Source organism: Amaranthus tricolor, chromosome 5 (assembly GCF_026212465.1).
Source record: "Amaranthus tricolor cultivar Red isolate AtriRed21 chromosome 5, ASM2621246v1, whole genome shotgun sequence".
Lineage (NCBI taxonomy): Eukaryota > Viridiplantae > Streptophyta > Magnoliopsida > Caryophyllales > Amaranthaceae > Amaranthus > Amaranthus tricolor.
This window is the reverse complement of record NC_080051.1, coordinates 18,284,129-18,428,307: the sequence shown is the minus strand read 5'-3', so window position 1 is coordinate 18,428,307 and position 144,179 is coordinate 18,284,129. Positions and strand designations below refer to the sequence as shown.

The 144,179-nt window shown below is 31.7% G+C and overlaps 11 protein-coding genes across 13 annotated transcripts in view; 5 read left to right on the top strand and 6 right to left on the bottom strand.

Annotated features, from left to right (window-relative positions):
* The window catches only part of LOC130812805 (calcium-transporting ATPase 4, endoplasmic reticulum-type-like), a 7,023-nt gene extending 2,410 nt beyond the window's left edge, over positions 1 to 4,613 (bottom strand). Inside the window, exons 1-7 of the mRNA XM_057678412.1 lie at positions 4,456 to 4,613; positions 2,767 to 4,263; positions 2,276 to 2,345; positions 2,056 to 2,177; positions 1,183 to 1,461; positions 698 to 1,075; positions 1 to 40 (exon numbers count right to left, since the gene is read on the bottom strand). The exon at positions 1 to 40 is cut by the window's left edge and continues 70 nt beyond it. Of these exons, the coding sequence (XP_057534395.1) occupies positions 1 to 40; positions 698 to 1,075; positions 1,183 to 1,461; positions 2,056 to 2,177; positions 2,276 to 2,345; positions 2,767 to 4,182 (2,305 nt within the window). The 5' untranslated portion in view covers positions 4,183 to 4,263; positions 4,456 to 4,613. The remainder of the gene's footprint in view (positions 41 to 697; positions 1,076 to 1,182; positions 1,462 to 2,055; positions 2,178 to 2,275; positions 2,346 to 2,766; positions 4,264 to 4,455) is intronic.
* A 38,224-nt stretch (positions 4,614 to 42,837) lies between these two features.
* On the top strand, positions 42,838 to 45,963 carry LOC130813687 (protein SODIUM POTASSIUM ROOT DEFECTIVE 1-like). Its single transcript, XM_057679530.1, has 3 exons — positions 42,838 to 43,759; positions 44,327 to 44,402; positions 45,544 to 45,963. Exons 1-3 carry the CDS (start codon positions 43,001 to 43,003, stop codon positions 45,744 to 45,746), a joined length of 1,038 nt encoding a protein of 345 aa, XP_057535513.1. The 5' UTR covers positions 42,838 to 43,000; the 3' UTR covers positions 45,747 to 45,963.
* Positions 45,964 to 58,150: 12,187 nt separating this feature from the next.
* Positions 58,151 to 60,365, bottom strand: LOC130812521 (dirigent protein 10-like). Its single transcript, XM_057678013.1, has one exon. The coding sequence runs from the start codon at positions 59,377 to 59,379 to the stop codon at positions 58,261 to 58,263; it is 1,119 nt and encodes a 372-aa protein (XP_057533996.1). The 5' UTR covers positions 59,380 to 60,365; the 3' UTR covers positions 58,151 to 58,260.
* LOC130812520 (pentatricopeptide repeat-containing protein At1g07740, mitochondrial) lies at positions 58,151 to 61,864 on the bottom strand. The gene is made up of 2 exons (XM_057678012.1): positions 60,527 to 61,864; positions 58,151 to 59,222 (listed from the first exon to the last, which is right to left on the bottom strand). The coding sequence occupies exons 1-2, from the start codon at positions 61,862 to 61,864 to the stop codon at positions 59,202 to 59,204; spliced, it is 1,359 nt and encodes a 452-aa protein (XP_057533995.1). The 3' UTR covers positions 58,151 to 59,201.
* A 24-nt stretch (positions 61,865 to 61,888) lies between these two features.
* LOC130812522 (DNA repair protein RAD51 homolog 4) lies at positions 61,889 to 69,136 on the bottom strand. Of its 2 annotated transcripts, XM_057678015.1 has the most exons (10): positions 68,912 to 69,133; positions 68,407 to 68,486; positions 68,001 to 68,116; positions 67,825 to 67,906; positions 67,544 to 67,678; positions 65,131 to 65,244; positions 64,959 to 65,037; positions 63,419 to 63,489; positions 63,143 to 63,286; positions 61,889 to 63,027 (listed from the first exon to the last, which is right to left on the bottom strand). In XM_057678015.1, the coding sequence occupies exons 1-10, from the start codon at positions 68,997 to 68,999 to the stop codon at positions 62,986 to 62,988; spliced, it is 951 nt and encodes a 316-aa protein (XP_057533998.1). In that variant the 5' UTR covers positions 69,000 to 69,133; the 3' UTR covers positions 61,889 to 62,985. The 2 variants fall into 2 exon arrangements, with proteins under 2 accessions (XP_057533998.1, XP_057533999.1); XM_057678016.1 differs by lacking the exon at positions 61,889 to 63,027 and having other exon boundaries at positions 63,149 to 63,286; positions 63,355 to 63,489; positions 68,912 to 69,136.
* Positions 69,137 to 69,857: 721 nt separating this feature from the next.
* LOC130812519 (uncharacterized) lies at positions 69,858 to 73,243 on the top strand. Of its 2 annotated transcripts, none has more exons than XM_057678011.1 (2): positions 69,858 to 70,383; positions 72,582 to 73,243. In XM_057678011.1, the coding sequence occupies exons 1-2, from the start codon at positions 70,072 to 70,074 to the stop codon at positions 72,597 to 72,599; spliced, it is 330 nt and encodes a 109-aa protein (XP_057533994.1). In that variant the 5' UTR covers positions 69,858 to 70,071; the 3' UTR covers positions 72,600 to 73,243. The 2 variants fall into 2 exon arrangements, with proteins under 2 accessions (XP_057533994.1, XP_057533993.1); XM_057678010.1 differs by having other exon boundaries at positions 72,579 to 73,243.
* A 7,455-nt stretch (positions 73,244 to 80,698) lies between these two features.
* LOC130812936 (11S globulin seed storage protein 2) lies at positions 80,699 to 85,121 on the top strand. Its single transcript, XM_057678589.1, has 3 exons — positions 80,699 to 81,316; positions 83,382 to 84,102; positions 84,192 to 85,121. Exons 1-3 carry the CDS (start codon positions 81,121 to 81,123, stop codon positions 84,343 to 84,345), a joined length of 1,071 nt encoding a protein of 356 aa, XP_057534572.1. The 5' UTR covers positions 80,699 to 81,120; the 3' UTR covers positions 84,346 to 85,121.
* An 89-nt stretch (positions 85,122 to 85,210) lies between these two features.
* LOC130812937 (UDP-galactose/UDP-glucose transporter 5-like) lies at positions 85,211 to 91,428 on the bottom strand. The gene is made up of 11 exons (XM_057678590.1): positions 91,065 to 91,428; positions 90,316 to 90,429; positions 90,119 to 90,211; positions 89,965 to 90,030; positions 89,618 to 89,716; positions 88,768 to 88,847; positions 86,722 to 86,834; positions 86,167 to 86,255; positions 85,936 to 86,022; positions 85,778 to 85,846; positions 85,211 to 85,701 (listed from the first exon to the last, which is right to left on the bottom strand). Exons 1-11 carry the CDS (start codon positions 91,167 to 91,169, stop codon positions 85,585 to 85,587), a joined length of 1,032 nt encoding a protein of 343 aa, XP_057534573.1. The 5' UTR covers positions 91,170 to 91,428; the 3' UTR covers positions 85,211 to 85,584.
* A 5,713-nt stretch (positions 91,429 to 97,141) lies between these two features.
* Positions 97,142 to 103,321, top strand: LOC130813265 (monofunctional riboflavin biosynthesis protein RIBA 3, chloroplastic). The gene is made up of 7 exons (XM_057679064.1): positions 97,142 to 97,375; positions 97,461 to 97,746; positions 100,614 to 100,832; positions 101,469 to 101,794; positions 101,917 to 102,046; positions 102,404 to 102,700; positions 102,789 to 103,321. Exons 1-7 carry the CDS (start codon positions 97,320 to 97,322, stop codon positions 103,053 to 103,055), a joined length of 1,581 nt encoding a protein of 526 aa, XP_057535047.1. The 5' UTR covers positions 97,142 to 97,319; the 3' UTR covers positions 103,056 to 103,321.
* Positions 103,322 to 132,712: 29,391 nt separating this feature from the next.
* Positions 132,713 to 133,252, top strand: LOC130813513 (uncharacterized). The gene is made up of 2 exons (XM_057679351.1): positions 132,713 to 132,899; positions 132,960 to 133,252. The coding sequence occupies exons 1-2, from the start codon at positions 132,713 to 132,715 to the stop codon at positions 133,250 to 133,252; spliced, it is 480 nt and encodes a 159-aa protein (XP_057535334.1).
* Positions 133,253 to 140,329: 7,077 nt separating this feature from the next.
* On the bottom strand, positions 140,330 to 142,253 carry LOC130812881 (uncharacterized). Its single transcript, XM_057678514.1, has 2 exons — positions 142,122 to 142,253; positions 140,330 to 141,366 (listed from the first exon to the last, which is right to left on the bottom strand). The coding sequence occupies exons 1-2, from the start codon at positions 142,155 to 142,157 to the stop codon at positions 140,491 to 140,493; spliced, it is 912 nt and encodes a 303-aa protein (XP_057534497.1). The 5' UTR covers positions 142,158 to 142,253; the 3' UTR covers positions 140,330 to 140,490.
* Between the last annotated feature and the right edge of the window lie 1,926 nt (positions 142,254 to 144,179).

Genomic DNA, 144,179 nt, shown 5'->3' with positions numbered 1-144,179 from the left:
TATCATCTGCCAGCACCATATCAGAGGCTTCTTTTGCTACCTGATCCAGGAAGAACAAAACAAAAACCAATCATGATCAAATGATAACTAGGGACAAGTAGAAAACAAATGATGGCAGAAACTTTCAAACCAAAATGCATAAATTTGGGCAATATAAGGAAAAAACGTGAAAGCAGAAAAGAGGGTAAGTGGTTGTGAGTGAGTGGGTAATGGAAGAAAAGAATAAAGTGAAATGGAGACAATATTTGTAAAGAGATTCACAAACTAAATTCAAAAGTTTAACATCAACTGGAACAGAAAAATGTGGCGATTCAACTTTCCCAATAAAATCTGAATGCTTGTCAGAACATATTTCGAATGTAATTGGCTGATTGCAATTTGCAGGTTTATACAAGTAATCAGCTGTCGTGTGCCAAGCTGCTAACCAACAGAATGAGGAGCATCAAGAGCAAAATCATAAATATTTTAAGCTTCAAATAACTGTCATCCTACACAGCCGTAGTCTATGATCAAGTAGCTTAGATATAGCAGACATTCCAAATAGTGAACTTCTATGTTTCTAAATCATGAACTAGCCCAAGAACATCCCAGTATTCATTCCGAGACTGATGAGAACATGTGAAATACTTATCCTCGAATCAGGAAAAATTCTTAATGACCATTCTAAAATACTACTCAAACAATAAAAATGGCATACCTCAGTTCCAGCAATGCCCATCGCTATGCCAATATCTGCCAATTTCAAAGCTGGTGCATCATTGACTCCATCACCTGTCATCGCAACCACTTCACCATCCTCTTTCAGCAACCTCACTATTTCTTGCTTATGTCTAGGTTCAGCCCTGGAGAAAAGAAGACCTCCAGTCTTCCTCAGATGGCTCTTCTTATCAATGAGCTCCATGAACTCTCTTCCTGTTAAACTTTTTGAACTCATGTCTTCATCTGTCTCAAAAACTCCTATCTCGTGACAGATAGCTTCTGCTGTATTCTTGTTATCTCCTGTTATAACCATGACTCTAATGCCAGCAGCTCGGCAGTCCTCAATTGCTTGCCGCACCTCCTTACGAGGAGGGTCCTAGAAAGGCAAACACATTTTCAACATCTCCAATCAACAAGGATTACATAAAAACATTGCTAGCGTTGCAATTTCCAAATATAAAGTAACTGAATTGCACGACTTACTCGAATACCAGCAAAGCCAACAAAGATCAGATCACTCTCAATATTAGAGTAGTTAGATGGATTAAGTAGAAGTTCATGAGCACGATGCTCTTCTCCATCATAATCAGCAAAATCTCCAAGGTCTTCTTTGTATGCGAATCCTAGACATCGCAAAGCACTGGCAGACATTTCATGAAGACTAAGCAGAATAGAGTTCTTTGTAACTTGATCAAGCTCTACAATAGAACCATCAAGCAACTGTATAAAGGAACTTCTTTCAAGTAAGTTTTCAACAGCACCCTGCCAGAGCAGCATTCACAATAATTTAGAGTTGTTCCGGCAAATATAACTATAAATAAAAGGAATATCACAAAAACTTAAAGATATTTTTACTTAATACAGTAAAGCACAGCAATCAACAAAATGCAACCCAATTATTTGTCAAAAAGAACCTAATATCAAAATCAAACATGCTTTGAAGCATAATATACCTTTCAATAATCCACCAATGAAGCTTAATACATAAGAGTAAAATAGGCACCAATTATTTGAGCAAAACAGAAAAAAGAAACATCTACCAGTAGGAAAAGTGGTTCGCAAGCTAAGAACAAACCTCTTAGGAGCACAAAGGCTCAAAAAACGTAATGCAAACAATTCCAACACCCAAATTACTCAATGAAAATGGCTAAATAAATAGCAGCATTAACAATCACAAAGAATATAGCCATGCTAACAAAACTAGAACGAAAACAATGCAGAGACATTCCTTGGTCTTTCATAATCATTTATATACCATCTTTTCATCTATTTGAGCTTTTTTGCAGGGTCCCACCAGATTCAAACAAAAGGAGGAAATTTCTGAGGTACTTTACAACAATATATATTTTCAAATACCTTCACCAGCAACGAATTCTTCCCAGATACTGAAGAGACAATCACACCCATGGACTTCCGATCACGATCAAACTCAAGAGTGGCAATACGACGTTCCGAAGTAGCCCATGTCCTACAACAGCCTATAATAGCCAAAACAAAACAACAAACATGTCAACACTAAAATAAGATGGTAGAGAAACAAATACAACTCACACAGACAGCCACTACAACAACATACACAGCAAATCATCAGAACTCGAAGAAATGCTCTTTGACCCATTTGGCAGTCCCATTTTCTCAACCATAACCTGAGAAAAACATAAACAAGGTTATATTAAAGTCATGTTTAAGCCAGAAAAATACTCCGATAAGACATTTGTGCCACTAGTACATACGTTAAGCAGTCAAACTTCATAACATTTCTCACTTAAGAACCAGAAACTAGGGCATAAATCACTTTTCAGTGTCATAAATAGTATCAATTAGAAAAAAGACGAGATCAAACTTTACTACCTAGTACATAATTAACATTTCATTGGAAGTTTGTTGAGATTGGACAGACATCAACAAGTCTAAATTCAGAATAATACCCACTAAAGAACCAACAACTGCTTCAACAATAACAATTTGAAATAAGACAAGATCACCCTTGTTATTAGTCAATAGGAAACATATGATTAGTAATAGACCAAAGAAACACTAAAAGTTTGTACTAGATTAAAATCTTACCTTCAAAGCAGCCTCGGTTGGCATACCACTAGCAACAAATTGATGGCCTGATTGTTCGATCCCAGAATCATTGCAAAGAGCTGCAACTTTTGCAATCATTTGAAGATTTTGATCCATGTTATCAGCAGGCCAATCATGAATGCGACCATCAGCAGGATTATAGGTAGTCCCCTCCACATTGAAAGTTCGTGTACTTTGTGCCCTTGGCCCCATGGCTACAAGCTTAGCAACAGCCATTTGATTCGTGGTCAAGGTACCAGTTTTGTCCGAACAGATAACAGTAGTACACCCTAGAGTCTCCACACTGGGCAATTTTCTGACTAAAGCATTTTTTTGAGCCATCTTTCGTGTACCAAGAGCTAAGCACGTTGTTATAACTGCTGGCAATCCCTCGGGAATAGCAGCAACAGCCAATGCAACAGCAATCTCAAAGTAATAAGTACACTTCTCGAATGAGAAATTGAAATTTGTTGGCCACCCTTCAACATATTCCCATGTAAGGAAATACTTAACATTAATAATCCAAACCAAAGCACAAATAACACCTATTATCAAGGTCAAAGATTCACCAAATTCATTCAACTTTTTCTTCAATGGAGTATCCTCTTCATTTTCAGAAGCCTCTTGAATTTGCGAATGCACCTTCCCAATCTCAGTATTCATCCCTGTATGTGTAACCAAACAAATACAGTTTCCATTAACAACAGTAGTACCAGCAAAAACCATACATTTCTTCCCCTGGATATCCGAATCCTCAGCAACAGGCTTCACAGTCTTACTAACCGCTTCACTCTCCCCTGTTAACGAACCTTGCTCCACCCTCAATGTCGAGCTGATCAAACTCAAAACTCTCATATCAGCAGGCACCTTATCACCAACTCTAAGCTCAACTATATCACCCGGCACTAATTCCTTAGCAGGCAAACTAGGAACCTTCTTCCCATTCCTAATAACAGAGGCAGTTTCCGATTGAATCTCCTTCAATGCCTCTAACGCTTTCTCCGCATTATTCTCTTGCCACACCCCAACAATAGCATTCACAATCAAGATCAAAAAGATTACCAACGGTTCGACAAACGCAGTAATCCCCATCTCACCACCTTCATCCCCATCCATCCACGCAAGAGCAAATGAAACAACTGCAGCACATAACAAAATCCTTACTAACGTATCATTAAACTGATCCAAAACCAATTTCCATATAGACGGCCCTTCATGTTGTTCTAATTCATTCAATCCATAAACCTGCAATCTCTTTTCATACTCCTCACTCGATAATCCAAAATCACGATTCACTCCATACTTCTCCTCACACTCCTTCACATCTTTGGACCATGGCGCGAATGTATCACCATTTTTAGCAGATTTACTCTTAGAATTCTCTACTTTTCCATAATCTTCTCCACCTTTACCCATCTAATTCCACTCGATAACTATGAAAAATCAATAATTTTCCACAGAAATCGATATCGATTCCTTAACTCGCTAATATAACCCCTGTAAATCAATCAATTTCATTTAATCAATCATCAACAAGATCCAATACTACGACATTCACTCAACAACTCGAAAAAACCCTAAATTATTCAAAATCAATAGATTAAACAAAAAAATCATATAAATAAACAAAAATAAAGTAAAACTACAAAAAAGAATGAAAATCGACATAAAAACGAAGTAAGAAGTTACCAGATTATTGGAGAAAATTCCAGATTAAGCTAAAATTGAGTGTAAATAATTTCTCTCTCTAAAAGTCGAACAGTTTACTTCTCTATAGAAATACGGAAAAGACGATCCGATTTCTCTGTTCCCTCTCTACGTAGTTTTCCTTGATATCAAGTTGTTATTCTCCTAAAAAGGAAAGCTTAAATTACGAAAATAACCCTATCAACGATGAATTTTTCCACCATATGGAAACCAATAAAAGTGCGCCACGTATTGTGATGATGACAGGCAACAAGAATGGTTCCGGCTCTATTGTGGGGTCCAATGTGACGTGGAATTTAGGGATTGGTTGAGTGTTATGATGGATTATGGAGATCTTGGAGTGGTAGACTGGTAGAGGAAATGAGTTTTACAGTGGATTAAAATTCGGTGGTAGTAGTAGTAGACTAGTAGTTGAGAATGATTTATTATTATTATTATATTACTCCTATAATATATTATATAAAGTATAATATTATTGTTATAAAGTATTATACTTCTTTCGTTCTAAAATATACGTTACATAATAGTTTTCGATATAATTTATCGTTTAAGCTTATTCTATATATTGCAGCTAATATGTAAGAAAAAATATAGTCAAGTGAGATTTTGTTTGAATCGTCTAATCGCATACTTTCATAATATTATATTTGTTTTAATGTTTAGATGTGTATAGTTCAATATATAAATGATCGAAATAACACATTAAATTGCGTAAAAAGTCAAATGTAGCAAGTATAGTGGAACAAAGAAAGTATAGAGTAAACATATAAGCGGGGTGAATCTATATAATTTTTGTTAATGGTAATTTAAGTTGAATTATTTTATTTTTATGTATTTATTCATTTTATTTTTTATAAAATTTATCCCCATTTTCTTTTTAGTTATCCACTCAATTTGTCCAATTTTTATTTTTAGTCAATATGATTGATACTCTTACTTATTCATATCTGTAATTTATATTTTGATCTCGTCTAATTTTGTCTTACTTTGATAGAATGTAATCTGATATTTCATTCTAATTTAAACTTAAAAAGAGGTTGTCAAATAATATATTTGAAATTGCAACATATTTTTTTTAAAAGATTATAACAGGAGTTGAAACAATTATTCAGAAGTTAGTCATTAAAAAAAAAAGGAAAATAGACATATTTGGCGAAAATTTCTAAAAGCCAAGGTATAAAAAACTACGTTTAAGTCATATTCTGATAATTCTTGTATGAAGCTTAATCCTCGATCCATGCTATCTTATTGATTCTTAACTTTCAAATTAAAATGTAGTAACCTTTATTCCTTGTTGTTAAAGGCAATATATGGTGTATAAGAAGTTACACAAACAATTATGTTGGAATTTTGCCCTTTTTAATCCTTATTATTAAAAATTAGTTTGTGCATAAGTACTTTATTATCATGTGATTTTAAATTTGTACATTTATTTAACATTAATGTGATGGAAAAAAAGGAAACTATATGTTGTATAGTTGGAGAAAAAAAAATAAAACTTTACTTATACAAAGACCATTTTTTATGTTTTATATAGGGCTAAAAAATTGTCAGCAAAGGCATTGCTTCAGACGAGGTGGATCATTATTATGATTAATAATTATTGATTCTTATTTGGAGTTTAAGCCATTGAAGAAGCAACACGTCCTATTGAGCTTATCAAGTGCTCAAAAAAGCAAATGGAAGAAGTAGGAGGTAAAATGATCTAATTTTTAGCTGCTTGAATGAGCACATCCTTTCATATAGTTTGGATAGCTTTTAATCATTATTGCATGAACAAGTAATATATGGTACTCGTTTGAGCGTAGAACAAATAGTTAGTATAAGTAAATCCTTTAAACTCTAGATTAGGTAACTTAGAAAAACTCATAGAGTCAAGTTGAAACTATTAAAAATATACATTTATACGAATTAAATAAAATTTTACTTGATTATATTTAATATTATACTGGTAGAAATACATGCCAAATTAGAAGAAATATATACCAATATAAGTATGGAAGAATACTTAAATTGATGCGCACGTATGAAAGTAGAGGCATCTTGTATGAATGGTATTGTGGCAACCACGACGAATCTTTTTTAAACATAGAATATTCCAGAAAAGTAATCCTTGTTACAAAAGGCTTAACCTTAAGAATATAGTAATAGTACTCCTACTACTACTATTACTAGGTAGCTTCGCATCTCTTAAAGTAGAATTAATTCACAATAACAATGAAACTTCCATGTTTCTTCCGTATAAAGTTAATCTCATCTTGGAAACAAACACCCCTTTTTTAGCTTAGTGTAACGTGCAAGCATGCAACTATCCACATTAATGAGATCTATAACCAGTGCCAACTTTCTTTATCCAAATAAAAACAAGTAAAAGGTTTTTTTTTTTTTATTATAAATTACATTGTAAATTATATTTGTTTTTTCATGTAATTTAATACAAAATTTACCTCTTAATATATCTAATTAGGTATAGTAAAAACTTATAAAAATTTAATATTAATAATCTTTGCAATAAAATGAACCAAATAAGATCTCACTTGACTATATTTTAACTTATAGAATAAAAACTAATCATATATTAAGAGTGGTAAATCAATAGTGTTATATTTATTAATGTTGCAACTAATATGGAACGGAGGAAGTACATCTTTATTATAATTATATTATAACAAATTTGTTAGAGATGATTTGTCGCACTAACATATAATTTTGTAATGGTATTTCCTTGATTTATAAAGTGTTTGTATCTTGTTTTTCTCGATTAATAAGTGGAGTCCAATTTGATGATGTGAGTTCTTATTTTCAAATTACATTGATAATTAGGAAGAGAAGCTATTTATAGCTAGTTTTTAATTTTCTGAAGCTCACAAATTTAATTAAATTATTTTGCTATAAAAAGCAAAAGTTTTAACAATTTGTTAAGTTTAATTAAGTTTCATTAAGCTACTTTCAATATAACCATTTGTACTTTTGTCTTTGAAACTAATTGTATTTTTCACTTACAAATGTTTGTAAATATATATTATTGACGAACAAATTCGTTAAAATAATACGACACATATTAATTTTTAGTGATTAATGATGTCATAATTAATATGTTTATTCAATTTGAAATTATGTAGATTTAGTCCACACTATAATCTATGTAATATATTTGAGTACATATCATTTGATACGTTAACAAAACAATAGAAATAAAATAGAACTCCACAGAGATGCATAGCTATTCAAAGACGCAACAAATTAATGAAGTTTAAACTAGTAGCTAAATAAAGGGATAATTTTATATAGTCGATCAAATAAAAGGCATAATATGGATCTAAGTTCCAAGCACATGCATTCGATAAACTTGTAGAATGGAGTTTTATATACTGACAATTCCTACTCCATGCATTTACAGCTGTCCTTTGTTTCTAACAAAATACTCCGATGCCCATTCATTTTGGCTCATTAGAAAACTTATTTAGAATAATTTAATTTTTTAATAATTTTTTTTAATATTTTCATTTATTAATTAATTATAAATAATTTCATTTTGAAGAATATTTTTTAGATTAAATATGGGTAACTCGGTGATCTGCTATAGTAGGTAATTCACCAAAAAAAGTAAATTAAAAATTAATGTAAAATTAGAGAAAATTTTTGAAAATTTAGCATAAAAATTCTGAATAATAAAAAAATAGAATTTTTTTAAAAAAATTTTTAACAATTTTTTCGAAATTTTATTTTAATTTATCTTTTTTAAAAATTAAAACTAGCTATAGCAAGTCATCAAGTTATCGGGTTTACTCTAAGAAAATACCCTTTAAAGTTAGGATTATTCATGGTTAATCAACAGGGGTACTATTATAGGAAAATTATGAAAAGATTGGATTATTCTAGATAATTTTCATAACTAATAAGTAGCAAAAAAATTTTTTTTTAAAAAGTGTTTAAAGTAATATTTTGTGGGAAAGTATGAAAATTGTGATGTAATCTAAAAGTAAATTATATGTATTGATAAGAATTAAAGAAAAAAAATGTTGGATTATGTTCAAAAATAAAAATTAGACAAATTCAATGAAAAAAAACTAGTGAATTTGTATGCTACATATAATTTCAATTGTTTTACACTTGTATTATTTGTTAATTAATTATTGTTCTTTTGTGACATAAAAAACAGCAAATAAACAAAAAGAAAAATAGTAGGAGTATTATGTGAATTATTGGTATGAAGTAATAAGTATGAACTAGTATGAAGTATGATTATTTTCCTCGGTCCTTCCTTATGTACGGATTTATGTAAATAATTTTTTGGTTTCATCGCACGCTTGTTTTATGCTTTGGCAATTGTATCAATTGTCAATTTACAGCTCGAGCATTGAAAAATGACAAATCCCGTTTCCACCGCCTGTGTTTCATGATAATAATGCATCCTCTTAGCAAAAATTATATAGTAATAGAAAGATTATCCATAGTAAATTACTTATTGGCCATTTGCTTTAAATATTTCTTTATTATTGTTACGTCTAAATAATTTAATCTTTGTATATTTTTCGCTAAGAGCACTTTTTGTCATATTTTGACCGGCTATTGTAAGTACTTACTAGTCATAGTCACAGAAAACAATAAAGAAATTCAATGCAAATAATAAGAAAAACACAATAAGAACTAATGTGATTCCCCATCGATGTGATAACTACATCCACTGGCACCAAGATCAAAAGTTTCACTATTAACCGCAAAGAATTACAAAGATGAATCAAGTTTTTCTCTCAAGAATGACTCGTTTTTTCTTTTGTACTCTATATATTTGTGGTAACAAACCCTAGCTCTAATAGAGGGTGTTTGTATAGTAAACCCCAATTAAAAGAAATCTGGGCTTCAAGTATTACAAATAACCAGCCAAAAGTGTGAAGAAAGCTAACTTTTCGCAAAATCACAAGAAGCGAAGAGTTGTCGCATACAACGACTTGTCGCAAATCTTTGACCTCTAATTCTTGAAAACAACTGAAGTTCGCGACTCGGCAAAACACTCGCAACACACAAGCTCGTGAGCGAGTACAAAAGTCGCGACTCGCGATCTGCCCATTTTCCATAAGTAGAACGTTAGTGAAAAGTCGTCACTTTTGTTCTTCCTTAGGTGACTAGTCATCGCATACTCTCGAGAAAAAGTGACACCAACGACAATGGAGCACATCACACATCATGCCAAAAACAAAACTTCTCCCCATACCTAACCTAGAGACTACACCTTCATAAACCAGTTTCCTAACCAAAGAAGTATCAGCAACAGACCGCAGCATCTGCACTCACACCCCACTCTTAACATTACAAGACGCATCCTCCGAAGCCAAATGACCCTTAATACGATGCACCGAGGTAACAACCCTTTTCCACAACGGTGCATCCTTATTAAAGAACCTCCACCACCATCAAAACAAGAGGGCGAGATTTTTGTGCAACTCATTAATTTCATCGTTAGGTATTTGGCCTTTATAAAAGGGTTTTTGAGAGAATTGTTATAACTAGACTTGGGGAAGTCTATGGGAGAAGAGAAAAGCTTCGTGTAAAGCAAGAGAAGGAGAAAGAGAAAGAGAAGTTGGCCTAGTTTTGTTTATTTGTTTTATGTAATTGTAACTAATTGCCTAAAAGATAGTAGAGAATTTGAAATTCCCGGGGGTCGTGATTTTTCCTTCTATTTAAGCCTAGAAGGTTTCCACGTAAAAATTGTGTTGTCTCTTTCTAAGTTTGCGGATTTAAGTTTAAGCTTCTAATTCCACAAAAATAGGGCAAAAACATTTAAACTTATCAAACAACAATTCACCCCCTTTTGTTATCTCTAACCGTTTCTACACAAGATATATGAAAGGGCACGATTGATGTCAACAACCGACCTTAGAAGCTCCCTCAACTGCTTATGGTAAATCCTTATTTTGCCATGAAATAATATTAGACTTATAAAAGTTTAGGCATAGCCCTAGAATAACACTAAATACATCCAAAATACTAAAGTAGTTTCGAAGAATTTGAAAATCTGTTTTGTAGAGGGTAGGTTGAGGGGAAGAGAGCACTATAGAAGAGGCAACGATAAGAAATGTAAAATTTTGAATGAAAGAAGTGATAGATAATCCAAGTTAGACAACTAATATGTTTTGTGATATTTCCTCCGTCTCATTTTATTTGCAACATTTTTCATTTTGGTCTGTCCTATTTAATTTGCATTATTTTTATTTTTTGACTATGACTCACCACTTCTTTTTTACCTCATCCATACATTTTAACTTTCTTTTAATTTCATCCATACAAATCATTATTACTTTTTATTTATTATTATCCATATTTTTTAAAAAAAATAATAATTTTCTCCTTAATATAAATTATACAGGATAGAGTACATAAGATTGAACTTGAAAATGGGAAATTTACCATCAATCTAATGGGGCGACTAATTCCTTGTGCAATAGGCGGCAATAGCACACGGCCCAAAAACTTGATAGGGCTTCAAATTCATTTTTTATTAAAAATTGCAACAAAAAAAAAAATAATGGCTAAAACATTAAATTCTACAACAATAATATTTCATTACTCCAATAACATTAAGTAACTCCCACTTAAAATGAATTTGATATGATTTAATGTACGCAATCTTAATTTTGTTAATAATAAAACTAACAAAAAAAGGTTATTTATAAATTTTAACAAACAATTTTATATTCATTTATCTGAAGCATAATAATTTGAGCGCTAATAATACATTTTGGGTTAATTGCTATAATTTTAAGCCTTCTATCAGCTCAAAGACTCAAACTCACCATCACCCATTTGCATAGTGTATAGTCTTAAATTTTATACATGTGCGAATTTATAAATTTCTCATAAATAATAATTGAAAACCAAAGCAAATAAGCACCATAAAAGCCAAAAAAGAAAAGCAGGGGTTCTCAATTTAAGTAGGGTTCCCATATCTACACAAATCGTGAGGCACACTATGTTTTAGGTTTAGATCTTTTGGTGGGTCACTATATACACAAATTCTTATGAAATCTTATGAAAGACGGTTTTTCAAAGAGACCATCTTTAGCCCATTTATTTTTTTTTTAAAAATTCAGAATTTGGTCTTATCAAAAAATTGAAATTGTGAGTTTCCAAAAATTAAACTCTTTCATTAATTGTGCAATATTTATGTCAGTTTTTATTTTTACTTTATTAACTTTTTCACATTCCTTCTTCTCATGCTTTCCCTTCTCAAGCTTTCTTTTCTCAAACTTTCTCCATTTTTCAGGGCATTACTGGTTGAATCAACAAGTTTGATTAATTTTTTCATCTTTTCATCTTCTATATTTTTCTTTGTTCATAGGTAAACAAGTTGAATTCATTTATTTGTTGATTTTTTTTTTATTTTTTAGGGTATTTTTGACAGATTTATTTTTCTCAAACTTTCTCCATTTTTCAGACCATAACTTGTTGAATCAACAAGTTTGATAAATTTTTCATCTTTTCGTCTTCTTTATTTTTCTTTGTTCATAAGTAAACAAGTTTGATTCATTTATTTGTTGATTTATTTTTTTTCTTTTGTTAGGGTATTTTTGACATATATTTGTTTAATAATATGTGTTACGTGTGGATAGTATGTAATTTTTTGAGTGAACAATATGTAATTCTTTTGTTACATTTATGGAAACTTATAAGAAGAAAGCAAGCTTGATAAAGGATTATTAATCCCAAATACAAAAACACAAAGTTGTGTTATGTCAAATTGAAAACAAAAGAAAGGACGTGAATGAAGTTGGCATTAAACATACTGTAAATAGGCATTAAGCATACTGTAAGTAGGCATTAAGGATGTTGTAAATAGGCATTAAGCATATTGTACGTAGCATTAGACATACTATACGTATGCATTAAGCATATTGTATGTAGGATCAGGCATACTGTAAGTATACATTAAACATATTATAAGTAGACATTAAGAAGGATATAAATAGGCATTGAGGTTACTATAAGTAGGCATTAAGGATGATGTAAGTAGGCATTAAGCATATTGTACGTAGACATTAGGCATACTGTAAGTTGACATTAAGCATATTATAAGTAGGCATTGAGAATGATGTAAATGGGCTTAAGGATACTATAAGTAGACATTAAGGATGATGTAAGTAGGCATTAAGCATACTATAAGTTGGCATTAATTATTTTATACTCCTTAATGATGGTCGTTGTTAGTAATTTTGTGCGTATTTTGAAGATTTATGCTATGTTACTCATTTTGATTATTCATGTTGGTTTTGAGTGGTTTTGATTGTTTTAAGCATAATTCTTATGATTTTAATGATGATGGAGTTTACTAAGGGGAATTTAGCTCGATTGAAGATTTTCTACAAAGAAAATGAGCAAAAGGGTGGAAGAGTTCTTATAATGCAAAAGTTTTGAGGTAAAATTTGATACATGTCTACTCTTTTGGTCATAAATTTTGATAAGAAGATTGTATTGATGCAAGAATTTTGGCATTGGAAACTAGAATTCAAGAGCTTTCTAACGGTATATTATATGTCCAATTCCGACAATCGAGCAAGAAATAATGACCGTTTGAAGTTGCTGTGATTTTTCAGCACAAAACGCCGACTCGGTTTTCATGTTTTTCTGGTGCAGCCGACTCGGCTTTGAGTCTCTTTTGCTGCACGGGATTTTCATCCCTTTAATCTTTTAATTAGCTTTTAGGGTTAAGTCTTTATTAGTATAAATAAACCCTAAAAAACTTATTAGGGCTTCCTCTCTTCTCTTCTTCCATCTCTTAGACTCTATTTTACTCTTTTCCATTAGTTTACTCTTAAATTCATCCTTTAATTTAGTTTTTCATAAGTCTATCATTAATCTTCCTTTGAGCATTGTAAGTTTTCTTTAGCATTTAATTTTCCTTGTCTTTAATTTCCTTGTATTAGCATTAAATCTTCCTTTAGTGAACTTTAATTGTCATTATTAATCATCCTTTAATAAAAACTAGTTTTGTTCTTCATTATTGTTCTTTGAATTAATTGTTGTATTCTTTGTTATTCAGTTATTGCTTCTCTTGAATTTGTCTTTATTATCATATTCATCCATGTCTAGTATCATCCTAGGGTTTGTGTTTATTGCTTTCACCATGATTAGTGAGTAGATTCATTTTCTAGGGTTAGGTTTTGAACCTAAAAGTTAAGTATGATTTAATAATTTAAAGTGTCTATGAAATTAAGATTAAAGTGGTTAAATTGTGCAAACAACCCAAAATTAAATATACTTTGTCGGACTAGTCAATAGAACTAATGTGTAAGATTAGGATCGACTTTGCTTTAGGGTGAATTTCAGTTAAATTCTTATTAACTCGTTCAAAAAAACTAGCGTGTGAGAATTGAATTAGTAGGGTCTAAGTCCAATAGTTAATCAACAGAACGAGAGTTTTAGATTTACAAGATCATGTTTAACCACGTAATTAATTCGACATTTCATAGACACTAATGAGAGTTTGATCGTACCAGACTTTAGGGGATTCTCGACACCCTAGATCTCTTGATCATATAGTTTAAACCCATTTTTATTGCATTTTTAGTTTATTAGTCAAAAACCAATCAAACATATTTTTTCTCTTCAAGGAATATAATTAGTAGAAATTAGCAAGTTTCTTGTCCTAGCTTCCTTGTGTTAGACCTGCGACTACTCGTACACCGTACGCTTGCGGTTAAATAAAATTTGCACATCATCGTACAACTAGCCTCTAAACATACTGTATCAAACAATCGATGACATCAAAGATGAAGACTCACTATAAAATGATCGTCCTTTTGCTTAAAAGACATTTGAATAAAATGAAAACCAATAGTAGTAGATATCTAGTCCGTCCAAGCATGTAATGCATGTACTTTATCACCACTAAAATCCTCCAAGATATCTTACATATATATATTTTTTAAAAAAATTAACTTATAAAAGATATTTACTAGAAAATTGCTAGTCGCACAAATTATGCAACTTGATTGTGTGACTAGACCTAGGTCAAGTCGCACAAAACGTAAGACTAGGCCTAGGTTAAGTCGGACTTTTGTGTGACTTGCAATTAAAAAATTTATGAAATTTAGTGAAAGACTTGAAATCGTTGCTTACTTGATATTTTCAAAGATGAATTCACTGTCCTTATTGTTTATATATTAAAATTAAATTGATAGAGTTTATTTTGGGGAGAAGTCAGAGAGAAGACAAAGAAAAATGAGTTTGGATCAACTTTGGTATTTCAATATAAAAAATTATAGCACACAATGAAATAGTGACGAGTTAAGACACGTGTCACACTACCATTAAAATTTTTCCGTTATTTTTCTATTATTGATAGGGAAACTTTTAATATTTGACTTGATATTTAGGGAAATAATTAACTCATCAAAACATGTAATATTTGTTGATTGACTATACTATATGTGATAGATCTATTGAAATAGTATGGAGACATAACAAGTAGACTTATTTAACAATTGTAAAGTACTTTATCGCACACTGTTTTTGGTTCAACTTGCACCAAAACCATTAACCCTCTTCTTGGAAGCTTTACCTCGCAATGCAAGTTGTGTGAAGCTTCATTCAATTATATTATCCTTATATAAAGATAGTGCACTTACTCATTATTTACATGCATTGTTGCATATTACAATCTTTTATAAACTCATAAATAAACACGCCAATAATTGGAAGAATGAAGAGTTGTTGTTATAACACACACAAATTGACAACCTTAGCTGTGGTTGTGTTGCTTGTTTTCAATGGTTGTTCGTTGATGACCTGCGAAGCTGCACTAATTATAAAACCCGAGACAGCTAAAAAAATTGTAGACTTCTTTGGAAAAATAATAGAGAAAGGAATTGAACATTATGAGGAGGAGAATCGGTCATATCCGTCACTCCCTCCACCAAACAGAGCAAATATAAAGCAAGTATACTGTCCCTTATTTCGACAGATAGCCAAAGACACAAATCAATCAATGCCTACCAGAAGGGCCGCAGCAAATACGTTCCAAAAGTATTGCACGCACTAAATTAAACCACGTTTACATTGCTTTTTAATTACAGTTTATTTGGAACTGAAATTTCATGTGTGGTTTAATTTGGGGCTGATCATAAAGTTAAAGGGACAATTATGCTTTCATTCGAGTACTATGTTATTATGCATGCTTTTTCATAGTTATATCATCAAGTTTTATTTGTGCGATTGTGTTAATTAATTAAAATAATATCAATATTATGTAGCTTTATTTAATTTGTGAGTGATCAAGGGTTTATATATGACTAGTAAGGACGGAAAATGGGCGAGTGGATGCAATATGTCCTTCCTATATTCATATCCACCTAAAGTTTCATACCCATCACTCATGCCCACTTGGATATGCATTCAAACCCATCAGCCTCACTATGGCCAACTGGATATACCCATACCCATCATGGTTATACCTACCTTATATCCGCCTCACATTCACTCTAAGTTCGCGTTATATAATTAATAATATTTCACAAATTTAATTGTACATCTAATTTTGTTTAAAATAAAAATAAACAAAATTGATATTAATTAATATTCTTAATGTTTGTCAATATTATTTATTAATTATATACAAAATTGATATAAATTAATATGTTGTGGATATAAAATGGACAGCTATAGGGCGGGTAAGACCTTATTAATAGAATAATATGTTTCATATTTCTAATATTCTAGTAAATATTATGATTGTATAGAATATTAATTGACTGTATTTATCTTAGCATATCTTTTGTACTTGTATTTAATCTCCATTTCATGAATGAGAAAATACAACTAAAGATTTCTACCCATTCTATCATGGTATCAAGAACTTAGGTTCTTTTTGCCTCTCCTAACCTTTTTCCTTGCTCCTCAAGACAACCATCACCTCCACCATTTCCGCCGCCACTCCTCCTCCTTTGTCTTTCCCATGTCTTCTCCTAAAATTCATCCCGCAACCTTGGTTATTAACATCAAAAATTGTGTCCTGATTCAACTTGATGAAGGCGCTCACTTCAATACTTGGTACACTTTATTCAAACTCCATTGTCGTGCTAATCTTGTTGAAGACCACATTAATCTCGGTGGCGACTCCAAAGCATCCTCTTCTACCGATCCCGAATGGCAACGTCTCGGCGATATCGTTCGGACATGGATTTATGCAACTATTAGTATTGATCTTCTTAAAAATGTTGTTCAACCCAATGATAATGCAAAAGATGCATGGAGCCGCATTTTACAAAATTTCCAAAATAACAAAACCTGTCGCATTCTTTATCTCGAAGCCCTATCCAACGTCAAAGCCTATTGCACCGAACTCAATACTATTGCTACTACTCTAAACATCCTCGGTACCTCCATTACGGATGATCGTTTGGCTATGCAACTCCTTCGTGGCCTTGTCTAAGGATTACCGATCATTTTGCTCTACTATTCAACATTTGAATCCTCTCCCCTCATTTGATTCTCTACGGTCCATGTTAGAACTCGAAGAACATTCTAATGTCAAAGAACCTTCTTTATCCCAAGACTCAGCTCTCATCACCAATCAACGTGCTTTTTTATTTCATTCTCGGGAAAATTATGTCTCCACCACCCACCGCGATGGCCGTGGCAACCACTTATGTGTTGGCCGGCAGGGGGGTCGTCACAATAACCGACCCTATTATTCTCAGCACGCTGCCGGGCCTAATTCCCCACACTCCACTAATGGGCCCAATCATCTACTACAACAACCCATGGCCCAAACTACTCCAATACTTGGTCTTTTCCTCCATGGGCCTACTGGACTCCTCCCTCATGGGCTAGTGCACCTTGTCCATTTGTTACTCAAAATTGGCGTCCCAAATCATCCCCCCTTCAACCCGCTCCAAACTCCTCTCCGCGTATTCTTAGTACTCGTCCGACACATAGCTACTACATCGAGCCGTCTCCCTCCACAGGTTATTTTCCCACGGACATTCATCAAGCTATGCGTACTCTCTCATTGACCTCTCTAGATGAAAAATTCTATATGGATACCGGTGCCACATCTCACATGACTCACTCTCAAGGTACTTTAGTTAATTATTTTCCATTAAAGCATCCTCATAATAATCACATAATTGTTGGTAATGGTAATATGATTCCGGTTCATCGTCACAACAACTTACCCATATCCTCCTCTCATCCTTCTCTCACCTTAAAAAATGTCTTACATGCTCCTAGGCTCATCAAAAATCTCATCTCTGTTCGTAAGTTTACAACTGATAATAACGTTTCCATTGATTTGACCCTTTTGATTTTTCTGTGAAGGAATTGGGAACGGGGACCATCCTCCTGCGCTCTAATAGTCATGGTGATCTCTATCCTCTTACATCATCCACCGGAGCTACCATTTCATCTTCCTCTCCATCGGATTTCACTACTTTATCATCTACTATTTGGCATTCCCGATTAGGTCATCCGCCGGGCGATGTTATTTTAAATTCTCTTCGTAGTTCTAAGATTATTGATTGTAATAAAACTCGTTTGTTTTGCAAGTCTTGTCCTAGGAAAACATATTAAATTACCTTTTGCTACTTCTATGTCTTTTCGTTCATCTCCGTTTGAAATAATTCACAGTGATTTGTGGACATCTCCTATATCTAAAGTCCTTCGAGCTACAAATATTATGTTCTTTTTCTCGATGATTATACAAATTTCTTGTGGACATTGCCGTTAATGCACAAATCTCAAATCTATGATATTTTTGTTAACTTTCATCGTTATGTTTGGACACAATATGCTCTTAACATAAAATCCTTTCAAACTGGTCATGAGGATGAATTCGATAATACTGTTTTTTCATACTTTTTGTACTAAAAATGGGATTGTCTCTCGATTTTCGTGCCCTCATACTTCTTCTCAAAATGGGAAATCCGAACGTAAAAGTCGCTCCATCAACAATATCATTTGCACATTACTTTGTCATGCATCTCTTCCTTTCACTTTTTGGCCTTACGCCTTAAATACCACTACTATCTTCATAATATTTTACCTTCTAAACTTCTTGGGAATCCACTCCCAAACATTTTCTTTATCACAAAGCTCCATCTTATTCTCATCTTCTCGTTTTTGGATGTTTATGTTTTCCTCTTATACCCTCCGTTAAAATTAATAAACTTAAACCTCGTTCTTCTTCTTGCCTTTCTTGGGTTATCCATCGTCTCATCGGGGTTACAAACGCTATGATATATCCTCTCATAAAATAATTATCTCTCGACATGTTATTTTGATGAGTCTACTCCTCCTGTTTAGATGATCCCTTACCTATTCCAATCACTCAACAAATACAATCATCTGGGCCTGCCTCATGTAGCCCAGCCCATACTGAAACCCCCCTCACCCACCACATGGTCTGCCTCAAGCAGCCCAGTAAATCAGCCCAATCCCAACACTCTGGGCATGCCTCATGCGGCCCAGATTCAATCCCTTCTCCCTTGCCTCCTATTCCATCCCTTCCCACTTTCGGTATGACTAGTCGCAGTCAACATGGAATTTTCAAACCCAATCCTAAATATTCCTCTCAAGCGTTTTTCGTCTTTTTTTCTCCCATTCCCAAAGATCCCTTTCTTGCCCTCCGTGATTCGAACTGGAAACAATTGAGTAAATTAGAAAATACAATATACTGTATAATATATTATTGACAACTTCTAAAATTACAGAGTTAGTTTATACACATAACTGTCAAAATTGAGTGTTTAACTGCATAATATCTTTGCTTTTTTTAATATCATATGTATATATATATATATCGATGCTAAAAAAAATCGTTCATTGCACGGGTTTCTACACGAGTTAGTCGTAATAAAAATGCTGAAAAATGACAAATGTCATTCTTAGGGAGCCTTGACAAATAAAATTATTTGAGTGATGATAGTTAATTACATAGTGTTATTATAAATTAAAGCTTGTGTATCAATAATTGTGTTGGAGATGCATGGAATAGTTATTAAAATATGATATGTGTGTGCATTAGGGCCGTTTTTAGGATAGATAAGGAGTGTCGCCGTCCAGGATCCAACATACATAGAGGGCCTAAGTTTGGTGTAATTCTTGAGTCTACAGTAGATGAAGTCATGTTTGAAAGAGGAAGAAGATGATAAATCATGGAAAAAATAATTTATTTAAATATAAAGAAATTCGTCACTATTATTTTTTTCAAGTGCTTATTAAAAATCAAAATCATTCTTCTATAAAGGGCACATATGTTATTTTGCCTAAGACTTACAAAATATCAGGAACGACACCGGTGTGCATGCTTCACTGTGTGAATTGTGAGTTATAAAGCTTTGCTTGCTAGCTAAGCTAGGGAATTAACTATTGTATTATATTATGCAATAATGCAATTTCATTAAGTTTTATTTATTTCTGCCATTGTATTGTGTTAAAATAATTATATACTCCTATATCATTAACATATGCATGTGTGGCTTAATTTGCATGTGAGTAATGAAGTAATTAGATATAGATTTTATCTAAATCAAAGGAAATGAGAAAGTAATGAAGTAATTAATTATAGAATATATAATTAATGATAATGATTTTTTTTTTGAATAATATGTTAATGATAATGATTATGATGAGATTAGTTAGGGTTGAAAATTAGTTTCTGATATAATAGTGGTAGTAATAATGATAATGTTTTACATTTTAAAATTAAATCACCCAAATAAAAATGGAATTGTTAATAAATAATAAATTAGGTAGACCTTCTTATTGAAAGGAAAAAGTTTGGCACAAGTTGATAGCTGAAAGTTACATGCATCAACTTTCAGCAACTAGTGAGGCTATGGATTATATCAGTGCAAGTTTTGAGCATTGCTGGTTTCTTCTTAAAACTCATTTAAAAATGCTATACTTAATATCAAAAAAATTGTGATATACTCCCTCTAGTTTTTAAAGTTGTTGATAATTTAATTTTAAAAACTTTTGACGACCAAAATTAATGTTTGAATACATGTATCATAAATGTTAGTTTTTAAGAACATATATATTTATGCAAATTGTTTAATAATGAATTTTCTTTATGTAGTGTTTGGAAACAAGTATTTCATTTCAAATTATGGATTTTAATTGTGAAATTGTAAATGAAAAATTTGAGAATGATAAGGTTTGGATAGTCATTCTCAAATTCTCAACTTTAACTACTTCAAAAACAATGGTGGAATTTGATCCAAATTCAAATTTGAAATTTTTTGATTTGCCAAACAATAAATTTGAGCTACTTTCAAATTTTGAAATGAAATGATCGTTCTCAAACATGACATTAATGAATTTTCTTTATTGATGATAGAAGGTGTTAAAGCTTGACTTTAAAAGACAAAATATTAAGAACAAAAAAATTTAGAAAGAGTATTAAAATGTTATAATGTACTTTTAATTTTTAGGGTCCTTTTTTTAATTTTGTGTTGGGCTCAAAAATAAACAAGACGACCCTATCTGTAGGATTATACTATTATTGTATTAGTCATCGATTGAGGTAGGATCCTGATTCTGACAACCTTGATTATTAGTTTAATATTAATCGTATTATTATTGTATTAGTCGTATTAATATATAATTAAACTAGTATTAATCGTGTTAGTGTAATATTAGGCTTATTACCATAATATTAGTATAATATTAATCATATTATTATAATATTTGTTGTATTATATATAATTAGTATAATATTAGTGGTATTTAGTATTTTATAAACAGTGGTATTTACTAGCTCTCAATGTTTAAAATACCAAACAAGGTAGCAAACAAAATCATTTCTTTACAAAGTAGATTCTTTTGGGCATCAAATAGATGCTCATAAATTGTAAACCACCAATACATGCTGCTCAAAACTAGAGGATACTTGAATGGCATGAACTTATTGTGTTGGGAAGATGTCTGCCCTTTTTGTTTTAAGGATCTCAAAATCTCTTGGTGGAGGATTGAAACAATTATACACAAATGGGTCAGTGGAAAACATCCAATTATGGAGCTACCCAGTGCAAGGAATTGGTTAGAAAGCAAAGTTTGGCACTGATCATTATTCTTGGTGGTATTAAATACCATTTGGTTCTCACTAAACCAAGTTAAGTTCCATGGGAAGTTTTTGGATTTTGATGAGGTGCTTGGATCAAATCAACATAGATTATGGGAGTGGATCAAATGTTATACATAAGGTTTTCCCTATACTAATTATTCCTTATTAAGGGATAAATTCAATTTTTGTTTGCGTTGGAAACATAGGAAAAGGTGCTTGGATCAAACTAGTTGAATATTTTTAGTATCATACAATATACAATCTAATAAAAAAACTGTAAAATTCACATGACATCCTTATAGTGATTTCTCATATAGAATAATTCTTATTAAAACTAACATTAACTTATTCATTTCATATATATGAGTAGTATATTACAATTAGATATGTTTTGTTAAATTTTCTTAGAATATTATATTTTTAAAAACTCCATAAGATTTCCAATTAAAATTTCTTACAATATATATTTACTTATTTATGTTGAAGTATTTGCTAATTAATAAAATCTTTTCATTAAAATTTTAATTTCTACAATATTTCATTAAGAAATAAAAAATACATGATAATCAAAAATTATTTTGAGAATGAAAATTAATCATTAAGATAATATTGTAGGAATATTACTCAGATTTTCCTTTAAAAGTATGAGAACTTTTCTTGATACTCCACTTACATTAATAATTACTCAGATTTCCCCTAATATGAACGTGTTAGACTTAGGTTTTTTAAAGTCTATTCATTCCAGAAGTCATTGTGCCTGACACCACTATGGACGAGCAGGGGTCATCTCCTCATCGTGCCGACATTCATCTTGAGGAGGTAGACTTAACGTGGCCCGACTATGGTGTCGGGTCCTCACAGGGTGCTTGATCATCCGAGTATCAATCACCTCCCCTACCCAAGCGTCATGCGACCGCCTCTTACTATCGTAGGAGGTGTAAAAGACCGTCACAGTTAGAAAGGGTACAGAAGGAGGATTAGCATTAGTATACTGTTTGTATATATTAAACATTAGTAACATTTTGTATATATTGAATATTAGTAACATGTGGACTGTTGTGTATATTTTTTAATATATATGTAGATGTATATATATGTTTATTGTATTATCACATGTTTATTTTGAATAAAATGATGTTAATTACTCAAAGTTTTCGGCGATGTATCATTCCGCCAAGAATTAAGTATGAATTTAATCAAAATCAAACAGACACTCATACTCAAATAGGGAAAATGCATTTGAAAATTCAACACAATTTCATTCATGTTGAACGAATCCATATCAAATTACATGGTTCATTTGTTAAGTAACCACAATTGCTAACTAAGATTGCTTCTTAAACTTTCTCATAATCCTTTTAGTCTCTTCTTTTCTATGTGTCATATCATCTATTTGTCTCTTGAGATTAAATACCTCACCTTTATGCTCTTGTTTCACTAGTGGAAAAAAACCTCATTTGCTGCGGTTTTTTTGGCCATTATTTGCTGCAGTTTTGGCCCCAAGCAATAGTGATAGCAGCAAATAGCCTATTTTAAATGCTGCGGTTAAAAACCGCAGCAAAAAATGACATTATTTGCTGCGGTCAGCCCCCAAAACCGCAGCAAATAATGGCACCTATTTGCTTCGATTTTGGGGGCTGACCGCAACAAATAGCTAATTTTTTTTTCCTTTTTCCTTTTATTCTAATAATAATCTAATAATAATGTAGAATGTAATAACAATGATTAATCCAATAATAATCCAATGATAATCACCAATAATCTCTTTGTAATAAAAAACTCTCGATAATATAATATGATATGTACGTACATATATATATATACAATAATATACATTAAAGTCCTAAAAAATCTATACTAATTACAATTTATCAAGGACAAAAATTAGCAAGATACGCGGCAATCTTGTCTTTTAATTCGCGCATCTCTCTACTTCTCAAAGGGCGTGTTTCCCTCGGAATTTTGTTTAAAACCTATAATATAATATAAAATTAAAAGATTAATATAAACATTAGATTTTACCAATAGGAATTATTTAAGAACGTAACAAATACTTACGGCATCTATATTCTCGACTCCAAACTCCTTCACGAATTTTATAATATCGGACATCTAACCAACAAGATGATGATGACGAAGACGAATAGGATCATGAATATCGGACAACGATCAATCAACATTCAACAACTACAAATGAAAGGTATGACAAAGAACTACGTGGGCTTTGATTCCTTCGGATACGTAGGCAGCTTAGTATTCCTTTAGGTACTAGGTTCAAGTCCAATTTCTCCCTCTTTTTTTATTAATCATCTTTATCGTTTCTTATTAATTTTTTCTCCTTCTTTTTAGTAAATATTTTAATAACGATGACAAGCAATGAATTTCGTTAATAATCAAGTAATCATCAAAGGTACGTCCGCATTATTATAGTATTTTTATATTATATTTAACCGAAAAATAAGAATGGAACCGATGGTCCGATCCGCCCGACCCGGGAGTTGGAACCGCCGGAGCCGCCTCATGAACCACCAAGGAACCGTTTGGAACCGCCCGGAACCGAAAATGTTCGAATCAGGTTCCACATGGAACCGCAACCGGGGGGAACCGGAACCGGATGGAACCGGCCCAACCCGGACCGTGGCCATCACTAGCTGTAACATTAATGCTTAAAAAACGTTAGATTATTCGTCAAGTGTTGAAATTTCAAAAGTACAATGCTATTTTGTGGAATCTTTTTTAAGATTTGCAACCACTAGCCATTGGCAAAAGTTTGTTGCTACTAGGGGTGTGCAATGGGCTAGAGGCCCTTTGGGGGCCCTAATCCGGCACTTAAAAAAGTGGATTTTGAATGGGTCGGGTTTTAAATAGGCCTTTTATTTTGAAAATAGATTGGGCTTTAAATGGGCCTTTGTTATTTTAAAATTTCCTTTTGTTATGATACAATATTATTAAGGAAAATTCCACATGGTAGCATCCAGTTTTCATGAAATGCCAGTGGTAGCACTTTTTAAGAAAATTCCACATGGTAGCATCCAGTTTATGCACAAACTAATTGCCGTAGCATTTTCCGTTAAGTTCTTTTTAAATTCCGTTTAATTCATCATTTTGTAAGTTTTTTCCACATGGTAGCATTCAATTTATGTTTAATTCAAAATTTTAACTTTAAATTCACCAATTTAAAGTTTAAATAATGCCAAAAATTTGAATGAAAACAAAATTATTACAACATTGATGGACGTTAATGAATAAAACGGTGAATTAAACATTAAATTGGTGAATTTAAAGTTAAAATTGTAAATTAAATAAAAACTGGATGCTACCATGTGGAAAAAACTTACAAAATGATGAATTAAACGGAATTAAACAAGAAGTTAATGGAAATTGTTACGGCAATTAGTTTGTGCATTAACTGGATGCTACCATGTAGAATTTTCTTTAAAAAATGCTACCACTGGCATTTCATGAAGACTGAATGCTACCATGTGGAATTTTTCTATTATTAATTTATAATAGTTTATAATTTAATTATAATGGACAGATGCAAATAATAAAATTATAGGACATTTATTTCAATCAAACACGTTTATTTTAATGAAAATTCAAAAGACATTTTTTTAAATGCATCGAATTGGGCTGAGAGGACCCGGTCCGTTTGGGCCCATTTTATTTTTGATAAAGACCCAACCCGATTTATTTTTATTTGAGTCTAACCCGACTCTAATCCAGCTCATTGAACACCTCTAATAACTAGAGGTAGAATATCCCTTCAAAAAGTGAGGATAAATATCAATAACCTATGCAATAATGGTCTACAAAATTAATTGAGACGGGGTTGTCCACCGAAAAGTATGAAGATATAACAAGTAGACTTATTTAATAATTGTAAAACTACATTATCCCACACTATTTTTGGTTCAACTTGCACCAAAACCAAGAAGCTTTACTTCGCAATGGTGCAAGTTGTGTGAAGCTTCACTCACTTTATCTTTATATAAACCAACCCCAAATACATTGCACTTACTCATTTTAGGGGTGGAATTCACTGTCATTAAAAATTAATCTTGAAATTGAGTTGAGAAGGTTTATTTTGAAGAGAAGACAAATAAAAATGAGTTAAGAATAACTTTGAAATTTCAATAAAAAAAATAGTTCGTTTTGTATGAGACTATCTCACGGTGAAAGACTTTAAAATAAAAAGTCCATAAGCTAAAATTTTTTATTATTAAACTATTTAATCTAAATATAAAGCGTATTACATAATAGTGAGATCGTCTCATATAAAATTTGTTTTAAAAAAATAGCCACAAATATCAATAATCCTAAACAATCATGGCCTACGTTAAATACCCTCAATAATAAAGGTGGGACTTGGGGTCGGTAGGAAAGAAATTCGGAAAATTACAAATAAAAACTACTTCTCTATCACTTTGAATTAAAATTAAAAAGAAACTAAAAAGGTATACTTATTTCTATTTTTTATTTTAGTTTGTTCCACTTAAATTGTATTATTTTATTTTTGGACAGTAATCCATCAATCTTTTAATCTCATTCATATATTTTAACACTCTGTTACTGTCATCCATACAATTCATTGACTTTCTTTATTCATTATACTTTGTTAAAAATAACTCAATTTCTCTTTTATGCAAATCAAAGAGGACAAAGTAGTACAAGGTAATTTTGTAAAATTAAAAAGATAGATTAAATTTTGGGAACAAATATAAAAGAATAATAATGTATGAATGATATTAAAAGAAAGTGACGAGTTAATTTCAAAATATGCAAATGATGTAAAATGAATAGGACAATACAAAATAACAAAGGGAAATTCTTAGTACTTTATTAATGGCACCGCTAAGTTTTTTTATTATCAATGGTATCCTCGTATTATTCAACGTTTTATTACACCGTAACCTTTTTTAACTTTTTCCGTTCAAAAACCGTTAACTGAATTGAAAAATTGAATTGAAAAATAAAAGGAAAAAAAAAAGTTATGTTTGAATGTTTTTGGATCAAGTTGCAGCAAAAGGACAACGACCCCAAGTCGTCTTTGAATGTTTACAATAATGCAGAGCAAGTCGTGTGAAGCTTCTTTCATTTATCCTTATATATATATATATAAAGCTACGTACACTTACTCATTACTTGCACTGCGTATTACAATCCTTACAATCTTAGTTCCATAAATAAACACATATATACCCACGCCAATAATTGAATAATATGAAGAATACACACAACTTCACTACCTTTGCTGTGCTTGTGTTGCTTGTTTTCAATGCTTCTCTGTTCATCACCTGCGAAGCAGCTTTTTCACTTAGAGGACTTACAGGCTTCCTTGAAAAAATTAAAAAGGGTATAGAAGTAGGTGATAATGCATTTGATTACTATAAGAAAAATCATCCGTCAAATGCCGATATAAAGCAAATACAACTTTACTGTCGTATTTTTCCAGCGATAGCCAAAGACCCAAACAAACCAATGGCTGACAGAAGGGCCGCAGCATTTTTTTATCGGAAGTATTGCACCAATTAAACACTGAATTAAAGCACGTTTACATAATATTGTGTTATTATAAATAAAAGCTAGCTTGTGCATCAATAATTGTGTTGGAGAATATGCATGGAGCAATTATTTAAATATAATATATGCATCTATGCTTCACTTTGTGCTTTGTGACTCATAAATTAAAGCTTATTAGCTTGCTAGCTAAGGGACTCTTATATTGTATTATGCTTTTCATAATTATATCATTAAGTTTTATCTATTTCTGCGATTCTATTGTGTATGTTAAAATAATTATATATCATCAAAACATATATATATATATATATATATATATATATATATATATATATATATATATATGGGGCTTAATTTGCATGTCAGTACGTGAGTGATAAAGGGTTTACATATATATCACTACACTTTCGTTCCTCATTTCTATTTATTATTAGCAACATTCTAATTTTTTTTTATTTTTATGTTTATTTTATTTTTTTAAGAGTATTAATATATATTAGTCGTATTAATGTACTTTACACCTCAACTTCTTCTTCTACCACCAGCCAACCTCCCCCAGCCACACCAGAAATAACCGCCAACAACATCGGCCACCTTACTTGAACCTCAATCGATCACCATAATTGACTCTCCTCTCTCACCAATCGAACACCATCACTGCTCACTACCTATGCAACGAGTCCCACCCCTTCCTATTTCGACCTCCACCCATAACACCTCTCACCACCACAATCGCACATCGACAAAACAACCACCACTACAATCGCCACCACCACAACCACACACCACAATAATCATTAGAATCGAACATGGGTGTGGGTTTGGTTTATCAATTTCAATAGATTCTGGGGTTGAGGTGGTGCTTCAGGTGGTTTATTAATTGGGATGGGTGTTGGAGTTTGGTGGTGATGCAATTTGAAGAACAGTCAATAAAGATGGTGGTCGAATAGATGCTTTTGTGGTTGCAGGCCAACAAAGATGGTGGTCACCTACGTGGTGAGTGTTTTTCTTTTTTTTTCTCCCTTTATTTAGATTTTTTTATTTTTCTTATTATTAATAATGTAACCTTCTATCCCAGTTTACCAAGTCGTAGGATAATTCAATTTTTGTGATTTTTCAATTTTAATAGGAGTAGTATTTACTGTTTTATTGCTCATTATCAGAGGCAAAGCCACATGGGTGACCGACAAGGATCCAACGCCATGAGCAACTTTTGTAGTCTACTATTATAGTCTATTTTTTAGTTCGCACCGTACATGTTTTTTCGATTATATATATTGCTAGTATTATATTATATTTTTTAGGTTCTCTTTTTTTTATTTTCTGAGTTTACCTTATATAGAGCAAATAATAGTTTTAATAGTTCATCTTGTATAAGACCGTATCACCATAAGACGGGCCAATATATTTAGCTTATTTTTCTTATTTATCACTTTAGAATTATAAATACCACTTTAACATATTAAATATATACAAGTCAGTTTAATAAATATCATCTCATTTAATAATTTGTGATGAGACCTCCATGAAAATATAGGAAAAGTGAGTAAAACAGAGATAGTGTCGTCTTCAATTATTTTAGGTCTCCTCCAAGGCCCAAGAAGCAGTTATTGTGCAACAAAATCATCTTCTATTTTCAAAATTAATAGAAAAATAATAGTGGGCCTAAGATTGGCATGAAGGACTCGTATCAAAAATTCCAAACTAGAAGCATCTTTTGAGTTCTTGATAAATGGGCCGTCTTTCCCCTTTTGTAGTTGGTAGGAATCTGGATTATGTTTTAAGAATACAAATTCTCAAATAAGACACTCATATGATGAGACTATTTTAATTGGATTAGTTTAATATATGTTTACCGTTTTAAATGATCACGTATAATCTTAAAGTAATTAATTACAGTACAAAAGAGATCTCATTTTATTGTCTTAGAGTGGTTATGTATAGCTTTAAAGTGATGAGTTACAATCTTAAAGTGATCAATTAGAAAAATTAGGTAATTATATAGACTCGTCTTAATGACGCTCTTATGTAAGATTTGGTGTTGAAAAATTAAGAAATGGATATTAAAGATTATAATAAAAATAACATGGGCCTCTTACACATAGTTTAGCTCTTTTCTTTAGTTGGAAGGATTCTTATCTTTTATAATCGTGACTTTAAAAAAAATATATTGCATAGACTAACATCAATTTCTTGGAAACTATTGCAAACAGATTAAATAAAACTTTTATTGTTGGAAAAATATTTTTACAAAATAGTTAAGTTTGGCTTAACACATAACTAGTGGATTGAAATAAATAAATAAGAGGTTTTCTAAATGAAGAGACTTTTAGGTAGATACTAAGAAAGGGTAATTACTTACGTTGGCCAATTTCGATCATACAAACAAAGGCATAGGATTTCATTGGGTGCTTTTGTGGATCATACCAAGCACTGTAAGCGAAAATTTTTGTTTGAGGTCAAACTTAATTACATTTGGTATTTACGTAGGACCTTGGAGAAGACTAATGTCTATTAAATTGTATGTTTAAATAAAATTATGGACGGTCTCTAGATATAGGGTTGTCCAATTCTGAGATTGAATGTAATTCAATATGGTTAAAGATTTTTAAATAAACCTACATAAAAAATAAAGATTACTAACCTATGGGCGACGCCCATGAAAAATCGTCCGATGTTTAAGTCAGATGGAGGTTGAATGTGAATATGAGAGTAGAACTACTTATAGAGAATTTGAAATAGTAGTAACGTATAATGACCATTAATGACTTGTAAAAACTTACCTTATTATTATGTTTGTGAGTATTTATAGTTATTGGCTCTGTATTGATATTAAAACTAACTGAATCCGCTTTATAAGCCAATAGTTTATAAAACGAATTGACACTTAACCTCAAATTGGGCTTGATTATTTTATCGATTATCTTTGACTTGAGATTGACCAAGGTATGGACTTTCTTTGACTAAATTATGAGGCCTACTCATTACAGATACTTTGTACCCAAAGCAAATTTACTCTATTCATCTGAAAATAAAAAGTGTTAAACGATAAAATTATATAGAAATTGAAAAATTTATAGATTTGAAAATTTCTAACATACAATATATTTCTACTCTCTAAATAAATGAATTTATTTTATTGGCAAATATATTTATATTAGTTATATTATTATATATATTATATGAGGACAATTTTAAATTTAGTTGAAGAGCCTCAAATTGTTTGAAACAACTTAACTTTAATTTAATTGACAAAAACTTATCATAAATATAACAAGTACACTTGTATTTACAATTTATGATAATAAAAATACTTCAAACTTTTCAACTTCTCAATCTAAAGGTAAATGCAAAACACATAAATATGTCTTGAAAGTGACAAATGCATACCCGAGTACTAGCTTTCTTTAACGAAATTTTATTCCATTTTTTTTTATTCCCCTTGGCCTATTTTTCTTATCTTGGTTATAGTCCACATTTCACTCCGTTTTTCATTTCATTCACACATTTTTTCTATATCTTCTTAAACACCAATTTATCCACTATTTTGGTTTCCCTACCAAATATTTATGAAACACTATTTTGGTTTCCCTACCAAATATTTATGAAATAAATTTGATGCGAATTTTTTTTTTACCCCAGATGATACGAGTATCTTGCAGGGGAGTAATACACTCTCTACAATCTTTGTCTCTACAAGTGGAACTAGCTGATTTAGGAGTCCGTTTGGATTGTGAGTAAATATTTAAGGGGTGAAGAAGTCAAAGTAATGAAATAACAGTATTATTGGAAATGCAAATGAAGTATTTGATACAATTGTGAAAAGAAGGTAGAATGAGAGTAAACTAAAAAATATGAATAAAACAAAGATGATTTGGAGGAAAAGATTTCCCCCACCCTAACTTAGGGTAAATTTTATCTCAAAATGGGAGAATTAATTGTTATTTTATCCATTTTTTATTACTTTTTAACCAATTCTTCTACATCTAATAATCAAATTTTTTTAATCATCTATCTAACTAACTTTATTTTTCTACGTTGACTTTTATTAATCATTCTTAAATATATACGATCAATTCAAGCAGAGCCTAAATTAAGCATCTATTACATCATAATAGCAAGTCAGATAGGATAGGAGTATTAACTATTTTTTGTTAAACCATAATAAATGCTCTTCGACAATAATCCTTTCATTCATTTATGTAGTCGTACTAGTAGATTAATTTTGTATTAGGTTGGACACTCTATAGAAATTTCTCAATATTTCCTATTGGCACTAAATTAATAAGAAGACGGTCTATTCTAAATCTACATTTCAATCATAAAAGACTCTAATCATCAATATCATCACCGCATTCAATATATACCGCCCACACTATAAAAAACCATTAAATTAGCGACAACGCATTTCGTCGCCATTTGATAGCTAAATGGTCAAAAAGTAGACCAGGCGACGGGCTGGCGACGGGAAACAAGGTGGTCGCTATCTCTTTCGTCGCTAATCTTAAAGTGGACGCCTTTTCATCGCCATTTTTTCAGAAACAGAGGGCGACCATGTTGCGACCAGCACCTCGTCGCCACATTGGCGACCAACACTTTCCTAACCGTTTGGTTGCCCACACGGTGACCAACATTTCATAGCTGTTTCGTCGCCAAGCTGGCGAGTACATTTTCCTAGCTGTTTGGTCGCCTTTTTTTTAATATATATATATATATATATATATATATATATATATATATATATATATATATATATATATATATATATATATATATATATATATATATATATATATATATATATATATATATATATATATATATATATATATATATATATATATATATATATATATATATATATATATATATTATATTTGTTGTAATATTAAGATAAATTTGCTGGACTGTCTTATCTGGCGACCAACTAGCGACCACCATCCTAGTCGCTAACTCTTTTTTAAAAAAAATTTAAATATAAAGCTTTTAGCGACCAGCCAGCGACCACCATCCTGGTCGCTAAATTTTTTAAAAATAAAAGCTTTTAGCGACCAACCAGCGACCACTGTTCCCCCGTCGCTAATTTGCTTTTTCATTTGGCGACATGTCTTATCCTCGCCTGTCCGTCGCCACTGGCGACCAACATATCCCATCGCCATTTTTCCATCGCTATTTCAATAGTTTTTTGTAGTGCCATAAAAACTAACTATAAACAAAGACCAAAACATACCCTCATCATCACCACATTCAAAGAAAGTTGTAGCCTGATACTGTAAAACACTTTATAATATAAAACGACATATTTGTTATAATACATCATGAAACTCTAACCTTCGTCTAAATTTTTAATAATTTTTTAAACATAAACTTAATATAGTAGAATTGATACTTTCTCACATATTATTATTATTATTATTATTATTATTATTATTATTATTATAATAAATTTTCCAAAAAAAAAAATTTTTTTTTTTAAAAAATTTGAATCGCCCAAAAATGTGCGATTGGACCCCAGTTCAATCGCCCAAAAACTGGCGATTGAACTGGGGTCCAAACGCCCATTTTTGGGCGACTCAAAATTTTTTTTTACTTTTTTTTTTGGAAAATTTATAATAATAATAATAATAATAATAATAATAATAATAATAATGATAATAATAATAATAATAATAATATTATTATTATTATTATTATTATTATTATTATTATTATATAGAAGATTTTAGATTTAATGGCACTTTAGTAATTTTTTAAAAAGCTAAGGGCAAATTAGTAATTTCACAAAGGGGTTGGCGAAAAAATGAAAACGAGATGCGAACTATAAGAATTGGGGCGGAAAAATTCAGTCACACAATGGGGTTTGTACTTAATTGATGAGATCATGTCATATTTTAATGTTATGAATCAGTTATCAGGATTGTAAGAATTTACTACGGTTTCTGATCGATGAGAATTAAACTTGTCAGTTTAATAATGTAAGTATTTAAAAATGATCAGATAAATAATGTGTGCGAAACAGTACAGCATTAGAGTAACAGTAGATAGATACTACTACTCGTTCTTCATACTTCTTGCGTTCGTCTTTCATATTCGCTGCACCATCATGAATCATCTACTTAATTTTCTTAATATTACCGTTTATGTCCACGTGGACTTCTTTAATTTCTTCTACATCCACTTTTTATTGTCATTTATAGCGTATAATGATTATCAGAAACTATAATTAATTAAATCAAATAAATTAATTAAGTTAATAATTTAATTGGAAATATCCTAAGCTTGCAATAAGTTTTTGTTTTGGTATGAGCACAGGTCGGGGCCCGCGACTTTCGCTCTGGTTTTTGCAATGTTTGTTTTATTTGGTTTTGTTAGTTATGCAATAACTACCTACGGTTAATATGGTTATATTAACTAAATTATTCAGATGAATTGATTTAATATCAACATTCATTCGTGAATCGATGTTGCGGTTCATGAAGTGATATATTACTTCATGAATGGTTGTATGCTTTTCTATAAATATAGAAGGCATGTGTAAGTTATTTCTTACTTGAGATGTACATGGAATATACATGCAATTTATGATTTTTCTTTTCTTCTAGTGCCTTATATAGAGAACTTGTAATCCTCGATTGTAAATTTTCATTTCTTCTTCCACTTAAGTTTTCTCATGTTGTTTTAAGTTCCTTGTGCTAGAAATTTAGTGTAAATTTTTGTGTCTCAGAACATATTTTCGGTTTATATTCTCAAACACCGTTCTAGGGAGGAAATGATGTTTTAATAAAGAGCATCTCGCCTAGAATTAATATCAAGTTCACATACAAAATCTTCTTGTTACTATGTTCGATATATGATGTTACCGATGATGAAGTTCACATTTGATGTATGTAAAGCAAAGGTTTGAACTTGCCATATGTTTTGTAACCTACTAAGTTTATGTAACTTTATTTTATATGTTTGATTAATTAAATTAAAGTCACATTTACAACACTTTTTCTCTTCTTCTTAGAGTCAACAAGTTCAAAAATTGCCTAGGACGAGTTTGACAATCTATATTTTAAATATATTTATCTTTATATAATTATTAATTAGTAATTTTCAGGGCGATTTCAAAATATTAATTTAGATCAATGAGTTGAATGTGTTTCCATGTGTGTTCAGCATCAATTTAACTGTCGTTTTATTTATTATATATTATATATTACTCAGTTAAATATCAATAGAATTATTAATTAAATATTTTGAGTATATATCATGCATTTTTTAATTTATTAATTTCAATATATATATATATATATATATATATATATATATATATATATATATATATATATATATATATATATATATATACATTTTGTTGTGCGACAGCGGAAGTAAAAATCCAAAACAATAATGAAAAGCAATAAAGATTCAAACAAACAATATACAAAATCACACCGAGAAATTAACGTGCTTCACTATCGACGTGATAGCTACATCTACCGGGACCGAAAATAAACTTTTCACTATAAACCGAGAGATTACAAGATGAACGAGAAGTCACAACAATGGCTCTCCAAGCTTTTTCTCTCTTAGTTTTCCTTACTTTGTGTTGCATTGCATACCCTAATTCTAAGACAATAGGGCCCATATATAGTGTAAATAATATTAAAGATCATATAATATTAAGTTTTTATAATTTTTAAATATGTAAATGATCCAACAAATACATTAAATTATATAAAAAAAATTTAAATACAACTAAAATAATCGCAATAAGTACATGCAAGTTTGTTGGCCCCCGAGTAGAAAAGACTAGGCTATAACATTGAAGGTCGAGATTTAAACGTCGTGTGCATCTTTTGAGGGTAAAAGCATGAACACAAATATAAGAAAAATAAATTTTCGTGATAGACGGTTTTTTTAGAGATTATTTTTAATTGGGTCGGTTTATTATATATTTTTTGAAAATATTGTAAGTAGACATTAAAAATTGATGTAAGTTGACATCTAAAATATTGTAAGTAGGCATTAAGGATAATGTAAGTAGACATTAAGGATAATGTAAGTAAGCATTAAGAATAAGATAAGTAGACATTAATTTTTATTGGGCTGGACTTGAGATACATCTCTCAAAAAAGGCCTTTCAAGAGACTAGCTGTATAAGAAATTATGCTATTTTCGAATTATTAGCTTTAATTAATTAATTAATTGATGATCCCTTTGTTATTATTGTTGTTTTTATTATTATTTTTTTTTAATTTCAAACAAATGAGATATATATATTTTATAATGAATAAATCGATCCTAGTTTTGTTTTTTATTAATTTTGCAGCAGTTGTATTTATTATTTTTAAAATTTCCGATAAAATAATAAGAACAGAAAAAGCAAAAACACAATGAATCATGAAATATGTAGATGGAGAAGCGAGTGAAAGGATCTAACCGACGAATAAGACTTAAGAGAAATATAAGATCCAAAAAGAAACTGTAACAAAATTCAAGGGATAACCAAAATTAGAGATTGTATCAAAATCAAAGGAAATGAGGACTAATGAATTAATTAATTAATTATATAATTAATGATAATGATTATGATAAGATTAGTTAGGGTTGAAATTTACTTTCTAAACAATAGTGGTAGTAATAATGATGTTTTACATTTTAAAATCACCCAAATAAGAATGCAATTGTTAAATAAATAATAAATAATAAATTAGGTAGACCTTCTTATTGAAAGGAAAAGGTTTGGCACAAGTTGATGGCTGAAAGTTACATTCATCAACTTTTAGCAATGAGGCTATGAATAATATCATAAGTATTGAGCATTGGTTTCTTCTTAAACTCATTTTTAATCGCAAAATGATGATAAGGTTTTGCAATTCCTTTGCTTGGATTTATTGAATATTTACATTTAATAATTACCCAAGTTTACTTTAGGAAAATACCCCTTAAAATTAGAATTATTTATAATTAGTCAATAGATGAGATTATAATAGGAAAATCACGAATAAGTTGAATTATTCTAGATTATTTTTCCTTTATTTTATATGGGTTATGACCGGTTGACAACTTACATCCTCAGGTTATGGTGATATGAGAAATATATGGAACCCATTAATTTGATGTGTACGAAGCGTCCATGTGGTTTTATTATATATAAGAAAAATTACATAAAATTACCTAATGCATATCACCTTTTGCAAAAAAACTATCTATTCTAATTTTTTTATGAAAAACTAGCTTATGTGACATAAACGTTTGCAAAACACTGCCACTTAACAAATTAGTCCGTTAGTTGACAGTCAAGTGGAGATTTGACTAATCACATTTTTGGCACGTGATACAACTTAATGAACCATATGTAACGATTTCTCCCTTCTGTCTGACTCGCAAAGGGATTTACTTAACCTATCGTTTAGTAAGGAGGAAATTAAAATGGCAATGTGGAGTATTCCTGATGATAAGGCCCCAGGCCTCGATGGGTTTAATAGTAGATTTTATAAAGCTTCGTGGGACATTGTGGGTGATGATGTTGTCAAGGCTATTTTCCTTTTCTTCCGCAATGGGAAGATGCTCAACAACTGCAATATTACTACTATTACCTTGATCCCAAAAACAAATTGTCCTTTGCATCCAGGTGATTTTAAACCTATTTCTTGTTGTCGCGTCTTATATAAATGCATCTCCAAGTTGATTTGTTCTAAGTTACAACTGGTTCTTGGTAGCTTAATTGATCAAGCCCAAGGGGCATTAGGCTCTGATAGGAGTATTATGCATAATATTTTGCTGTGTCAGGACTTGGTCAAGTAGTATACAAAAAAAAACTGCTACCCTAGCTGTCTAGTTAAGATTGATTTGCAAAAGCCTATGACATGATGGATCGGATGTTTATTAAAGAAATGCTGGTTGCTCTTAATTTTCCTGATCATTTTGTCCACATTTTTTGACATGTATAACCTCAACTAGTTACTCACTTCTACTCAATGGTAGCCCTACCCTTACTTTTCAAGCTAGGAGAGGTTTATGTCAATGTGATTCTTTATCCCCTTTGCTCTTCGTCATTGTTATGGAATATCTCTTGAGACTCTTGAGAAGCGTTGAAAGCAACTATGGTATTCAACCTAGATGCAGGAATATTATGTTGTCCCATCTTTATTTTGCTGATAATTTGATGCTTTTTTGTAAAAGGGATGTCTCTTCAGTTCGAACACTTTAGTAATGCGTTTAAGGGTTTTTCCAAGCTTCAGGTCTCCAAGCCAATACTTCCAAGTCGGCCATTTATACAGCAGGGGTTGCTCCTCATATTCGAGTTGCTATTGACGAACTCACTTAATTCCCTTTTGGCACTCTGCCTTTTAGATACTTGGGTGTTCTTCTCTCATCCAAGTATCTTTCTATTGCTAAATGTGAGCAGTTAGTTGATAGGATGACAAGCAGAATTAAAAAGTTGGCAAGCCAAACATCTCTCGTATACGGCTCGACTTCAACTCATTAATTCTGTCTTAATGGGCATTTCTTCTTAGTGGTGCCAAATGTTTATTCTGTCGAACAAAGTTATCAGTTGTATAAATTATTTTTAGATCTTTTTTATGGTTTGGGACTGCTGACTCCCATAAACCTGGAATGGTGAATTGGAAGGAGGTTCGCAAACCTAAGAAGTTTGGAGGGCTTGGCATCCGCAACCTATACTTTTGGAATCAAAGTGCTGTGGGCAAGATTGCTTGGCACGTTTGCATGATGAAAGAGTCCATGTGGGTTAGGTGGGTACATAGGGTTTCGTTTCAAACACATTGCAACAATGGAATTTCCGCAAACGGAAACTAAATAAAAAGCAACAGCAGCCCATGTGCTCTATTTATGCTTGCTCAGTCTATGCTATTTGGAGGAGTAGAAACACTGCTGTCTGGGAGCATATGGTGCCTCATCCGAGTCACATTGTTATGCAGATTCAAAAGAAGATTGCTCTTCGTTTTCAATCACTTGAATATACCTGTTCTATTGTATGATCTGGGCTCGGTGTGCACTGTTTCTTTATTTCAGCTGCTGTTTGGAGACATTGGGTTTTCTGGCTGTGTTTCTGATGAAGTAAATCAGGTTTTGGATGTGTTTTCTGATGAAGCAAATCTGCTACAGCACTCAAATATCATTGCTGTGTTTGCTGTGTTTAGAGACACTCAGGTTTTGTTGCTGTTTTCTTTCAATACATCATGGTTGAGGTGTGCTGAGGCTGCTTTTCATGCTACTGTTTTGTTTTGTTGGCATGGCACCTGCTGTCTGCTAGTGTGCCCTTTTTTTTGCTCTTATTTGTATAGCTTCCTATGTTTAGTTGTTGCCTCATTTGGCTTGTTTCTTGGTGACTTCTCCTTTCTCTTATGTACGTGAAGAGTGGGACGAGAAAACCCTTCATAAAAGGTGGGTGTCCTTTTCATACTGTTGCAGATAAGAAAGATTGCGGTCCAAATTTTAGTGTATATTGGTATTTTTTTCTGGTGAATGAAAATGGTTTTTATTTGCCAAAAAATAAAATAATAAATTAATTGAAAAACCTATGTGTCATAAATTAATTAATTAATGATTTTCTATAATTTATGAAAATCTTATATTTTAGCAATTAAATTATTTTAACAGAGAGGAATTAAGTAACTATTAAGTTAGTTTTTATCTTAATTAACAAAATAAATAGATAAATATTGTTTTATTTAACTGATAATAATAATATAATTGAAAAACTATCTCATAAATTAATTAATTAATTAATAATTCTTTATAATTTACACAAATCTTTTATTTTAAGAATCTAAATTATTTTAAGTGAGAAATTTATTTTTTGGAGAATATTATTATATTTGTAAATATATCTCCCTCTATTTTCATATATTCTTCTCAAATAAAATTTACGAATTTTAGTGTCAAACTTTGACTGCGATTTATCATCAATATGTAGGAAAAACATAATCGTGTGGGATTTTGTAGATTTGTCTCAATGTATACTATGTAAATATCAATTTTTTAGAATCTTTAAAAACTTAAAATTAAAATTATTTGATTTTTAAGTTTGCATTGGGATATGCAAAAAAAGTGAATGGGAGGAACATTTAAAATAAAGGGACTATGATATGTGTCATTTTCCAAGCGTTCTAGTAAATAATATTATTATGTAGTTAGTAGTGTTATATTTTAGTAATTAAATTATTTTAAGATTGAGGAATTAAGTAATAATTAAGATAATTTTTTATCTTAATTAACAAATAAAATAAATAATTATTTATTTATTTAACTAATAATAATTATATAATTGAAAAACTATCTTATAAATTAATTAATGTTCTCTATAGTTTAGGCAAATCTTCTATTTTAAGAATTACTTCTATAATTTTTAAGAGAGGAATTTTTTTGGAGAACATTATTTTACTAGATAGATACACATGTCATGCACGACGATTGTAAAAAACGATTTAAAGTTAATACTATACTTGTATAATATTTGTTTTAAAGATTATTTACTTTAAAGGTTTTAAAGGTTATTTGTAAGTATTTTAAAGAATATATATAATGAATATTTAAAATTTCTTTACAATAAAATTATGAAAATAATAAATGAGAAAACAAAATATATCGTGAATAACTTAAGTTTGTTACAATAATTAAATGATTACAACTAATTTACAATTTTAAAATATATTCAAAATGATTTATTTTAAGAAAGCTTAATTTTTTTGAATAATTGAATGATTTTTCCAATTTTTTTAATAAGAGCTTGTTTTAAAGATCTTGAAAAAAGATCGTTGGTTTAATTTTTATTTAAATAAATATTTTTAGGTGAAATTATTCATTTAATAAATAAAATAACTTTTTAAGCAAATACAGAGTAGACAATTAGTTTGCAATTGCATGTCACTGGAATTATGAAGTGAGATGAAAATTCATGTCACTTTATCTCAATTTCCAAACTATGTCACTTTATTCTTGTTGACTGGTTGTTCAACGGACACCAAGTCACTCTTCGACCTCTTTTAGTTAAAACATTGTCAAGTTAGATCTTTTATTTATTTTTTAATAAATTAATAGTATATTTTTTTTAATAAAGCTTATTTTTTTGAATAATTGAATGAGTTTCAGAATTTTTTAAAAAGAGTCCAAAATATTACAAATTTGGTCTTATTTAAAGATCTTGAAAAAATATTACCATTCGTATTCAATTTTTTAAAAAAAATTTATTTATAGGTGAAATTACTTATTTATTAAATAAAACTAATTTTTTAGCAAATAGGAATAGGATATAGATAGATAACAATGACATGATCACATGAATTTAAGGAAATCAGCAACAGGTCACTATGGTCTTCGACCTCTTTTAGCTAAAATATAATAAAGTGAGATATTATATTTATTTTTTTAATAATATATTTTCATGAACAAAGTTAATTTAATTTTTTAATACATTCAAATAGAATTATTATTTTATAATAAAGCTTAATTTTTTTGAATGATTGAATGATTTTTTATGTTGTATTTAAAGAGAGTCAAAAATATTATACAAATTTGGAAATATTATACAAATTTGGTCTCATTTTAAAGATTTTGAGAAAATATTACCATTCGTACGATTTTTTTTTAAATTTTTTTTTATAGGTGAAATTACTCATTTAATAATAAAACTACTTTTTAAAGCAAATAGGAATATGAAGTGGATAAGTAGCAATGACATGAATTTGCATGTTAGTATAATTATCAAGATATAATTATTTTACAGCTGGTAAATAATCTTGAAAAATAATTTTGCTATATCAAGATATGATTCTCTCTTATTTTGGATATAATATTGAAAATATTGAAAAATAATGTTGGTTTACAAATTTGTCACGTTTCATTTTGCTATATCAACAAGTTATTTTCTTTTACCAATGTAAATAATTCGGAATTGATACTGCTTATCAAATCTTCATCTACACGTTAAATTGTACTATATTAGTAAATGATTTTCACTGCAAATTCACCACTCCATCAGCATAAAAATGAACGAGAAATTTTTTGCTGAAAGTCTAAGACGTGTCAGTCTTATTTCTTCATTAGTAGTTTTTATAGATATAAATTTTTATAGATTTGGCAAATATTTTTACATTTGACCATTTATCTTGAAATATAGTATGTGTCATTTTCCAAACCTTTTAGTAAATAATATATACTTCCTCCGTTCTTTTTTATTTTCCACATTACTATAACGGGTAGTTTTAAAAGTTCTTCCACTTTAGAATACTTTCTATTATTAGAAAGTTTTTATCACACTTTTACCCCCTTAAAACCCCCTTTTCTTTTAATGTACCAATTTTCTTTTATTTATAATTATTTTCTCTCTCATACTTTCAATACAATCATTACTTCACACCACTATTTAATTAAATAATACCCACTACAACCTCATACTTCTAATACAATCATTACTTCACACTACTATTTAATTAAAATAATATCCACTACAACCCAAAAATTCTATCTTACTTAATATGTGTGAAAAATTCAAAATGAAAGATCAGAAAAGAACGGAGGGAGTAATATAATAATTTATTGAAGGAAGTTAATTGCTTGCTTAGTATCGAATCATTGATACAATTGGTAGGCTACATTTTAGCCAACAATCTAGCAAATAATAAGGAAACTAACTATATTACGGATATCTTCCCATAAAAATACAAGAAAACTATATTACAAATATACTATAAAGGCTAAATATATACAAATAATCTATTTCCTAAAATATATCAATGATATATTCTCTAACATGTATTACCCGCAAGTAAATTTAAATGGTAACGGTATATATTGAAGTAGCAATTTAAGAGAACATCAAAAGGAGTAAATATATTTATTGTTAATAAGTTTAATTTCACATTTTATTAATGTATATTAATAATAAGTTGTGTATCTAGTTGATAGATAGATGAAGATGAAGCAATATTTGTTTATATTTTATAATAATAATAATCATTTCAACAAATTTTGTATGATACCGTTTTATTGTGAGACTAACTTATATAATTAACTAATTTATCCAATTGATCACTTATAATAATTGATCATTTTAATAATTGTCAGTGATCATATTAAGCTTATAAGCGATTATTTTAAAATTATAATAATGATCACTTTAAAACAATAAACAATTATTTTAAGGATATAAGTAACCACTTTAAAATACAATAGGTAAAAATTCCTAATCAATCACATTTCTAAATCACACAAAAAGATATAAATAATAAATAGCAAAATAAACAAATCAAGAAGGTAAATTAATTGGATATTATTTTAATTAAATAGCAGTGGAAAGTAATGATTGTATTGAAAGTATAAAATAGAAAATAATTATAAATAAAAGAAAATGAGTATATTAAAAGAAAAGAAGGAGTTTTAAGGGGTAAGAGTAGGATAAAAACTTTTTAAAAATTAGAAAGTATTCTAAGGTGGAAGAACTTTTGAAACTACCCATTATAATAATATGAAAAATCAAAAAAGAATGAAGGGAGTATTATATAAAAATTATTTATTAATTTCATAAATTAACGTTATTTTATAAGATTTGATTTAGAATGATTTGAGAATTTGTCTAATTTATATCATGAATCATGGTATGAGTATGATTACAATTTATTCCTAGGTTGTAAATTCCCTAGAAATAGCTCCTATTCCTACTTTCCTACTTTTAAAAAATTCACATTTATTTACAAGTCAACATTTCATTTGACCGTCTAGTGGACCCTACACAACCCTCCAAATTAACCCTCTTCTTCCCCTCCTCTGTTCTTCAACACTTTAAAACCAGAACAACCAATTCCTCTCAAACCTCCCTTTCAAAAAACCTCTCTCTCTCCTCCATTTTTCCTCACCTCTAAAACAACCTACCCTAATAACTTGGCCTACAAACCTAAACAATTTTTCAATAAAAAAAAAAACCCAGAAAAAATGCCATTAAAGATAAAAAACCTCAAATCCATAGATTTCTCATGTTCGTCACCATCATCAACAGCCATTTGTTCAAGTACACACCAACATTTCATGGTTAAAAACTCAACTAAATCATTTACCAATAATAATAATAATAATAATAATAATAATAATAATAATAATAATAATAATTCATTATTTTCTTCAAGAGCACGTTGCATTTCTGAACTTCCTTTTAATCCTCGACTTTCTTCATCTTACCGTGAAAAACCCAGAAAAAAACCTTCTATTCTTAAACAATCTGATCTTACACCCAGAAGAAAAAGCTCAGCAGATGCCATAGATTATCGACGCTTTCATGAAAAATGTAGCTATAATCCTACTCTTAGTCCTTCTAGAACTCATTCTTCTCGGTATCTTCTGGGTGAATCGAAGTTTCTAGACTCAATTTCTGAGTCTAATCATCATCATCATCATCATAAACTTACTAATAATAGAAAGAATGCTAAAAATTATGATGCTTGGGCTTTGATTCCTAGTACTCCAATTGTAAGTACAACAAACCCAGAAGTTCATGAAACGAAGAGTTTTGATACGGAAATAAAGAGTAATAAATCATCATTAGAGCTTGTTAATTATGGTGATCAAAGGGTGATTAAGTCTACTAATGAAATAAGAAAGTATGATTATGAGGATAATCAGAAGGATAATTGCAGGAATGATTCTATTGTTTTGAAGAAATCGTCTTCTACTGGTAATAATCGATCTCGTGACCAGGTAATTAATTTTAATTACTATGTTATTAATTTTGTCTTAATATTGATTAGTGTAGATTAATTGGGATGCTGTGTGATTAATATTGATGCTTTTTATAACGGTTATCTTTTATGGTCAGAAGTTGTACTATTATATGAATATGGTTGGTATTTCGAGTTTAGGCCAATTTTTGTGATATTATTAAGTGTCAAGCAACTATTGCGGTTATAATAAGTTCGATTTTTATTTAATTTTGTTTTTAACTTAATATATAATTATAATTAATTAAAAAAATAAAAATTTAATACATGAAGTTTTGATGATTTTGTTGTCTCTTGCTACCATTAATGTAAAAATCTTTTGACTTAATTTATATTTTTTTAACATGCATCAATCAAATAATAATAATGATAATTCTCAGTGATTGTATTTAATTATATATGCAAGTAAAAATACTTACTATTTACGTATTTTTTATAATCGGTGCACACTAAATTAGTATAAATCAACTCCATACAAAATTTTTATCGCCATTAAATAATTAATTAAATTATAAGAGTAATTTTTATTGCTTGTGTTAATATGCAGGTTGTGATATTGAGAGTATCATTGCATTGCAAAGGTTGTGCTGGCAAGCTTAGGAAACATCTCTCCAAGATGGAAGGTCAGTCCATTATTCTTTTTCTTTATTTTTCCAAATTTCCTTTCAATAAACAAATATTCCATGTGTCCCATTTCATAGATGTGTTTTTTGTTTGATATATTTACTGAAAATAATTTACATATAATATTTTCTTAAAAATTAGAGAGATATTGACATATTTTTTTTATAATAAATTGATTTTAGAATTAAAACTTATTAAGTTTTTATGCTTTTAATTCTATACAAGTTCAATGATAATGTTATCAATTATTACTTTATTTGTCATAAAATACTAACATCCAATTGTGACATATTGTATAGTAAAATGTCAAAGTCAATAGCAAATATAATGAAAAGCCAAAATATGAATAAAAAGTTCAAACCATTAAGACGGAAGCAATTAGAGTATTTATGTTAATTAAGGTTTTGAATTTTCATAAAAGAAAGATAAATTTGTAGAATTCGAACAGAAAGGACAGAGTATAAAAAATACGTCTCGTTCATATATGTTAAAGTGTCATACTCATGTCATTAGTTGCTATTGCATTGTCATTTTTTAAGAGGTCTATTTCATATTAATTACATAAAAACAATCTTTCCATCTACAAGCTTCCAATTCATTTAGCACCAACAATTTTCCATTTTTTCTTTATTTTTGATTAGCATGTCTTGATATTAAAGCTAAGTTGTTCTGTGTCTTTTTTACATCTAGACAAAATAAAAGAGGACCCTTCTTATATAGCATTGATTTAGATTTTAATGAGTGCTTGATAAAATAAAAGGAACAGAACCTAAAAATTATAATTATTATTGTATATATAGATGTGTTATATACAGTTTCTTAATTGACATAAGAACTAACCTAATAAAAATGCATGGTGAGTTGAGGTATTGGGCTGAATAAAGTTAAAATTTTACAAATGGGTGTTCTATACATCGTGCGTGATAATATTGTTGAGTTGAATTATTAGGCTCCTTTCTAGCTCTTAGTCATGGGCAAATGTTAACTAATCTAGGGTGAGAAACGACTCTGATTGAGAATTCCCCATCTGTTCTTTAATCTCATATATTATTTTTAATAACAAACTTGATGCACCATATATTAAAATATCATGCTTAAAAAAACATAAGTTTAAAAAATAATGAATGGGTTTTTTTGCAGGAGTGACATCATATAGCATAGATTTGGAAACAAAAAAAGTGACGGTTATAGGAAATGTGACACCATTAAGTGTGTTAACAAGTATTTCAAAGGTGAAGAATGCCCAATTCTGGCCATCACCATCTTCAGCTTCACCATCATCTTCATCGTCTTCTTCCTCAACATCGTCGAATACTTCCATTGATTATCATGCAACCCATTAGATCATCAGCTTAATGTGAATTTAAATTAGTATTTTGAAGCACTAATTAAGCTTGTCAAGTTTTATTTTTTTTAATTGTTTTTTTATTTTGATGCATTATTATCAAAAACTTGTTTCTTTGCCAATGTTTGTGGGGTATAGTATAGTACTATAGTATGTACTGTATATTCCAAATTCCTATCTAGTTATTTGGGATTTTTTTAGCTACTTCTACTTTACATGGTATCCTTTCTTATCCATAAATTAAAATATTGAAGTATACTATATATGTTAGATATATTTGTCAATGTCCATATAAACGTCTACAAATTTTAGATAGTAATATTAGACCAATTTGCCCCTCTCAATAACATTATTGTTCATTTTAATATGTACAATGATTCTGAACTCCTTTTAATTATACACTCAAACTTATTTTTTATCTTAATCACTCATTTTTATCATCCACTTGTGTTTTTGTTTTATTTTTTTGACTTAATTTTTATTTCACTTATTGTCACCTAAAAACACATGATGCTAATTAAGAGGAACATATAAAGAATTTAGTATCATTTTATTCCTCTATTGGGATGAAGTTTTACTTTTATTAAGTGGGAAATTACAATCCTAAAGATGATAGATAATATTTCTATTCGATTAGGTCATTGTCATATCGATGAGGTGTTTATATTTGTGTTACACTGTTACTCCTTATATAGATATCGAAAATAGTAGTTGGTCGACTTACATGACTGAAAGTAGTTAACACTAACATAATCATTAACCAACACTCATATTTTGATACTAGTAACTTTTGAATGAGGAAGCTAGTCAATTTGCAACAATTGTTATGAAACCATGATGCATAGTATACTTGATTTTCATATGATAATCATAGCACAAAATAGGTGGCAAATGCATGAGGAGCATGCCCATGATCCAATATGAATGTCGCATGCATCCGGTTTTTGAGATCATTAAAAGTTAGCATTGAGTGGTCAGCACACATTGCTTATCAAACATATTTTTGTTGGGTCATAACATAACATTAGACATGATTCATATTTCCCTATGCATTATTAATTTATTTTTTTTTCACTTTTTCTTCTTTCACATTGGGAGCTGGTTTTATTTGAATATACTTTTTGCCTTTTTATTTCATTTGAGAATATTAATCTCAGCTACTTTGGATTTTCATTTTGTTTGAATTTGAATTGCTTTTGGCTCCTTATGTTATCCATTCCATAATTCCATACACTTTGACTACCAAGTTTTATCCTCTTAATTGTTTCTTGGACACCAATTAGATTTTTATAATAGTTGCTTTGATTTCTTTATTTTAATAATAAAGTTTATTTTATTACTCCCTCCATTTTAGGTTTTTATTTAATATGATCAAAACTGTGAGAATTTTTTTGTAATGTGTAACTAGCAGTTTAAATCTTAATATGAATATTTTATTTTCGAGTGAAAGGAAATCACCTAAAAATATGAGAAGGAAAAATTGAACTTTCAATAAGTAGTCAAAATTAAACCCTAATCATAAGGGTGGAAGAAAAGTCTTCAACTATTAAGTCAACTTGTGATTCTCAACATAAAACGTTTAATTGAATTTAAGTATCAACAATTTAGTTTTATACTAAAAATAAAGAGTATAATAAATAGGTATTTAATTTTCATTTTGTTGTACTTGATGTTTATTTTGCTTATCATTTATTTGCCTTCTTATAAGTTCTTACACATTGTATTTTTATGGTAAAATAATTCCCTGCTGAAAGAGGAGAAGCTTAACAATTGATGCTTTATTAGAATCGAACCTTTATCATAAGAATGAGAGAAAAAAGTCTTTAATATTTCTGAAAAAATATCTGAATCATAATGTAGTCACTAAAAATATAAAACCATAATAAAAATTGTTTCACTAGAGTTGATTTTGCTTATATAAAAAAAATAATTAAAAATCAAGTATGAAGTATAAAAGCAACCAACTACGTACACGTACATGCTTTGATCATGATTACAAACTAAAAATTCAAGATTTGCAATCAAAAATATAATTCCAAAAAAAAAAAGTGTACAATTGCCCTCCATAAAAAATTTCCAAAAGCAAATTACTAACTACTAACATGGAAGCCACTAATGAGTTCAAAGTGGGGTCTTACAGTTTATCCTATTGTATCATGTTTCCCAGCCTTTGCTTATGCTTTTGGGGATTAAGATGATCATTCTCTTAAAAAATTCCTCAAAGGTTAAAGAAAAAGAATTTAATGTCTTCACTATTATCATTTATCAATACATATATTTTTGGAGCTATCCTAACTTTTTGAAATATGTAAAATAAGATGATTGGCTTTAAAATGTCTCTATGCAAAATAATATCTAAAAGATAGTATATAACTTTTGAACACTTTGGCTATTTTGTATTTTTTTTTTAATATTAACGAGATTAATATGCAGCAGTACAATGAATTCAAAATCCTACTATTTTTATATGTATTATGTGTATAATATGTTATAGAATTTGATATTATTAATGGATTTTAATTAATTAAAAAAAATACTATTACTTCAGCAGATCCAAACTTAAATTAAAACTAATAATTCGCATTTATTCAAAATCTCATATGATAATTGATTACTCATCTACTTATCTAACCCTCTTTATATATTTCACATTACTTTTTTCCTTTGATTTCTTTGCATGTTGTTTGGTAGTTATTTGGTGTAGCTTTTTTTTTTAAAGTATTTTTGTTTTGACTATACATTGTGGACGGCCGGAAAGAAATATATTGGAAGAAAGTAGAAAAAAGCATACAGCATCAACTATGCAAATTTATTTTATAAAGCTCCGCTCTAGAAATATTTTATCTAGTATTAATTTCACTTTCATATATTTTTTCATTTAAAATTAGTTTGGTTTAGATCTATTAATTTGGTTTAGCAACAAGCCAAATACTACTGAGCCTTTTTAGGCGAGATGTATATCACTTATATTTCTTTTTGCAGAATCCATTTTTTTGGGATTATTTGAGTGCACACAGTCTTCTTTATCCTTTTCTTAAATGATGTATATATATGGTATGTCTGTCACCTTCCTCTCCTAAATCCGAACTTGTGCGGGGTCTTGATCATTGTGACTTCAATTAATAAAAAAGAATTCTACCTTATGCTTATCAATTATTGATGTTATTCTGAATTTGTATAAGGCGGAAAAATTTAAATGCATTGGACCGGGGCACCATGGATAGTCATGTTATGTGGCAAACAAGCAACTTTTATTAAGATTTTCTGTGTATTATAGAAGAAGGTATCAGAGATTTCTCGATTGGGTGACGGGGGTATTCTAGTCAATGCATACCGTATAATTAATTGTTAGAAATTGTGCTAGCTTATTGAATGTTTGATATAACTCAAAACCCTAATTTAAAATTTAATTTGATCAAAAAATTTATATTTATTCGACCAAAAATATAATACCTTAGAAGAGTTCTAGGCTCTAGCTACTTTACAATTACCTTTTTTTCAAGAACATAAATTACATTTAGATAAAAGTTATAGTTGGATTCAGGAGGCTAGTATATAAAGGGCCAAACAATCATTTCTATGAGAAAGGTCATCGAAACCCAGACATATTATTTTGTGGATCAATTTTGAGTCGGGGATTTTTTGACCGCATTTTCCTTTATGATTATGGGTTGTCGTATTCCTTCCCTCTCCAAACGCTGATTATAGTATTTTTATGGGCGGACTATACTGGATATAATGATAAATCATTTCTATGAGCACTACACTGATTAGACTATATTTTTTCTACATTATACTTCATTATTATAAAATTAAATATATATTAATTGCGTTTTAAATGATAATCCGTGTCATAACTTGAGCAAGCTCAGGTCTGAAGTTGCAGTCCCTGAGTAAATAGCCAAGATCATTCATTCTATAAGACACGTGTATTGCAAAATGCAAATTATAGGAAAACCAAAATCCTTGAAATATTTTTTCTCATTTATGGTATATAAATATTTAATGAATAAATAAAAATTAAAGTAGAAAAATAAAATTAGTTAGATAGATAATTAAAAGTATTTGATTGTTTGAGAGGTGGAAAAGTTGATCAGAAAGTAATAAAAACGGATAAAATAACAATTAATTTTCTCATTTTGGGTATAAATTTACCCTAGAAAAGATTGCAGGAATTCTTTTCCTCCAAATTAATAAGGGAAATCATCCTTTTTTTTCTTATTTTTTTTTGGTTTACTCTCATTCTATCTCTTTAAAGTTATTTCAAATACTTCATTTGCATTTCTAATTACCTTAATTTCATGGTCGGTACTAGGGGCATCTCGGATAGCTGACCGTCTAGGGCTCTTAGAAATAAGGGAAATCAAATATTAAATGGTACTATTTAGGCTCGATTCCGAGCAACACTTTTAAAATGATTTGTTTGTAAACATTTTTTATATTTGAAGTATATATAATGTTACAATACATTTTGTCTTGAATTGTTTTTCATCAGGTGGAATATTTTTTATTTTTAATATAATAAAGTGCCTAATTTTAAAAACATCGCAAAAATGAATAAAGCCTCTAAAATCTTTGTTTTGCCGCTATTACCTAATTTGGTCTATTAGTTTAACTTTTTTATCCCTTAGATATTAACTCTCAATCCAAATGAGCCCTTGAAAGATATATTAATACACAAGAATAAGAAAACCCTAGTATAAAGCCTATATAATTAATCACAATAAAACCATATATATAATCTTACCTATCACCGCTCTTAAGTAAGAGATAACTTTGGAGAAGAAGAAATGAGAATTGAGGTTGTTGCTTTAGGAGGTTTTGAGCATGTTCAACCGCACAGAGCCCCGAAAAATTAAGGATCTCAATATTAAATTACTTAATATATATTAGGTGATTAAAGATGCAAAATTATTAGATAAATATCATAATTTTTGAAATTGCATAGGACCTTCATTGAATTTTTCAAATTTTGCTCCTCCCCTACTTGTCCCAAAGCTATAGCGAAAATATCAACCAGTTATCTTTTAGAAGGAACGTACATAAAACTCATTGATGCTATTATGTTAAATGGCATCAAGCACAAAATGACAAACAATTTTTATTTGCTTGCTATACTAATGGAAAATTAGATTTTGAGCAATACAAAAAGTTATGTTAACTATCACAATTCACCGACATGGCTTTCGGATGATGCACCTCAAACTACAAAGTAAACTCTTCAGCCACTTAACTTGTCTAAGTCATAGTGGCCGTAGTCCTAAACTTTGTTTCTACTGATCGATCAAGAGACTGTAGTTTGCTTGTTCAATTTCCAAGATAAAAGAAAATGACTAAGGAAAACTAAAAAATAGATCATAATCTAAACAATATAAGATCACGCCTTGACCAGGAAACATTTTATCATACCACCCAAAGAGTAGTATTCCAATGTTCATGACTTGGAGGACCAAGGAATAAAGGAGTATGTGTATAGAGTAAGCAAAATCAAGTCAAGAGAAGATTTAATAGAGTTCGCTAACTTATGATTTTGTTCCATAGGAAAAAGAGAAGGTATCAAGCCAAGCTAATCTAATTTAGCAAGAATGCCAACATTATATATTTTCTTTGTATAGATAAATATCCTTTGGATTTCAAAAAACTTTACCCGGAAAATATTTAAGTGCACTAAAGTTCATATGAAAACATGTGCACAACGATTGTTTGTTTTCGAAAAACAATTAAATCATCCACATATAAATGAGAATTCTAATTTGGAGGAGTCCATTTTGATTAGTAAAAAGTGTTTAATTTGAATATGAATGATTAAAAACATAATTTCGGAGAGATAGCCAACTTCGCAGACGAAAATTTGGGTGCTTGACTCAATCCATAAAAAGATTTCTAAAACAACACACCTAACCAGGTAGAAGATTTATCACTTATATAAAACAACACACAACCAATCAAGCTTTAAGGAACTCTACACCACCATCCGGATTGTATTTCACTTATATAAAACCACCAACTATCCAAAGCTTTCTTTTCAGGTCTTCAGGTGGAAGATTTATCACTTGTAAAAATAACATTATAATCTATTGCTTGCATTTCTTTTTGCATTGCTTCTTGGCAATCTAGATTCTTTATGGTGGCCTCATAGGTTTGAGGTTCCATACTTGTGGTAATAGGTACAAGAACATTTTGATGTCCAAAGGAAACCAATCATAATTTATAACAAAATTTGTTATAGGATAAGATATAGCAAAGGTCTTAGATGAAGTAGATGATATAGGAGAAAGAGACAAACTGACTTTTTAGATTATATTTTTGAAAAAACTACGCAATTATAGATGGATACCATATTTATCTTTTCCTCTTGGCTCACTCTTAACAACAGTTCGAGTGGCCATAACCTCCTCTAACAAAGTACTACCTAAACCATTATTTGAGGCCACATTTTTGCCATGAGTATCGACTTCAACGTTACTACCTTCTATCTCGTTGTTCATAGCGCTTACAGGTAAGGATGGTCATGGGGCAGGTCTGGAGCGGGTTTTGCCAGATTCGAACCCGGACCCTTTTATTATTTGTAGATCCATACCCGAATCTGGACCCTAAGGGTCCAAAATTTTCAGACCCAGACCCAGACCCAGACCCTCCGGATTTAACGGGTCTAGGGTCCTTGATGGGTCCTTAATGGGTCTTAAACAAAGTCTCTTTGATTGTCAAAATTGAACCCTTTGCGAGTCTTTTTGTATTTTTATAAGCAACTTATTATTGTATTACAAACACTTGTTCGAGTCTATGAAATTCAAATACAAAATAATTACTAAAAAGTAAAATAAATATTTAATTGTATAGGGTTCGAGTTCAAGTCCGAGTCTGAGGGGCGGGTCTAAGGTCTGGGTCTCGAGGTCGGGTTTGTGTCCGGATCCGGGTCTGTACCTTGAGACCCGGACCCGAACCCGTACCCAGACCCGTCAAATGTTTTTTGGATCCAGATTCTACTCGGATTCGATGGGTCTCAAAAAATAAGACCCAGACCCTTAAAAAAGGAACGGGTCCAACAGGGTCCTGGACCCATGACCATCCCTACTTACAGGTCCAACTCTAATCTCATAAATCATATCCCCATTGTTAACATAATGTTTGCATCAAGATACCAAGATGATCATACAAGAAGTATCGCTGTAATTAAAATTAGGTGCAACAACATTAGTGAAAGAGTATTGCGAGAGCGCAAAAAGAATTTCAATTTCGTAAAACTTCAAATCCCTTAATACAAAATATTCACCAATTACAACATCATTCAATATCCACCAATTCTTCTCTCTAGATATCCAACAAATATGCATATAAGATTTCTATACTTATAAGTTAGAGGGTATACATGCCATAGGTCAAAACTTGCCCTTAATCAAACATGAATACAATGCTGAATAAAAATAACAAATTGGCCACTTTAGTCCTTATTTTCCAAATGCTTTTCCAATGAAATATCCCTTTCTATGAGCTTAGTCCTTGTTTGCATGATTGCATCCATTCCTTTATCCCAGCAATTCGAAGTCTGACTTTTGATACAAAGCCTAAAAAATTAAACAATAAATTAAAATACTGGAATAGTTAAAAATAAGAGAGAGAACATAGAGAGTGAAAGTAATTAATGAAATTATATTCAAAAAATAAAAGGGGAATTTGTCAATAATAAATTAACTTTTGCTTGATTGATTGAAAATAAATTCACCTACAACATATTTATAAAAATTATACCCCAATATTGCTTGATTTATTTTTGGCTTTTTTCCAAAAATAAAAGTAAAGCAAATTTATTAAGACAGACTAATATAGAAAATGGGATAATTTGAGTATTATATAAATTATAATAATTCAATTTAGAAGTTACTCAACCGAAAATGATGCTTCCACTCAAAGTGAACAACACAAATGTCTATATTCAAATGGGCCAAATAAATAAATTTCAAATCATTCATATAAGATTTGTACACTTATAAGTTGTATGCTCAAATAAAGGCCGAAAGTGATGTATGAAGAGTAAAGAGAATTTTCACAGCCGATTATCATGGTAAAAAAAACTACATGAAAATGATAGTTGCAAATTTTGTTTCAAAAAAGTAGACGTAATGCAACCCTTTTGGCCGAAGAAAGATTACTTTGTTTTGTTGCTTACTTGCTTTGTTCACCCACTTTTACTTGATTTAATGCATGAAAATATAACCATGTCTTTTGAATTATTAGTGAGCAAATGGGGTTAGTTGAAGCTTTTAATTATTTTTATTTTTATTTTAGTAATTATTTTAGTTATATGTTCATTTTGATTAAGTGATTAATTAGCTTATACTCTTCTATTTTTTTACTTGTTACATTTTGATCAAGATTGGAAAATATTTTTTAAGTTAAAAAGTGAAAGAAATTATGTAGCTTTAGTTTTTTTAGTTTTTTGATTTTGATGTTTGTTGTTATATGATTTTTTTCGCTAATATGTTGTCTGATAATTTTAAATATATTAATTATTTATAATATTGGATAATGTTTAGTTACAGTTTGATATTGATTTTGACTTTTTATACCAAGTTTTTTAATATAAATTTTAGCTTCACTGATAATTAAAGCTAAATTTACAAATAATAAGGTTATTTATGACAATTAAACCTAATAACTTTCACAAATCTAAGTTTGTATGAGATGATATTATGGTGAGATGCGCTGCATATATGATTTAAATAGGCCAATAACACAAATTATAACGTATGAACTTTTTATTTGAAATCGTCTCACTAAACATTATGTCACAAGAGTAACTGAATAAATCTAGACGAGAGTTTGCAATATTTTGCGTAAATCAACATTCTAACATTAGACTGTGATCGCTAATGTGCATTTTTGTTCCTTCTAAATAAAGGGTCTTTTATATTTTAATTTGTTCGGTTTAATATTTACTTTTGTTAAAGCAAGTGCCAATAATTTGAATTGACGATGTTAACTTTAAACATATAATCGAACATGCTTTGTCTTGTACTTTAGAGAGGGTCGATAAAGATGTGTCGGATATGAGTGGTTTAAGGTTTAGAACGGCTGATGAGAGTTGTTTGATCAAAGCAACAAGAAAAGAAACAGACTGTGAGTGGCTCGATCAGCCGCTTGATCGAGCCGTGCCTGGCTCGACCGGTCGAGCTATGTTGGCTCGGTCGAGCAAGATGTCCAGAACAAGTCAGTAGTTTCACAGGAAGCTCGATCAGCGGAAGTCCAACAGACTACATTGGGTTCTGTTTTTGGTCAGAATTTGTAGTGACTATGCAATAATGTGGTGCATTACTCTATTGTTTATTGTAATGTTTATTGTCATAGTTAATTAGGGTGTTAATTGGGATGTTACATGTCAGTTTATGGTGATTTATGAGGGAATATTAAGAGTAGAGCTGTTCAAAAGTGACCCGACTCGAAAATCCGAACCGAAACCGAAAGTAAATCAACCCGAAAATGTGTTCCTTTTTTTGGTTTATCGAACCGACAGTACCTGAACCGAAATTGTACCTGAACCGGTTGACAACCGAAAATGGGAAAGCTGAACCCGAACTGTAACCGATTTTTGTAACCGGCACATAACAGTCAACCGAGATTACCCGAACCTAATAATGACCGACCCGAGTAATATCCGACTCGTATCATGCTCGAAACCGAATTCTATCCGGCTAAAACCGATTTAACCCGAATGAATTTTAGATTGAACTGCTGTAAACCTAAATCAATTTTTAACATAGAAGTATGATAGACTCATATTTAATCATCTTATTTGTTAATCTAATAAAGTGTTAGATATTTTAATAAATTAAATTTTATAAGTACATGGTTTTCTATATTTAGAGTTATTAATCAATGGTCAATATTTATTTAACTACTTTTAATCGAATTAGATGAATATTGATAGAACTTTATAATCTTAATTTTCGGTCAAACAAGTAAAAGTAACAAAGTAATAATGATTACTAATTGATTTGCATTTTAACTATTTTGCTTTAAATAAAGGGAATCTTGTCATCAATTACAAATTGACTAACAACTTAATTTGATATTGATTCGATCGATAGTAATTAGTAATACGTAGCTGAATTTTACTTTTAAAAAAAAACTCGAACCTGATCTGTACCTGACAAAACTGAAGCAATTAGTAATCGATGACAACCCGAGACTGATTGACACTCGACACGAACTTCAACCGACACCGAACTGATGCTAACCCGATAGCTTGAATAACCGATCTTCAACCGAACCGTGACTAACCGACTCGACCCGAGTGTGACCCGTTGTAACACACAGCCGAAAAATAACTGATCCGAAATACAACCGAACCGAATGACACCCGTCCGAAATCAACCCGATCACCCGAATGAACACCTCTAATTAAGAGTGATGAATACCTTGCCTATAAATAGGATTCATCACTCATAGTAACATTCGCCACAAAACACACATATTGTTGAAAGGGCTATTGCATTATTAGAAACTTGAGAGTATTCTTACTTTGCTTTAGTATTTGTGATCTTGAGAGATTGTTCTCAAGATAAGGGAAGTTTATTATACTTGTTATTGTTGAATTTATTATAATAAACTATATTTGAAAGAGATCTTTTGAATTATATTTTTCATTTGTTTTTCATTGTTAAACCTGTTTGAAGATTTTATTTCAACATTCAACGCGTTTAAGTTCAATTCAGTTGAAGAGAAGAAATCGATTTGCATAGTGGTGAGTCAATGAAGAACAAGGAGGCTGAAATGACCTTTGATGTAAATAACAATATATTCTCAAACAAATTGATACCAAATTTACATAGTAAAATCATGATTGCAAAAATAAATGTCAATTATTTAATGCATTGTGTACGTTCCCAACATTTATACTCATTTGCATTCAAATTCTACTCAGATTGTCCCGCTTAATTTTCAAATTTTTTTAATAATTATTATAATTTTATATTAATTGTATCTATTTATTTCTTCTATTTATTTGTTATTTGTCTTAGTTGTCGATTACTCCTTTATAACACCGTCTCTTTGAGAATTTGTGAATAACATACGAAGTACATATTTAGCAACATAAGCAAAGTATATGCAACAAATCTTGTATGAGACCGTCTCACCGTGAGACGATCCCATACAAATAGTCCAAATTCATTTGTATTTATAAAAAATTAAAATTAGTTAAACTTAAGCAACAGATAATTACCGTAATTTACTAGTAACAGTTTTTAATTTTTCATTTTTCATAAATTAGAATTGAGTCCACTCATATTAAGTCCTTCACGATGAGATGATCTTAATAAAGAATTGTTCAATTATATGAGACAAATTGAGATTAATTCTTTAATAGCGTTATAAGGCCGATAGGTATTTTTTGTAACAATTCTTCCCGGGAAGCCCACCAATGAAGATTAATTTTCATAATGGGTCAAGTCCAACCTCTTGACAGATCAATGGGCCTGGGCCTAGATCACATTTAAATGAAGTGAAGAAAATTTGAAATGAATAAGATTAATTATATAAAAAAAGCACCAAATAAGAACAAAATTAACTTATTTCCAAATATAAGCGCCTAAATCCCAAATTTAAGGTATGGGTCTGTTCGCACTTACTAACTACGAACAAGTGGTTTGATTCAAAAAAAAAGCCAAAGAAGCTGTTCGCACTTACCAACTGCGAACAGAGTTGTTGACTTTTTTTTTTGACCAAATCACCTGTTTTGAGTTAGTAAGTGCGAATAGATATGTCTCTAAATACAACAGCTTCTTTCAAAGTGCAAACAGAGGAGCCTGGTCAAACAGAGTCAACCTCCTGTTCGCAGTTAGTCGAGTTGATTCTGTTTGACCAGGTTTTCCACCGTTCGCAAGTGGGAACAACTCGGTTGACTTTTTTTGACGAATTTGCCTCTGCTGCGAACAGCGCTGAACCTGAGCTCTAGGGCTAGAATCGCTTACATTTGAAAATAAATTAATTTTGCTCTTATTTTGTGTTTTTTTTATAATTAATCTAATCTATTTCAAATTTTCTCAGATGAAAGCCTCCATTAAGCAAAGTAATAACACTACTTTACTCCCTGACATATACTTCCTCCGTTCCATAATTATTGCTACATTTGCATGGGTACGAAAATTAAGAAAAGTGATTGTCCTATACTGTAGCTGATTGTTTACTTTATAGAGTATAGTATTTTATTATTGTTAATTGAAAAAGAAAAAGAAAAAATAGGTTGTTAGGTTACTTTATAGAGTATAATATAGTATTTTATTAGAGTATAGAGTAGGATAAAAATAGGGGTAGGTAGAACTTTAAATGATTATTTTATTACTAAAAACGGAAATGTAGCAAGCAATATGAAATTGCGAAAAATAGAAAATGTAGCGAGTATTATGGAATGGAGGAAGTAATAATTTTCTTTAACACTCGAATTTTAATTCACACAGATTCCACATTACACTAGAAATCAGAAACCATAATAATAATTACACATTTTAAACTCACTAGTAAGTCAGAAAAACAGAGAACTCGAGCACCGTCTCAAGGCCGTCAGTCTCGTGTTGATTCACAGGAGGAAGTGTTTTAACAACAGCGAATCCCTTAGCATTAGTGTACTTCCCGGTTCCACCCATGACAGAAATAACAGATTCAGAAACTGCAGTCTGATGAATCCCAAAGAAGTTCAGACTGTCATGATATCCACCTTCTTGGAACATAGCAGTAAAGGCCAGAGTTTGCATCTTCCCATCTACGGAGCTGTAGACGTAGAAACCTTGAGCACGACCCAGCATACCGGAATTGAGTTCGTGCCCTTCGGTGAGCTCGTCATCAACAGCAATCATAGTCCCGAACATAAGCTGCTGCAGTGTATTCCCTGAAGAGAGCTGGGCACCATTCATGACAGGGAATCCATTCCCTCCGATGAAGTTGTTGCCATTGTTCTGCATGACATTAGGGTTTACACCACCAAGACCCATGAGGAACGGCATATTGTTGTTGTTGATGATTCCCGAGTTGTCGTTGTTTTGTGGGACACCGTTGTTTGTAGGAAGGACTGCACCGTTGGGCTTAGCAAACGGCACCTGACCACTAACAGCTGGGTTGGTAACAACACCGGTGATTGCTTTGGCTGTAGGGTTGGACCCTCCCAATATGTCGTGCATGAAAAAGACCAAATCAGGATGTGCACCATTTACTACAGCTCCAACACTGGCCCCACCAGCACCACCAGCGGCCCCCCCAGAGACGGCTCCAGCTCCTCCAGCAGCTCCTCCTGTGGTAGAAGCTCCGTTAGCAGCCCCACCTCCTGGGGCAGTTACTCCTCCTGGAACTCCACCTCCTGGAGCAGTGACACCAGCAGCAGCCCCACCTCCAGGGGCGGCTACTCCGCCAGTAGCCCCAACTCCTGCTGTAGTAGGTGGAGCATCATCAGCAACTGGTGCAGCTAATTCATCAATGACTCGAGCTGAGGTCACAAATGCAATGAGAAAGATTAGTGTAAGTTGGAAAATGTTGCTCTTTACCGAAAAAGCCATTGGTAGTTTTCGACCCGAAGCGTGTTTATGTAAGAGGTAGTTGGTTGGTTTTGTATTGATCAACTGATGAATCTGAAGGACAACCATTTGCGCTTATATATGCAGGCAAAAGTGAGCTAAACAAGAATAACAAGATGGAGTTGATGGAGGTGGAGTAGTTACTAGGCCTTTTAATCATCTCATGGTGTATTGGTTAGAACAAAAAAAACCTAAACCTCAAGATCTTTACAGGGGAATAGATTAAATGGGAGATTTCAGGTGCTAACTGCTAATGGCACAACTCATCCTCACATTAAAATATTCCACCTAGACTTCAGTCAGCTGTATTTGGATAAGCTACTATATTTTTTCATCGTAAAAAGTTGGCAATTAGCCCATCAAACTTGATTTACTTGAGCAAAGCCCATATTGTACTTATATTATATTAGTTACCCAGCCTAATATAATTTCCAATGAAACAGAATCCCAAGCCAACCCACTTTTCTTCTTTCTCTAAGCTGGGCCATAAACTCTATAATCCAGAATCAAAGTAAAGCACAATCAGTACTCAAGTACTTTAAGTCTAACAGGGATGTTTCCTCAATCACTTCCCACTTTGGAAAATTACAATTTCAAATTTTTCCCTTCGTTTAATTCGAAAGTAGGCTAGAGAACTACTACAAGCACGGGGAGATAATATTAATCCTTCCTATAGATGGTGAAAATAAAACCTCTATCACTAGAGTAAACGCTCAACCACAATGCTAACCCACAACTCTCTCTGCCCGTTAATCATAACTCCCTTTGTTCTCTTACGTTTGGCCATATATAGACAAATATTAATTAAAAACTACCAAAAGATGGACAAACAAAATAGAACGAGGGCCTACTTGTGACATTATCTTAACGTGACAGAAAATCTTAAAGATGTCGATTTCACAAATCCATCAAGAATACTTGTGCTATTTCTGTCTTCCCCTCATCACTTAAATACTTGATTCAAGAGTGCACTGAGAAACCCGATCATAACCATTAGTATTATGAGTAACGAGTAATGAGTAATGGGATGACTTTTAAAAGGCATCCTATGATCCATGTTGGGATGCCATGCTATAGATTATTTTCTTCATCAAGAGCTTAAGCATCTTAAAAATATCAGTCAACAAGTTTTTTATATTGTCATAGCATCAAAGCACACTAAATATGTCACAACTACAACTTTAAGCTAAGAATTAAAAGAGCATAGTTCACTCACTAGTTGATCAATGGTATCATTACTACCACAGAACTCCACAACTAGAGACTCCCATTTCCCGGGCAGCAATCTCACATTCCTCTTCTCCATCTCCTCCAAAACAAAGTAAGCATCATCCATCTTTCCGTTCTTAAGCAAACCTGTAACCAAACAATCAAAACTTTCAACACGAGGAAAATGGCGACTTGTAATCATAGCATGTAGGATACTTAAACCCCTCTCATACTCATCCACTCGACAAAATCCATCAACTAACATTCTATAAGTAGCTGCATTAGGCTCACACCCCTTAATTTGCATATCAACAAGAACTTTATAAGCCTCCTCAACTCTCCCTTCTTTACACAAAAAGTTCACCAATATATTATAAGTTACAACATCTGGTTTCAACCCTTTCTTCCTCATTTCAATGAGCAAAGACTTAGCTTCATCAAGCTTCCCTCTTCGCGCGAGATGAGTCATTAAAATCCCAAAATTGGAAACCTGTGGTTTGCAACCCCGATACTCCATATCAAACATCATCTTCTTAGCCTCATTATACTTCCCTAAAGAACAAAACCCTTCCATCAAAATCCCATAAGTAACAGCATTAGGATGCTTTCCTTTCTTAGTCATATCAATAAGCAACTTCATACCCTTACCAATCTCACCTTTCTTACACAAAAAACCAATCAAACTATTATAACTTACAACACTAGGTTGTACTTGTCTATCAAGCATTTCGTCAAACACTTTGATTGCATTCTCCAAATCACCCTTTACCAACCAGCCTTTCATCATTATGTTATAAGAAACCGAATTTAACCGAAAACCCAATTCTTTAGACCTCAAAAACATATCATTAGCATCAGAGAATCGGTCATTATCAATAAGGACATTAAGCAAAGTATTAAAAGACTGCAACTTTCTTTCACAATTAAATTTAGGCATTTCATTAAACAATTGAATAGCTTTATCAACTAGCTGACATTTTCCATAATGTTGCATCAAACCCATAAATAATGTTTCGTTACAACGAATTCCACGTTTTTTGATGAAATCAAGAAGTGGGTCAATGTGGTGAAAGTTTCGAGAACGAGCAAGTTTGTAAAGGAGAGATGAGTAAGAAGGGAAATCATGTTTGAACCCGATTTGAGTGTAATGGGTAAAAAGATCAAGAGCTTCATTTGAGTCATGAAGTTGCTTGAGATCAGTGAGAAATGGTATGGGTTTAGGTTTGAGTTTGCGTTTGTGCCGCTTGAAAGGTGGTTTTTGAGATTTGTAATTGGATGATGTTATGGTTCTGAATTGTGATTTGATGATTGTTTGTGGGATTTTGAAAGAATGAAGCTTGAACATGTTTTATTGCAAGGTTTAGATTGAATCCAAGGTTCAATATTATTGCAGTCTCAATGTTTGTTCATCCATGTAATTCATCATGTTCGGAACAAGCGGCGTGTAATTCGGAAAGAATGGAGAAAAGATATAGAGGAAGGTTAAGGTTATTCCATGGCAAAGAGATAAAACAATGGAGAATTCAACTCATCATATACCCGGCCGGTGAGAATCTAACCTGAAAAATATTGATCAGTTACATGCCAAATGCCAATATATAAAAATAAGATGAGACTTAAAAAATATATATACATGAGACAAATGTTTTATGTGAAGAGAAATAAGAATTGCAATTGTTGGATTAAATAATCGGTGAACAGATATATGAATGAACAATAAAAGAATACGTATATGAATAGTAACTTATGAATAAATTCTTAATTGATGATGGATTGTAGTGCTTGTCGGTGTAAGACTTGCTATAACCCCTTTTGTGAATGAATAAAAATATAATCGATCAATCGTAAATCTACTCAAAAGTATTCAGTTTATTGTTATATATATTATACTATTAATACATTATTATCAACACCAAATTGCTCCTAAAACTCAAAAGGTATAGATTTCTTTTCTTTCCATTATGGATGGATTATCGGTATAACGGTATTAATATCATAAGTATTAAGCAATGTTACTTTATAAACCATTTATTTTATAGTTGAGCACAATAAACTACTGTGTACAACAAATTTTGAGAAGGGAGAACCATTCTCAACGTAACCGTCAATGTATCCTTTGTTTCAACATTGAAGTAATAAAATGTTGCATTCAGCGCCCTTACATCCCTTATGTACCAAAATGCATTATCGAAAAGGATAAATCTGAGGGGCAGGGACAGGGCCTGTGCGGCTATGCCTGTTGTTGCTTTGAGGTCTCCTGGACAATTTCACTTGGAATACTACTCTGTCAAGACAGACTAAATCGGTGCTCCTTTGTGATTTACAGTAACAAGCTAAAGACAAGGAGAACATGTCGAGAATCTCACTGTTTTATACAAAGTGATAAAGTTGTCGCGTATGACTACTGGAGTAGGCAACTTCATAAGACGTTGTGGCCTTGGAATTCTAAAGATAAAAATATCTATGTTAACTGTTAGAAATCCTGAACTTCACTTGAGTACCAGCAGCCTGTGGGAGCAAAGCAAACTGACGATTATCGAGATGGCAAGTAAAGAGGTCATGATCAAATATTGTAGACAATGTGACAAATTTGGAAAGATATTATACAAGTGAAGGAGCATACCATGGATGGGTGTCTGATAACAGAAATTGTATTGCTCTCTCGATCACGAGAGAGGAGAAGCCTCACATGAGGGATGCTTTTCCAACTTTCTCCAAGAGCCGGTTTCGATGTACCACCTTCTCCGGCCACCATGTGATTTGTCACCTAAGCCAATGACTACATTTAGTACCACCGGAAGTAACAGTTAAAAGTTCCAACTGCCAAGTGCTTACATCTTTTTAGCGCCTATGTCAAAATTGCGGAGTTTTGAGAAAAAACTTGAGGCTTCTCACTCACCAGAACACAGACGTGGTATTCATGCGCAATCTTCTTTAGTAAACTTGCAGCCGAAATCATTAAAGCATGACCTACGAAAGAGTAAACAAATTAAAAAAAATTAGCAGTGTTGAGTCCAATATTGGGGGTGTTTGGTTTGGGGGAAATGCTTTTTTGAAAAACTGTATCCGCCGTTTTCATTGTTTGGTTTGACAATAGATGTAAAATGAAATTCAGAGGTTGAGACTTTCTTTTTCAAAGTTAGAAAGAAAATAAGTTCATTCCATTACCCCGTTTCCAACAAAATAGTTTTTCCGTCGAACCAAACAAAAGAAAACTAACATGGAAAGTAGTTTTCACAAAAACCCTTTTGCCACAATAAATATTTTCCTCGAAACCAAACACTTCCTGGTAGCCATGAATTTAATGACATTACTACTCTGATCCATTTAGTATGCCACTTCCGATTGTTTTTGTGAGAGCTTTTTCATCCAAGAGGGATAAAGGCAAAATCAAAAGGATGGATGTAGTATAGCCCTAAATCATACATCATCGGACATTACATTCCTCTTACTATAAATGGATATCCAGGTACGATTCTAACTAATGAGTGATATGAAGTATCTAATGATAAAGATCTGGAGAAGACCATAAACTTTATGGCAATGCTAATACCAACACTTCTATTGATCATTATTACCCTTGTAAAGGGTTTACGATGGAACTAAAAGAAACATTTAGCTTTATAGTCACTGTTTATTGAGCTATACGGGTACAATAGGCTACCACCATTTGAGATGATGGCCAAACACATGAACTCTAGTTGAAAAAATACTACTCCGACTAATGTTCATTGAATCCCACAGAAAAAAGGTACAGATAAATGACGCCTTGGGCAATGCCCAGGACCAAAAAATGGCAATCCTTCCTACTCGCCCTAGGAGTTCCATTTATTTTTGCATAATTTTTAAGAAAATGGCTTGTGACTTTTGAGCAGGAGAGGGATTGGTTTTTAATTGAATTTGATAGGACATTTGAGTTGACTCAACTACGTAAAAAAGAAAATTTATCCAAAATAGACATGAAGCATTTAAGCTAACTTAAACAAATACGAAAATGGGATTCATAAGCTAAATAGAAGGGAGTAATGTATTAAGTGTTATATGATCACCTACATAAAGGGTTTATGATGGAAAAATAAGAATTATTTAGCTTCAAATATCACACTAATAGTTTTTGAGTTATACAAGGTGCACATTAGGCTTTTGAGTCTTAACATTTGAATGTATAGAAAACAGACAAAATATAATCCATCAAAAACTAAGGTTAAGTTCATTGACGTCGATGATGGTACCAAAAACAAAAACTCAATATCAACAATCAAATTGAAGCAATTAAATGAACAAAAGAAGCTTATTTGCCTTAGTTTAGAACCAACCATTTTAACCTTAGCAAATAGATTCGCAGAAATCTTACAAGGCAACATCTTAAAAATAGAAGTAGAAACATAATAGAATGCAAGGAATGCTGAAAACTGAATTTGCATAGAAAAAAATCTTACTGTAAGGACCATTGCCTCCAAGAAGGGGGATGATGAGAGATGAAAAAGAGTCTACGATGAGCAACCGAACAGAACAAATCTAACAAAAGATACAGAGGTCCACAACATAAACACCATATAAGACATCTCATAGTATTCAGTGTTCCATAAGCAAAGGTTGACAGAAACAAACCTGATTTTTCAATTTCATTTCTAGTTGATGTAGCACATCAAACAATGAGAAGATATCAAATGCTGAATAGCACAATATTTTCATCATTATAACATCAAGAGCTTCAATATTTCCCTAAAGCAAAATGACAAAAAAAATAAATCGAAGACTTCAAACCAAAGAATATACAGCTGTAAAAAAATTAATCAAAAGTAGAGGGCACTCTTAGAATTAACTAATGAGAAAAGTGACAAAGTACATAACTTCACAGCATCCTAAGGCAACAAATTTTAGAGTAGCAAAGAGAATGGACATAGCTTGCTAACGAGACAAACCATTTTAATTTGAAGTCATACTTGGAATATAAGTGTGTTCTCAATTCAGAGAGTCCATCAATAGAGTGAGATAACCAAAGATGTCCAAGGTTAAGGACTAAGGAAGACACTAAGCATTAGTAGACTAGAAGAAATATGTAAAGTGGACATAAGGGGGGGAAAGTAGCCATTTTAGCAGGCAATGCAGTAGCAAACAATTGTCAGTTTCCTATGGTTTTACAAGCTAAAAATATCGAAGACTCAAGAATTTTCTCCCGGTCAACAAATTTATTGCAAACTTACGATATTACGATTTGAATTACATATATATTTTCTGATATATGTCATGCATTCTTTGGGAGTTTAAATCACATTTTAACGCCAAAAAAGATATATGCTAGTTTTCGGAATAGTGTCAAAGTAATAACAGAGTTCTGGCCCCCTATGCAAAGATATTTAAATAAATTTATTACGAATTCAAGAATGAACGAAAAGATAAAAGAGCTTGTTCAAAAAAGTAGCAAATATGTGGATCACTGGAAGCTCCATTTGGCACTTGGACGGTCCTATGAGGGAAATTTCAAAAAAACTTCTCAAACCGGGAGTCGTATGAGGCACAGTCCAAAGTATTGCCTGTATCATCATATCATGACCATATTGCAAGGTTTTTGATCTTACGCGACAAAAATATAGGTCGATACAACCCCAAAACCATCAAGCCGTTTTGCTACCATTGATTCGATCATATGCGAAATCACATTTTTGTACTATGGTATGACCGTATGAGGTGTGCCTCATGATTTAGTGGTCTTGGATGTCTGTTTTTCATTCAGAAACATGTGAAATTCTTTTTACTCGGTTAAGGTACTACAAAAAGAAGTTGATATTTAATCATTGATGTCGATTCCCAAGTGGTTAATGGAGAAAAACTGTTAATTCCTCGGCAAATATGTCTATGCTAATTCTGTTCATCTCCATCTTGGCCCAAAAATATGTTTGAAATTGCTAAAAAGGTTATGACATATCCTCATATTCATGTTAGAAATCATTTATGAAAGAATTCCAAAATTTTGTCCTAAAAAGAATGGTTTAAGTGTCATATCCATGTCTAAGCGACAAGAATGTGACATGGGTACTCGAGCTTTAATAACAAGATTATGAGCAGCACTGAGGCTAACATCAAGAGATGACTTGTCAGAGATTATTTTAGAAAATAAGAAAAGACGAATAAAATATTAAATCAAGGCAAAAATATCTAGCTAAGGTTAAAATACTCTAGAATGTCGTGAAAAGCATGGGGAAATTTTAGAAAAAGTATGATGTGGCAACATTTGGAAAATACAATAATATTATGGGCATATGGCAAAGTAGAAAAGACAAATTGTGAAATTCATCGCTATAAATGGGAGAACATAAAGGGCAATCGCCAATATGTTCAAGTACAATATGAGCAAGGATTTCAAGAGGAACAGTGGGAGAACAACATGAATGTTTTCACCAAAAGAGAGAATGCGTGAACCACATGAAAGTTGTCACCCAGTAGAAGAGTGTGTTGTCAATTGTCATGAACTCAGACCACCAAACACTTACATAAAAACACATTGAGATTAGTTGAGGTGAAACAAGAGTTCATTTTAGTTGATGAGTGTGACAAATCTAATATAATATAGTTTGGACCCACTAGATTTTTATACATGAGTTAAAATTTTTACACATTCGCAACAAGTATCCCACCAAAAATATTATTGTACATTTGCTTTTGTATTCAAATATTAATAATTTATAAAATCTAATATGATATAGTTTCGACCCACTAGACTCCGTATGAGCCCATATTTTTATCATAATGTTCATGAGTAATACAAAGCATATCAATATAATGTACTAAGAGACTAGAGCCATCAAGACCTACTACAATGATCCAGATCAGGAAATAATAAGGAATTGGCAATGTTTTCCAATACTCGGAAATGAATTTTGCAATCACCCACAAGTAGCAGTAGGCTTTGATTGGATTGATAAATTTCCCAAAAACTTTTCCTCCTAAATTAAGTAATGTATGCAGAAACAAAGAAAACCACACAAGTATTGGAAATTCATAAAAAGAAGGAAAATGAAACCTGTTTTGGAGCAAAAGAAGAATCTTGGTTTACAAAATGTGCAATCCGTTGAGCAGAAAAGGAGTTCCCAGAGTCTATAAATACAACACAACCTGCATAACCCTTTGCAACACTTGCAGCAGCTAGGAGACAAACCTAAAACATTTGAAACCAATTTTAAACAATACAGGACATCCACACATGTGAATACAGCAATTGTACTCCCATCCAAATCTCTGTGCAATTGCATAAGTATATAACAAACAAATTGAGAGACAGAAGCAGAAGCCGCCAGTATTCACCTGTGTTTTACCCGAGCATGACTGTCCAACTAGTTCTGTAATAAAACCTTCTCTAAAGGCCCCATAAAGAATAGGATCATCCCTAATCCAAACCGACTGAAACAAAGTTAGACTCCCAAAAGCAGCATGATTCTCACTAAACAATGAAATAAAGAGTGTTCAAGCTCAATTCATACTCCTCAAAAGCAACAGCGAACGTATGCTTATTTTGCTGAGCATCTTTCAATAACTCCACGCCATTCAACCATGGTTTATGAAGACCATTGACAACCGAAAGAAGTTGATCAATTCCCTAGATAGCCACATTAAATCCTGTTATAAACTTGCACAATACAAGCATCATAATAAATGCGTATATGCTCATTTCATGTTATCTCAAACTCTTCATTTCACCTAATGTATCCTCAATACTTAAAAATGAGTATGAAATGTGACAAATGAACAGCCAAAATTCATTGATTTTTCTATAAGACAGTAACTCTGGACATTTGACACTTATCAATGTTCAATAAATACATGAGTTCGAGTAACATAGAGCTCATTAATTCTTTTTCTATGATTATTACTTGAAGAAATATAAACCTGTATCAATCTCTCTGAATATGGTTGCTTTTCAGCAAAGGAAATCAAAGCATTGAGATCATGAATTAAGAAATCTTCCACTGAAGAAAAAATGAAGGTTAAATGTCAAATATCAGGGTTTTAAAATTTAAATTAGACCTATGCAACATAAATCCTCATTTTCCTCCTATTTTAAATTTAAACGCATTCTCAATTAATTTAGGAGATAAGTATCTAATTACACCAAAAACCAGATTATAACAAGTTTAACATGAATTACAACAACTACAAAAACAAAACTTCTAAACCCAGAAATGTTTACTGAGACAAAGTTTACAACTTTTTTGAGAATCCCAAAAATCGAACAATCCCAAGTAGGGTAGGATTCAGGAAAAAAAAGGGCAAATAATTGAATTAGGGTTTATTTTCATTGTAAAGTTTGAGGGTTTATAAGCAAATTAGTATTAGTAGTAGAAATTAAGAACTGAATTAGAGATATTGATGAGAAAAGGAAGATGAGGATTACCAGTAAAAATGCCACGGGACCCACAAAACTCCTGGAAGATGGAATCAATCAGAGGATATTCGTCCTCCATTGATTTAAGCAAACCCATTTCTGATGAGAATGTCCGTGAATTAGGAGTGAATAATTCATTAATTGCACAAGTTATTTTGGAGGGAAAGAGAGGTAATACGTATTACATACAATACTTTATGTAATGGGCTAATGGCTTTGCCCTTCCGAGCCTCGAGTGGTTACACACTTACACTAATACACTTCCAAGTTGAGTTACTCTTGTAACATATTGTCTTTTTGGTGAGACAAATTTAATATACTTTATAGCCGATACTAACATGCAAATAGAAGCAATCCTTTTGCTTGTCATATTCAGGATGAATATAAAGTTATCGTAGATCTATTAAGAAAGAAATTTACACATCAGTTGCTAATAAAAATAAGCAAAAATAATACAACATGCAATGTAAAGAAATAACTTTGTAGTATATAGTGATTCAAATATATTATTATCCTTTAATAACTTTAACTAGGGATGGCAAAATGGGCGAACATGTATAATATGTTCTCCTTCATTCTCATACACATCTAAAATTTTTATATTCACAACCTATCTACCACTAATGTCTGGTACAATCTTTAAACCTTCACCTATCCACCTGTTTATACATTTAAACTCATCTTTACCTACTATGATCAACTATATATACCTATAATGGATATATCCACCTTATACTCGCTTGGCATTTACTTCAAATCCACATTATAGTCCATGTGTTAAAAGAATAATAACCTGAAATCTATGATTAAAAAAATACAATTATTATGTAAAAATATCTAAAGAATTATCTAGACGAACTACACCTAGAAAGATCTAGTAATTAGTTAGCACAAGTCCCCACCGACTTAAGCGCACTATAAATAGCACTAGTTTGCCATTGTAAAAATAATAACCAAATAATAAGAGATCTACATCAAGTTTATTCTCATACTTCCTACTCTTTAAATAATCACTTTTCCACTTTCACATATATATTTTAAACCAAAATTGGTATCAAGAGCCCACCATTAAATATACACTACATAAATCATCCCAATCTAACTAATTAATACAAATTCTAAATCCCATACTTAAAATTTCCATTACTTAAATTGAACTCCAATATATAATGGCATCATCAACATCAAACTCTTCATTTAATTATGCCGCAAATGATTGGGTATTAATATTTAACGACGAAAGCTATGATTATTGGAGCATCGGAATGAAGACCTTGTTAGTATCAGAAGATGCTAATGAATTAATAACTTGGGATGATGATAAAAAGAAAGATTACTTGGAGAATCAAAACAGAGATAGTGGAGCTCTCTCATACCTCCATAAAAGAGTTTATGGGACCATCTCTCCGAGGATTATGGCCGCCACAACAGCTAAGGATGTCTGGACGATATTACAAACTGAGTTTAAGGGCTCCAACAAGGTAATCACCATCTACCTTCAATCCTTATGGCTTTATAATGTCGGAAGGAGAAACAATTCAATCTTTTTTCAGTCATGCCTCTATAATTGTAAAGCAAATACGTAGTTACGAAAACACAATTGAAGATAAAAAAAAATAATACAATAATATATTAAGAAGCCTCCGGCAAAATATGATCATATAGTGGTTGCTATTAAAAAGTCCAAAAATTTATCAGAATTAACTTTACTTGAATTAATAGGCTCTCTTTAAGCGCATGCAGAAAATATGCATAGATTTCCCCAGCAACCACTTGAACAAGCTTTACAAGTTAAATTAAAATTTTCTAATACCGGAGAAAGTAAAAATCAAAATAGCTACGGTAAAAATTTTCAAACAAAAAAAAAAGGGATTATTTAATAATCATGGCAAGGGGAGAGAATTTTATAAAAATAAAAATGATGAAGATAATAACCAATCTGACCCATATTGTACTTTATGGAAGAAAAATTACCATGATACAAATGACTATCGGTACAAATGTAAAAGATAAAGTTAATTTTATGAAAAAAACGATCCAAGTGATCAATTATTTACTCTTCTCTAAACAGTCACCAAGAGGTTTCTGATATATTTGATATATTGTATTTAGATAGTAGTTGGTCCAACAACATGGCTGACAATAAAAATTCATTTGTTAGTCTAAATGAAAACATAAAATCTCAAATTACTCTTGCTGACGGAAGATGTCAAGATGTGGAAGGAAAGGGGATAATTGCTGTCAAAACAAAAGATGGCTTATCAATATTTATAAATGATGTTCTTTATGTCCTCGGTCTTCCAAAAAATTTATTAAGTATGGGCCAGCTAATATGGAACAATTATATGATAAAATTTGATGACAATAATTGTTTTATACTCCCTCTTATTTATTGATTTAAAGATATTTTCTTATTAGGTCAATTTATTAATTATGTCCAATTTTTATTTTTGTTATTTTTTTACCCTTTTACCCTTCCTACAACAATACAACAACACATAAATACTAATACCTTTATGAAAAAAGTGATTTTTTCACCCACTTTTAAGTGGTCTCCTACCCCTCTTAATTTTTGGTGCAAAAGGGAAATGTCCCTAAATCAATAAACAGGAGGGAGTATATGATAAGAAAATATGATCAACTAGTTGTTTCAGTTAACATGGCTCAAAATAAAATATTTCCATTAACAATGCCACGTGAAAGAAAATTTACTCTTAATTGTAAAATTGATGATTCAAAATTGTGGCATGACACTTAACTATAAGAGTTTACAACTTTTAAAACCAAAAGAAATGGTGATTGGACTTCCATACATAAATATAGAAAGAAAAATATGTGAGGGATGCATTTTTGGGAAAATGCATAGATTGCCATCTAAAACTTCATGGAAGGCCAAAGTCCCTCTAGAACTTGGGTATATTTTCTTGGGCCAAATTGATTATTATCTTCATCATTTTTATTTTCTTGAGAAAAAATTAGAAGCTTTTATTATTTGTCGATGATTTTACCCGTGTGATTTGGGTATATTTTCTTGAGAAAAAAACAGAAGCTTTTATAATTTAAAGCCCTCATAGAAAATCAATGTGGGCATTCTATAAAAACATAAGAACCGACGGTGGGGGAGAATTTACCAGTAAAAAATTTCATAATTTCTGTAAAAATATAGAATAAAAAGAGAATTAACAGTCAGACACACACCTCAATAAAATAGGGTGGCAAAAAGAAAAACAGAATAATTGTAGAAATGGCCCGAAGCATCATGGAGGGCAAAAATCTGCCTAAGTATTTGTGGGCAGAAGATGTAGCCACAATTGTATACATTCTTAAAAGATCACCCACAAAAGTCGTTTGGGATATGACAACCTATGAGGCTTGGTTCAAAAGAAAGCCTAACATTGAATTCCGTAACACCTCAAGATTTAATTAATATTTTAATAACTTTTGGGTATTTTATGATTATATAATATCAACATAGCTGAAAATATAAAAATATATCCTATAATGGTAGTTGATGGTTTATAGTAATGCGACAATGTCATTTGAATATAAGGGATGCGACAATGAAATCTTAACACATATACACAATAATATCATATGAATGTAGAAATTAGTAGTTGATGGTATTTTGATTGAAGACACCCTTTGATGAACAATTCGAGTATTCATGATTCTTCAGCAGCAGCAGCTCAGCATTTGACCACCATCTGCATTCATTAGCAACAATCAGGCGATCAGAAACCATCAGTTTGACAAAAAACAGAAGTATGTACTGATTTTTGTTTGAATTATCCCCAATAAATCTAATACATAAATTTATATTAATACATGATCATCATGCCCAATAAATCATCGATCAAAACCAAATCTAATACATGAATTCATATTAATACATGCATTCAAATATTAATCCTAATCCTAATCAAAACCAAATCTAATACATGATCAAAACTCACAAAAGTTCATAAGCACCTCAAAGAAACCTTAATCTTTTGTCTACCTAAACTTCATGCAACATTCAAGAAAACCTGCCAAAACAATAAGAAAACAACATAAGAATCTTTCTTTGAATAATGAATGTAAATTAAAAATTAGAAGAATTCAATTATATCACCCAAAATCAGAGGGTTTTGATTTTGGTTTCTTTGAAAAAGTTGAGAAGCAATGGTGATCAAGAATTAGAATTGGTTTAGTGCATTATATAAGCAACCTACATGCAAAAACACAATAGAAAAAGGCAACCTACATGCAATCTACCACATGTGTGTAACACCAAAGATGAAGTGCAAGATGATAAACAAAAACACTATTTATTTTCAAAATGTGAATAGTGCAGAAGCCTTACACTCTTTATATATATATATATATATATATATATATATATATATATATATATATATATATATATATATATATATATATATTATTTATTTAATTGTACGTTTATTGTATTGTTCCAAATAGTGAATTTATATTAATTACTACATTTCATTAGAAATGTTATAATTTGCTAAAAATAATATGTAATTGAATATTTCTTTGAAATGGTGAAAGAATTAGAGTTATTTTGATTTATCTCTATAGTTAAGACTAATGGGCTAATTGAATTTATATCAATTAAAAAGCCCTATAGCTTTAACTTTTCAAATAATTTTTTAAGAAAAAAATAATATTAAATAATTCAATCTTTTACCCATTCGTTATGAATAATTTCACATTTGATAAAATCAACTTTTGCCTTTAGTTTGCTATTAGCATATCCAATTAGTATACTGACAGCAAATTAAGGGCAAATGTAGGTTTATTGAAAAATAATTTAAAGTTGGAATTATTTATAGCGAATAGGTAAAAAGTTGGATTATTAATATCAAATTTTCTTATTTTATAGGATATAATATTTATAGTAGATAATAAGAGACAAACCATTAGTTATTTTAGTGTCACATTAAAAAATAAAGAGTAAAATATTAATATACTTCGTCCCTTTCTTTTTTATCTTTCCATTTCGAACTTGGAAAAGATTAAAATAAATATAAGAGAAAATTCTATAAAACTACCTATTTTATACCTGATTTTGAAAAAAACTACCTTATCTAATTTTTTTTCCAAAAAACTACCTTATGTAATACTTATCTTTGCAAAAGAGTACCATTTGACGGATTCGAATGTTTGACCGTCAATACTAACGTTTGACTTTCACGTGTGAAGCACGTGCCCCTTTTATAACCAGCCCTTCCTTCATTTCAGAAATTCAATGCCATTTTCTCGTTTTGCTGCTTCGAAAAAAGCCCTAATTTTTCCCCTTCCTCTTCAAAATCCCCTAAATTACTCCCCTTATTCTTCAAAAAACCCTAAGTTATTCTCGTTTTCCTTCGAAAAACCTTAAATTTTTGCTAGTAATTAGTAATGTCATCTTCTTCTTCAACCCAAAACTCAAAACCTGAAAACTGTGGGTGTGGAGTTCCCTTTGCAATGAGGGTTTCATGGACCAAGGAAAATCCAGGAAGAAGGTTTAAGAGTTGCGTTTTTTATGATCCTGATACAAATTGGAGGGGATGCAAAAGGTTTAAATGGGTTGATCAACCTGAAATGGCTGTTTGGCAAAGAGAAGTCACGAACAAGCTTGTGGAGGAGAAGCGACAATTGGCAACCGAAATCAAGATCTTGACATCAAGGGTTTGTTGCTTGGAACATGAAAAGGAACAAGCAATTTCAGAAATTAAATGGATTAAGAAGAAATGGATGAATGAGAAGAAGCATGAAAATCAGTTTACAAGCTTTGCATTAGGGTTTTTCGTTTGTTTTTTGTTAGTGTTTGTTGTATTAATCAAGGCTATTATTTGAAGTTTAGGACCTATTTAAGAATAATTGTAACAGTGATTTGGGTATTGTAAATTGATCATGATCATTGAATGAATTAAGCTTTTATTTTTTCAATTTAATTTCTTTTGCAGGAACTGTAAATACACTTTTGTTAATGTAATGTGGGTTGTGTTTGCTGTTTGTTGTGTTGCTGTGTTTGTTTGTTTGCTGTGTGTTTGCTGTTTGGTGTGTGTTTGCTGTGTATGGTTAATGCAATGTGGGTTGTTGTGGTTGCTGTGTGTTTGATGTTTTTGGTGTGTTTGGTGTTTGCTGTTTGATGTGTACCTATTCTATGATGTTTTCAACTTGCTGTTTGGCTCAGTAGCAATGTACATTAGATGAACATGCCATTTCAGCCATTCAACATTCAGCTCTAATGTTTGTGGTGTTTGTGTTTGGTGTTTGCTGTGTTTACTTAACCTTTTCAATCATTCAGCAAGTTGCTGTCATGCTCAACACAATCACACTTCCTTAAACAAAATGATCTTAAACATGATCTGAACATGATGAACATTGATCTGAAAACTGGTTTGAACATTGATTCAACACAATCAGTTCAGCACAGCACATATTACTTATCAATTGCTCTGAACATTGATCTGCAAATTGCTTTGATACACACATATAGCAAATACAGCATATACAACAAATACAGCAAATACAGCAAATACTGATGAAACATTCATTAGCCATTTGAATCAACTCATTCTTACTAAATGAACTCTGATCTGAACACAGTTCAACAGCTATTTGAAGAATGTTAGGCTACTTCTCAAAAGCCAGTGAAGTACATGCTTGTTGATCCACAATATATGTCTTACATGCTTGTTCAAAACAGTACAAAATATTTGTCTTACATTAATTCATCACATTAAATTCAAAGAAACAAATTACATTCTCAATTCAAATACAGCTCTATATTTGACTTTGTTGATCCACTATACATGAAGTAGATGCTGTTGGTGTTTGCGTTTGTTGACTGCTGGAGCAAGAAGTTCCCATTTTAGGCCTTCCACCCTTTGATTTCGTCCCTGTTGGATGTGCTTTGGCTGGATTCTTACATCTTTTTTTGTTGTGGCCTAAGTCACCACAATTACCACATCTTCGTTCCTTGAATTCTCGAACAACAGTTAAAGGCTTGTTACCTCCTTTGCCTTCATCATTTTCCTTTTTTCTTTTCCTCATTTTAGGCCTTCCAGGCATCTTTCGAAATGGTGGAGGAAGAGGTTTGGCTAAACTGGTTGTCGGCCACATTTCGCGTCCCAGCATACCATAAAACTTGGGAGCATACGTCTTTGCATACGTTTCTACAAGATACGCCTCATGGACAAATTCACTGGCTTCTAATTTTCTAACACAAATACAAGCCATGGCATGTTTGCAAGGGATCCCAAGAAGATTCCAACTTCCACAAAGGCATGTCTTATTGGTCAAGTTCACAACGTAACTTTTTTCATCATCATCCACCTCAAACTCAGACACATCCACTGGGATTACCCTCAAACCATATATTTCCTTTGAATTTATTTCAATCATTTTGGAGATAGCTGGCATCAACACACCTCTAAAGTTACCCAACCCTTCTCTTTTGGCCGCACTCCTTTGCATCACATATCTCCTAATCCACTCCATAAGAGAAATAATGGGCTTCCCCCTAGCTTCTACTAACACATTATTAAATGACTCACAACAATTATTTAACAACATCCCAGACTTACTCCTAATAGGAAAAGCATGCCTAGACCAGTGTTTAGCAGGAATAGCAGCTAGATATTCATATGCTTGAACAGAAATATTCTTTATTTCATTCATTTCTCTATCAAAATGAAACTGTAAAAGGTAATTATTACTAATTGGTTCGACATTACATTCACATATTTAATTGTGTACTTGAACTATTTAACAATATCCATACCTTGTTGTAAGCTCTTGCTGCTTTCCAAAAGTGAAGCTTGTACAACTCTCCAGGGAACTTGATCTTGAAGTTAGCCCATATATGCCTACAGCAGAACCTAATTTCGGCTTCAGGAACCACTGCGTTCAAAGCTTCAATCAAACCCTACATTGTCAACACATTAGTATTAGGGTTAGAATATTAGTTACAATTCAAACAAATTATTGAAACCAAGTAATTACGATCATACCTTTTGCCTATCGCTCATGAACGTAAAATCTTCACATCCTGCTTGTACCCAACTACTTGATGAACTAACCGACTTTAGGTCTTCTACAAGCAGATTTAGAAACCAAGTCCAAGTTTATACGTTTTCTGTTTCGACGACAGCCCATGCAACGGGGAAGATGTTATTGTTCCCATCCTTACCTACAGCGGTAAGCAAAACCCCAGGGAATTGTCCCTTCAGATGTGCCCCATCAACACATATAATAGGCCTACAGCCAGCAACAAAACCCTCCTTACATGTTGGCAAACATATGTACATCCTTTGAAACAAGGGTGGAGGTGTGTCTATTCCGATGCATTTCACGATTGCAGTGCTTCCAGGGTTAAACCTCCTTATTGCTTCCGCATAATCCCACACCCTGCTATACTCTTCACTAGCATCACCAACTAACATTTTCTTTGCAATTCTTTTAGCCATGTAACACTTAGAGTACTTCACTTCACAACCTAACTCCCTGTTTACCCGTTTCTTAAATGCTTTTAATTCCCAATTTAGATTTTCCCTCCAATCCTGTATGTATTTCTCAGCTAAATACAAAGCAGTGACTTTGTTATTTTGGTGTTGGTGACCACAAGTGTGCTCCGGAATATAACTCCTTATTTGAAGTGTCTCCTCATCTTTCAACTTCACAGCATGAACCTTAAAACAACACTTCTTATCCTTCCCACAAACACAGTTCACAATTCTAGCTTTCGATTTCACGCAATCGCATCTATTGTAGCAATACACAGTTATCCTATTTCTACCATTATGCAGGTAATAATAATTGTAACCACATTCAATAGCATGGTACCTTAACGCTTTTCTAAAGACATATATAGAAGGAAACTTAAGGCCTAAAGACAAATTGATCTTACCCTTAAAATCAACCTCAGGATTGAATGTAGGATAGCTTACTAGACCTTCATCATCAACATTCAATGCACCCAAATCAACATCATCATACTCCAGTTCATCATCATTAACATATATGTCTCTATTGTTTTCCTCATCAACCTCCTTATCTACTAACAATTTAATTTCATCATCACCTATAAACACATCATCGAGACCATAAACTACATTTTCTGCAAATAAATCAGAATCATGCTCATATTCATCCTCATGACCGCAACTGTAATCATCATCACTGCTATCCTCAAAATCAGAAAGTTGTTGCTGTATGGTTAAACCTCTCTCAATTGGTGTAAGGTTTAGGGTTGAAATAGCATCTGAGTTATTTGTTTTAGATCTAGGGTTAGCACTTAAACATTCTTTATAACACGTATATGTGTTTGGTGGTCCCATTTCCCCAACATCGACAACTGTATTTGCTCTTTCCAGGTCATCCACAGCCTCATGTGCCACATCATTTCTTTCAAGCTCCACCTCATCTGTCCTAACATTGACCAACTCAGAATGCTGCATTTTCGAAGAACTTCCTTTTTTCCAGATTTTCAATTTCTTCATGTTACTGATTTATCTAATTTTAGGAACCATTATACATTATTCTCACACAACAATAATCAATTAACAAATTACAAGATAAAAAGACGAAATTAAATCCGAAAATAACAACAGCCAAAGGAAGAAGGGATCGAAATTAAAGACAAAATAAAATACAATAATAAAGAAAAAAAACTTAATTGAGTAGTACTACATACCTCTAAAGTGAAGATGCTTCAGCTGGAAGATGTTTCAAGGAAGAAGGGAGGCAATTGAAGAACTTTGAGAACCGGTTTTTTGGAAGAAGAAGAGGACAGGTATGGATCTATGAAGAGCAGCAGCGAAGAACGAAGAAGAACAGTACTGAATTGAAAGCAGCAATGAAGAAATTTCAAATATTAATGGGTCACGTGCGTCCCACGTGAGAGTCAAACGTCAATTTAAACGGTCAAACTCTCATTTCCGTTAAGAAGTAGCGTTTTGCAAACAAAAGCATTACATAAGGTAGTTTTTTGCAAAAAAAATTAGAAAAGGTAGTTTTTTGCAAATTCCTGTATAGAATAGGTAGTTTTTTAGAATTTTCTCTAAATATAATTACACATTAGATAATACAAGAGATGAGTAAAATAATGTAAAAAAAAAAAAGATCTTATTGATTAAAGTTTAAGTGTAATAATATCATTATTTTATTGTCTATATATAAAGTTAATTTCTATAGATTATAGTGTAAGTATAATAATTTCCTTGAATTGTATTAGTTACTAAATAGAATGATTTCAAATGAGAACATTTTGAAATTTTCAAATGGGGAATATAAGAACAAAAGAGAGTGAAAAGTGTAAATAACTTTTAACATTTATTCTCAAATTATATGTATATGGAAAATAATAATAAAACTTAAATTAAGTTATATATATATATATATATATATATATATATATATGTATATATATATATATAGAATAATCTCATGCAATGCATGGAGTGTTAATACAAGATACATAATTTATAGTTTTTTCAAAATAGTTTAAGTATATTTTATTGGTATATAATTTGAAAATTTCCAATTATATGATGTAATAATCTATTAACTGATTAATGACTGCATGATTGCATAAATAATCATTGAAAATTTTCCAATTTTAAATTAATATTTTAAAATTCAAATTTTTATGGCAATCTGATTTAATTTCATAGTCTTGACTCTTGAATGACTTTAACCAATAGAACAAGTTAACTTTGCCGCAATTGCAAAATGGTTTTGGGTGGGAGGGAAGGTTGTAGATGGTGGCTTGGCTGCAAGGATGTGAGGTTAGTGGTGTCAGGATGTTAGCTGTCGAGGAAGAAAGGGTGGCTGAGTGGTTCTCTTCCTTTTAATTTTTTTATTTAAATTGAGTTTTTATAGAAAAGACACATACACCAGGGTAATGCCACTTAGAATGTTATTTCACTTATTTGTACATAATTATCATAATTACTATGTATGTAATACTGGTAGACAAATAATTGACATAATCGCTATTTATTATTTTTATGAAAAATATTTAATATACAGAGTGACTAATTGTAACTAATCATTATCCAAGTTCGTCCAATTCTTGTAAAATTTTAAGATATATTATCCTTAAAATTAGGATACAAATAAGATAAATCTTATTATTCCTAATAACAATTTATCTTATTTAATTTCTAATATCAAAACAATAAAGATCTTACCAAAAACAATGGTATAATTAATTGTAATGCCTATGTTTTAATTTCAAATAAACGAAGATTAAGATAAAGTCAAAAAAAATAAAATAATATTAAGGGGAAGTTCTGAGCATATTCAATGTGTTTAAAAATATGTTAAGTGTTTAAAAATAATATTAAATTACGTAGTATATATTAAGTGTTTAAAAATATAAAATTATTAAATATCATAATTTTTAAAATTGTACAAAATTTTTAAAAAATTTCAAATTTTACTTCGCCCTTGATTATATTAACGGCCCGTTTGGTTGATGGTAATGAAGTAATGGGAATGAAATGTTGTAATGGCAATAGTAATGAAGGAATGAATATGAAAATTGGTAATGAAGATTCTTTTGTTTGGTATGCATGACTAAAGAATGGTAATGGAAGATAATATTCCATTGATTGCATTTGGTTGTTAGTAATAAAAAATGGTAATGACTCCTAGTTTCATTAATGTATATTTGTATCTAAAAGCATTATTGTATCTAAATTATTCTATCTAATGATTCTTTTTTTAATAATAATATTTTTTTGGATAATTACATACATTACCTTTTTTTTCTTCATTATTTTTTTCTTCAGCTCGAAACAACATTACCTTATTTTATTACCACAGTAATATTTCATTACCATTACCGCCTAATACCATGTTGTTTGATGGTAATGAAAATGGCCCTTTTTGGTAATTTCATTACCTTATTTTATTACCATCCATTACCATTGAAGGTATCCAAACAACCAAAATTTTCATTACTTAATTTTATTACCATTATCGCCCTCTAATACCATATACCAAACGGGCCGTAAGATTAATAAAAATAAATGGGAATCCGTTGCGCATCAAATAATGTTATACTCGCCCTCCACCCTATTATAAATACACCCATAATGTTTCCCTAGCTACTCTCACAAAAACTTCTCATTACAAAACTATTTCATTAAAAAAAACCCAAGTTTTTTCTTTTAAAAAAAAAGAGTCTTTAGTTTTCCAACTCAAAAGAAAAACAAAAAACAATGGAGATTGATTTGTCACCAAAAGTGTCGAAGAAAGTGAATGGAGGTGAAGGTGGGTCCTACTATTCATGGAGTCCCGCTGAACTTCCAATGCTTGAAGAAGGTGACATTGGTGCTGCTAAGCTTTCTCTTCAAAAGAATGGCTTCGCTCTTCCTCGCTATTCTGATTCTTCTAAAGTTGCTTATGTTCTTCAAGGTATATCATCTATTTTACCTATTATAATTAAATTATTTTTGAAAAGATTTTATTTTTTGATTTTTTATGATCGATGATCAAGAAATTTGGAATTGGGTTTATATGTGTTATTATGCATGTTGATGAATTTAGTTGGAAATTTGGAATTGTGCGCACCTTGCTAAGTATAAATTTATTTTGTAAAGTTCTAATTTTTCCCCCAATTTTTTGATATTGTTTTTTGATGGTTGATGACGAGTAAATTGAAATTGGGTTTATGGGTGTTATGGATCATGTTGATGAATTTAGTTGGGAATTTGGGATTGGGTATTAATAAGTATTAATTTTTATGTTGATTTGCATCAATTTATTGATATCAATGCCTTTTTTGATCATGAGTTCATATGAATTGATGTGGGGTATTGTATTATTATGATGAAATTATTTGAAACGGAATCAGAATCCTTATGAAAAGTGGATTCAAATATAAATTTAATATTTTCTTAGAGATGGTTTTGATTTGAGTGTAAAATTGATTGTTTTTATGAATTATGTTAATCATATTTTGAGAAAAATTCTTTCATAAGTTTAGGGTCATTAGGGTTTTAATTTAAATTAGTGTCCATGACTATTAGTTTTGATTAATGTATAATATCCTAAAAAATTGTTTCATTTCTTTAAAAATAATAATAATAATAATAAGGATTATTTGCAAAAAAACACCTTTTAAAACTTTTTTTTTTTTTTTTTTGTAAAGAAACACGTTGTATAATTTTTTTAAAAAAAACACCTGAGACTTTTATTAAAAAAAACACCTTAAATCAGTTTCCGGTGACTTTTGTAAACTTTCCGGCGTTGACTATGCTATTTGTCAACTTTCCGGCGTTGACTTTTATTTTTATTTTTATTTTTATATTATTAATATTATTTTTAAAATTTTTTTTTATTTTTATTATTATTTAAAAAAAATTTAAAAAAATAAATAATAATAATAATAATAATAATAATAATAATAATAATAATAATAATAATAATAATAATAATAAAAATAAAAACAAAAATAAAAAAAATAATTTTTTTAAAATTTTTAACAAATTTTTTTTTAATTATTTTTCCTTTTGTTTTTATTTTTATTTTATTTTTAATTATTATTATTATTATTATTATTATTATTATTAATAATTTTAATTTTATTATTATTATTATTATTATTATTATTATTATCATTATTATTATTATTATTATTATTATTATTATTATTATTATTATTATTATTATTGATATTATTAAAATTTTTTAAATTTTTTTAAAAATTTTTAAAAAAATTATTATTATTATTTTATTATTATTATTATTATTATTATTATTATTATTATTATTATTATTTTTATTTTTTTTAAATAATAATAAAAATAAAATTTTTTTTAAAAAATAATATTAATAATAAAAATAAAAATAAAAGTCAACGCCGGAAAGTTGACAAATGGCATAGTCAACGCCGGAAAGTTGACAAAAGTTACCGGAAACTGATTTAAGGACTTTTTTTTAAAAAAAGTCTCTTAAAAGGTGTTTTTTTACAAAAAAAAATTATAAAAAGTGTTTCTTTACAAAAAGGGTTTTAAAAGGTGTTTCTTTGCAAATAATCCTAATAATAATAATAATAATAATAATAATAATAATAATAATAATAATAATAAAACCTTGAATGGGTATTGATAAATGATAAATACTAATAGGAGATATGTGTCATCTTGATAAAGATTTTGACTTGTTACTAGCCAAGGCTTGATTCGTTCAATAAATTAGTTGATAATGATTTTGTTTGATGTCTTTTCCAAGTAAAAAGACCATTGATGTATAATAATTAGAAAGGGTACAAATTATATCTTGGGTCAGGTTAACTTTGGTTCTTATGTGCACGTAGATATCTTATATATCGAATTTATTTTTTATACATGGGTCATTTTGGGATGAGTCAGAGTTATACTCGGTTTCGGTTAATCAGGTTAATTTTTGACAAATCGAACACTAATTTATACCTAATATTTTGAGTTATGTTGTTTTCAATTGTGAATTTGAAATTTAGGTGAAGGAGTAGCTGGAGTTGTCCTCCCTGAGAAAGAGGAGAAGGTGCTTGCCATCAAAAATGGGGATGCTATTGCACTTCCTTTTGGTGCTGTCACTTGGTGGTTTAACAAAGAGGATACTGAACTAACCATCCTCTTCTTGGGCGACACCGCCAAGGCTCACAAACGCGGAGAATTCACCGATTTTTTCCTTACCGGCTCAAATGGTATCTTCACTGGATTCACAACAGAGTTTGTAAGTCGTGCGTGGGACTTACCTGAAGATGTAGTCAGCACACTCGTTACTAGCCAATCTTCCAGTGGAATCGTCAAGCTTAGTGAATCGAACACAATGCCTAAACCAAACAAGGAACATCGTGTTGGTTTTGCGTTGAATTGTGAGGAAGCACCCTTGGATGTGGACATCGAGGGTGGTGGTAAGGTGGTCGTCTTGAACACCAAGAACTTGCCATTGGTGGCTGATTGTGGGTTTGGCGCTGATCTTGTAAAGATCTACGGAAACTCAATGTGCTCTCCCGGGTTCTCTTGTGATTCCGCCCTACAAGTGACTTACATTGTACGAGGGAGTGGTCGAGTTCAGATTGTTGGGGTTAACGGTAAGAGAGTGTTGGAGACGTCAGTGAAGGCAGGAGAGTTGTTTATTGTTCCGAGGTTCTTTGTGGTTTCTAAAATTGCCGATGAAGATGGTTTAGAGTGGTTCTCGATCGTTACTACCCCTAAGTACGTAGTGTAATTGCTCGTCTTTGGCAAATTTGATCGGATTTTTTGTAAATTTTACTAATGTATGTATTCGGTTTGTGGTTTTGCAGCCCGGTTTTCACGCACTTGGCTGGAAGGACTTCGGTTTGGAAAGCGTTATCCCCGGAAGTGTTGGAAGCAGCGTTCAATGTGCCTAAACAAGTCGAGCAACAATTTCGTTCCCAGAGGACTAATGCTGAAATTTTCTTCCCACCTCCCAATTAAGACTATTTATTTTTACTTTTACTTTTAGCACAAAAATAAGCAATTTTTGCATATGAAGTATGTTAAATGACAATGGGTGGATTTTATTATGGACAATTTTTGTAATTTCATTTTTACCAAAATGCATCATAAAGAATAAAAAAACTAAGAGATACTAGCAAATTGACGTATTATTTATGTGTATTTTTAATATTGCTATATTTTCTTTTATAGATACGATTTCACTATTTTAACACAGTTTTATCTTACTTTATACCTCTCTCTCTCACTCAGGAACATGCAAATTGACTATGCCCTTAGCAAATGCTCCTCTTAGGTTAAGAGGGGGCTTGAATACGAACTTCAATCAAGCGGATACTCCCTTTGTCTCTAAAAGTTTGTCATTTTTAGCTCGTTTTTTTTATTTTGTTATAATTTCCCTTTATGAAAATGTCATCATTGTTGTGATGGAACAATACCCTGAATGCATAGATTTGTGGGATTCATAGATTTGTGGGTTTCTATCTCTTTCAATAGTAATATATTTGTCTCCTTACAACATCTTGCACTATATATATGTGCAAGATCTTGAATGCTGAAACAATGTAATAGAAGTTAAGACAAACTGATATAAGTTTATACTACTTTTCTCCTCATATTCTCCCTACCTCTTAACAATCATCACTTTCATTTATTTTCATTCACATATTTCAATATTGCTTTAAAATCATCCATACAATTTAAATAGTCTTATTATTTTTAAATAGATTGGAGTATAAATAAAAGTGGTCAGCACATCTTTTATAATTATGTTATCGTAATTTGTCACTGATCCAAAGTTTTAAGCCTCGGAAGGTGATAGATAACCGAGTAGTACTTGACAAGGTAAGGTAAATAGACTTGATTGCCAAGAGCCATTCAAACATTTTTGATTTCAAGAGTTGTAATACATGCCAATTTTTCTAAGTAATATTTTAACTCACTCCTCTTCCCTCAATTGAAAATATGGGGAAAATAGCCTAACTATCAACTGCTCATGTGTTTCCTACTTGCTAATTATACCAAACTAAGCATCCACTCCCACCAAAAGGTCTTGTCTCAGTGTCACGGCTGAGCATTTTGATGATGGGGCCACTTAGCAATCTCAACATCAGCGTCAACAGGTTGCATAGCAACCTCAAGAACGGAGTGAATAGGTCGCATAGCAACCTCAAGGTTTGACATCGCCCTGAACAATATTGATAAGAAAGAGCCTTCAACTTACGGGTTCCCCTTTAGAGGAGTCAACTCTTTATGTTGCTCGTCTGCTAAAGGAGGGGGCTTCTGGGTGTTGCTCCTCAGGAAGCTTTTCGCATAAAGTGAACCAAACACAATAACCTGGCACAAAACATTGTGTCATTAATCATGGAAAGGGAGTTTTGAACAAAAGGACCATTATATCAAAGGATCTTACTGCTCCAAGCCATTGCAACGGACTTAAGGGATGAACAAACCACAAGCATGAGAATAGAATGCTGATAAGCTGCATTTGTAACGGGTCGGTTGTTTTAGCAGGCTACTCATTCTTGCAAATGTAACCAAGAGAAAACATAAAAAATGAAGCAATTTCACCTGTCTTGTGGTCATTATGGTTGCAAAAGTGAGAGCACCAAAGGTCCGAATAGTATAAGAAATGAAGAATTGACTAGCTGTTGCTACCTGCACAAACACTGGTGTGAAATTTCTCGAGCACAATCCAAAAAATTGAATGGATGCTTAGTATTGCATTAGCTAGATAAAGTTTCCCAAGTTGGCATTATAAACAATAATCTTACAAATTGCCGGAAAAGATAGGGATCATACAGTAGAAAGTAGTACAATATCGTAGAGACAGTCGTGGTGTCTATAAATAAAATCAACAGCTGCTAGAAGTTGCCCTTGTAATATAAGCCCTGCAAAGCAAAAGGGCCAACTTCATCAAAAGGTGTACAATACACCATAATAATGATGTTTGAAACTATTCAATCTCATTTCATGCATATCAAATAGCATGAACACTCCTGCAAAGTTAGCAAGGGTAATCTCCAATTGTAGACATCAGAACAAATGAAAGAACAACATTCCATTACCCAATACCATTAAATAGCACTCATTTAGGGCGGGGTTCACAAGGATCGGATGTACGCAAGCTTACTCTTGTTTTATAAAACTAACAAAAAGGTTGTTTTCAATTGACCCTTGGTAGCAACTTCCATTCGCAACTTCATATAAATATAAATAAGTGTATATGATTTAATGAGTCATTTTACTTTAGTCCATTATAATCCAAAACCAAAGTACTATAAGTTTTTGTCCCCATCGAAATAATGGACATATGAAAGAACAAATGAGAAAAAAATCATTAAAAAGAAAACTAACCGGTAAAGCTCAAAACACAGGAGCACAGTGTCGTATAAAAAATTTGGTTGTGTATCTCCATATTGTAGCCTTTGAATAATTTATCTTGAAATGTGCTTGTAAACCCATCAAATCTGCACCACAGGCAAGAATATAGGTTACAATGTTTGAAGTAATAAAGTCATTGACACCAGTTCTTGTAAATTGGTTTCACACCAGATAATTTAAAAACTTTAAAACAAATAGATAGCAACAAAACAGGCACACACGATAAAGCTTTATTGGTCTCTTATGTCAAAACATGTCCGAAAAACATGATACAATGGAGTGGTGTGTTCACCTCAAATGAAGCACAAGAAAATAATGCCTCATCACAAAAAACTTTTCAAATTTAGGCCACGATAGGAATGCTTGCTCACCACACCATTGTAGTCGTAATTGCAGAAATATATCCAATCAAAAAGGAAAAATAAATGAAGAAGCTCAGTGTTTTTTATTGGAAAGAAAATAAAACTGAAGGAGCTAAGCAAGACTTAATTTTTCCGGGAATTTGAACTTTTAAGTGGATTAACATACTTTATCATTCTTTTTAATTCCAAAATTCTCTCAAAATCACTCACATTTTTGTTGAAACGTTGCAACTTATAAAATACAGAGGAAGTATTACATAACTTAAAAGCAGCGCAGAGCACCACAGCACTAAAGTTGGAATTAATTATTTTAAGTCCGTTGGTAATTGAAATTTAGGACAAACAACAAACAAAATCTACAAAAAGAAACTAAGATTTCTTGTGTGGAAAATAATAGAAAGAAGGAACTTCGATAGCAAACAAATCAGTAAGCATGAAGACGAAAGTAGATCCATCTTGGAATAGAGCAGTATGCAGTAATTTGTTAATTAATAGCTTTAAGGAAGACTTTTGAGACTTGTAATATGATAAACCTGATTAAACAGTGCTTGTACAAAATATCTATCTTTTCTATTCTGTCAATTTTAGTTGTGATTTATATTATTGAACTGTGTCTTTCTCTTGTTATTGTGTTTGTACTTGTATATTGAAGTTGGATGAGAATATTCTTTCTTGCTATTACTGAATGCTTAATTTTAGAATTATCATTAATTTTCCTCAATGTTCGAGATAGATTTAATTTTAGGTTTATTAACTTGTATAAAGAATCCTGCTAGATACCATGAGTAAAGTTTATTTGCTATCCCATAATCAGCTTGATAAGTAAATCAAGAGAACATTCTTTAGGTGTCATGATTCATGATTTTGGCCTAAGTACATTGTGTCCTATCATTTTACACGATATGGCACCATGACATAGTTACTATCGAGACTATTCTAAACTCATAACTATCAAGTTCATCCCAATTCCACAACTAAGGACAAGAAAACCATCATCACAAAAAAAATATATAAAATATTAAAAAGCACAAAGAGCCCATACCAAAAGAAAACCATTCACCACAGGCAACATAGAAGACAACACAAGCATTTCACTATTTAGAGACAAATTGAGGATTGGCCTCAAAGATCACCACCCTATTCTCAATGCCCGAAAAAAGCTTACCCTTTTTATCAAATTTCTTCTTAAGAACTCTCATAATTCTGCTTCATTAAGGGTACAAATGTTAACATCCTAATACCTAGCCTATGAACCATGAGAGGTAAAGGAGTTCCACTAATTCATAGGGTGTCAAGTTTAAGATTTCACTGACTTATAGGGTAACCTTTTTGGAAGAAAATTCCACGAGGCAGAATCAATCTTTTTTACATGGGTAAACCCACTAAATTGTTGTTGATCCATCAATTAATTATAGCATGTCGATGTTGACTGTCGTACCACCAAGCAAAGGGCAAGAGGGAATTTCTTCATAAAAAATTGATATAGGATAGATAATATGACATAACATCAATCTAAGTAAAAGTAAAATGATTAGTGTCACGAGTCATGACCATTATTGACTAAAGCATTTCAAAAGTCAACCTTTCCTCATCACAAGAGAAAATGACTACCAAGATAGAGAAATAAATAAAAAAACAAGAGTGTTAGATAAAGTACCCAAGATAACCAACCATGAGAGACACACCCCAAATTGTGCTCTCTCTTCCTTTCTTGTAAGGGTTGATATCATCTCCAGCCTGTATCAAAGAGAAAAACACAAAAACACAGGAAGAAAGGGTTAATGATTAAGATTTCCAAAAAAAAGGAGCACTACTCAATCATACAACAAATTTGCAATAACACAATGCCACTACACTAAGTGACTCTCGCCAAGGTGGGGGTAGGAAGTTTGATGTTTGCAATCTTACCCTTGTGATAACAATGATTGCAAACATCCATTGTAATTTCACGTGAATAAGCAGCATACATGATTGTTCTACAATAGTCCTATGATACTTTAACAGTTTGGTTCAATTGGGTATGTACTACGGACATCCAATACTCAAGCATGAAGGCCACTAAAAGTTGATGATGAACAACTTCGGCATATGTGGTATGTCAAGTAGTACACATAGTTTTCAATAGGCATGCTTGCTTCATGTGCATAAGCAGGCTACCTACATATCTTGTCTCCGAAGACCTAAAACATTAAGCAAATCAAGAATAGTGACACAGGTGCCTGTGGAAATGCCATGTGCTTCCTGAGATTAGTGATAGAGTTACTGTTTCAATTAAGAATAGTACGTGCCAGTGTAAATTAACTCTCAAATCACATCAGGCATACACGAGACACACAAAGCGCGCGAGGCGCGAAAAGGTGTGCCTTTGAAGAGCCTCTAGTATCGCGTTGCGCCTAGACTCAAGGAGGCAATTAAGTGGTCGCCTCTTAGCAACTCACGCCTAAGCGTGCCTCGGCCGCACGTTTTAGAACACAGGACTGAAATTGAAAAAAATGCTTAATACTAACCGGGTATAAAATAAAGATAGAGCAACCAATGGTTACAAGTACAGCCCACATATAATCAAATCCCTTGTATCTCTTTTGCATGATTAAGGTACCCCAAACCTGCAGGTGCCAGAAGAGGGTAGATGAAACATCCAACAAAACCAGTTAAGGCCTTTAAGCAAAATAAATGTTGTTTGGGGAACATGACACAACTCAAATAGCTAGCAAATGACAAACATTTGTGGATTCCATCCAATTTTCAAGGAAAGAAAAGGGTAAAATTTATGAGCAGCAACGAAGCAAAGAGATAAGAAAATAATTTAACATACAACACAGTACTATGACACTTGAAAAACAAACAGACTTACCATGACTGGTATCATTTTGGCACATTTCGCAAGAGTTTGAACGGGAAAACTGACATATTTAAGGGCCTGCAAGACAAAAAGTGTGTCGATTCAACTCTCGTTCCAAACCATAATCATTTTAACCACATTTTTTATGAAATTCCCTCAAAATTACCTCATACTGACATGTTGTCGTTAGAATATTTGTTACAGAAATCATACCATACTTATAAACAGGAGCAACAGGATCCAATGCTTTCTTACTGGCCTAATACACAAAACACAATCAAACAATCTTACATTCTCTCAATCCAATCCATTCTTACTGCCGAACAAGTTTGGAATAAATACTCAAAAGTATTGACACTTTACCACTAAGGAAGCAGCAGATACAGCTGACGTTGCAAGACGATTGCAAAAGACTAGAAACAAAGAGTATCTGAAAAACTCTTGATTTTGTCCATATGGAACCCTCATAATTTTTTCCTGCAAATTCACAAATCTTTACCTGGCGTATCACCAAATAGGCAAACATAATTCTTAAACATTTAAAACTTCTAGGTTTCAACATTAGTTTCATCACCCTAGAAAAATATAGCCTCAATAAAGGCAGCCCTGTGAGCAAAGCGGCACCCAAGAACAAGGATTTCGGGAAAGAATGATGGCGTAATGCCAACCTTTGCATTTCTGCAAGTGGCTGCATCAAGAATCAAATCCGTGCCCTTTCAGTCACACACGGACACCTAAAATTCCAAGACTCCCCTTCAACTTGCAGCATTAGTCATAAATCAAAGATTTCTACAAAATTCGAATCCAAACTAGCAGCCCCTTCCTTAGTTTTTTAAAACCTTTCTAAACAAGCTTTAACTTGTCACTATTACATAAGATCATAAATAAACGAATTTAATTTCAGACTATTGACGTTTATCCAGTAAAAACTAAAAAGCGATGATTAAAATACTAATAAGTTAAATAGTGATGTAAAAAGAAAACCAAAGTTAAATACTAGTAAAATTAACATTTAACAGAAAACAACATAAGACATTACAGACAAAATTATAAAGCAAACAAAACAATACTGAGGAAATACGAACGTTTACACAAAATAAGGCTTTGATTACCTGTAAGACGCCATAGATAACCAGAGTAAACATGATTCCGGCAACGGCGAAAACTCCTTTAAATAGCTTGTTTTCTTTGACAGCGGCCACTGGAGTTGTCTCCATTGTGGAAATTTGTCCCAAAAATGAAATAATCAGCTCATATTCATTCAAATAAACTCTAATATTTTGAAGTCAATAGGATTTAGATCTAATCAAAAAAAACTTTACGTTTTGCCCCAATTTAAAAACCCTAAATTTAAAAATCAATATATTGCCTAATGGGATACTTTTGGGCAAAGGAGAGTCAGAAAGACAGAAAGTGAGAAAAAGGAGAAGAGAGAGAATTTAAGGTTGGTTTGCCACGTAAGAAATCACTTGAGACATGTGGGGACACAAGGTAGTTTAATTATGGCAAAACAAAAAAATGGGTCACTTAGTTCGGGTTATGAGAGGATACCCGATTTTGAAAGGTCAAGTACTCAAGTCGCATGCTAGATTGGGTCACTTGTTGACAAATTTAACGATTTTAGGGCAAGATTATCTATATTATATTAAACTGTCTGAATTGCCTATGTACACTTATAAGATAACTTATGATTACTTATATTTTTAAATTAATCACTTATTTTATAATTTTAAAGTGGTCTTTTATAGTGATCACTTATAATTTTAAGTTGATCTCATTTATAATTTTAAAGTGTTTACTTATAATGTTAAATTGATCACTTGTAATCTTAAAGTAATCAACCAAACAAATGAGTTATTTCATTTAAGAGTTGCTAAAATTGAATTCACACCTATCCAACACTCATTTGTGAGGGCCTTGATTTAGAAAGATTGCGGCCTACTAGACTTGTATGGGGAGAACATGTTGAGTTGGTTAACATAGGTCATTGCCGAGGCAAGATTCTGGATTGCGGATATTGAGTTTTTTATAGGGTGATACAAAATTGAATAACAAAAAAATTTAAGAGGTCGAATAATAATTTTAAAATTTTAGAAATAATAAAAGGGTCCAAATCAGGCAGACTCAAATGAAAGTCTGCCTCTTATTGACTAATAATAGTTGTTCATTTAAATATGGTTGAAAGCAGGTTATTAATTATATCTTATTACGTTCAGTTGAAGTTATTTGGCTGAGTCGGACATCGAGTTATGTTCAAATCAACTATTTACATTGCAGAAAGGATACATAGGTTTAAAAATAGGCTTGAATTTTGAATAGGTTTAAATTTTAATAGTTGAAGTCATTTTCATATGATGTCAAATTTAGATTTAAGTAGCTGATAGTCAATTTTATACTGTCCCTTGAGAATCCTTTAGGTTTGGATCAAGTTTGGGCCAAATTAATGTGAAAATTTGAAAAAATTAAGATTATTTAACAACTTAATTCTAAAAATGAGCTTCGTAAAAACTTATTTTCCAAAATAAGCGTCCGTACAACCGAGCCTAGCCTCGGGATAATTCGCTGTTATCAACAGCGAAAGATCCAAAAAAAAAATTAAAGGTTAAAGTCGCTGTTACTAACATCGACTGAATGAGTTGACTAGTCAACTCCTTTAGTCGCTGTTACTAACAGCGACTTAAGGAGTTGACCAGTCAACTTATTCAGTCGCTGTTAGTAACAGCGACTTTAACCTTTATTATTTTTTTTTTTTTGGAGAACTAAAGTAGCCGTTGGTAATTTAGAAAAATAGCCGTTAGGAACGTGAAAATAGCCGTTGTAATGATGTTCTATAAATAGCTCCATCATTTCCCATACTACATTATGCCCATTTTGCATCATTCTTCTTCTTTTCAATCAATTTTTAAAGGTAACATAAGGTATTATGTTAGTTTTAATGTCAATTTATAAATGTTAATATTATTTTTGAAAGTTTACTTTCGTTTGTATATTATATGTGTTATGTAGATGTCAAAGGAGCATTGTGTTGAAGAGCTCTGTAATTGTGGTTATGAAGTTGAGATTAATACAGATTGGAGCGACTTCGATCCAGGGCATGAATTTGTTGCTTGCCCTTTCTACTTGGTTGACGGATTAGGATGCACATACTTTAGATGGATTGCTCCGGAGGGTACAAAATGGCAGAGAGACGTAATAATACGGCTTGAAAAGGAAAAAAAAGAGCCTAAAGATGAGGTATTTAATTTAAAGAGACAAATGGATGATATGGCGCATAGGAAAGAAGAGACTGAAAGGATTATGAGAAAGTTTAAGAAGCCTTCTTAGTTAGCGACGATAGTTTAACTTAACGAATGAAGTATGTAATTTGATATGGATTTGTTAAACTTGATTGAAATTGTGTTGAATGTTCGATAGCAACATCCTTATTTGAATATGAAACAAAACGGTAACATGAAAACTTAGTATTACCTGCAGTATTATCAGGGGCCCAGCGATCTCCTTCATATTCTTCCGTGAAGCTTCACAAAGCCTCCTGTACAGATACACAAGGGCTGCCGAACCCCAGCTGTATCCGGAGATGACCTCCCATGGCGCATCAAGTAACATCAAGTACAGTAGTTGTACCCGGTTGCCAGTCTTGTCGGAGAACAAGACAGCACCAATCAGATAAAAGATATACGCCCTAGCGTATCTCTCAACGGTGGCGCCATCAGCACCTTCAGGGAGGTGCGAGAAGTTCTGTGCAAGCCATGTTACGCGCAGGCTACTCCCTTTGGTTACCTCTGCCGGAGGTCGAACTCCTAGTAATCTATGGACTTTGTCTTGCCAGCTTTCGAATTGGCGTTCATCGATGCACACGGCAAGTCCCTCGATGGGAAGCCTTGTAAGCACAGCTACGTCAAGTAATATGACCGTAGCCTCACCTACAGGTAGGTGGAAGGTATGAGTCTCCTGGCGCCATCGCTCGACTAAAGCCATGCAACCTCGCAAGCTGAAGGTACGGGATGATCCTTGCGTCAATGGTCCACGGAGCTGAATCGGGATGCCTGGTATATATGGTCTCCGTGTCGGACACCTAAATCCAAATATTATGTTAGCTGCAAGATAAAGTAGTGTGAAGTACTAAATTCAAAAGGGGTAAGTTCAATAACCTGTATATCCCATAGCACACTGCTCCTGTGATTCGCATTTTCGTAGAGTTTAAGTGTAAATGAAGGATCATGACATACATTTTGAAATCAGCACCAAATAACAAAATTTAAAATAAAAACGTACCTCAATAAGCTGTAGATCAACAATAATTAGTTAATTGCAAGCTTTTGAACCTACATTATTGTGAAAGTTGATTAAAATTCAGTAAAACCAAAATTGAAAAATAAACCCTAATTTTTCGAAAATATGAAAAAAAAAATACCTTAGCTCGATGTAGGAAGATTACAGAACTAATTAGTGGTACAAACTTCAAATTTGATGACTTTAGTTGAAGGATTGAATGTGATTTTATTGGAGGAATGAAGAAGAAGAAATTGTAAAAATTGATGTAATGCGCGAACTGAAATGAGAAAGAAGGGCTGGAAAAAATATAAACCCCAAAGTCGCTGTTAGTAACAGCGACTTAAGGACTTGACCGGTCAACTCCTTAAGTCGCTGTTACTAACAGCGACTTTGGGGTTTTTATTTTTTTTTTCCTCATTCGCTGTTACTAACAGCGACTTATCCAAACCACTGGTTTGGATGTACGGACGCTTATTTTGGGAAATAAGTTTTCACGGAGCTTATTTGGGAAATAAGTTGTTTATTTGTCTTATTTTTTTCAAATTTTCAATTAATGTTGAATGATTATGTTAGATACTAAATTTGGGCTTGCATCGAGCTCACTCATGTGTATCATCAAGTTTGGGGGGTTTGATATATGAGGCATTCTCTTGAACGAAGTGTATGTCAAGTTCAATTTATTAAAGATTAATGTCTACTAATTTTATTCTTAATGTCTATTTTAATTATCCTTAACACTTACCTACCGTATTTTTAATGTCTACTTTCAATATTTTAAATGTCTACTTACATATTCTTAATGTCTACTTACAATATTTAAAGAAATATATAATAAGTCGGTCCAATTAAAATGATCTCTCAAAGAGATTGTCTTTCAAAAGAATTTATGTTGATATATATACAACAATCAACAACATCAGTTTTAATCTGACAATTGAATTGAGTTGGAAGATGGCCGAGTCACATTTAGGGGGTGTTTGGTATGAATTTTTTAATACTAAGTAAGGGATTCAATTACCATTACTCCAGATATTTGTTTGGTATGATATTAGGTTAACCCAATCCCTTTCTTGAGGGTAATGGATACCCTTACTTTGTTACCATCCATTTATGTCGAGTAACAAATTCCCTTTCTATGATCAATTAAGTGTTTTCCTTATATTTTCATACCAAACAACATATAACTACAATCCATACTTACTCCTCTTTATTATTTTCCTTTCCATTATATTTTATATTCCCATACCAATCACCCCCTTAATTTGTAGCACTTATTGTGTGAGAAATTGTGAGACATACAATATACAAAGATTCTAATTTTTTAAAATTAGTGTTTTAATATTATGTAAAATGAAAATTTGTGTTTACTCCCTCTATTCTCATTTGTTTTTCTTATTTACTTTTTGCACAGTTTTCAATGTAAATTTTGAATCTTATATCTCTAAGTACGCATTATAAAAAATTATAAAAAAATATATAATAAAAACATATACATTAATATGAACGAGATCTCACATGGATATATTTTATCATCTATATATGTCTTAAAAATCTTAATCAAATTTCTTTCTCCAAAATAGAATATTTTAAATAGAAAGAACATTAGAAAACAGAGAGAATATATGTTTGGGTAAACATAATTATATCTATCAAAGATTATGCTCAAATTCAAATTCAAATTTAATCGATTGGTTTATTAATTCGTGTCAAACAATATATAACAAATCTTGGATTAGAGTGTCAAACCTATTAAAATAATTTATTGCTCTAATAAATCAGATTATTATTGATCATTTTAAGGTTATAAATGATCTTTCTAGGAGTATAACAAGTAATTACTTTAAAACTGTAAGTGATCAATATATGATTATAAGTGATCATTTAAAAACAATAATGAAAACGAAAGTCTCAAAGAGGTTCAACAATGAAAAACAAATGAAAAATATAATGCAAAAGATGAACACAAGTGTTTATGAGGTATCTTGAATACTTCCCCCTCAAATATAGTTTATTATAATGAATTCAACAATTACAAGTATAATAAACCTCCCTTATCTTGAGAACAATCTCTCAAGACCACAAATACTAAAGCAAAGTAAGAACACTCTCAAGTTTCTAACAATGCAATAGCCCTCTCAACAATATGTGTGTTTTGTGGTGAATGTTACTATGAGTGAAATGAATCCTATTTATAGGCAAGATATTCATCACTCTTAGTATTCCCTCATAAATCACCATAAACTCACATGTAACATCCCAATTAACACCCTAATTAACCATGACAATAAACATTACAATAAACAATAGAGTAATGTACCATATTATTGCATAGTCACTACAAATTCTGACCAAAACCAGAATCCAATGTAGTCTGCTAGACTTCTGCTCGATCGAGCCACTACCTCACTCAGTCGAGCAAGCTTCCAGTGAAGCTACTGACTTGTTCTGCACACCTTGCTCGATCGGTCGAGCAAGACTTTACTCAATCGAGCGATTGGTCGAGCCACTCACAGTCTGTTTCTTTCTTTGTTGCTTTGATCAAGCAACTCTTATCAACCGTTCCAAACCTTAAATCACCCATATCCGACACATCTTTATCGACCCTCTCTAAAGTATAAGACAAAGCATGTTCGATTATATGTTTAAAGTTAACGTCATCATTAAGATTATTGGCACTTGCTAAATTTAACAAATAAGTATACATTAAGTTAGCCAGTAAATATAATCTCACGTGATACCGTTTGATTTTGAAAATTTGTTAACAAAATAAATCTAAGTCTCACGTAACCCTAATCAATTGAAGTACATACTAAATCAAAGTCACCCAACAATTCATAAAAAGAAAACCATGTTCACATATTATTATTATTATTATTATTATTATTATTATATTGAGATGAGATATGATGTAAAATAAAAAGTAGTTTGTCCATACACCACAATAGAACGTGATCCAAAACTAAAGGTGAGGCTTTCTCTTGTCAAAACACAAATGAAAAACAAACCCAATTGAAAGTGCCAATAAATTTATGAAACCAAATAACCAATTGATACTAAAACAATGCCATTGGCTCTAAACTCACTCATATAAAATGGGGTCTATACCATGTACTCATCCTTTATTTCCTCATATTTTTACTCGATCTAGGTATCATTCAAACCTCAAAATCACTTTCCCCTGTTTTTTAATGCAATAATTTTAATACTAACTTCATTTTTCCATTGAATTGCAGCATACCCAGATCCTTGTTCTTCCCACAAAATCAAAAATGGTGGAATTTGAGTTGTTGGGCTTCTAGTTTTGATGCCGCTGGGAATTCATTTGATGATCAAACTTCATCTAAATTGGAAAATGTTAATGGGTCATTAGAGTCCGTTTCTTTCGGGACATTATTAGATGCTAAAATTACCCCAGAAACTCATGATTTTTTTGTTAGTGATGCTAATGGTGACCCTGATTGTCCCACTAAAGGCTATTCTTCCATTGACCATGCTATCATCAACCTTAAACAGGGAAAGGTACCAACTTTTATTACACCAAATAGATTTGTTTTAGCTCTTTGCTTGTATATGATGTTTAAAGTCTAATCCCGTTGATAATTTGTAGACTTCTCAGGTGTTATTTAAGTGTATTTATTTGATTTAAAAGCCTTAATATTCTAACAAAATAAAAGGTATTTATCAGCAATTATATATTGACGCAAAATCTTGCAATATATAGCGTATACATATGTTGTTTGTCTCTGACAGGGCGCGGTCCGAGGTTTCAAAGACTTTGAGCAAAATATAAATTATGGATCTCTAAAAATTTAAAATTACGTTTTATTACATTTTGGTATTTATAAATTTGTTTATTATTACTTTAATCAGTACAATTATAAATTGTGTAAAATATAAAGCACAAGAATGATGACCACATTGATTCTGCTGTAGGGTTTTAATACTGTTAACTTTTAATATGCGGAAAACTAAACCTTTCTAAGACCCAATTATTGACATGAGTTGAAATAAATAAATATCGAGATGAGAAATTATACCTTTGTAGCGTGAATCTAATAGCAAAATATAATAACGAGACAAGAACCACAAATGAAGTTCCTCTAGTGTAGTCCACCCACAACATCTTGCGAGACCTCGTATACTAGTACGATGTTTAAGAACAATTCTTAAACTAATTTTGTGTGTATACAACTATTGTATTTGACCTCACTTATAATTTGTTAAGACCACATACGTAAAGTTTCTTAGTCTTAAAATTGAAAATCAAAGAAAATTATCACATACTAGTATAAAATCCGTGCAATGCATAGATTTCTTAGTGTAACATCTATAAGAAATTAGATTTTAAAAACAACACGAAAATATTTATTAACCTCATATATTTATTTTTTTAATTTAAAGTGTAATATATATAATTGATTGAATTCAAACTCAACTACGTCCTCTCCTCTCCAGAAAAAGGTGATAATATATGTTCGTTGACCTTATCAATAATTTCGTTTGTTGGTACTAGTATTACCCACTCTTTAACGTACACACTATTCTTTTTATTTCTTCTTCTATTAAAATAGAAATTAATAAAGGTACAGTGAAATCTGTATGATACTCATACAGAAGATTATTTTGTTTAACATAATTACAACTGAAGTGTATACAAATAATAGTGTGATTTATTTTATTTAGTATATTATTAAATATGAAAAATTGTGATTTTGTTTAGTTTTTTTTTTCATCTAGGTAAATATAAATTTTCTTTAAATGCAATTTTATTTTAGCCAATAAATAACTGTTACTCAGTAAATATAAATTTCCCAAATTCAAGATTATTTGGTATATCAATTAGAAAAATAATCTCTGTAAATTTGTCTCGGCCAATAAATAATTGTTACCCAATAAATTCAATTTTGCCTCAACCAATAATTAGGAACAAATATAACAACCATCTATTAAAACTGAAAATGAATTATACTACAAAATTAAAATAATTAAAATTTTGTTTAAGATAATCAAAGCTTTTGTGTTTTAAATTGCTAATAATATTATTCTAAAAGATTTCATGCAAATTATATTGTAGTTTCTTTTATTTATGATTATTTTGAAGATTCTATGCAAATTATTTTGTGATTTGTTATGTTATTTAGTATATTATAAAATGATTTTAATTAATGTAAGTGCTTATCAATTATCAATCAATTTATGCAAAATCTCTACTAATAAACATTCAGCCAATAAAAAAATTATACATGGCAATATTATGTTAAACTGTCATTTGTTAATTTAAATCAAAAGTATTAGTTTGTATGATATATTATATGTGAAACCTAACGTAATACTCATCAAATGTGAATATATGTGCATCTCATTTTATATTATCTATTAGTATAGGTTTCTTCATAATCAATGGCAAAAATAAATATGACTATTCATCTTTTCTACCTTAGGTTATAAAATTAGGATTAATAACCTCATTAATCCTACCATATAATTAGCCATAATGAATATAAGAGTTATACTACTATTTAACAACAAAATAATATAACCATTATATTAAAGTGAGGATTATGACTAATATCTAGTCTTATTAGATTAGTCATATGAACCTAGACTTATATAGGTCCAAACACACAAAATAGTCTCTTACGTTGATATAGTGTGACCCAATAGGATTAGTGACATTAAGCTCGGACAATTATCAAATAATAGTCCTATGACGTTTATTGGTCTCTAGTAAAACATAAATGTTACTCAATGTAAACTAAATTAACGCCTTGTTGTATACTCACTTAATTACGTTAAACGACTTATAAAATATTCACTTGATTATTGAATATTTTTAACATCTGTCTTACAAGGAGAAGAGGTAGAGTTGTCAGGGTCGACCCTCGAAAGAGCAAGAAGTGCATTTGTCCAGGGCTTATAAAAAATTATACAAATCTTGCCTCCATATGAATAGAACTTGAGCCTATTTGTAATTAAGTTATGCATTCAACCACCAAGTCACAAGTCAAAGTACTATTAATGATACAACTCGTCTTGTATGAGATCGTCTCAGTATGAGATGGGTCCATATAATAGCCTATATCTTTAATTGTTTACTCTAAGATCATAAGTAATCGTTTTAAGTTTATGAGTAATCATTTTAGACTATAAAAAGTGATTATATTAAAATTATAAGTGATCTTTTTTAAGACAAAAAAATATATATTGGGCCATCCCAATAAAAATGATCTGATCGTGCTCATTTAAGATTCAGTGTTAATGATAAATAGATTTCCTTTATGAATTTTTATGTAGTGCTTTTGTAATCAAGTATTACATTCTACTATGCATCTTACAAAGTCATAAATTAATGAATCATGATGGTTGATAACTTGTGAAAGCACCAGTTTGTGATTGTTGTAGATGATGAAGATAACAATGAAGGAAATCTAGTTATGGGTGCATCCCTAGTGAGTCCCCAAACCATGGCTTTTATGATCAAACATGGATCAGGAATTGTTTCTGCAGGAATGAAAGGGGAGGATCTTGAACGTTTAAAGCTTCCTCTTATGTCACCGGACACCGAGAATTCAGACTCTAATGCTCCTACTTTCACCATCACAGTGGTATGAATCTCTAAATCAGTTTCCTATTCACATAACATTGCATTTATAAGCTGTAAGAAATGCTTTTGTTTGATATTTCACTAGGGTTTATGGAGTTATGAATTGAACTCTATTTGGTTAGCTGACAATACATTCCTTTTGCATTGCTACACAACATAAGTAACTTAATTTTGCTAGAAAAGCTCTGTTTTTTAAAACAAAACGTCTACTGGTTAGCAGGGCCGTTCTTGTACCTAGGCAAGGTAGACATTCAAGACTCAATACCTCATTCAGAAATGTTGTCATGTAGAATGTAGAACACCGCTTCTAAAATTGTAACTTTACTTTTGCAAAACACTCATTAAAGACTGAAATCGAGCCTCTATAGAAAGGGTTAAATTCCTTTCTATAGACATTTACCTAGGGCCAGAGTTAGAAAGAGGCCAAATATCACACGTAGCGCACTGCTTGTAAAATTGTAAATTTACTTTTGCCAAACACCCATTAAAGACTAAAATCGACCCTTTATAGAACGGATTAATTTCTTTCATTTTACCTAGGGTCCATAATACATGAAGAACGGCACTAATTGGTTAGGTATGCTACAAGCCAAGCAAGTTGCATAACGTTTGATCTTTTTTTTCTATGGGTGTTTAGGATGCAAAAGTGGGTACAACAACAGGTGTATCAGCATCAGATAGAACAAAAACTGTGCATTCTCTTGCATCTCCAAACTCTAAGCCTGAAGATTTCATCAGACCTGGTCATGTTTTTCCTCTAAAGTATAGAAATGGGGGTGTTCTCAGAAGAGCAGGGCACACGGAAGCTTCAGTTGATTTAGTTATGTTAGCGGGATTAAGACCAGTTTCTGTACTTTCAACCATTATTGATCAAGTTGATGGCTCTATTGCCTCTTTAACCACTTTAAGAAAGTTTTCATTAGAGCACAACATTCCCATCATCTCCATCACCGATTTGATTAGGTAATTTCTACACTAATTGCAATCATTGGTTTTTATGTCTTCTGGCTGATGGATGAGACCCCAAAATCAGTAGTTATTCTTATCAATAAATCGTAGTTTAATGTGCTTGAATGTGATAACAGATATAGGAGAAAACGAGAGAAATTAGTCGAGAAAACAGTGGTCTCAAGGCTACCAACAAACTGGGGACAATTTGAAGCGTACTGTTATCGATCAAAACTAGATGGAATGGAGCATATAGCTCTCGTAAAGGTGTTTGTTACGGCTAGTTTATACTGTCAAGGAACCAACTCAACCAAAAGGTTAAGCTAATGGTTGAGGCCCCATGAAAAGTTATATATCCTAACACACCCTTTCATACAAGAGCCCATTGGGCTAGAAGTATGGATGCGCATAAGCGCTAAATATTTCGCTTTAAATGAAGGGTGGTTGAGATTAAAACCTGTGACCTCTTGTCATGTTGACTCTTTCAAGGAACCAACTCAACCAAAAGCTTATGATGATGGTTAAGGCTCCAAAATATGTTATATACTCTAACATATACTTCATCAAATTCAGTTATATCCTAGTATTGCTCAATAGGAACTAATATAGTTCATATTATCATAGGGAGATATAGGTGACGGTCAAGATGTCCTAGTACGAGTTCATTCTGAGTGCTTAACAGGCGATGTATTTGGCTCAGCTCGATGTGACTGTGGAAACCAGCTCGCTTTAGCAATGCAGTTGATTGAGAAAGCGGGAAGAGGAATATTGTTGTACCTACGAGGTCATGAAGGTCGAGGAATTGGGTTAGGTCATAAACTCCGCGCTTATAACCTGCAAGATCAAGGCCATGATACCGTTGAAGCCAACCTAGAACTAGGCCTGGCTGCTGATGCGCGTGATTATGGTATTGGTGCACAGGTAATTTTACCCGTCTGAAACTTATTTATGTGTCGAAAATGAACTACACTATCCATTTTTGACAATGTCGTTAGTTTTGTTTGTACAGATTTTACGGGATATTGGGGTTCGAACGATGAGGCTAATGACCAACAATCCAGCAAAGTTCACAGGCTTAAAGGGTTATGGGTTGGCTGTAATAGGAAGAGTTCCTGTTTTAACACCAATTACAGAGGAAAACCGAAGGTATTTGGAAACGAAACGAACTAAGATGGGCCATATATATGGTTCGGATTTACACGGATTATTATCAGGATCGATTAATTCGAGTCCTGTAAGTTTTGATACACAAGAAACTGAAGAAGAAACTGATTGAGTTTCTTTATAGAAGTATAGTTGAGTACAGAAAAACAAATTCTAAAAGAGCAAGGCTTAGACAAGATATGTTTGTCTTGATCTTTGTGGAAATTACCAATTTGATCTCATTTTTAATTAATTTAAGGTTATTGATCTTTGTGGAATTTTGTATTAATCATTTTTAGTTATATATATTAATATAAATACTGAAAAATTTCACATGTCACGTTTCTAGAGCATTTGTCTAATAAAATACATTTGATGGGTTATTGATGATGACATGAATGCGTAACAATTCATTTTGATGGTTCGTTTTAGTCTTGATTTTATAGGGAGTAGTATTTTTGACTTGATTAATTGTTAAATTACTTTAATACAAATGTTATGTTACCAAATTTAAAAACACAAAAGTTTAGTAACAAGTGAAAAAAAAGGCAGTAATTTACAATTTGAACAATTATAATGTGGTTGTTGAAAATCAATTAACTTATTTATTCTTGGACAAATATTTGCAATTTATGAAACGGAATTTCCTAAATTATACTGTTATGATTACAAATATTGTATAACTGGTGGCTAAGTAATAAGCTTTAGAAATTCAAAAATATTTGTTACTAAATTTTCTAGCATTTAAAACTTTATCATTCACGAAATTTCCTAATTTGTTATATTTTCACATTGAACATGGACCCATAATCTCTATTTTATACTTATCTAAAAATTCAATCACTCTATTTAGCCTCTTGATATTATATATTTTTTATCAATTTATTTTAATGTCTTATTGTATCACAAACAATCTATGTACAATACCTAGTCAAAAAGATGAGTTTGATCAAGCTTCTGTTTAGATTATACATAAATGAGTTAGAAACTCCTTAAGTCGAACCTAACACATTAAGTTAATGGGATGAAAATAGCAAATCTAACCACAAATCAAGTCAGTCTGATTTCAACCAACTTAACCTATTTAAAGCTTTTTGCATCCATTTCAAAGTCTTTAACATTAACTATCTTGTTCTTTAGTCCTCGATTTTGAACTTCTAGTTTATAAATTATTAATTTTAGGGAAATTTGCAAAGAAACACCTTATAAAACCAGTTTTTTGTAAAATAACACCTTTAAAATTTTTTTTTGTAAAAAAACACCTTTTAAGAGACTTTTTATTAAAAAAACACCTTAAATCAGTTTCTGGTGACTTTTTTCAACTTTCAGGCGTTGACTATGCTATATCAGGTGCATAATACGCGAGTGATTGCAAACTCAGGGAAGTATAATGATACACAATACTTCGTGAGTTTCTGCTGCCTCTTCCTCAATTTCATTTCCTTCCCTTCACATTTCCCTTCACTTTCTACTCTTCTCTTGTCTGATTGTGGTCATCTATTTGTCTGGTTTCTCATTTGTCACCATTGTAGATTGTGACCGAAGATTCATAGCGCTTTTACTTCCTCTCAACTGTAAAAAGTAAGGTTTTTTTCCCCTTAAAGTTACTGCCTTTTCATTTCTTTAATTGGGTTTAGTGGCAATGTTACTCTCGAACCGTATGATTTTTGCTGTCATTTGCATTGTTAATTGAATTGTTAATGGAATTGTTTATTGAATTGTTAATGGAATTGTTTATTGAATTGTTAATTGGTATGCATTAGTATATTGTATTTGTAGAGTTATGAAGTTAGGGTTTGTAATTGGTAATTGTGCAGATGAGGACAAAAAACCCTTTATTTAATCCTTCAACTGGAATCAAAACCATTTTCAACCTAAAAATTTGGCATGAGGAACGGTTTATTATTAAGAAGAAAACGAGGTTGTATGATGATGGGTGCCTGGATATCATAGTGGGTTGTTCTGAAATTAATTATTTTGGTATTGTACAATCAGTTAGGAAGGTGATTGAGAGGAAAAAATGCTCAGTTTACTGTATATTATAGGTGTAAAGGGAGGAGCTTGATGAATGGTTTAATTGAATTTACACCCAACACACCTTTAGTTGATGTATTGGCAACGAAAGATGAGAATAATTTCATTACTGTATTTGTTGAGTATTATCAGAGTATATTTGTTGTGGGATCTTGTGTTGCTGGTGGTGGAGGTGAGGAGGATAATGATCATGATGGATTTGAGGAGGATAATGATGATGATGGACGTCAGGACAATTTTGAATATGAAGATGCTGGAAAGAATATGGATTGGGCTGGGCCTAAGGTATTAGAAGGTTGCCAAAGTACTTTTGTTGGCCCAGAAGTTGAGTTAGACCACAATAGAAACCCTCAGTCCAAAAAAGGAGAAAAACTAGCAGCCTTGAGTAGAAAAACAAAGGCTTTTGTTCAACAACTAAGCATTGAACAACCAGAACCCCAGATTGAACCAGAGGATGATCGCGGCAGATGAAGATAGACCAGTAGGTGGGGATTTATTTTCAGAGGGTGTCACCAAGAACTTGGACAGTAGGGTTGAGAAGGGCCTGCAACAGCACAAGTTCCCTCAACTGACTATTGGGGATGAACAGGTTCAAGTCAGAGAAGATGATGATTTGAATGAAGACTCAGAGAACGAAGACAGTGGAGCAGATTCAGATGAGGATAAGGTGGATGAGGGACCAGTTTTCAACCCTAAGGTTGACTTTAAAAAAAATGTGGAGTTGAAGAAGGGAATCAGATTTGAAACTGTGGAGGATCTTAGGAAGGCAATTAGGCACCATGCTATTATGAACATGTATGATTACTATTTCTTGTATAACACTAGAAGAAGAGTTAGTGTTTATTGTAAACATAGATGCAAGTGCCCTTTGAAGTATGGTAGGAATATAGAATGCATATGTGATGAGCAGAAGTGTTTATTTAGTATTCATTGTAGAAAATTAAAATTGGAGGAAACTTGGCAGATTAAAAGTATGACCAGTGAACATAGTTGTGGATTTCATAGTGCAAACCCCAAAGTTACATCTGAATTTCTTGCTGAAAGATATTTAGACCATTTTAGGGATGACCCCAATTTGAAGCTCAAATACTTCATGAAGTTGATTCTTAGGGACATTGGAGTAAGTGTGAAGTATTACAAGGCCTATTATGCCAAGGTCATTGCTCTTCACATGATTCATGGTAGTGCATTAGAGCAATACCAAAGGGTTTGGGACTATGCCGCTGCAATTAGGAAATACCTTGTAGGTTCATCTACTTTTGTTGTTGTGAGTGATATAGAAAGGCCCCCAACTACATTCCAAAGAATGTACATCTGTTTGCAGCCTTGTAAGGAGGGATTTATACAAGGTTGTAGGCACATAATTGGTGTTGATGGTTGCCACTTGAAGGGGCAATGGCCAGGATTTTGTTTGGTAGCAGTTGGTAAAGATGGGAATAATAACCTGTTTCCCATAGCATGGGCTGTTGTAGAAGTTGAAAATAAAGAAAGTTGGGCATGGTTTCTTGATCTGTTGAGCAAAGATCTTGGTAGTGTTACTGAACACATCACTTGGGTCCATGAAAATGAGCAGCTCACCTTCATGTCTGATAGGCAAAAGGTACAATAAATTTCCTCTATTTTTCCCTGTTTTGTTCTATTTTTTAACACAATTTCATGTTTTCTATGCAATATTTTAACACAATTGCTATACAACAGGGACTTTTGGATGCATTCTCCAAAGTAGTGCCTAATGCAGATGTAAGGTATTGTTGCAGACATATATGGGCCAACTTCAAACTCAATTTTTCAGGAGCCGCTTTTAAATCTTTGTTTTCGCAGGCAGCAAGGGCAGGCACCAAGGCAATGTTAAAAACTCTACTCTTGATTTGGTATATATTAATCAATAACAATGTATTAATCCTACTTAAATAATGCAGGACAAATTTAAAGACCACATGCAAGCCATTAAGATGTTGTTCGTTGATGCTTTTAAGTATTTGGACAACATCCCTGTTCAAAGGTGGAGTAGGCATGCCTTCAACCCCAAGAGCAAGTCAGCCATGCTGTTGAACAATTGTTGTGAGTCATTTAATTCTGTTTTGAGGGAGTGCAGAAACAAACCAATATTAAGGGCTTTCAACAAAAGGGAGGGAGTTAGGAATTATCAAGGGTCAATCATGCCAGCTGCTTTGAAGGTGCTCAAAACTGCCCAAGAGATGGCCAAGAATTGCTTTGAGACAATTTCTGACATTGACTTGTTTGAGGTGGATCATGATGGAGATAGATGGGTGGTTGACTTGAAAAAGCATTCATATGGTTGTTTCAGGTGGGATCTGACAGGAATCCTTTGCTGTCATGCATTCAAATGCATCATGGCATTCAGGGGCAATCTTGAATTGTATGTGCACAAGGCATACAGTAAGGATATGTATGCCTTAGCGTATGCACCTATTTTCCAACCAATGCCTGGAATGAAGCAATGGGATTCTACAGACCATCCCAAACCTAACCCCCCTGGTCTTAGAAAGCTCCCTGGCAGACCATCACAAAAAAAAAGAATCAAAGAGAAGGGTGAAGGGGAAGCTGAACATGAACCTCCAGTGCTGAGAAAGAGGAAGCCGAATGCATGCAGTAACTGTGGAGGTCTAGGCCACAATAAGAGCAAGTGCAAGAACCCATCTGCACTCCCTAAACCTCCAGCAAAAAGAGGAAGGCTAATGGCTGATGGTGTTCCAAAACAAGCAATACAAAAGAAAAGGGAAGGTATGAGCCAATGTCAAGAAGAGGTCAACACCAACTCCTCACAACCACTAGAAGCATCTCAAACATCTTACACATGAATGTAATAGCTTTGATGTTAGTTTGTGAAAAATTATTAGTGTTTATTAGTTTGTCAATGACTTTAGTATCTCTGAATGTAATAGCTAATGAACCTTATGTAGTTTCATGTTATGGATGATATGCATTATGAAATTTGGTTCAATAATTCAACTGTACATTATGAAATGGAGGCAAACACAAAAACAACCAACCAAACTAGTCCATAATCTTAAATAGAGTTCCTAAAAATAAAACAATCAAAAAAGCCAAAAAATTGAGCCAACCAAACTAGTCCATAATCTTAAATAGAGTTCCTAAAAATAAAACAACCAAAAAATCCAAAAATTGAGCTTTGCTGCACTTTTTGGCCAGCTTCAAGCTCCCAACATGCCCACCGTCAAATCCATCACCAGCAACCTTTACAGCAGCCTTCGCAACCTCTGATCCGAACTCAGCAACAAGACATGATTTCTCATACTACGACCTACTCAACCGACTCCTCAGCGCATTCACTTCATTCCTCAGTTCCTTCTTCGCCTCCACCAACTCATTAATAGTAACCCTTTCCCACTCTACTTGATCAGCATCAATCCACTTGAAGAACGAGCAACCCCTTCTTCCACTTTCAATGTCATATAATTTACAAGCCATGAACCTATGACCAGGATTTTTGGGGGTCCAAGACCTCATCATTGCAATTTGCATCCCACAGTAGCATCTAGTAGGCTGTGAGTTCCCAATGGCACAAGAAGAACCATTAGAAGAAGACATACTACACCAAACAAAAAAAACAGAACATCAAAGCATCAAATTTTCAAAAAAAAAATGGAGAAAACTTCTACAACAACGCACATACCTTCAGAATTTTAGAAAACCCTAAAAATTGAACTTCAGAAGCACAGAGAGAGAAAGAGAAGAGGTGATGAAAGTTATGAGTGATTTGAAATGGGAATTGAGGGTGTAAATGGAATATTTATTGAAGTTGAAATGGAAGCAGCGTGGATTAAGAAGAGTTTGCAATCACGCGCACGTATTTGGAGCTCAAATGGCATAGTCAACGACTGAAAGTTGACAAAAGTCACTGAAAACTTATTTAAGGTGTTTTTTTTAATAAAAAGTCTCTTAAAAGGTGTTTTTTTACAAAAAAAAAAAATTTAAAAGGTGTTTTTTTACAAAAAACTGGTTTTATAAGGTGTTTCTTTGCAAAATTTTCCTTAATTTTATATTTGCTATGAAAAATATAATATGTTAAATGAATTAAGTTATAGTTATAATAATTGATTTTATTCAAAAATAACTCATAGTTAAATGTGTTATATAGATTTATTCTAAATTTAAAATTTTAATCTTAATCTAACTCATTTAATAAACTAATTAGGTCAGATTGACCTATTTAATTAATTGAAAAAAAAAGCTCAATTCAAATCCACTTATTTTGAATTAGATTCAAATTTAAATTAATTTAGTAATTCGCACTATTTTTAAAGGTAATAGCTCATTACAGTTTTTTCTATTCACAAATTTGTTCAAGGCCCATGATTAAATTGATACTTGCGTGTTCCGTCAGGACCGTCACCATTCATGGATATACCCGCTATCCCTCATGTTAACCAGCCTACTATCACTTAGAATCGGGATAAAAGTATACTCAAAAGGGAAATGATCGTACTTTATAATAACTATTCATACTATAAAAAAATCAAAATTTATTTAGTTGATCAGTAATAAGCCGTTTTTAGTAATGGTGATTTACTGTTTCTCTGTTAAATTTTAATATTTATCTAACTCTTTTCTTTAAAAAATATTACCTTTATCATTCAATTAAGAAGCTAGAAACTATTTAATTTTATTGAATTGGAATATTAAATTTATTTTGTTAAGTTAAAATTATTTTATAACAATATACTTATTTTTACATATAAATATGATTTTTACTTTTTTGCATTATTAACTTTTATCAAACATTTCCACATCTTTTTTGAAGTGACTATATTTTTACTAAAATTAAATCTATTAAGTTAATATATGCAACATAACAAAGGTCGTAACATAACTTAAGCAAATACAATTTGGGTTATATCATATGAACCCAAGTTGTCGAGCAAAATTTATTTGAATGGTTGAACAAAGACAAAAGGATTTTGGGGTGACAAATTTTGCTTTATTGGAAGAGTGTTCGTTTATAAAATTTTAAATAAAACTCAAGCCAAAATGTCGCGGTTTTAATTGAATAATAATAATAATAATAATAATAATAATAATAATAATAATAATAATAATAATAATAATAATAATGATGATGATGATGATAATAATAATAATAATAAGTAATAATTGCTTATTTTGTTTAGGTTTTTTATGATTTATACTCTTGATCATAGCAGGATAGATTGTTCTTATGAACTGTTGGTATATGACTCTTTTGACATATGATGGAACTATAATTCTCTCTTCCTATGACTTTTTTTGTACGGATTTTTTATGTCGACAGTTGGATTTATTATTCATATGTTCTTTTATTAATAAAATATTTACTTTTTAAAAAAATTGCCTATTTTGATGATGTAATATTTGTGTTGAGTTAAATAAGCCCAATAATTTTAGAACTAATATTGAGTGATTGTTTTTGGGAAAGTAATGTTCATTACATGTATAATTTGTTGTTTAGATTTATCTTTATTTGTTTAATTACGATTTTTATATTAGAAAGGTAAAGGATAAAAAAAACTGTAAGAAATTTAGTCATTAAAAATCTGCGCAGTTAATTATTTTCTTCATATATATTTTCATAAAGGCAATGCAAAAAATGTAGATTAAATTCTTCACATTTTCATTTTGAAATCTTGCTTGCTCAATAAGGCTATTGCATTTACATTCTCAAATGCATGCATAAAACAAGTTGGAACCTACGACACGAAAGCATAGGCTAAGACAAAGAGCCAAACACATAGTTGTTGTACTAGGTTATACCATACTCCTTCTTATATATTTATACTTTTAATTTCTATAAATTTATTTTATTTTTTAATTTAATCCATACATTTCATTTATTTTCATCCATACAATCCTATTTGTACTAATTTTTTTTATTTGTTCATCAATTGTATATGGAGCATATTTAATAGAAGTGGGAACATCAATCCTTTGTTCTCCCTGTTTTCCATTGAAAATAGGAGTAGTAGCTATAAAAAACCCAATCCTTATATTCCGCCACTCTTTTCATTTTATCGCCACCCCCCTGAGTAATTACCATTTTACCCTTACTTTATAAAAAATTAACAACATTGCCATTAAGGGTGAAATTCCTATATATACCACACTCTACCTAAAATTATTCTCATTACAACTAAATACAACTCACTAAAGCTAAATCTCGGAGCAAAAATTAAGTACAATCCCCAAATTATTAATCGAGGTAAGTTATTTTTAATTTAATTAGTTGCAAAAGAAAAAAAAAATTTCAAAACGAGGCGCCCAGATCTGGGCGCCTCATTTTGAATTTTTTTTTTTCGTGTATTTAGGATTAATTAATATAAATTTTGAATTATTATTGTAAATTTGTATGTTGTAATGTGTAATTTTTATATTTTTTAGTAAATTTTATATATTGTTTTGAATGCAAAAGAAAAAAAAAATGAAAAGGAGGCGCACAGATCTGGGCGGCTGGACCCCGGTTAAGGCGCTCAAAATTAGGCGCCTGAACCGGGGTTCAGCCGCTCAGATCTAGGCGCCTCGTTTTGAATTTTTTTTTTTTCGTGTATTTAGGATTAATTAATATAAATTTTGAATTATTATTGTAAATTTGTATGTTGTAATGTGTAATTTTTATATTTTTTAGTAAATTTTATATATTGTTTTGAATGCAAAAGAAAAAAAAAATTGAAAGGGAGGCGCCCAGATCTGGGCGCCTCCCTTTTTAATTTTTTAATTTTTTTTTTTCGTTATATTTAGGAATAATTAATTTAAATTTTGAAGTATGTTATTATTGTTGTTAATGTTATTATTATTAATTTTATTTTTATTATTATTGTGATTGTATTTTTTTTTATTAAATATATGTTAATGTTATTATAATTAATTACGTTATTATTAATGTGATTGTTATTTTTTTTATTATTATAAATATGTTCATGTGTTGTTTTATAAATTATTAGTGTAAATTTGTATGTTAATTTTTTTGTTGTTAAATTATTATTTATCATTGAATAAAACTGTAAAAATTGTAGAAAATGGCTGGTAATCAAGGAAAAGGAAAAGTTTTTTTAGGCAATTGTTGAGAGGTAATAGTTCAAGGCCTACTTTACTTAGAGGGGACCCGCATGAGAGGGGGGTGACGGGTTCTGCTAGGAGGGCTAGGCATGAAGAGGCTGTCAAACACAGTGAGGCCCAAAGGTCGAGTACGCTGAACCAAGTGCGTACTCCTATTGATGACCAGGCTGACAGCCTCCAGAGTAGTTGGGGGGTTTATAGTGATGATGATAATGATGCTGATGATGTTCAGTTCCAAGGTACTGAGTGTCGCCAAGTGGACTGGGCTGTTGTTCGCGGCCCCGACGGCAGATTTGCCCGGGGCGGCCCGAGTTCTTCTGCCGCATCTGAGCGCGCAGGACGTAGTTTTGTCGATAATCAGCCCTCACAGTCCACTAACATGGACTGGTTAGTGACATCACCCCAGCCCGGTGGGCCGACAGATACGCGACTGATCCCTAGCTATGGCGAGCACATAGCTAAACTTATTTATGACGGCTCCGAGCGTACGCCTCCGATTCTAGAATGCCGTATTAGGAAGAGACCGGTGGAGTCCATCATCGGACTGAAGGATATGTCCGATGCGCTAAACGATGTTCTACCTGCCACTTCCCTCGGCCGACTACCGGTCATTATGCACCAGCACATCGATTGTGCTTTGATATCTGCGTTCGTCGAGAGGTGGCAGCCGGATACGAACACCTTCCACATTCCCTGGGGAGAGATGACGATTATGTTGCACGACGTGCAACGCATATTGGGTATTTCTATTGAAGGTTCTCTGCCGGTTGAGCCTTCGAAGGCGGAGTGGGAGGTTGGTATCACCAATCTGTTCGGGGAGCCTCTGTCTGAGCTTCGGCGTAAAGGTTCATTCACCGGCAGATGCATAACCGTTGCTGAATTGATGCGGCTGTGTCATAGGTCGCAGGCCATGGATACCCAGAAGACAGCGTACTACATGGCTGTCATCGGCTCTACCTTGTTGGCGGATAATTCCAGAATTGGCATGCGACCTCACCCGATACTTGTCGTGAACGACGATCAGCAGGACGTGGCCTGGGGTGCGGTGACCTTGCCGTTCTTGTACAGGCAGCTCGGAATGGCATCTAGGGCTGGTTGCAAGACCATTGCTGGATGCCTCACATTGCTCCAGACATGGATCTATGAGTACTTTCCCGCTTTCCGCCCTCATGCTCGCCGAGAAGATGTGCCAAACATGACTAGGGCGGAGATGTGGACACCGAAAAAACCATGTCGTGAGCTGGACAGGTTGAGGGACTGCCGCAAGGTTCTTGATTCAATGACGGAGACTCAGGTATTGTACATTACATTTTGTCATGCACGTTGTTTTCAATTTATAGTATTTTTTTGTGAACTTCGCTTGTATGCAGGTTGAATGGACTCCCTACAATTCTGCTGCTGGTGCGTTGCTGAATGATCACCCACGCACCACCGTAATCGGGGGTATCACGTGCTTTGATGTTGTGGAGGTGTATTTGCCGGAGCGGACATTGCGACAGATTGGGTTCGTGCAGGCTATTCCTCCCGCTCCTATTAGCCCAGCCAAGGCTGTCCGACCGGCACACGGTACCTACTACGTGACCTTTCCTTCTTCTGCTGTATATTTGGAGGCATGGAGTAGGTTCCCCTATAGTGCCCGCCTTGTTGAGCAGGGACTTCGTCGGGCTTCTGTTCCTTTTGAGGTTGAACCTAATTACGTTGATTGGTTCAAAGTGTGCTCACACCCGTACATAGCCCCGGATGAAGGGCCTACTTCCGATCCTGGTCCTTCTCAGAGCAGATCTGAATACGTGAGTTTTATTATCATTTTTTTTCAGATTTTTTTTAATGAATTAATAACGGACATTATCCTTTTGTGTTTTCAGTTCCTGAATGAATGGCCCAGTCGATTCGGTCCACTGGCAAGACTACCTGCTAAGGTTGCGGATTTGAACCCCCGTCAACGACATGCGTTAGAAATATACCTTCATATTCAAGTAACTGAGACATTCGGCGAACAACAGCGGGATCAAATTTGAGGACTTCATCGACCAGAGATTGAAAGTACTCTTTGTCATTGGCGTTCGGGTATCGTACTCCTTCATCGGTTTCGTCTCCTACCTCGGTGTACCTCAAAGTACTCCAGAATTCATGAATGTCATCCAAATACAAAGCACCATGTGATCCGATGGACATATGTAAATAACATGCACACGGCAATCCATGGGTTTGTTGAAGTACACAACCACATTTGTTAAACACAAAATCACCGAGTTCTAACATGCGGTTATACTCAAGCTGGAGCTGCTCCAAGGCATAGAGAGATACGTGGCGATATAGAGGTCTAAAGTAATGCTGTCGCATCGATCTTTGTACAGAAGACATGGAATCCTGTAGCGCTTGTCGGATTGTAGCTTGCTGATTTGTAATCTGTGCGTGCGCCCTTTTGAAAAGGGTATCGAATGAGCTATTACCGCTACCAAGGTAATACTTAAAAGACGAGTGTTGGCTTTCAACTCTGCTGGTAGTCCGGTTACCCAAGTGTAAACAATCATTCGTCCACGCACGGACAAATTTATCTCTCAGTGGAATCCATGTTCCAGTCAAATACCGAACGACCTTTTTGTTCCTAAGCGACCACGTACTGACGATCACTTGCCATTTATCTTCATATTCCTCGATCGTAGAACTTTCAACCAAGGGGTTCCATCTACTTTTCCTGAATACCTGCCCTTGTTGATTTTTCTTGTCGCCACACAACTTGTCCACCATGTTCTCAACGTCGTTGCCAATATGCCAGATGCATAACAAATGCCGCACATCTACATTAAACAAAACATTGAACGTAATTAAGACATTATCATTAGATATAACCACAATAATGAATCAGCAAAGCCTTTTTACCTGGGAAGACGTCATGAATAGCTGCAGATAAACCTTCGGTTACAATGACGCTAGGAGTCTGAGCAGTGCCGAAAATATCTCTCAATCCCTGCAGCACCCACGAATACGACACAGCCGCCTCATCTCGCATCAAACAAAACGCAACTAAGAAATTGTGATTGGTTGGCGTCATTCCGATCACTTCACATAGTGGCCACTTTTGTTTGTTCGTTTTGTACGTTGTATCTATCAGCACAACATACGGCCACGTACATATCATTTGGATAGAGGTAGGATTTGCAATTAATAGTCTGCTCAATTGCCCTTCGTTATCCAAGTCTGTCCAGACCACATAATTAAGTTCTGTGGCCATATGAAGACAGTGTTGAAGGGGAGTCCTACCCTGCATCTCTTCTCTCCTTATTGATTGTCTAATATTATATATCTGATTCATACTAGCATAAAAACCAGGAAAATTATCTCTAATAGAATTCATAATAAAGGCCGGTTGCATTCCGGTTGCACTAAGCTGTCGTATGTGCTCCCGAATGTCTACATTAATCCTATTTGCCCTTACATGACCATCTCTGTACACCAAGAACGGGTGGTTATGTTTTCCCTTTTCACCAGGACACACCCTTACTGTCCAAGGTCTTTCTGGTGGTTTACGACTACTTCCTACAATCATAAATTTACACCCGCAACTTCTACTTTTAGAACCAGGTCGGGCAATATTATCTAGATTATGTACATCACCCCTAATATTACCATAGCGGTGACATCTTAAATAGACACTAACTCTAGAACGCCCTTCTTTCTTTTTATAAGAAGCACGTGTAAATTGAAAACCGATTGTTATTGCTATCGCATCGGCCCAACTATGTAACTCATCTAAGGAGATAAATTCCCTATCCGTAACAAAGCTACCGGAGTAGTCTACGTTGTCTCCAAAGTTTTCAAACTCTTGCAAATTTGAAATATAAATAATATAAATTAAATACATTAATGACTACAATAATAATAATAATAATAATGACAACAACAACAACAACAAATTAAAAACATTACGTAAATAAAAAAATCTTAAAAATTTAAATTTATCAAAAATAAAAATTTATACGGAAAATAAAAAAAATTAATACGGAAAATAAAAAATAGTACTAACAATAATAATAATAATAATTTAAAAAAAATTAATACGGAAAAAAAAAAAAATTCACAGGCGCACAGATCTGTGCGCCTGAACCATGGTTCAGCCGCCCAGATTTGTGCGCCTTTTTTTTTTTTTTAATTTTCCAACGACAATTTTACGTACCGCATCCGACTCATAGTCGCTTTCGTTAGCCATATTTAACCAATTACGGGTTACCACTTCTTTAACACTTTTTAGAGAGATAATACCAGTTTTTAGAGAGATAGTACCGTGTTTGAATTCGTACTTCATACACATTTCAGAATTCCATATATATAGACAAATCTTACGCATTAAATTCTTATTAGTGTTATTAAGCGTGATTTACATTTATTAATTAATTTTTAAGTATAGTGGTAATTTTGTAATTTTTTTAAATACAGGGGCAAAAATGTAATTTTACAGGGGTGGTGACGATAAAATGAAAAGGGGTGGCGAAAAATAACATCATCCTATAAAAAAGTTAGGAAAGTCATTCAATCATAAACATCATTATATTCCATGAACCTATCAAATCCAATAGTCACTTCCAAGTCACAATGAAAATATATTGATTTTATTTCGGAAAAATTACCTAAAATAATTCAATATTGTTATGATTTTTCTATAATAATTCAATCTATTGATTAACCATTAATTATCTCAACTTTAAAGGGTATTTGCCTAGAGAAAACTTGGGTAAACGATGACCTACTATAGTAGGTAAATCACCAAAAAAATAAATTAAAAATTAAGTTAAATTAGAGAAAAATTTTGAAAATTTACATAAAAATTTCTAAAAAATAAAAAAAATCATAAATTTTTTTAAAATATTTTTAAATTTTTTTTCGATATTTTATTTTAATTCATCTTATTTTTAAAAATAAAACTTGCTCTAGCAAGTCATCCGGTCACCGGGTTACTTTAGGAAAATACCCCTCAAAGTTGAGATTATTTATGATTAATCAATATGTGAGGTTATTGTAGGAAAATCATAAAGAAATTGGATTATTCTAGGTAATTTTTTCTTTTATTTTTAATCAAAATATTTGGTTAATTTTTATGTTTTAAATATTCGTCTTAAAGATTTTAAAAGATCTCAATATTTTTATAAATCAAAGCTTTTCTTTTAATTTCAAAATCAATATCTATGTAACTTTTACAAAGAAGTTTAACCCTCAACGTCCACCAAATCGAAATTAGGTTGATGGCTATGGCGTCCATTATACTTTATTCGTTCTGAAATACTTATTACATTATGATTATTGACACTATTTGTTATGTTAGCTTATTTTATATATTATGGCTAATGTGTAAGAAAAAATATAGTTAAATGAGATCCTATTTGAATCGTAAATCACATACTTTCATTTTGTTAATTTTTTATAATTTTTTAAGGTGTATAGTTCAATATATAGATAATTAAAATAACACGTTGAATTGTGTAAAAAGTCATTTATAGCAAAGGAAGTATCTAATAAAGACAATTGAAGAATAAATAAGACTATAATAGTTATGGATCAGAATGTTTGATAAATGACTGATAGCTTGTAGTTAGTGCTAATAAGAGTGACTGATTTGACTATCTTATTTTATTAACTGGTTTGACTAGCTCATATTAAACCTACTATTAGGAACAATTTGTTCAAAAACAATTTAGTTATAACAAATAACAATAAGCTAATTCAAATAACTAATTTACCAAACAGTACTAACATTAGATTTGTTGTCCATCCAACCCATTTGTGCTAAAGTAAGCTAAAATTATCCAATAAATTATTTTACCAAACACTCTTATATTTTAATATTTTATTATCTTAAACTATTTTTTAAAATTATATTGTTTATACAAAAAATCATCAATTAAAGAAGGCAATAAGCCAACAAATAATAATCATTGGTAGAATTCAGTTAGATTGCCATAATTATTTCTATATACCAACTTTTCTTTCCTTATCTAAACAACTCGCCAATTAATTCCAGCTTGTTATGAGTAGTTGTTAATTCTCATTATCATACACTTTTAAATTTCTGGAAAGTCTATTAAAATGAAATTCTTAAATGTGCATCAAATTAAACTTATATAAATTATAATCTTTATTGACCTGAATATGGCTAGAGGTGGTTAACGGAAGGGGTTGGCTTATGAGTATTAGGTTTTGTATTAATTTAGTCCATACAAAAATAGTATACACCAAATAAATTTAAGGAGTGTGAATATTTGGTGGTATTGGAAAATTATGATATAAAGAAATTTTCTATAATTAAAGTTTCATTATTATGAGAACGACATGGTACATATAATTAAAATTTACTATACAAATCATTCTCATAATCATCATTTAATACCAATAACCAAACTGAATATTAATTCTCGCAAAAATAATGAAGCTCATATAGTCATATGAGCGTAACATGAATATATATCAAGCAACAAGGTACCAAATTTAGGTGATATAATTTGTTAATGCTTGTCAATTAAATCAAAATAAATAGAATACGTTTAGAACGAATTAAAATTTAATTTTGGGTTGTGTAATAGATATATTTAAAGGTGTGAAGGGACTGGGTCTTAAATAGGTCTCGAGATAGAGGTTTGGTTGAAGACCCTTGACCCATATCCATATATTTTTTTGAACCCGAACTCGGACTCAGACTCGTTGGGTATCAACAAATTGAATCTGAATCCTAAAATTAGAGACGATTTTGGAGCAAGTCTAAATAGAGTCTTAGACCAATAACCTCCCTGTTATGAATGGTAGTGTGTGACTTGAGTGCATATTAAAGGGTTGAATTCATGAGTGTGACTCTTGGATGATGGTAACTAAATGCGTGTAATTATGTGTGGAGTATTCATGAAGAATTATGGGTGTTAATGAAGATTAATGAAGAAAATGAAAGGGTTTGATTTATTGTATGCTCGATCAAATTCTGACAGGGGAAGCAGTAAGGTCGCTCGACCTACCCGCTCGACCAAGCGAGTCATTTTGGTAGGTCGAGCGGTCAGACAGAATGCCCCAGTTTTGGCTGATACTCGCTCGACCGAGCGAGGTCTCTGATCTGGTCGAGCAGATCCTCTGATATGCGTGGGATGCTTGTTTTCGACCTTTCAAATCCTTAGAGTTATTTCATAGTATTCATTACTCAATATTAACTATGTATTCAAGTGAGCTATTCATATTCATGTACCTAGTACTATAAATAGAGCTCTCATACTCACACATCAAACACATAAAACACAACCCCTAAGCCAAACACAGCCTCTTTTGTTTTATCTCTATCTCAATTGTAATTCTTCATTAAGAAGTGTTGTTTGTATTCTTTTGATATAATATAAACAGAAACTACACACCACGGAGGACGTAGCCATCATTGGGTGAACCTCCTTAAATCTTTGTGTCCTTTTTAGTTACATTGTCAAACTTGATTTTGTTCATTGTTATTTGTTCTTAGCATCGTAACGTTTTTGGCGATCATTTCACTCCTCTAATTACAATTGGCATCCCTAAAAGAATGATTGTATCTTTTATAACCACTCAATCAAATTACAATTTATTTTTCTGTCCTAAGACTAGAGATGTTTAAAATGTACCGGATGATCTTTTGTTAACCCAATCTCATAATCGAGCCCGACTTCAAAAAATTTACAATTATGTAAAAACTAACATAAATGCAAAATCCGAATCTAAACCAACCAAAAACATTGTCTAACCTGAAATCGACCTCATAACGAACCCCTCTACCAAAAAATAAGCCAAGGATTTCCTTTTATCCCTCTCATTCCACATGTTCAAAATGACATAAATATAAGCCCAATCATTTGTGACAAAGGCCTCTCGCCTCAAAGTTTGTCAACCCTCTCAAACAATCTTTTCTTTTCCCTCTCAATATCATATTGATAAGGTCCAAACTTTCCCCTCATCTTCTAATACTAGTTGGTGGGGCGCGTACTACGCACGAGCTTTCCCAAGATATTCTATTTTCCTTAAAAAATCAATTTAAAGCGAAGGTATTTACTATGTATCTGATGTTATCAACGTTAAGCTAAAATCAAGGTTGTAAATGGTTTTGTTTCATTGTGTAATTAGAGGTACATAATGTAGCTCAAAAACAAGTTGTTAATAAAGCAATAAGTGAATAGAAGTACTAAGTACTTATATTAAAAGTTTTTAAGTTTGAGATTGTGTTAAAAAAAGTTTTAACAACATTCTTTTAAATTAAAATCATTTAACATTGCATATTAACATAATTTAATTTGCACTGGAAACTAATAAGTGTTTGATAATGAAGTTATTGGATTGATGCAAAATCTATTATATATCATTTGGATTCTTGATTAGCATTTGTCATCTAGGAATAAGTTAGGAAAAAGCCTTAAAGTATAATTTTGTTAAGAATAATGTTGTGACATTAATTTCTATCATTTTATATTTTGATATTATATTAACATTATAATGTTGTACTAGAATATGTTCTGTTTATTGTGTTTGGTTGCTAGGTGATCTGTGTGTGCAGACTTGGATTTTGCTCAGCATTGCCTCAAGTGTACAGTGCAGGTGCTGGTGAAGATTAATGCAATGTCAAGTATGTTGCTGTTCAATATCCGATGTGCAGAAACTTGCTGATCTTTCAAACTTTCAACGATCTTTTATACATTGGATGGACAGTTTTCATTCAAAATCTTGTCCTGTTTTTGTTGAATTTGCTTTGTTTTGACCTATATCATATCCATAAGTTTATATAAGAAATAGAACAGAACCTTGCATATTCCCTTTCATACAAAGTGAATAGTGTACACATTGTGTTTAGAGTGGTGAATAGTGATTGTTACCTTAGGTTCAACAGGTGCACTTTTCTTGCTGTTACTATTCAAATTCCTGAAAAGACGATCACGAATATGATTGTTGCGATGATATACTTGTAATAGAAAAAACCGAAAGTAGATTATAACAGTGGCACACACCTGATATTATCTGTGTTCAGAACATTTTCTTTCTCATGGTTGTTCTTTTGTTCGCTTTTCCTTGAATTCTGATCTTTTAGGACTGCAGCAATGGTATTGCCGTTTTCCTTTTCATCCGCATTAAGTTCTTGGATTTCCGTAGTATTCTCTTCTGCCGAAACTTTACTGTCAGCTATGAGCAAAGAACAAAATCAATGTTAAATGAACTAACCTTTACCTTTATTAGATTAAAATCAAGGTTATATAAACATTAATTGTAATCTAGAGAAGGACGAAAGAGTGAAATCGACAAAATCAAAATAGAAAAATATACTCAAGAAAATAAAAAGAATCATAATTAAGAACTGTACAAAAAATTGAAAATGAACCTGATATAGGATGGGTGGTCTGAACAATCACTTCTGCATGTGTTTTGAACCAGCTCGACTAATATTCTTCTGTGTTGTATTCCCATTTCCAGCACAGATTCTCAGAAAAAATTGTCTTTGTTTTCTTGATGATCAGAGGGAAACATTAAGCTATTACTAATTTCGTCGATTTGAATTTGCTTCACTACACTCAAAAAACATTCATTTCGATCAAATTTAAGGGACATAAGAGTTTTCTCCAAGTGTGCAACAAACTTAACCTTGAACCCCAGACGATTCATTGCAGCTTTTTCATTTGTGACAAATTGCTGCTTGATTCCCAGCATGTACATACTGTCTGTTGTATCATTTCGATAAGTAATGTTTCGATTAGTTTTAAATGTATATTACTCAAATCATGCGATTCAACAATCTCGATAGAAGTCGTACACGTAACTTCCCAACAATCTCGTTAATGTCATCGCAATTGATTATGTCATCATTGTTCATTCTTGTTTCTTAGAGTTTGACATCGTGAAATCTTGGTGCTGGTACTTTATGCAGTAACCCTCCTTCCCCGGCACCAACCACAAAGACTCCAACTAAGCTAGCTAGCACCCACATATCTATTAATCATAGTCGGACACCACTTTTTGTCATTGGAAACTGTTATAATATGTGCAAAAGATTGAAAACAAAGAATTGTATTGATAGAATGTAAAAGAATGTACAGCAGCTGGTCTACACAGCTGGTCCATCATTCTTTGAAGCAGCCTCTTCGGCCACAAGGGAAGAAAGGACCGAGGTAAGCATCTGCGCTGAGGATGTGAAAGAAGCAAGTTTGGCAGCAACAGCAGCGGCAGCAGCCTTTTTGCTCTCTTCATCAGTTACTGCCATTGGGGCAAAAGCAGCTGTGTGTTGGCTCGGAGTTTGAGAAACTTGTTGAGCAGGAATCTGTTGACTGCCAATTGGTTGACTGAGAGGAATCTGAAGACTGCTTGCCTGCAAGCTCGGGTTATTAAGCTCTCCTGCCATTGATGGTTCAGTCAATACATGAGCTGGTGCAGCTGATACACCATGATTCTGGGATGATAGTTTTGACCTCAGGATTCCAACTTCATTAACCAAAACTTAAAATTTTATAATAAGATATAAAACGGATAGAAAATGCTCACTTATAGTTACTACTGAAATTTTGAAAGACATAGCCTAGGGCTTCCATGAATGCCACAGATAGTGTAGCTGCTGAAGCTTCTTGAGATGAGGAGGCTTCCTGTAAACACAAGATGACAAATAACTGGTAAGCTCCCAATTTCATACAGTGAAATTCAGAAGCCGAGTTGATAAAGAATAACCCCACATGTAAAAACTACATGCAAAAACACATGCAAGCCACGACATGTGTAACCCCAAATGCACATGACAAAGCCATACAACTATCTTATTACATGCAAAAACACACTAAAAAAAACCAACATACATGCAAGCAACCACATGTGTATAACACCAAAGATGACTAAGCAAAAACACTATTCATTTTCAAAATGTGAATAGTGAAAGCCTTAGACTCTTTTTATTCATAATGAACATATTATTTACTAGTTTTTAATGGTTGCACTTCCGTTTTTCACGCTATCTAATGTATAAGTTTTATCTTTAATATATTACAAAACTATGCATTAAGATGAATTAAACAAGATCTCATGTGAATATGTTTTGCATGAAACATATAAAAATATATGAAGATCAATTAATAAATAGTAAGAGTAATTGCTATAGTGACTGTAGAAACTATTAGAGATGGAATGTAGTATAAAAAACCCAAACCTTTCACCTTGGATCTTGAAATAAAAAATATAGAATCTTATTTGTCACACGATCCTACATGACTAAAAGTAAGATCGAAAATTTAGAGAGAAATAGCACTCAAATTACAAATAATAACAATCAGTTGCATATAAAAATAAAATGTATTTAAATAAAGAGAAGAATCATATTGGATATAAATTATCGATGAGAAAAAGATGGTTACTTTTTTTTCATTGCAAAGTATGGACAATATTGTTCTTATTTCATATAATTTACTAGAATTTTCAATTTAGTTTATTTCATTTCATATATATACTACTACATTTTATTTTATTAAAACGACCCACAAATAATTATTCCGGAGAAGACTTTTCTTGAGGTAATTTTTTAAATAATTACTTTTTTCATTTTATTTTATCATATTGTTAATATATAAATTTTATTAATATTATAAAATATTAATTTATACGGCATTAATTTTAAAATTAACTTTTAACTTTTAAAACATAAGTCTAGACCTACAAGCGACAATAGATAATGTCCTTAAATTTGCAATTGTCATAATTATATGAATATTTTTGAAGCAATTCATATACCCATGGGTTTCCTTTTGTTTATCCAATTATAAATTTTTCACTTTTGAAGAAAGTTTTTTTAATAGGTTTTTACAAATATAGGAGTATTAAAGATATAATATATATCTATATATTAATGTGAGATATTATTAGATTTTTCTTAATTTATATTTTTTATCATACAACTTTTATAATGTTTTATGATGTATGTTTATAAATATAAGGTTTAAAATTTATTTTAAAAGGCGTTCAAAAAGTATGTGGTCAAATAAAAATGAAGGGAGTAAAAATTATGAGATTATCGTCCACTAGTATAAAACCCGTGTAATACACGGAGTTGTTAGTATTAAAATTATGATAATTGAATATATATATATATATATATATATATATATATATATATATATATATATATATATATATATATATATATATTTAATTACCATAACTTTTAATATTTTTAATGCACAAAGTGGTATCAATATATTTCTAATAATATATTTTAAAAAATTGTTAAAACTGATAAACAAAATTTAAAAGACAATATTAAGGTTTTTATTGAATACAATAAACACAGTTTGAAAAAATATTGAATAAATAAAATCAAAAATACTATTAATTAGGCATATTTTTTGTAAAATATTTTGAAATACGTTCACATATAAGTAGTGAAATTATCATTCTAATAAAATTTTATTTAATTTAGAAAATTCTTTAATTATGAATTTTGTCATTTATCAAATCAAAAATTATGTTTTGATATTATTGTAATGAACTTTTTAAATAAACTTCTATTTTTAGATGTAATTTTTTTAATAAGGATCAACATCAAAATTTAACATTTAATGATGTTGTTCCATTTGGCAAATGATTAGGAGTCTGACATTTGTCATTTTACAATAAAATTATTAAAGTGTATGATGATTGTTCAAGGTAGATGTTTATTTGGGTTATTAGGTCGATTTCAAATTAGGTGTTTGGTGAATTCAAATAGCGAATCTTATGTCTATATTATTTATTTAAATTCATTTTAAAATCAATGTAATTGTTTTACATCCATTTGGAGATATGTGATACTTTCATACATTTAAATTGTTGCCGTTGTTTGAAACTACTAGTATGGATTAGAATTTCGAAGTATTAAATAAATAAAAGTATAAGATTATAATATTTAAGTATATTCCTCGCTCCCCTAACCAATGGACAATGGTGTTTTTTAAAACATATACTTTCTGCCGACGCTTGACTGCATGCACATATGCATCTTGCCGACGTTTGACTGCATAATGCATGTCCATCCTTTAATAATTTCTTCTTTTATAATGCAACAAAGTGCTTAATTGACCCCTCTTCATTATATAAACCTTCATATATATTTTTAATATTATCTATAAACTATTAATTATTAATTAAGTAATATAATACCTTTTCCCCACGTTAATTATGTACAACTTTTATGATGTATGATTTTTTAAAAACTTAATTTACTTATTTTTATTGCAATAATTTATTGGATCACAAAAGATCATGAAGCTATCACCATTTTTGTGAGAATTAGAGCATAAAATATATAGAAGTAGATGTTAATTAGGGCCAAGTGATGTATTTAATTAAGTTCAACAAGCTTTTAACTTTGAAATTTTCTACTTTTTAAACAAAAAAGATTTCAAAATATACAATTACACTAACACAAATAATAAGGGTGGTCTAACATGCATAATTAATAATGAAATTTGATGTAGAGACAAAATTAGAAACTACTTTATACTTCTTTTTAGGCTACTCTTGTTGGTCTTGACTTAATCTTTATTTCTCCCACTTAATGCTAGGAAATAGGAATGTGAATGAAATAAGTCCAAAAGATTTAAAGAGAATTAGTCAAACTTTGGCACTAGATAGAAATCATATGAACTCAAATGTAGTATGCATAATATTACAAAAGAGAAATTGTGTTTTTCAACAAGTTGTAGAAGCTTGTATTTAATTAAGTTTTTGATTTATGTATTTTTATAGTACAAATAAGATGGACAAAAAGTTGATTCTCAACATTTTTAACCAGTCAAAAAGACATAGAGCGTAATTGGGTATCAATGACTAGTTAATACCGCATAACCATAAAAACGGAGGTTGTCCATTTGATGAGTCTTCGAGCCTCGGATCACTTTTCGTTAGGGTTCTTTAGCATAGTCTCGACGACTTGTGACTAGTTAATAAGCATTTCAAAATGTCATCTAAGCTCTCGTTTTGCAAACTAGTAAACCAAGTAGCTTCATGCTCCTTCATGATCTAGCATTCGTGCACTTCTATCCCCATACACAAAAGTTTGCTCATCCGGTAAAGAACTGATTCTAATCCTCGAGAGTGACAAATAAGTTGTTGCAATGTCTTTTTTAACTTTATATGGACGTTATTACCCAATTACAATTATTGTAAAATATAACAACATGGACTAATAAATGAAAATTAATTTTGGTAATCATTAGAAGTTTACAAATGAATGAATAAAATATAAGATTAGTAGATGATGTCTTGAAGTTCCTACTTCCCTATACATGATAATTGTTGGATAAATAAATTATTAGGTCCAAATACATCCATAATAACAAATCACAAAATCCAACTATAAAAACTTCCTAACTATAGTTGAGCTTGCAAGTTGCAATATAGACATGTCTTGACCTGTTTAGTAAAGACCCTAGCTAGTAGCTAGGTAGTCTACTTCTCGAACCAAAATAAATAAAATGTAAAAAAGTCTTCGAATCTTAAAAATTTATATTTAGCACCAAGAATGGTCCAAAAAAGTAAAGACATGATCCACTTTAACCCCATTGGATCCCTTAAACGGGTAAAGGTGCCTGTCGACTATATTAATATACTTTCTCTGATTTTTAATAGTTGCTACATTTTTGTTTTTCACGCTATTAAATACATAATTTTAATCTTTAATATCTTTAATTTCATATGATAAAAAAATTTAAAATGTTCAAATTATGAAAATATACATTAAGACAAATCAAATAAAATTCCACTTAACTATATTTTACATTGTATATTGAGAAATATATGCCAAATAAGATCAATTGATGAACAGTAGCTACTATAAGAACCATAGCAACTATTAAAATCCAGAAGAAATATGTGATTTTACTTAAAAAAAACTTATATTTCCTTTGTTTCAATGGAAATGAATCAAATTTTATAAAAAGTTGTAAACAAGTGATATTAAATAAAAAATAAATTGTTTGGATGCTATTAAAAGAGAGTTAGAATGTGTTGTTGAGATTAAAAAAGGTTGGTAATATCTATTTTCAAATCAGAAAATGATAAAAAAATAAGAAGAACGATCAAAATAAAAATTGATACAAATTTAATGGGATAAAGTGAGTTTTTTGTATTGTTAATATAGGTTTATCCATCAAATTAGTGTTAGATAGGATATTGGGATCCTTCCTCTCACCCAAATAAATTGCAACCTGACACATTCGCACGCATATTATGGAATGGAGAAAAATTATAGGACGTGGATATGACAAAAGGTAAGAGAGAATGAGAGAAAATAAATGGATAAAAATAAAAAAAATGGAAGAGACTTCAATAGTAGAGTTGCAAAGTAAAATATAAACATGATGAATGATATCCACATAGTGTATCTAACTCTAACTTAAATTTTTTAGTTAAGTAGATCCCTCACAATTATTGAGACTAAATCAACCATGAGATCGGAAGATCCTCTTCTTATTGTTAGCTAGGCTAAGGTCATTGGTTAGCTGGTTATATATTGACTTAGGAACGGTCATGGGTTCAAGATTCTGTTGGACTCGCTTCGGACTCGCTTCTTTTTTAAGGGTTTGGTTCTTATTTTTTAATACCCATTGGATTTGGGTCGGATCTGGATCCAAAAATATTTGACGGGTCCGGGTCCGGGTCTCAAGATATAGATCCGGATTCGGACCCAGACCCGACCTCGAGACCCAGACCCTAGACCTGCCTCTCAGACCCGGACTCGGACCCTATACAATTAAATATTTTTTTTAATTTTTAGTAATTATTTTGTATTTGAATTTCATAGACTCGAACAAATCTTTGTAATACGATAATAAGTTGCTTACAAAAATACAAAAAGACTCGCAAAAGGTTCAATTTTGACAATCAAAGAGACTTTGTTTAAGACCCATTAAGGATTCATCAAGGACCCTACATCCGTCAGTTCCGCAAGGTCTGGGTTTGGATCTGAAAATTTTGGACCCTTAGGGTCCGGATCCGAGTCTGGATCTATAAATAATAAAAGGGTCTAGGTCCGGATCTGTCCAGATCCGCTCCAGACCCGCCCGTGACCATCCCTATATGGACTATGTTTGGCAAATGACAGTTGACCGGAATTGTTGGATGATTTTGATCACCTAAAAGTACTGACTAATAAGCTAGTCGTTTAACCTAGCTATATAAACCTACTATTATAGAGATGCGTGATAAAAATAATTATTCGTTGTAAGCTATCTATTAGATAAAAGATGGGTAAAAAACCAAATTCAATGAAATCTTATTTTTATTTTTGGCTTAAATATCAATTTTTCAAATAGTTTTAACGTCATATACCAAACATTTTATTTAACTATCTGACCAATCAAAAAGCCAAAAATTTTCCTATCTTAAAAAATAATAAAAATTTATTTACCTAACACACAATTATCCTTTATTTTTTTTATAAATTTATATTGTAAATTGTCACATTAATTTAGCTTGATAGTGGTCTCATATTTTTATGTAACGCATTCACTCTTTATACCAAAATCAAAAAACAACAAAACCAAATAGTTGTGAAGTCAACGGTAGGGAAGTAAATTGCAATGACAAATTTTATTAGATGGTAAAAGTGAAAATTAACCTTGAGAGTAAAGTGAGTGAAATGATTAGAACCAACTCCAAAAGAATACCTTTACAATCATATCAGAATCTATTGATTTTATGATTACACAAGTAGCCAATAACTTTTATGGGTTTATTCAATAATTCCTTCATGTTGCCTGCTTTAGATTGTTTGATTACAAATAATTACTTTCTAGTTACAACTTACAACTAAGGAGTATTCTATTTATATAATTTTTTATTTTTATTTTTAACTTTTTTTGTAATCATTTAAATTTGATTTAATGAAATTAATATTTCCAAATAATCTAATTATTCAGATTATTCTGATTTTATTAATTTTCTAACAATCTTATTGTATTTTGTATTAAAGGAAAATAGTTAGATTTCTGTTTTTTTAGTGTAATATTTTCATATTATAATCTTGCAAATTGCAATAATTGTTATTAATTTCAAATGAAAAAAATATTTTATTTAAAAGGAAAATAGTATTTCAGATCATTCAACAGGCAATTGCATTGTCATGTTAGATTGTATTGCCATGTCAAATTAGAATATCTAGTAATTTTGCTGCATTTGACAAATAGTTGTTAGACTGTCATTTGTTATTAGGCAACAAAATTATAATATTATATGATTTTTACCAAGTATTTATTTTTTACTTGTAGGTACATTTGTCAAAATTTGATCCATCTCGAAATAGTTTCGAAATCAAACTGAAATATAGTGTGTCATAAGGCAGAACTTTCAACAAGTAACCTAAAAAAGACACGACCTAAAATACCGGAGTAAACTAGTTCAAACCTTATTGAGCTCCAACCCCAATCGTTTTTGAATCGTTTTCTATTCCACATCATCATTATTTGTTCCACGTCCTCATTTTCAGTTCCACGTTCTTATATTTAGTCGAAATTCACTATATTTCTAGTTAATTTTTTATTTTTTTAGTCAGCAATTTTTTATTGCAACCTTAAAATGTGTATAGTAGTTTTTTTATAAGAAAATATTTTCCTTAAAATAAAAAATTGTTATTATATATAATTTTAAAAAATGAATGACAAACATATGCTCCATAATTTAAAATTCTTGTTCTTTTGTGTCAATGCAAATCTGATCTAAACTCAACAAAACCTAATCCTAAACTGATTCGATCTGAAATTGACTCAATTTAAAATTAAATAATACTTTACCATAAATAATTTGTCTTTTGTATATTGTATTTAAAGTTAAATCAATAAGTATTTAAATGAATAATAAAAAAAAATTGTCTTTTCCTAAATTCCATTTTACATGATCGATGAAAGTAGATGATTCAAAGGATTAACCAAGTTTAGGAGGGAGCCAAAGCGATCTGCTGAAGTGCGGCTGCACATGGAGATTACTCCTGCTTATCTTCTAGCCGATTAGGTATCCCAAGCCTTGTAGGCCCCACGTTTTTGCTCTTTTTCACTTTCTTTTTATTTCTACTTTTCAGGGACCCACTACTTTTTATGTAGGGACACAACCACAAATTACCCAACCAGAGTACGACACGTGTAATGACTTTCTCAAACCTTTTGGCACACGACACATGGCAAAAGGAGCGTGAAATATGTCACATGCTAGACCTTGGAATTGGTAGATGGCACGTGCTTCCGCCTGAAAAACACTATGCTACTAAAATGGTATTTGCATTTGCATCACATATTAACATACATAACTTGAGAATATTTTGATTATCCAATTGAGTACCGTAGATCCTGGTATTCGCCAAATGGTAGGCATCTCATTTGTTTAAAGGGGCTATGGTGGTAGTATTTTTCAACATACTCTTCCACTTTCTTCTAAGTACATGCGACGTTCGGCAATTGGTTGTTAGTTGTTAGCTTTTTAGTTGACTTATTTGACCAGTTGAAAATGTTGGTTATTTTTGTTGGCTTTTAAACCAGTTGAAAAAGTCAACTGTTTATAGAGATGATTGGTAAATATAGACATTGACTGTTAGTTGTTTATTAGAGAAAATGTGAATCAACAAGCCAAAAGCTAACATAAAAAGCTAATTGGAGTAGCTTTTTAATTTTGGCTAAAAAGCCAGCTTTTTAGCTGGTTTAAAAGTCGTTTACCAAACACTTTTGTTGGCTGTGTGACCAACTCACAAGCCAAAAGCAAAAAGTCAATTAAAAAGCTAATGTAAAAGCCAAGTACCAATCACCCCTTATTATTCTTAATAGGCTACTAAATACTCCACATTACTATATAGAAGTAGTTACTCCCTTCTAAATTACTTACAATATTAGAAAAACAACACTATTTATTTCATCATATTTAATGCGTGATTAGTTTTTAATTATAGTCAAGTGAGATCTTGTTTGATTCATCTCATTGCAAAAACTATTAATATAAATTTTTATATTTTTTTTATACAAAATTTGGGATAATAAAGATTGAATTAATGTATTGGACAACATAAAAAAACAAACATTACAAGTATTTTAGAACGGAGGAAGTATATTTCAATGTCATAATGAAAGTTATAAGTTGTTCTGTTTATCTCTACATTATTCCTACTAAGTACATTAGATCATTAACTCTTGCACTTATATCATTATTTAAAGACAACAATGATATTTTGCTATCAATTAATCATTTTCTTAATACTTGTTTCTAAGTAAAATAATACAAATATTATGAAACTATTTTAACTTATTAAAATTAGTATATAAAATAAAATACTATATTGTATAAGACAAAGAAATGCGTCTTAGAATGAAAAATTGCACATGCCGGTGGAGAATGCTTTCCCATATTTATACCTTTCATATTTACCATATGCCCAATCTCCATGCCGAACAAAATTTTTATACACGCGCTTGCAAACCAGCTGGGTGAACCCGTGAAAGATTTAGATGTCCTTGGCCAAGTGGGAACACCAAATATAAATAGAATGAATTATGAAGATAAAATATAACCAATTATTATAGATAATCTTAGCGTTTATTAGAAATCAACTTTAATATGTACACCAACTAGGTTAATTTACAATAAAATAAGAAATGTGTATAAAATAATATTTTACTGAGAAGTGAGAGATTTACATGGTGGAATGAAAAAGTGAGCGAAATACGTAGATGAAAATTATAGAAAATTTTGTGAGTCAATAAAAAAATGAGACAAATTTAATAGGATAAACTAAAAAAGAAGTATGACACATTTGGTTGATCACGAGGAGCACCAAATAATATAAGATGCTTATTGGTATTATGACGGTAGTTTATTGGAATCTAAGACATATGAGGAGACATGAACTTTATGTGTATAAGATGCATTTGTTCATAGAAACATTTATGTCATATGTCATGGCCTTTGCTTTTACTCTACAAACACCGTATTTCAGCCTAAAAGTAATAAAAAAGTTGTTTCTTAATTTGGATTGGTGTACATCATGATTCGATCAGTTTTTGTGAACCAACAATAGAGGAATACTTGGTGTTGGGTGACTCGAATTGATTTTACACATGGGAAAATAAGTCAGAGCAAAAGATTTCATTTCAGAGGGCTGGCGACGAGTCATCGCTTAGGAAGGTCAAAAAGTGACGAGTCATCACTTAGGCTCTATTTCGGGAATTATTGTTTTCCGCGAGGCAGGTCGTTACTCGTGAGTCGCGAGTTTTGCTCAAGCCAAAGCGAGAAGTCGTCAGTTTGGGAGACAACTCGTCGCTTCTTACGCAGTTGTAACGGTTACACGAGGTTTTTGGTTGGTTACTTTAGTTTTTGTTTCCTTAATTTCTCTTTTAAGAGAGGACTACTATATAAATACTATTTAATTAGGTTTTGGGCTTCATAAAACACAAGAGAGAATAGTGCGCCATTAGAAGGACATTTTCTTGATTCATCTTTGTAATCTTGCAATTTTATAGTGAAACTTTGATCTGGGTGTCCGTGGATGTAACTATCACATCGATAGTGAACCACGTAAATTTTTATTGTGTTTTCTTATTGTTTACATTGAACCTCTATTGTTTTCTTTATTATTTTAGATTATTGCTTTTGCTATCACAAAACAATTTGTATTAGAGCCAAGTTTAAACCTAAAGGAATTTTTTAGAGGAAATAATGGCAGGAGAATCAACAATACAAAGTGAAAAGTTTATCGAGAAGAATAGTTTTGGACAATGGAAAATTAAGATGAAGGTTCTATTAAAAAAAACATCAAATATAGCGCCCGTTGATTCAGTAGAGTACAACATCTACATTGAGGTCGGGAGACTGAGACGCGTAGTGAGAATAAATGGAAGGGAAGGCTTACTCTACCATCTTGTTGAGTTTAGATGATCATATTATCATGGAGGTTATTGATCAGGGGACGACGACGGAATCGTGGTTGAAGCTGGAGTCATTGTAAATGACAAAGTCGCTAACCAACAAGCTTTTACCGAAACAACAGTTGTTTTGCCGTCAGATGCAGTCAAGTACTCCCTTACGGGAAGTCTTGAAAAACTTAACTCTATTTTACTTGACTTGTATAATTTAGATGTTAAAATAGAAGATGAGGATGTTGTGTTAATACTGCTTGTGTCTTTACCATCTAGCTTTGAGAGCCGCGTAGAGTCTTTTGTTGTTGATAAAGACTCAATTACCTTAGAAGAAGTTTAGGCAACACTTCACATTAGGGTGCCCATAACGACATGAATGTGTTTAAAATTTATAAGTGATAATGGGGATAACAGTAGTAGGTTTTTTGGTTAAGTACGGGAAAGTTCTAAAAAGAAATTAAGGTTTAACAAGAGCAACAATGTTGGATCGGGTGCCGATAACAGCATGAATGGGTCTGATAATATTACAAAGAAGACTTGTTATTATTATAAAGAACTAGGTCATTTCAGGGCTAATCATCTTGAAAAGAAAAACAAATTCAAAGTTGCTACAGTAGAGGAGAAACCAAAAGAGAGCTAAAATTTAGAAGAAGACCCAACATTAGTCAGTTCTGCTAGATTTGGTGATCTATTTGATAGGTGGATCTTAGATTCGGGGTGTTCGTTTCATACAAGGCCATGTCGAGATTGATTTGATACTTATGGAGCTTGCAATGGGGTACGGATATAGTTGGTAACAATGCTCTTTGTAAGGTAACTACTAGTGGGTCCATAAGATTGAGAACAACTGATTGGCGAAGGTTGACTCTAACTAAAGTGCGACATGTTCTCTCATTGGAAAAGAATCTGATTTGATTGGGCACCTTAGATTTTTTGGGGTACAATGGTGTGTTTTTAGATGATGAGTTTTCATCTACAAGGATTCTAAGTTGGTACTTCATCTGGTGTTAAGATTAGCAACTTTGAATTTTGTGAGCATTGTGGATTTAGAAAGAGACTCGAGTCCAAGTTGAGCAGGGGTACTCACATCATAGATGTAGTGCTTGATTACATCCATTCAAATTGCCGGGGTCTATCTAGAGTTAAAGGTATGAGAGGTTATCGCTATTTTGTATTATGTATTGATGAAAAGTCTCGATATACTGGGCTTAGGTTGCTTAAGTCAAAAGATAAGGCCTTCAAAGCTTTCAAGCAATGGAAAGATTTGGTGGAGAATCAACAAGATAAGAAGATAAAGAAGCTATGTACGGACATTGGGCTGGAGATTTGCAAAGAAGAGTTTAATCAGTGTTGTACTAATGAGGGTATAGGTCAGCATCTTACCGTCAGGAAGACACCATAGCAGGATGTTGCAGAACAGGTCAATCAGACACTACTAGAGAGTCATCTATTGAATCTGACATTATTTTTGAGAAGCCTTGATGAGTTATCAAGAAGCTTGTTAGGTTGATTGAAGAGATGCAAGAGGGTAGGAATTGTTGTGTTGATGAGTTCGAAAATTATGCATTGAGTGTAGCTAATGAAGTGCAATCATTTGAACCTGCAACATATATACAAGTAATTAGTTGTAGACTGCAGTGAGTTGGCGTAATAGCTTGCTTAATAGGTGAAGGGATGTAGTCTCTTTACAATAACATAGTGTGAGAACTGGTAAAAGTACCGAAGGGAGGAATCTTATGAGATCTAAGTAGATTTTCAAGAAGAAAAAGGATCATCGAAAACTGAGAAAGATCGTTTTAAGGCTAGGCTAGTTGCTAAGGGGTTGATTCATTAGTACGTTGCTTGTCATTGTAGCGTACTTTGATCTTGAATTAAAGTAGTTGAATGTTAAGACGACTTTCCTTCATGGTGATTTGGAGGAGGAGATTCTGATGAAGCATCAGCCCGAGAGACTCGAGGTTCCTAGAAAGGAATACTATGCCTGCAGATTTCTTAAGTCATCATATGCATTGAAGCAATCCCTCCGATAGTGGTATAGGAGGTTTAATTCTTTTATGGTTTCGCATAACTTTGATATAAATTCGTAAGTTTGTTGTGTGTATCATAGTAAGATGAAGGATAGTTCCATCATCTACCTACTTTTGTATGTTAATGACATGCTGGTTGCGACAATGAATAAAACCGATGTTGCTAGAATGAAGGAGATACTTAACGCGGAGTTTGACATGAACGACTTGGGTGCAGCTTCGAGGATTTTGGGTATAGAGATCCAGAGGCAACCTTTTTTTGACTCAGAAAGTTACATTGAAAGATTTTGACTCGCTTTGGTATGGAAAAATCTAAGCCTATAAGTATGTCAACTGTGAGCTGTAAGTTTTCCATGTCTATGTCACCTCAAATTGAGGAGGAGATTTCTTATATGTCTAAAGTTGCATATGCCAACACGATTGGTTGTTTGATGTATGCTATGGTCTGTATTAGAGCGGATATTGTGCATGCTATTAGTGTTGTACGTTACAAGTTTATGGCTCGACCTAGGAGATAACACTAGCAAGGGTGACAAGGATATTTCGTTACCTGAGAGGGACATCAGATATTAGTCTTGTATACGGGAATGGTAAGGAGTGCTTAGTGATAGGGTTTTCTAATTCTGATTCTGCAGCTGATGTGAATACTAAGAGGAATGTGATCGATTATGTGTTTACCTTAAGTGGTTTGGTTGTGAGTTGAAAGTCTACATTGTAGCCTTCGGTGACATTGTCTACTACAGAAGCTGAATATATGGCTTTAACTTCGGCAGCTAAAGAGTCAATTTAGCTCAAAGGTCTGGTGGGTGAACTGAGTATTGCACATGATGTTGCCACAGAGTATTGTGATAATCTAAGTGCCAATTGCTCAGTTAAAGATCAAGTGAACCATGATCGGACTAAGCACATGAATGTTAGGTATCATTTTCTGCGTACTAACAAGAGGTTAAAGGTGAAGAATATCAGGACTGCTAACAATCCAACTGATTTCTTCATTAAGTTTGTTCCTTTTAGTAATTTTAAACATTGTTTAGATTTACTGAATATTGATTACTATGTTGCGTAGTAGGCCCTTAGGGGCGATGTTAAGGAAGCTCCAAGAGGAGGTGTGTTGGCTTTAAGGTGGAGCTTGCCTAGACTTGTGATACAATTGGAACATTATAAGTGGTTTTACTTGGAAAGAAGTAGGTGATGGGTCTTGGTTGGAGATTGTTGGTGTTGGCTTGAGATGGTTTCACTATCATGTAGATAGGATCGTTTGCTTACTACGAGCTCTCGTCATGGTGGAGATTGTTGGTGTTGATTGACTCAAACTGAGTCTCGACATGGGAAGATGAGTCAAAGAAGAAGAGGAGTTTTAGAGGGTTGGGACGAGTCGTCACCTAGTGAGGGCAAAAAACGATGAGTCGTCCCTTAGGCTCTATTCTAAGAAGTATTGTTTATCGCAAGGTAGAATGTTACTCACGAGTTTTGACGATTCGTCGCCTAGTTAGGGCAAAAAGCGATGAGTCGTCGCTTAGGCTCTATTCTGGGAAGTACTTTTTTCGCGAGGCAAAATATTACTCGGGAGTTGCAAGTTTTATCCAGAGGCAAAGCGATGAGTCCTCAGTTTGGTGACAACTCGTCGCTTCTTGCGGTTTTGTGGGTTTGGACGGTTACACGCGTATTTTGGCCGGTTACTTTAGTTTTTATTGCCCATAGTTCTCTTTTATGAGAGGACTACTATATTAACCTCTTTTAATTAGGATTAGGGCTTTATAAAAATACAAGAGAGAATAGTGAGCCGTTTGAAGGAGATTTTCTTGATTCATCTTTGTAATCTTGCAATTTAATAGTGAAACTTTTGATCTTAGTGCGCATGGACTTATTATAAAACAAATAACACAAGTATTGCTAAGAACACAAAGTCAAATCTCATTTACTTCCTACGTCTCACATTTTTAACCACGCACATTATGTATTTTGGTATGTCCCGTTTATTTAGCAATATTCAAAAATTACACAATATGATTACAATTGATTGGGAATTGATTTCTAATTGTCAACCAACCAACAAGGTGATCGTTAATCTTATCACTTATACGACCATACAATATGATCACCAGGTCGTCGTTGATTCTAATAAAAAAATGGATGGTAAGAACTTTAGTTTATTCTCGGTATTCCCTAATTTATTGTATTATTTTCTATGTATCTTATTCACAAACATACGATTCTTCAAAACAAAAAGTACTAGTAAATTAGGCTCATAGTTTCACACATTTTCTTATCCTTCATGAAAAGAGTAGTACTTCAAAAGTCTAGCATCTATGAGATAGTAGAAGTACGTATTAAATGTCAAAGAAGTTGGGTGTATAAGTAGGTCTACGACGGCAAGGAGAAAATGAAGCAAAAAGAAGATTGTCCCCTTGTGAGATATGTCTTTACTCATTTGCCACTTAGAAGCCGGCCCTTCTAACTACTAGTATGGGGTCTTATTAGTGGGGCTTCTTCTTTATTGAATAGATATTTTTCTAAATTGACCCTATCTACACTTCAACACACTACAAACTAAACTTGGAATTTTCGGACCTAACACATCTTGATTCTTGAAATATGAATGAAGCATGTTTCATGCACTTGACTTGAGTATTAGCCTCGTTAGCTTTTATTTCCTTGTAATCTCCAAGGTTTTAGGTTAAGAAGGTGAACCATTTAAGTAGGGGCGGAGTTATTAGTAGATGAAGGTCAGTCATAACCCATCCTTAAAAATTAATAAAAAAAGCTTATATACAAGGTATTTAAGGTATTTTAATTCTAGTTTTAAGCCACAATACTTCATAATCTCACTGTAAACTTAGTGAATTGCTCCATAACCTATACTAATGATAAGCACCTAAAAATTTATTTGTAATATTAATATGAAAATTTTTATCCTCTCAGCAATTAAAGTCTTGACTTCGCCACTATATTCAAATATGGTGAAAGAAATAGTATATGTCTTCCAACTTAGATGGAGCACTAAGTGGAGCTATAATAGTGGTACGTTTTTACGTACAATGAATGAAATTCACTGGTGATCTTTAAATGTTATAACAAGTTCAAACATTGATTAGATGTATTCATTAACCAACTTTAAAATAAATTTCTTATCTAACTCTTAATTATTCTCAACATTTAAAGTTTTACACTCAGAGCAAAAGTTTTTGAAAAATAAATCCCATATGGAGTATTTTGTAGGAGACCCTTGTACGTTATGCATCTAAGAGGTAATTGCATTTTTAGAGCATTTTTCGTTTATTTTGAGCGTATTTGTGAAATGATTTAATATTTGGTCATTACATATAAACATAAATCAAACTAAAGTTGTTATTAGCAGAAGAGGATTTAGCCCAGGTTTATCTACAGTTATGTAGGGGCGAAGTAAAGATTTTAGAGGCTTATTATGTTTATAATATCTTTCAATATACATTGTAACATTATATTTTAAAATTACTTCAAGTATAAAAAAAAGTTTATAATCAAATCACTTAAAAAGTGTTGCCTGAGAACGGGCATGAATAGTACTATGTAATATTTGAGACCTCTTACTTTTGGAGGCCTTAGGCGGTTGGCTCAAATCATTTGACTAAAAATCTATTAACATTGAATTGTATATAAAATATAATAATATAATGGAAAAATGACAGATAAGGTGAATCCGTTAAAATATATAAATGAATGTTTAACCCAACTCATACTAACGTTTTGTATTCATTCTCAGTTCATAGTATAATCTATCCTTTAGATGAATCTCTATAATAAATAACTAACTAATCTCCTGTTCACCTAATTTCATTACCACGTAGAGTATGCGTCTATGTGAAGATGTGTAGCTCATTGACTCGCTCGATAAGGCGCAAAATGCATATATGGTGCAAAATATGTCTGCCATAGCCCCATAGATAGTCTTTTGTTAGGCAACAATGCACGATAGAGAAAGAAAAATGCACCCGTTATTTCTTAGTCTTATCAAGGCATGTGTAGACCAAGCAAGACCAAAGCTAAGTTTAATATAGTCACTCCATTTGTGTAATTTTCTTACACTTTTTTTCCGAATATCCCATTACCACTTATTTAGTATCATTTGTTATTTTGATACGTAGGACTTATTTTATATTATTTTAATTTTGATTAATGGTTCACCACCTTCTTTTATTCTCATTCGTTTTAATTTTCTTTTAATTTCATCCACACAAATATACTTTATATTATTATTTATTATCAAATATACCCCTTTTTTCTATACCATATTTTTCTTGTTCCTTATTCGGTGGGATAGAGTAGTATAGAAATCCCGAACTACTCCGAAGTAAATAAATAACCCATTTATTTTTTGATATTAATATATCCTCCCTTCTTTTATCCAATTTTAAAATACGAGAATAAAAAAATAGCGAGGAAGGGGAATTTTACGCAAGCAATTGGATTACTTAACATGAGTTATATATTTTTATTATTTGAAACCAACTAATATTTTTGATGAATTATCATACAACTTACAACCGTTGCCTTTTTAATACTTTCTTTGTATTATGTCTCATTTGATTTTGTACACTTATCAATACTCTATTTTAATATTAGATATCTCTATTTTCATTTGATTGAAAATTATAAAGAAATTAATATTAATAAAAAATTATATATTAAAACGAATTAACAAGATCTCACATAACCATATTTTAACTAATAAATTAAGAATAAAATAAAAACTAAAAGTAATTGATAAATAGTATAAAAAAAGTTTAGACATTTAATCATGAGGGAGTATGAGATAGGGTCCTCAATTCATCATTGATTTAGGGTATGTTTCTCGAATGGTGGTTGTAAGTATAATTGTTGTGTAAAAGACCTGTTAAATTTTGAGTTGGAATGGATTCGAAATCCGATCGAAAATTAGTTGGTTATAACCAGAAAGTTGGATTCGTAACTTGAAAATGACCCGACCCAAATATATAGCAAACTGTTGTAACCCAAAATCGATCATTTGGACCTGTTTTATAAAATTTTGTCTTCATATCTAGTTAATTTTGGTATTTTAAGTAAATAAAATTAAAAAAATAAATTAAAATCGTCTTTAAAATTTCACCATATCAAATTCTTTCACATAATAGTAATTTACCAATATTATAAATCATCATTATTTATTTAGACTATCTCTATGACTGTACCAAGTAATGAGTATCTATTAAAAAGTATGAAAATTAGAAAGAGTCAAAGTTGATATAAAATTGATTAGACAAAAAGCTAACTTAAGGCCTAATAAAAGACAAACACATAAATTAAACATTATATTCAGGATGATGTCATAAATAATTTATGAAACCTATTTGTGGTAATAAAATTAACAAGAAATCTAATAAAACACCGAAGAAGCTAATTAAGCCATTTGCCCATAGGAATAAACTTAAAAATAATCTGATCATTTATACAAGCAGTTCTACTTCTGCAAAAGTATACATACCAAAACATGTCCATAAATTAGAAAAAAAAAATTAAGTATTTAATTAAAACATCAAAAATTCTAATTAAATTAAACTATCCTCTGCCTCTTAGGAATCTGATAATCAAAACCCACATTTGAATTATTCATACTCATTCTCCCACCCATTAAACATGATCCACTCCCAAAATCCAACATAGAAATTGGGCACATCCCTAATGTCCCATTAGAATAAGGGACATTCCTATTATACATTTGTGTAGTACTATTACCATTAGGCACACACGAACTCGTGTTCATGTGCGCCTGCGTGTTCGTGTTCGTGTTCGTGTTGGTGTCCGTGCTGGCACCAATACAACCTTTAAGTTTGAGATTCACAGGAGGGATTTGATGAGTGAGAACACCGGGCGGGTTACGCCATTGAGGTAGCGAACCCGCTACCATTAACGTAGAAAGAAGTGGGCCCGCCTCGAGCACTGCCTGTAAAAGGTTCCCCTTACTTGGGAGGGGCCTACCATTGGCCAAATTTGCAATAATCAATGATTCTTGATCAACTATTTTGGTGGGTGTTTGGGTTACAATCATTTGAGGTTTACTAAAAACAATGTTGTTAGAATCAGGAGATGAAATTGAATCAACAATTGGGGATGAAACAAGAGATTGAGAAAAACTGCTTGATTCAGTGATGCTAGAATTAGGTTTTGATGGGAAATTATTGGTCAAAAGCGGACTATCAGGAGAAAAAGGAGCTGAAATATTAATGGGTTTTTGATTTAATGCAAGAATTTGTTGAAATTTCTTTAATTGAGATTTAGCTTCGTCTCTTTCCTTACATGCTATTTGTAAAAGCTGAAGAAGCTTCTTAATTTGCTCATTATTCTTCTGGATTTCTTCATCTGTTTCCCTTCTAGTACATTCTAATTCATATGTCATGTATTGCAGCTTCATTTTCAGTTCATCGGCACTCTATAAACAATAAACAATAAATATATGAGCTAATCTGGTGAAAAATCGTATATCTGTATCTCAAATAAAATGTCAAAATACTTAGTTTTTATTAGTTGCTACATATACTGATATTTTATGTGGAGAAATGTCAGTATCTGTAGCAACAATTAATAATGATCAGAGCAAGTATATGATATGAACTAGTTGACTCATACACGTCTCTAGGAGAGACTGTCTTATACAACAATTTGTAAATTAAAATTGAGATTAATGTTAATTTAAGATAGGTTACGTTATAATTGTATGATTGGACAATTTGTTCAAAGTTAGGGAGAAGGGTAAATCATAAAATAGGGACCAATGGAAGGTGCTTAAAAGTTCATTTTAGTCAAAAAATAAAAAAAATAAATTGTACCCATTATATTTTATGAATAAGACATTCAAGAAAATAGAATCCAAAGACAATTGACAAAATTTGTTTTACTATTGTCTTCTTTTGTCAAAATTATCAACCATAATTTCACTATCAATTATCATAAGAACAGCCATTGTACCTTAAAAACTCCTTTTCTACAAAAAATATTCTAGAATATTACAATATGAAGTATTTTTTAAAACATAAAGAAACATTTTTTTGATTATTAAATATAAGTTGAGAAACTGCATTTTCTTTACAATGGAAGCCAAATTTTAGTTTAAAAAATAAAATAAAATAAATAAATAAAACAGGGGAAAATAGATATAAATAAATAAATCAAGGGAAAAATACCAACCTCATGAATTGTCCATAAAGAATCAATGTCCTCCATTGTTGTAGTCTGGAAATATGAAATAGTTTGAATTTTGTATGAGAATGAATATTATAAATATAGAGATAGAGAGAGAAACAGAGCAAGAAGGAGAGTAGGGGATGAAGAATGGTGGGAGAAGATTAATTTATAGGAAAAACTGTCATGTGTGAAAAGAGGGTAGAGACAATAATAAGGACAAAACAGAGGGGGTGGGCAAATTATTAATTTCTTTTTTTAAATGAAGCCATTTAAAAATAAAAAAATTTGGGTAGGCGAATAATAGATAAAAAAAAATATGTTAAAAGCAAAAAATATTAGAAAAAATTTTAAAGTACAAAAATAAATATACATATGTAATTATTTGATTATAGGGTACGATATATATATATGGGAGGGATTCATTGAGAAGAGGTTGAAAATGAGAAGGGTAAAGAAGGACTCTACACTCTTGATTTCACTAAAATAAAAAAATCTATGATTACGATTGAGCCAAAAACTCATAATTGTAAAGGTAACTATGAAATAATTTTTAAAATATTTTTAATTTATAACATAGTATCCTTTTTTGCATATATAGTAATCAAACAAAATCAAACAAAAATTCTTCTCATCCTTCTCATGTTAAAATCCTTCTTATTTGATCCTACATATATATATATATATATATATATATATATATATATATATAAGGAAGGGATCCATTAAGATGGGGTTGAAAATGAGAAGGTTAAAAGGATTCAACACTCTTGATTTCATTAAAATAAAAAGAATCTATGATCACGATTGAGCTAAAAACTCATAGTTGTAAAAGTAACGATATTACACAGGAAGATAACTATGAAATAATTTTTAAAAAGTTCTTATTTTATAACATAGTATCCTTTTTTGTATATATAGTAACCAAACAAAATCAAACAAAAATTTTTCTCACCCTTTTCATTTTAAAATCTTTCTTATTAGTACTAAATGAATAAGAATGAAATTTTAGACCTTATCTGATAATGTATAGTTTTAGAATTAATTTATTTTAAAAATCAGTTAAGTTAGTACTATCATCAACAATGACAATGCTTAATTCCGGAAATTGGAGTCGTTTATGTAAATTAATGGATTAATTTTGAGGATGGTCTACATGAACTTTTTTTATCCATTAATTTTGATTTAACATCTCAACTCATAAGATTACATTGTTCATATCATGTCCTGCTAGTGTCCTCTAGGTATCTTTGTTTTTTTTCCACTCAATTTTTAAGTCTTAAAATTTAATCCCTCCGTTTATTTTTGTTTGTCCACTTTACCTTTTACACGTATTTTTTAGTAAATTTTAAGTTTTAATATTTCTAAGCACGCATCATAAAAAATTATAAAAATTATATATTAAAAAATATTATATCAAGACAAATCTAACAAGATCTCACCTGTATATATTTTATTTTCAACTTGTACTTTTAAAATTTAATTTAAATTTCTCTTTCTTAAAGTGGACAAACTTAAAGTGAATAAAGAAAAAGGAAACAAAGAGAATATCTTTCTATCTTTAATATAATATTTATAAGTAAATTTTTTAGAGTTATATATAAGGAAACAAATAGATATAAAATGAGGAAATAGTAAAAATGGTAATCTATAAAAGGCAATGGATTTGTTTATGGTAAATATTTTGAAAATTATGGTAAGGTATCCTCTCTATACGCAACTCTTGTCACCAGTATTTTGTTTCCATGGTAAAATATCTTTACTCATTTTTCCCAGACGTTAGTAGTGGTAAATGATACAGTAATTTTATTTGAATTTTCACTTAATTTCAGTCAACTTCCAAAAAGTTTACTTTTTTAGCGGTTTTAAGTTTTAAAGTTTATTACCTTCCAATTAACCTTATTTGATTTTTACACTTGTCGATATAATATTTTAATCCTTAATATTTCTAATTGTTCTTAATTAAAAATTATAAAACGTAAATATTAATAATCTTTGTATTGAGGCGAATCAAACAAGACCCCACATGACTATATTTTAACTTATAAATTAAGAATAAAATAC

Excerpts from the sequence above, each read along its gene's own strand:
- LOC130812521 (XM_057678013.1), bottom strand. The coding sequence starts at position 59,379 with ATGGTTGTCCTTCAGATTCATCAGTTGATCAATACAAAACCAACCAAC.
- LOC130812937 (XM_057678590.1), bottom strand. The coding sequence starts at position 91,169 with ATGGAGACAACTCCAGTGGCCGCTGTCAAAGAAAACAAGCTATTTAAA. Across the intron at positions 90,430-91,064 it reads TTATCTATGGCGTCTTACAG|GAAAAAATTATGAGGGTTCC; the intron begins GTAATCAAAGCC and ends GTGAATTTGCAG. Across the intron at positions 86,256-86,721 it reads CTGTGTTTTGAGCTTTACCG|GGCTTATATTACAAGGGCAA; the intron begins GTTAGTTTTCTT and ends TTTGCTTTGCAG.
- LOC130813265 (XM_057679064.1), top strand. The coding sequence starts at position 97,320 with ATGGGGTCTATACCATGTACTCATCCTTTATTTCCTCATATTTTTACT. Across the intron at positions 101,795-101,916 it reads TCCATCACCGATTTGATTAG|ATATAGGAGAAAACGAGAGA; the intron begins GTAATTTCTACA and ends ATGTGATAACAG. Across the intron at positions 102,047-102,403 it reads AGCATATAGCTCTCGTAAAG|GGAGATATAGGTGACGGTCA; the intron begins GTGTTTGTTACG and ends ATATTATCATAG.
- LOC130813687 (XM_057679530.1), top strand. The coding sequence starts at position 43,001 with ATGCCATTAAAGATAAAAAACCTCAAATCCATAGATTTCTCATGTTCG. Across the intron at positions 43,760-44,326 it reads ATAATCGATCTCGTGACCAG|GTTGTGATATTGAGAGTATC; the intron begins GTAATTAATTTT and ends GTTAATATGCAG. Across the intron at positions 44,403-45,543 it reads ACATCTCTCCAAGATGGAAG|GAGTGACATCATATAGCATA; the intron begins GTCAGTCCATTA and ends GTTTTTTTGCAG.
- LOC130812520 (XM_057678012.1), bottom strand. The coding sequence starts at position 61,864 with ATGTTCAAGCTTCATTCTTTCAAAATCCCACAAACAATCATCAAATCA. Across the intron at positions 59,223-60,526 it reads ATGATACCATTGATCAACTA|CTCGAGTCATTGATGAATTA; the intron begins GTGAGTGAACTA and ends TTGTGACCTCAG.
- LOC130812519 (XM_057678010.1), top strand. The coding sequence starts at position 70,072 with ATGGCATCATCAACATCAAACTCTTCATTTAATTATGCCGCAAATGAT. Across the intron at positions 70,384-72,578 it reads AGTTTAAGGGCTCCAACAAG|CAGCAGCAGCTCAGCATTTG; the intron begins GTAATCACCATC and ends ATGATTCTTCAG.
- LOC130812936 (XM_057678589.1), top strand. The coding sequence starts at position 81,121 with ATGGAGATTGATTTGTCACCAAAAGTGTCGAAGAAAGTGAATGGAGGT. Across the intron at positions 81,317-83,381 it reads AGTTGCTTATGTTCTTCAAG|GTGAAGGAGTAGCTGGAGTT; the intron begins GTATATCATCTA and ends TTTGAAATTTAG. Across the intron at positions 84,103-84,191 it reads TCGATCGTTACTACCCCTAA|CCCGGTTTTCACGCACTTGG; the intron begins GTACGTAGTGTA and ends GTGGTTTTGCAG.
- LOC130812522 (XM_057678015.1), bottom strand. The coding sequence starts at position 68,999 with ATGGGTTTGCTTAAATCAATGGAGGACGAATATCCTCTGATTGATTCC. Across the intron at positions 68,487-68,911 it reads GTCCCGTGGCATTTTTACTG|TGGAAGATTTCTTAATTCAT; the intron begins GTAATCCTCATC and ends TTTTTTCTTCAG. Across the intron at positions 63,490-64,958 it reads TGGAGGCAATGGTCCTTACA|GTCATGCTTTAATGATTTCG; the intron begins GTAAGATTTTTT and ends ACTCTTTCGTAG.
- LOC130813513 (XM_057679351.1), top strand. The coding sequence starts at position 132,713 with ATGGCAGGAGAATCAACAATACAAAGTGAAAAGTTTATCGAGAAGAAT. Across the intron at positions 132,900-132,959 it reads GAGAATAAATGGAAGGGAAG|GGGACGACGACGGAATCGTG; the intron begins GCTTACTCTACC and ends GTTATTGATCAG.
- LOC130812881 (XM_057678514.1), bottom strand. The coding sequence starts at position 142,157 with ATGGAGGACATTGATTCTTTATGGACAATTCATGAG. Across the intron at positions 141,367-142,121 it reads CTTTATGGACAATTCATGAG|AGTGCCGATGAACTGAAAAT; the intron begins GTTGGTATTTTT and ends TATTGTTTATAG.